Source organism: Triticum aestivum, chromosome 2D, assembly GCF_018294505.1.
Source record: "Triticum aestivum cultivar Chinese Spring chromosome 2D, IWGSC CS RefSeq v2.1, whole genome shotgun sequence".
In the NCBI taxonomy this organism is placed as follows: domain Eukaryota; kingdom Viridiplantae; phylum Streptophyta; class Magnoliopsida; order Poales; family Poaceae; genus Triticum; species Triticum aestivum.
The window spans coordinates 151,942,110-152,086,288 of NC_057799.1; positions in this window are offsets into that span (position 1 = coordinate 151,942,110).

Sequence of the window (144,179 nt, forward strand, 5' to 3'; positions counted from 1 at the left end):
TTACTTCTACGTTTGCTTATATTGCTATGCTATGCTCGTAGACGTGGATTGGGTTTGAGATTTTTCCATGACAGATGTGAGATTGTTAATTAATGGTTCAACTTAAGGTGGCTACTTTAATTTACATCTGGGTGGATTGAGGCACCTGGAGAACCCAGTGTTGCCTGTATTTTTGGATATCCCGGAGTAGGGGAAAGTAGGTGTAACTGTCCACCCGGAGTAAAGAGTATTGTTTCTGAAAGACTGTGTCTCGGTCATCCGTTTCTCAAACACCATGTACTACGAGAAATAAAGCGGAGGCGATCGAGTCTTTTGGGGAAAAGTGCGCAAACCTCTGCAGAGTGTACAATCTAATCATGGTTAGCCGTGTCCCCGGTTATGGACATCTTGAGTATCTAGTTCTTGGATTATCATGGGAATCTCATCATCATGTTACTTAATTTAATTTGATTGGTTAATCACGTTCTTAATTGGGATTGAGTTGGAGGTACCTTGTCATTGTTTAACAACCACCATGATAGTTAAATAAAATTTATTCCTTTGTGGTAGGGAAAATTGGCTTTTCGCAAAACTGTAACCATAGAGCTTTCCACCAGCCCAATATGCATGTAGTGATAGCATTATTCTGTTCATTACTCTCTATGTGTTACATTGCCAGCATATTCCATGTGCTGACCCGTGTTCGGGCTGCAACGTATCGTGTTGCAGACTTTTCAGACGACGAGTAAGGTGCCATAGGTCATGGTCTTATACTCAGTGATGCCGTTGGAGTTGATGGACTCACTTTATCTTCCAAGCCTTCCGCTGTTATCGTTTTTAGATGGCTTTAAGCCGTATTTATTGTATTAAGTTCTCTTTTGAGATATTTGATGTAATAAGTGTGTGATTGCTACTCTGTTATAAATCCTTCAAGTACTGTGTGTGTCAGCATTACCGATCCAGGGATGACACTGATGCACAGAGACTAGATTGTTTGAGGTCTGGTCGCTACAAGCGCCGCCGGGAAGCCATGCTATGGGCGGCAAGATATCAGCAGGCGCTGCAACGGTAGCATTGTCGTAGCGTCCACTCCAGGACGCTCGAGGTGGGTGACCTCGTCCTAAGGCGGGTGCTCTCCAGGGAAGGGCTGCATAAGCTCTCACCCATGCGGGAGGGCCCGTTTAGGGTCGCCCACGTCTCCACGCCTAGTGCTGCGCGCCTGGAGACGCAGGACAGGGTACCCATCCAGAACGCCTGGAACATCCAGCACCTCCGGAAGTTCTACCCATGAAGAAAGGCCCAGCGCCTGTGAAGAAGGCCCTGTGCCTGTGAAGGTCTCCGCTCATGACACTCTCACGTAATTATGAGTGGGCCTATACACGCCTCGGAGTCTCAGGAGTGCCGCCCTCGGGCCTCTGGGGCTCCCTCCCACGTCCTAGTGGCAGCACTTAGCTCCGCGCTGGTGAGAAGACAAGAAGACTAGACTAGGTGCCGGACGCGGCTTTTCATTTGCTTTCCTTAGTTGGCTTGCCCCTCTTTAATCGAAATTTGCTTTCTGGTGTTCCTTGCTGATCTTGTTCCATCGACTTCTGCCTCTGTTTCTGCCTTCGGTTCATTGTTTGACCTGTACCCTGTCTCGCGTCCCTCACGAGGGGGCTGGACAGGTGCCCTCGTGCCCTCGTGAGCGCCTTGTCTGTTTTTCGTGAGGCACCCTCGTTCGAGCCACAAGCTGGTGCACCTCTCTCAATTAGCGCCCCTCGGGTACCGCAATATGAGGTGTTGGGTCGTGGCCAGAGGCGCCTGCGACCAGGGCTCGGATCTCCTAACAAATTTTTGCAGTTCCTCCTCGCCAGGTACCGAGAAACGCGCGCCTTGTGAGGCAGAAACTACTTCAAGCGCGTCAAGCTAAGTTATTCCTATGTGCCTATATAAAACATTGATATTGCAACGCGGCGCAGGAACAATAAACACAGCATAACAACTTGGAAATCATAGTTTGTTGCACGCCCCCACGGGGCCCCATACTTGTCTCTCTCAATGCAGGAAGGAAAAGAAGAACGAAACAAAAGCGGCACGTGCCTTGCAGCAGTTCGCGACGAGGGATCCATGATGCCCCCTGGGGTCAGCCAGACCCCTCCTCGTGCTTCACCGGGGCACGATGATGAGACGACCCGCTACCGCCCTCGAAGCGGGCGCGGCGGCTGGTCATAGCCACCGCTGGTGGAGCTGTCGCCGGAGAAAGAGCCGCGTAGCTTGACGAGCTGTGGTCGGCGCCCGGAGCGGGTCCGCCATCGCCCTCATCGCGACCATCGCCATGACCGAGCACCTCGTCGCCATCGTTGTCCTCAGGGCAGCACCCGACACGGCGGCCATCTTCTCCGAACACCCTCATGAAGAGGGTCGCGTTGCCGTCGTACTCGAAGTGGAGGGTGCACTGCCTGCCCAGGCTACGCGCGCGGGCAAACGTCTGCCAGCCGCGGGCCAGGGCAGCATTGACTGCGACGGAGGCCTCGATCGCAACAGAGGAAGTTGTGCTACAGCAGCCGTCCGCCTGCAGCCAGAGCCCGGTTGGACCTGCGGCCGGCAGCTCGTCAGCGAAGAAGCGCAGGAGCTGAAGCCAGTTGCCGGCAGGGTTCTCCGACCACACCACGAGCTGCGGTAGCACCTCTGCCAAGTGGAAGCACGGCCGAGGAGGCCGCGCGACCATGGCGCGCCTCCCTCCATGACGGGGCTGCCTCGACATGGGTGGCTCCCACCATGCGAAGGGGCACCATCGCAGCGGCGAGGGCCCGCGGTGGGGGTCGCGGACTGTTTGCGAGGACGATCGCGTCCACGCTTGGGCGGCGGATGGCGGAGAGCCGGGCCCTTCCCGGCGAGCCTTCCCCTTCTCCGCGGCCGAAAACCTCTTTGCAGGCACCATGGGAGTCGCTACTAGTAATGGAGCAAGGGAGAAGAACTGAGCGAAATGGGAGGAGATGGGCGACGTGGGCTCTGCCCCCTCCCCATTTATAGTAGGAGAAGGCCAACCGGCGATCCCCACGATCACAGGTAATGATGATATTTCTCTGCATGCGGCAAGGACTCGTCAGGTCGGCCAGTTGCCGAGGTGGAGACGCCCACGTCCAATCAATCGCCATGCGTCGACCAAGGCCGTAGGCTGTTGGGGCCCGCGGCGCTCCGCACTTGCCATTTGGCTTCGCCTCGAAGCCAAGTCCGAGCGCGCCTTGGGCCCGGGGGCTACTGTCGGCGGTCTGGGAATGGGGGTCCCAGACTTGCCTACCTGCGGCCCACAGCATGGCTCCACCGGCGGCCTAGTATGGCCCATCTTCACCAGCACACGCTCAAGACCCTCGCGACGGGCGAAGCCTCGCGAGGTGGGCGACACAAGACCTCCTCAGGGGCAGCCTCACCAAGCGGGCTCGCGAGGGGCGGAGAGATCAAGGCAAGGCGAACCTCGCGAGGTTCCAATGACGTAAGCCATGATGACCAAGACCAGGCGGGCACCAGCGTGCACAGTGTCCTCGTTTCCTCTTTGGTGCTAAGGAGGCAAGCGCAGGCGAGGAGTACCGAGGCATCAGGTAAAGGTTTCCATATCGGTGCAACGAGACCGAGACCAGCAGGACGGCAGGACGGAGGTCACCGTGGAGCCAAAGACGGCAGCACCACCACAGCCTTTGGCAGGCGAAGACCACCTTTAGTCAGGATAGCTTGTACTAGTTGTCCCCCTTCAATTTGGCCGTTGTGGCATCCCTACCTGCTCAATATTTGGGAAGGGGACCAGGCCTCTATAAATAGGACTAGCCACCATAGTAGGGGGCAGCTCATCTTGGACTGGATCCACTCCATCCTCACACCCACCAAGCACAAGAACACCTCTCCTCAGGAGTTTGTTCTTCCCCTTGTACTGTTCATTCTCAGCCCAAGAGGCAATCCACCACACCACACTGGAGTAGGGTATTACACCACAACGGTGGCCCGAACCAGTATAAATCTCGTGTCTCTTGTGTTGCGGGTTCGTCGAGCTAGGCTTTGAGATCGCGGTGAGGCTGAGGACGTGATTAGGTAGGGGGAAATCTTCGTGCACACCCCAGTGTTCGAACCTCAAGGGTTTTGCTAGAACCCGAAATCCGACAAAACCTATGGCCCCCGGGTCTATCTTCCAACATATTATTTTCCTATCAATTTACTATTTCTTCCGTTATTTATTTTGCAATCTTTACTTTCCAATCTATATCATAAAAATACCAAAAATATTTATCTTATTATCTCTATCAGATCTCACTTTTGCAAGTGGCCGTGAAGGGATTGACAACCCCTTTATCGCGTTGGTTGCAAGGTTATTATTTGTTTGTGTAGGTACAAGGCGACTTGCGTGTAACCTCCTACTGGATTGATACCTTGGTTCACAAAAACTGAGGGAAATACTTACGCTACTTTGCTGCATCACCCTTTCCTCTTCAAGGGAAAAACCAACGCATACTCAAGAGGTAGCAAGAAGGATTTCTGGCGCCGTTGCTGGGGAGGCTTACGCCAAGTCAAGTCAAGATTTCATCTCCCAGCAACTAGCCATTTCTGGCGCCGTTGCCAGGGAGATCTACGCTCAAGCCAAGACATACCAAGTACCCATCCCAAACTCTTATCCCTCGCATTACATTATTTGCCATTTGCCTCTCGTTTTCCTCTCCCCCACTTCACCTTTGCTGTTTTCTTCGCCCTCCTTCCGTTCGATCTTGTGTTACCATGTGCCTTCTTTTTGCTTGCATCTTCCCTTGCTAAAAGTTTATGGATCCTCATCCCCTTGCTAATCTTTTTAAGAGATCCAATTATGATTAACCAATTTCTATTGATTTGAGTGCACTAGATTATCTTTATGAGGTTTTGCTTGAAATTCGTGAATCTGAAAATTGTGATGAAGAAATTTATGAAAAGATTCATGATAGCTCCTTGAATAAAAAGCATGATTGCAATGATTTTACTATAAATTCTCTTGATGACAGTTGTGCTAATAATATGCAAAACCCTAAGCTTGGGGATGCTAATTTTGCTGTGTCTACTACTTGTTGCAATGATCTTGATTGGGGTGATTCTTCTTATAATGTTGAAAATTTATTTAATCCACATGATGAATATGAGATTGATAATAATGTTTGCAATAATATTGGAAGTGGGTTTGGAAGAGTGTCGACTTTAGATCCCACATATTTGGAGAATATTCAATCTTATGAAATTTTTGATAAAAGTGGGTTTGGAGAGGTCATGACTTTAGTTAATGTTAATCCCACTATTTTGGAAGAGTGTCAACTTTGCATACATGTGGATCGTGTTAAGAATATGTTTTGTGATAGCTATATTGTTGAATTTGCTTATGATCCTACATGTAATTATTATGAGAGAGGAAAATATGGTTGTAGAAATTTTCATGTTACTAAATTACCTCTCGTTATGTTGGGATTGCTATTGTTTCTTTCTTCCTCCTTGCTTAGGCTAGGTTTTGCTTGTCTTGATAATTTCTTTGCCTATAATATGCCTATGCATAGGAAGTATGTTAGACTTAGATTTGTTTGTCACGTGTTTCATGATGCTCTTTTTGCGCTTCAATTATTATCTTTCTTGTGAGCATCATTCAAATTATCAATGCCTAGCTAGGGGCGTTAAACGATAGCGCTTGTTGGGAGGCAACCCAATTTTATTTTTGTTTCTTGCTTTTTGTTCCTGTTTAGTGATAAATAATTCATCTATCTTCTTTTTATATGTGGTTTTATGTTTTAAATTAGTGTTTGTGCCAAGTGGAACCTTTGGGAAGACTTGGGTGAAGTCTTTATGATCTTGCTGTAAAAAAACAGAAACTTTACCGCTCATGAGATTAGCTTCCATTTTTTACTGGAGAGTGATTTTAGGTTGATTATTTTTGAAGATGATTAATAGACAAATTCCTCACGTCCACAAATTTATTTCATAATTTTTGGAGTTACAGAAGTATACGTTTGATACAGATTACTACAGACTGTTCTGTTTTTGACATATTCTGTTTTTCGTGTGTTGTTTGCTTATTTTAATGAATCTATGGCTAGTATCGGGGGGTATGAACCATATAAAAGTTGGAATAAATTAGGTTTAACACCAATATAAATAAATAATGAGTACATTACAGTAACTTAAAGTGGTGATTTGTTTTCTTATACTAACGGAGCTCATGAGATTTTCTGTTGAGTTTTGTGTTGTGAAGTTTTCTAGTTTTGGGTAAAGATTTGAGGGATTATGGAATAAGGAGTGGGAAGAGCCTAAGCTTGGGGATGCACAAGGCACCCCAAGGTAAAATTCAAGGATAACCAAAATCCTAAGCTTGGGGATGCCCCGGAAGGCATCCCCTCTTTCGTCTTCGTCTATCGGTAACTTTACTTAAGGCTATATTTTTATTCACCACATGATATCTGTTTTGCTTGGAGCGTCTTGTATGATCTGAGTCTTTGCTTTTTAGCTTACCACAATCATCCTTGCTGTGCACACCTTTTGGAGAGACACACATGAATCGGAATTTATTAGAATACTCTATGTGCTTCACTTATATCTTTTGAGCTAGATAATTTTGCTCTAGTGCTTCACTTATATCTTTTAGAGCACGGTGGTGGTTTTATTTTATAGAAATTATTGATCTCTCATGCTTCACTTATATTATTTTGAGAGTCCTTTAGAACAGCACGGTAATTTGCTTTGGCTATAAAATTAGTCCTAATATGATAGGCATCCAAGATGGGTATAATAAGAACTTTCATAAAAAGTGCATTGAATACTATGAGAAGTTTGATACTTGATGATTGTTTTGAGATATGAAGATGGTAATATTAGAGTCATGCTAGTTGAGTAGTTGTGAATTTGAGAAATACTTGTGTTGAAGTTTGCAAGTCCCATAGCATGCACGTATGGTAACCGTTGTGTGACAAATTTGAAGCATGAGGTGTTCTTTGATTGTCATCCTTATGAGTGGCGGTCGGGGATGAGCGATGGTCTTTTCCTACCAATCTATCCCCCTAGGAGCATGCGCGTAATGCTTGGTTTTTGATGAATTGTAGATTTTTGCAATAAGTATGTGAGTTCTTTATGACTAATGTTGAGTCCATGGATTATACGCACTCTCACCTTTCCATCATTGCTAGCCTCTTCGGTACCGTGCATTGCCCTTTCTCACCTTGAGAGTTGGTGCAAATTTCGCCGGTGCATCCAAACCCCGTGATACGATACTTCTATCACACATAAACCTCCTTATATCTTCCTCAAAACAGCCACCATACCTACCTATTATGGCATTTCCAGAGCCATTCCGAGATATATTGCCATGCAACTTTCTACCGTTTCATTTATTATGACACGCTTCATCATTGTCATATTGCTTTGCATGATCATCTAGTTGACATCGTATTTGTGGCAAAGCCACCATGCAATATTTTTCATACATGTCACTCTTGATTCATTGTTCATCCCGGTACACCGCCGGAGGCACTCATATAGTGTCATATTTTGTTCTAGTATCGAGTTGTAATCATTGATTTGTAAATAAATAGAAATTTGATGATCATCATTAATAGAGCGTTGTCGCAAAAAAAGGGAGAAAGGCCAAATAAAAAAAGGAAGGCCCAAAAAAAGAAATAAAAGGGACAATGCTACTATCCTTTTTTTCCACACTTGTGTTTCAAAGTAGCACCATGATCTTTATGATAGAGAGTCTCTTGTTTTGTCACTTTCATATCACTTTGCATACGGGTGTTCTATCTAAAACATTTGTGTTGAAGGGATGCAGAAATCCTGCTCGGCACATTTCCCTTGGCTTCCTGGGGAAGCTGTCGGTTTGCATACGGGTGTTCTAACTAAAACGTTTGCGATGAGTGTTTTATATTTAAAAACCGAATTAAACTGCGGCTTGGGCGCCATTAATGGAGAGGATACGAGCAAGGCGGGCGTCCATGGAAGTCAAAGGGCTCGCTTCCCGGTGAGCCTGCACAGCGTACAGCTCGCACGCTTCCCGTTGACCCTCCGCATTGGAGTACCGCTCGCACGCCTTCCGTTTAGTCAAGCACTCAAGCACCTGTCTGCACGGCACCTCCTAGCCATTAAAAGAGTGAGGCGTGGCGTCGCGTGAATGGTAAACAGAACACACACAATTTAAATTATAAAAAACTTTTGAGATGTTACAGTGGCAGCTATTTGTTTAGAAATGCCTTTGTTGGCTGTTATTCGAGTGCACCTTCTCTCAAAATGGACACGAAAAATACCACAGAATGTCGGGTGCCATTCCATCATAGCATGCCAAGTTTCATGAATTTCAGACGAGTTTTGGATTTACTAGAATTTAAAAACAAAGTATCTCAACGTTTTGCCGGCAATCAACAGTGCCCTGGTGTTTGAAATTCATTACCATTTCTTGCATGGGACCTAAGCATGCCCCGAAGGACATAGATTTGATTTTTCAACCAATTTATATGCACTGGAGCTTGTGCATGTAGTTCAAATTTAAATTATGCACATGAAATGCCTAGAAAACCCAGTTAATGTATAAAAATGTCCAAACGAACCCCGAAAAATTCCAAAAGTAAAAACAACACTCATGTTGTTCTATGTTGACACTAGAATTTTTTTGAAAGCAATAAGAGGCAACGGATATCGTTTCGTCCCCAAAGGTGGCATGTTCCCTACCGAAACCATCACGCTTGTTGTGAGAAGCTAAGGTTTGTGAGAAGCTTATACCCAAACCTGCCCCAAATGGGACAAAAAATTTACCACGGCATGTTGATGCTGCTCCATGATAGCATGCCAAGTTTCATGAATTTCAGACGAGTTTTGGATTTACTAGAATTTAAAAGCCATGTATCTCAATGTTTGCAGCTGAGTGATGGTGGCAGGGTGTTTGAAATTCATTCCCATTTCTTGCATGGGAGCTAAGCATGCAACCAAGGACACATATTTGATTTTTCAACCAGTTTATATGCACTAGAGAATGTGCATGTAGTTCAAATTTGAATTATGCACATAAAATGCGTGGAAAACCCACTTAATGTATAAAAATGTCCAAACGAACCACAAAAAATTCCACAATTCAACACAACACTCTTGCTGTTCTATGTTGACACTCGAAAAAATTTGAAAGCAATAAGAGGCAACGTTTATCGTTTCGTCCCCAAAGGTGGCACGTTCCCTACCGAAACCATCACGCTTGTTGTGAGAAGCTTATACCCAAACCTGCCCCAAATGGGACAAAAATTTTACCACGGCATGTTGATGCCGCTCCATGATAGCATGCCAAGTTTCTTGAATTTCAGACGAGTTTTGGATTTACTAGAATTTATAAACCAGGTATCTCAATGTTTGTGGTCGATTGAAGGTGGCAGGGTGTTTGAAATTCATTCCCATTTCTTGCATGGGACCTAAGCATGCAACCAAGGACACAAATTTGATTTTTCAACCAGTTTATATGCACTGGAGCATGTGCATGTAGTTCAAATTTGAATTATGGGCATAAAATGCCTGGGAAACCCAGTTAATGTATAAAAATGTCCAAACGAACCCCGAAAAATTCCCAAATTGAACACAACACTCCTGTTGTTCTATGTTGACACTCGAAAAAAATTTGAAAGCAATAAGAGGCAATGGATATCGTTTCGTCCCCAAAGGTGGCACGTTCACTACCGAAACCATCACGCTTGTTGTGAGAAGCTTATACCCCAAACCTACCCCAAATGGGACAAAAAATTTACCACGGCATGTTGATGCCGCTCCATGATAGCATGCCAAGTTTCCTGAATTTTAGATGAGTTTTGGATTTACTAGAACTTAAAAACCAGGTATCTCAATGTTTACGGCCGAGTGACGGTGGCAGGGTGTTTGGAATTCATTCCCGTTTCTTACATGGGACCTAAGCTTGCAACCAAGGACACATATTTGATTTTTCAACCAGTTTATATGCACTAGAGCATGTGCATGTAGTTCAAATTTGAATTGTGCGCATAAAATGCCTTGGAAACCCAGTTAATGTATAAAAATGTCCAAACGAAGCCCAAAAAATTCCAAAATTGAACACAACACTCCTGTTGTTCTATATTGACACTCGAAAAATTTGAAAGCAATAAGAGGCAACGAATATTGTTTCGTCCCCAAAGGTGGCACGTTTGCTACCGAAACCATCACGCTTGTTGTGAGAAGCTCTGGTTTGTGAGAAGCTTATACCCAAACCTGCCCCAAATGGGACAAAAACTTTACCGCGGCATGTTGATGCCGCTCCATGATAGCATGCCAAGTTTCATGAATTTCAGACGAGTTTTGGATTTACTAGAATTTAAAAACCAGGTATCTCAATGTTTGCGGCTGAGTGACGGTGGCAGGGTGTTTGAAATTCATTCCCATTTCTTGCATGACAACTAAGCATGCAACCAAGGACACATATTTGATTTTTCAACCAGTTTATATGCACTGGACCATGTGCATGTAGTTAAATTTTGAATTATGCGCATAAAATGCCTGGGAAACCCAGTTAATGTATAAAAATGTCCAAACGAACCCCGAAAATTTCCAAAATTGAACACAACACTCTTGTTGTCCAATGTAGACACTCAAAAAAAATTCAAAGCAATAAGAGGCAACGGATATCGTTTCGTCCCCAAAGGTGGCACGTTCCCTACCGAAACCATCACGCTTGTTGTGAGAAGCTCTGGTTGGTGAGAAGCTTATACCCAAACCTGCCCCTAATGGGACAACAAAATTACCACGGCATGTTCATGCCGCTCCATGATATCACGCCAAGTTTCATGAATTTCAAACGAGTTTTGGATTTACTAGAATTTAAAAACCAGGTATCTCAATGTTTGCGGCCGAGTGACGGTGGCAGGGTGTTTGAAATTCATTCCCATTTCTTGCATGGGACCTAAGCATGCAACCAAGGACACATATTAGATTTTTCAACCAGTTTATATGCACGGGAGAATTTGCATGTAGTTCAAATTTGAATTATGCGCATAAAATGCCTGGAAAAACAAGTTAATGTATAAGAATGTCCAAACGAACCCCGAAAAATTCCAAAATTGAACACAACACTCCTATTGTTCTATGTTGACAGTCAAAAAATCTGAAAGCAATAAGAGGCAACGGATATCGTTTCGTCCCCAAAGGTGGCACGTTCCCTACCGAAACCATCACGCTTGTTGTGAGAAGCGCTGGTTTGTGAGAAGCTTATACCCAAACCTGCCCCAAATGGGACAAAAATTTTACCACGGCATGTTGATGCCGCTCCATGATAGCATGCCAAGTTTCTTGAATTTCAGACGAGTTTTGGATTTACTAGAATTTATAAACCAAGTATCTCAATGTTTGTGGTCGATTGAAGGTGGCAGGGTGTTTGAAATTCATTCCCATTTCTTGCATGGGACCTAAGCATGCAACCAAGGACACAAATTTGATTTTTCAACCAGTTTATATGCACTGGAGCATGTGCATGTAGTTCAAATTTGAATTATGGGCATAAAATGCCTGGGAAACCCAGTTAATGTATAAAAACGTCCAAACGAACCCTGAATAATTCCAATTTTTTGACGACACACCTATAGTTGCATGTTCACTGCAGATAAAAGTTCTAACAATTCAAACACCATCCTTTGTAGTTGTGACCCCATTACGTAATTCAAATTAAGATGATAAATAAAGTAGATCGCACACAATTTATTATCACCAACCATGTGAGATGCAGCACAAAATATCTTGGAGCCCCATCGGTGTATAGTACGCCTATGGCTTATGCGAGAAGGTGCATCGGCTATAGTCCACAGCCGGCGTTTCAAGCACACTAGCTCACTCCCCAAATATCATTTCACTGTTCATTCGTCGCTGGTGGAAGATGGGGACGTGGACCCACGTCGTGAGGGCAACTTCGGCGGCCCACTCCGGCGAGAGCGCGGTCGCAGCCGCTAGGCGCGAGCTAACAAGCTTCGTGAGGGTGACCGTAGTCTGCGTCTGGGTGGCCAAGGCAGCCCAAACGGCCGTTGTTGCTTCTCAGGCGGCGGCAGCAGCATCTGCCTCAGGAATAGAAACTGGCGAGAGCAGCATAGCAGCTGTCCGTTCCGCAGCGGCGGCCTTAGCCCTGATGGAGGCCGCCCACTACCATGTCGAGGCCATCGACGCCCAGCTCGTGGCGTCACCGCACAAATCGAACGAAGTTTTTCCAACAACGGTCGGCAACCCACGGCCGAAGAGCTGGCAATCGCCGAGAGAGTTCGAGCAGCCGTCCGTTCCTGCGCAGCATACCTTGCCACGACGGAGCCCGCCAGAGCCAAGATCGCGGCCGCCCATGCCCAGCTCGTGGCGGCCTATGCCAAGAGATGGCGGACGCGGATGGCGAGATGCTTGCCGAGTATGGTGCGATGGATGCCATGGAGCCCCTTCCCCAAGAGACCGTTGGGTGCGAGCTGGACATGGAGGCGGCGGCGGAGATCGACGAGCACCAGCCATAGTAGTACTCTTTGTTTTGTTTAATTAAGAGCGCCGGTCTTTAATTTGTTAGAGTAATGTTTAGGTCAGCTGGCTCTGTTTAATTGCTGAACTTGCTCGATTAAGAAGTTAGTCTCCTTTGTGTACCCAAATTATGCAATGACGTGGATGACCACTGTAACCAGGGAAATTTGAACCAAAATTTTTGACGTTCAAACTCAACACACACAGGTTAAGCTATCTGAATCGTTTGTGATGTTCGCATATCGTACACAGTTCTGAATAAGGGACCGTGTCTGATGACACTTTGCGCGCCAGTTTTTTCGCTGAAGTGATTCCAAATTTTCGGCTTCCACGGAAATATCTACCTCCCCGCCCCCTCCCCCTTACCAAAAGCCACATTCCCCCTGTTTCTGCCTTCCTTCCAAGTTGAAGCCTTCACTCCTTGCTTGCAGCGTCGCCTCCTCGCCGGCGACCCTCCATCACGCTGCTCGGCCTCGCCTATCCAGGCAGGTAATCCACACCCGACCCCCATCCTCCTCCTCCTTCCACATCCCACATGCCCCGACCGCCGGCGCGAGCGCAACACCTTCCACCAAAATCACCGACCCCTCCACCAAATAGGCGCCGCCCTAAGCCATGGTGCACGCAGTATAGCCAGGATCTCAAGGAGCATTTGGCAGCGGAGAAGCAAATCGCAGCTGCACGCGCGGATGAGGTCGCGATGGCTGCCATTCGTGTCGACCCCCAGATCTTGGAGGAGCACCTCGCTGTTGAGGCCGCCGTTGACGCCTCGCACGCTGACGCTGTGATGCGGTTGGCTGCTTTAAACGACAATTCGTGGCGTTTTTTCGAGGCCCGTTTGCTAGCTACTGCCTTTCCTTAACAAATTCTAGTGAATTGTGCTATCTACTTTTACCATGCAATCTTCTGCTATAGTGTATATGTTCTATATGTCGTGCAATGTGGTGTTCACTTGACTGCTTGGTTCAATTCTGCAAATGTGATGTTCCATTCTTCAGGGTGCAATATTTCCAAGTTGTTAAGCATGCTTGGTTTGGCTAACTGTCTGATCTTCTATTACGAGTATGTTATATTGTGCAATGTGGTGCTCTGTTAACGTTTGGTTCATTTGTTGTGGTGTTTAGTTAACTGCTTGGTTCAATTCTGCAATGCGATGTTCAATTGTTGTGGCTGCATTCTGTTATTGTATACCACATGAGGAATAAATCGAATTTTGCTGTACTAAATACATGAGAAACAAATACAATTGCTATATTTCCAAGTTGTTAAGCATCCTTGGTTTGGTTAACTGTCTAATCTTTTATTAGGAGTATGTTATATTGTGCAATGTGGTGCTCAGTTAATGGTTGGTTCATTTGTTGTGGTGTTTAGCTAACTGCTTGGTTCAATTCTACACTGCGATGTCCAATTGTCCTGGGTAGAATTTTGTATTGTTGTGCATGTGAGGAATAAATCGAATTTGGCTGCACTTAATACATGAGAAACATATACAAGTGCTATATTTCCTAGTTCTTAATCATGCTTGGTTTAGATAAATGGGTTTTCCATGTGGCTTGAATTAATCTGATGAATCTGCAATGTGCTTATTTTTCATCAACATATTTTACTGATAGCATGCGAACCCTCACTTAACCTGATGACTAACTACCTTATATGTGTTGCAGGGAAACAATGGGAAGCACTGAGGTTTACAATCGAGGTTAGCACGTTCATGGTCTGTTGTCTAATAGCACATTATTGTGCAATTGCAGGAACCATTCTAATATTTAGGTTTTTAACAGTTTGGTCTTGCACATGTAGATCCTGCTGTCAGAGGTTTTGACCCACTGTTCGACCCTTTTTACATATGAGGAAATGAGTTGTCCATGAATATCAGTCAAGTCAAGAAACTCAGAAAGATTGTTAGGATAAAGAAATTAGCAACAAAAAACTACAAGATCTTTGTCTGCGCAATGAGAAGACATCAGTTCACTACAGGATGGTACTAACTATTATACCTTGCCTTTTTTATCCCTTTGCCCCATTTCCAATATAGAGAAGATATTTATGCACATCCTTGTTTCCAGGCCTTTCCAAAGCAGTTCACTGATGATTACCTCTCAAACCACCTGTATGGTCAGCAGGCGAGGAAGGTATTAATACAACACCCACGGTTCAATATTGAAGTGTTCCTGAAGAGGATGAAGGATGGACGGTCAATCATCCACAGGCACTGGCCTAAAGTTACAAAGACCTTCAACATCAATGAAGGCTCAATATTCGCCTTCTGCTTCAGCAGTTTTCCAGATGAGATACATCTGTCTATGTACCGTCTATGATGCTAATTTCGAAAGGTTATAGATGTTGCATGTGAAACTTGGTCCTGTTGTAGTTGTGTAATGGGGTAGCTGAGTGCTGAAGCTATATGATGTTGTACTCTGATGTATTTCAATTATGAAAATGAAATATATTGCGTACTTAATATGAAATGTCGATTAGATTAATAAATGGATTATGAATAATCGGATAATTAGCCTGCTAATTGGGTTTTTTTTGCAAACGGTTATTGAGAAAACACCGTGTGCGATGCATTCAATAACGCACATAGTTTCTAGGAATAAACCGTGTTAGATTAATGAACAATCGCACACGACATCCTCTTGAAAACTGTTTGCGTTAGGCCACCTGGCGCAAACATTTACCACATAAAAATTGTGTGTGATGGACAGCCCTTGACACATAGTTTCTTCTAGGCACCGTGTGTGATGAATTCAATGACGCAAATGATAAAATTGTTAGTACCGTGTGCAATTGAAACGCTATCACAAATGATTTAACCGGGAAATTTTTGTGTGATGTACTTGCGAACAGAAACGTTTTCCTTGGAGCGACTGTGTGGTATGTATATACGAAGAGAAACGTTTAGCGCTGGCTGACTGTGTGGGATGTACTTACGACCGGAAATGATTTCGCCTGCATATTGTATTTTTTTAGCACTACTATACGTATTTCTGTATTTGAGTGATCGCCGGTCGCACACGACCTCATTTTGTCAAGCATGTGTGCCGGGAGGGCATTTCCCCGATGGTTTCTGGGTCGTGTGGAAGGACCCCCCTATCGCCCACACTCAATTGGAGACGGTTCCAAAGGCCATCGCGGAAAGGGGTTAAAACCATTTGTTTAGCAGCTCGCAGTACTAGTGTTGTCTCAACTTACCCAATGGAGAGGGTGCTCTGGAGCCCCAACGCCGCGGGAAGGGTCGCAGAGTGGAACATCGAGCTGCAAGCGTTCCAGCTAGAGTTCAGCACCACCAGAGTCATCAAGGGCGCGACCCTCGCAGATTTCGTGGTAGAATGGACTGACGTCGCCAGCCATGAGGTATGCGAGGACCGTTCTCTCCTCCCCAGAGACGAGGCACCAGACACATTCACGCGTCAGGGCAGGGGAGCTGGAGCCGTGAGGTCATGTACTTCGACGGCACATTCACGCGTCAGGGCGGGGGAGCTGGAGCCGTGCTCATCTCGCCTACTAAGGACAAGCTCTACTACGCCGTGCGGCTCTGCTTCCAGCAGGGCGAGAAGGTCTCCAACAACATCACGGAGTACGAAGGCATGATCGCCTGTCTCAAGGCTGTGGCAGCTTTGGGGGTAAGGCACCTCACCATCAAGGGTGACTCCCAGCTCCTCGTCAACTTCTCCAACAAAGCATAAAAGCCGAAGGACGAGCACATGGAGGCATACCTTGAGGAGGTACACAAAATTGAGAAACAATTCTTGGGCCTGGAATTGTAGCATGTGCCACGAGGCACAAACAAGGAGGCGGACCACATCACCAAGAGGGCATCCCGGTGTCTGCCTCAGGAGCCTGGCGTCTTTGAGGAGCGGCCCTTCAAGCCGTTGGCAATTCCCCCCGCTGCAGAGTTGGCATCACCCCAGGAGGATCTCCCCAGGCTCCCCTGTCGGCCGCCCCACCTTGTGGCCCAACCTTCGGAGCCCGCATCCTCCTCGTGCTCGAGCCTCAGGAGGGGTGCTGGACCGAGGAGTTCAAGGCATACCTGCTTCAGGGCACCTTGCCGGAGAAGGAGGAAGACGCGGAGCGCGTGACTCTCCAAGCCACTGCATACTGCATCTAGGACGGTGAGCTCTATCGGAGGCGTCCAAACGACATTTATTTATGATGCATCTTCAAGAAGCAGGGATGTGAACTACTGGCCGACATACATGGTGGGGCTGCAAGCATCACTCCTCATTGCGCGCCCTCGTGGGCAAGGCGTTTTGTAGTGGGTTCTACTGGCCCACGGCGCTCAATGATGCCACCGAGCTGGTAAGATCCTGTGAAGCCTGCCAATTAGATGCCAAGCAGATCCACCAGCCCGCTCAGGGTCTCCATACCATCCCGCTCTCATGGCCGTTCGCGGTCTGGGGGCTGGACATCTTGGGCTCGTTCCCTCGAGCGCCCGGGGGCTACCGCTACCTCTACGTCGCTATCGACAAGTTCACGAAGTGGGCAGAGGTGGAGGCCGTCTGCACCATCCTGGCTGGCTCGGCCGTCAAGTTCATCAAGGTTCTCGTGAGCCGTTTCGGGGTCCCTAACCGCATCATCACGGACAATGGCTTGCAGTTCACCAGCAACCTTTTCAAAACATATTGTGCTAACCTTGGAACGCAGATACGCTACGCCTCGGTGGCACACCCCAGGAGAAATGGCCAGGCCGAGCGCGCTAATGCGGAGGTCCTGAGGGACCTCAAGGCAAGAACCTTCAAGAAGAAGCTCGAGGCCTCCGGCAGGCGCTGACTCGTCAAGCTCCAGTCCGTGATGTGGTCCATCCGCACCACCACGACCAACCCGACGGGCGAAACTCCATTCTTCCTTGTCTACAGAGCTAAAGCGGTTCTCCCTCATGAGGTCAGGCATCGCTCTCCGTGGGTCTTGGCGTTTGATGAGGCACGCCAGGACACCTCGCAGGGGATGGACCTCATGCTGGGGGAGGAACGCCACCGTCGAGCCTCGCTCCGAGCAGGGAGGTACCAGCAGGCGCTGCGGTGCTACTAAGGGAGTCCTAGATTAAGGGGTCCTCGGGTGTCCGGGCTATGTAACATGGGCCAGACTGATGGGCCGTGAAGATACAAGGCAGAAGACCTTTCCCCGTGTCCGGATGGGACTGTCCTTTGCGTGGATGGCAAGATTGGCATCCGGATGTGTAGTATCCTTTCTCTGTGAACTGACTCTGTACAACCCTAGACCCCTCTGGTGTCTATATAAACCGGAGGGTTTAGTCCATAGAGTCTATCAGAATTCACATAGGCTAGACAGCTAGGGTTTAGCCATTACGGTCTCGAGGTAGATCAACTCTTGTAACCCCTATACTCATCAAAGTCAATCAAGCAGGAAGTAGGGTATTACCTCCATTAAGAGGACCCGAACCTGGGTAAACATTGTGCCCCCTTTGTCTCCTGTTACCTTTGATCCTCAGATGCACAGTTCGGGACCCCCTACCCGAGATCAGCCGGTTTTGACACCGATATTGGTGCTTTCATTGAGAGTTCCACTGTGTCGTCGGCAGAAGGTTCGATGGCTCGTTCGATCATCAACAGCGACGCTGTTTCCGGGGAACTTTCCTCCCCGGTCAACTTTTTATGTTCGGCGGCTTCGCTCTGCATGCCAATTCAATTGGTCACCTTGAACCGATCGATAGCTACGACCATGGTCATCAGATGAGATTCGGAAGCCGGAATTACATTGCTGACATCCGAGGAGACTTGATCTTCGAAGGGTTCATGGCCTTGACCACCGAAGGAAACCCATCAGATCCGTCATCGGGCACCGTTCAAGGACCAACTATCATCCCTGCTGTCGTGGGTTTCTCATGGCAGATGTCCTCGTGAAAGGACTTAGTCGTGGAGCCATCGCTATGGGTTAGCTTAAAGGGGTTAAACCGGACAAGGGACATGAGAGTTTTATACTAGTTCGGCCCCTTACGATGAAGGTAAAAGCCTACGTCTAGTTGTGATGGAATTGCTGGGGTTTCGATGACCAGGGAGCGAATACGCTTTGCCTGAGTCTCGAGTTGTTGTCTGTTGTCCTTGAACCGCCGCCGGGTCATCCCCTTATATACATGGGTTGACGCCCGTCGGTTTACAAAATCCCAAGGCCAGCTCATAAATGTGTCCGACTCGGTCTCCTCTCTTTCTATCTTACAGCACAAGTTTACATATCAATACCGGTTTATGTCTACAGCCCTTAAACCGGTTTCGGGCCTGGGCCTTCATAAAGCGTCACCGTCTGTCTTCATGGGCTTCAGATATAATGAGCTACTGATGGGGTTAACCCGGCCTCTCCTGGCCGGTTTACGCCCAGTGGTAATATCCCCAACATTAGGCCCCAGATTGATTTGAACTGGTTCATGTCAATCCTCAATACTTAAGAAAATTTCTTCTTCAACATTTTCACATAATCTTGTAAACCGCCGTGACGTCACCTTCCAGGGCCATGGTAAACCGCCATGACGTCATCTATCATTTAAAACTGTGTATAACCCATCTTCATTAATGGGCCTCCCAGGATTGAGGCAATAGAACTGTCACACACCCCATTTTTTGGGCTCCTCGATTCTCGCGCCTGCCTTTTATCCATTCATCTTATAAATAGGGCCGAGGGGTCACTTTCACTTTTCCCCCTCGTGCCTCTTCGCGTCGTCATCTTCCTCGCGCCGACCGACACTCGAGCTCTGCTGCCGCTGTCGTCCTTCGCCTCTGCATCGACAAAGGCCGCTGCATCAACCTGATTGTATCAGAGAAAAGCGGTGATTCTCCGCTGCTTCCTCCTACACCAGTAAGTTCCTCTTCTCCTCGCCCTAGATCCGCCATTAGGGTTCGGTGCTCTTCATAGCTTGAAGCTGTTCTTCCTTCGGTAATACCAATGGCCGGTTAGATCTGACTGTTTTCAGCGCCTTTTGTAGTTTAAACTCCTTTCTTCTTGTCAAGGCATCTGCTTGATATCCAACTCATCTGAACTTACTGAACTTTTTGAGCGCTTGATATTAGACCAGAATATATTTTGATTATCCAACGCACGGCAGATCTGAAATTCCCATGTCAAACTATGAAACTTGTTTTTTCCTTCACTTATACATCTTTATACTTATACCCTTAATACCAGATTAGGCGGTTTAACTTCACAGAAAAAATGATGACCCAGTAGATACCATTAGTCCCATGTTGAACCGCCAATGCATTCATCATTGTACTATTTCCATTGTCAGACTCCGGTTTACGAATAACCAAATCCGGTCTAACAATATGCTTGCATCCTTATACCGTTGTATAGTTGTCCACTGTAAATCTTAAACCGTCAATAATCATGTTTCAGATCTTCATTACCATGGCCAAGCAAGTCTATGAATGCAATTCGGCTCCTTCTCGATTAACCGAAGAGCAATTAAACAACGGTATTAAAACGGGCGCTTTAGCCAAGAAAGATGTCATCCACTGTGTTAAAACGGGCACTTTAGCCCGGAAAATCCTCCTATAACCAAGGATGGAGAGGTAGTTGTGTTTACTGATCACCTGAATCGAGGTTTTATCCCTCCCGGTTCAAAAATTTTCCGGGATGTATTGGCCAGTTTTCAACTGCGCCTACAAGACATCGGTCCAAATTCTGTGACCAACATCTGCCACTTCCAAGTCTTCTATGAGGCTTACCTACAAGAAGAACCTACAGTCGAACTGTTTAGGGATTTATTTCACTTAAACCGTCGCACAGAATTCACGGATGGACCCAATACTGAATTGGGCGGAATGGCGGTTCAGAAAAGGAAGGAAGTCACCTTCCCTCATCCTAAGCTCCACAGTCACCCAAAGAGTGGAACCAGACCTGGTTTTATTGCAAAGATACATCTCCACCTGATGAAAACCCCTGCCGGGTTACCGCCCTGAACGCCTTAGCAATACACATCCTTTTCCTCAGAGGTTGACTGCAAAAGAAAGGGCCAACTATGCTCCTCAACTATCAAAGCTTAGAGCCTTCATGGCGAACGGTTTGACAGGAGTTGATCTTGCTCGTTGTTGGATAAGCTGGAGTATTCTGCCCTTAAGCCGGCGCTCCGGTTTGATGTGTGAGTACACGGGGAGTTTGAAGGATGCTCAACGACACATTGACATTCAGCTTACAGATGCGGAAGTTACTGAGGCTGTAAAGAAGATGCTGAATGAACCGGAGGCTGTCTGTGCCCAAACCGGACTGCTCCCTTTCTGCACCTTCCACAAACCGCCAGCTGTAAGAATCATATAATCTTTTTATCTGAAGTTGCTTCTGTCCAAATATTTTCTGAAATTGTGATTATCTTCTGACAGGGTAATGATCCGTTCTGGAACAAGAAACCACAAGAAAACCGGCAAAGCCGCAAGACAAACCGGCCAAGCCACTTCGCCCAAAGACCAAGGTTGTTAAGAAACCTGGCAAGAAAAGGACCACTGCATCCTCCGAGCTACCAGCTGATGACGATGTGGGTAACCCGGAATCAGAGGTAGAACTTGACTCTCTTGGTTCATTTTTCGTACACCTCATTGACAATGATTATTATCAGGACGACGCTGAAGGCAGTCACGCTGATGATGTAGAGGTAACCATTCTTTCCTCCGATTCAGATCCTCTGCCAACATCAAAAATCCGTCGAGCAAACCGGAAAGTAAATTTTTCTCACCCCCTTGCTTACTTGGACCCAAACTTTCTTTTGAAGACACAGCAGCACGAGGCTCGCCGCACAACCCGGCACAGCGGCCAGGTAGTTACCTCCGCCGGTTTACCGAACAGCCCGGTTCGGAAACGCCGATCAGAGGTCTCTTATCCCCTTGACACTTCATGCCCCAAAGCAGGTTGTTTCCGCCAGCCTCTTAACCTGTCTGATTCAAATTATCAGGGCACTTCTGACTCATCTTCTGGCGAGTCATCGACCACAAAACTTCCACCCCTCAAAACAGTTCTTGGGTGAGCTATATACTTGTTTTTATCCGTGATCTATTATTTTTATATACTGTACTGATCCTCATGTTTATTTTCCTCACTGCCAAGCCCAGACCCAGCAAGAAGGCTCAGTTGAATAAACCGACTGATGATAACTCGGATGTTGAACCGGAAAAAACTCCAAATCCTGAAGAGACCAACGTTGATGCCATACTGAATGACCCACCGCCTCACGATCATGACTTTGTTGCTAAGCAGGTAGAAGTTGACACCACAAGCCATGCTGACCAGCCTACCAGCCCTATCCGAACTGATGACAAACCGGCAAGTCCAGTTAAAAATACTGACAAACGGCCAACCCCAGTACGGTTGCTGATGACAAAGATGATGACATTATGATTACTGGCACTGGCCATACCACTCCTGGCAATCCTGTCGCTTTGTCCAAGCATACTGCCAAAGACGAGCTCTCTGCAATTGGCAAAGGCAAATGGAACGCCGATTTGTCAAATTATGCCCATCTGAATGCTCAAGACCTTCACTCCGGCTTCTTGAACCGTCTGTACACCAGCCGTGACTATGAAGCCGGTTTGGTAAATTTGATGAAGGAGCGATATGAGGTAACTACATAAGTGTTTGTCTCTTACATTCAATTGTAGCTTATCAACTCCAGTAGCCCCCAAGTGACGGTTTAAGATACCAATCTAAACCGGGACTTAGTAACAAATTCATGTTTGCAACAATGCATTTTAACTTCACTGATGTAGCCCCCAAGGGCCGGTTTAACTTTATAAAGATGAACCGGGACTTTGTAGAAGAATTCCCATATCAGCAATTATGAGCAAACACACATTAGCCCCCAAGTGCCAAGTTTAATACTTGTATTGTGCTTGGGACTTGTAGAAATTTCTGATAAGAAGCAAATATGCATTAGCCCCCAAGTACCAAGGGCATAACTTGTTATGTGCTTGGTACTTCAAATATGTACTGTCAACTCATTATATATCTGTCTCTTCATAGGCTGAACTGAGCAAGAAAGAAAGCCAAACCGCTGATCTACAAGAGAACCTAAAATCCCAGCAAGCCGAAACCTCCAGAGCCAAGGAGGAGTTGACCAGCGCTCTAGGCGCTATGGAAAAACTGAAAGAGGGCTTAAACAAGGAGCGGGCGGATTGGGAGACTGAAAAATCCGCTTTGATAAAAAGAGCCGAGAACGCAGAAGCAGCTCTTAAACCGGTGGTTGATGAACTGACCGGTGTAAAGCGGCAGATTCATGCCATGACTGCTGCTATGTTCGGTAAACATCTTTTCCTTAATACTTTCAACATATCTTCTCATGTGTTGTCGGTTTACTGATGTGGACAATGGTGCAGGAACTCGTATTAGCCACCTGGGCTCTGATGTACAGAAGAAACTGAAGGCTGCGTACACTCTAATAGAACAGTTGTACACCGGCGCGCAGTGGATCATTTATACTGCTTCACACAATAATCCTCCTCCCACTTTGATCAAGGATACCTTAGAAAGGTTATCTATGCTTCCTGCCCGGGTAGACGAGCTAAAAAAGTCTGCCGCAAGAACGGGCGCTTTGACCGCACTAACCCGGGCAAAAGCATGGGTACCTGACTTTGATCCAGTGGAAGCGGCCCAAGGCTATCCCAGTTTGAAGGAAGACGGAACAGAATTTGGCAATGATGATCTCCGAATCATAAACCGGGAAGTACGCCCATTGGCTTGTCAACTGGTTGAAGAGGCGGATCTCTCGTACTATCAGGCGAGTTATGATGATAAGAACAGACGGGTTGCTGCACCAATTCCAGAAGCGCAAAATCTTATCCCACCAATCCGTAAGCACACTTATGCCCCTGACATTGAACCGTCCACGCTTATAAGCGATGAAGCTGTATTCCAAGCCCTAACTGGGATCGACTGGGCAACTGTTGACTTCCAGCCACTGGGTAGAGAGGAGGGAGTTGAACCGGTGCGAGATGATCCGCAGCCGTCAGGCCAAGCTGGTGACCAATCATGAACCGGAGGCCGGTTTAGTCTTCTACATGCTGCAACATGTATTGGAGAAAACAATTATCCTTTTGGGCACTGAAACGCCTTGTAATAGGCTAGTTAAAATACTTGGTCTGGTATGCCTTCGTGCATATTTATTTGCCACTGATGCTTGCTTAATCCGACATGCTTAAGATATGATGTTCATAATCCATAGCCATTTATTCAAGCTGTTCCTGCCGATAAGAAGCTTAAAGCACCGTGGCGGTTTACCATCGGGCGGGTCATGATACCCAAATATATATATATATATATATATATATATATATATGACCAAGGTTTATAACCAAGGTTGTAAAAGATAACCAAATATGGAAATATATAATACATGTGACCTTTAGGCATAATGTTGGCTGACCAACTTTGTAGCGAGGGTCATAACCCTACTCTGGAGGATAAGTAACTCCTGTTATATGATGTCGGTTTATAATAAAACCGTTCCGGGTTGTCATAAACACCGGTTTATTCCATACTGGTGACTTTGAGTCAAAACCAGATCGGGCTGATAGTCTCCGGATTATAATTTGATCGTGTACTGACAACTTGTAGTTGACAGCCTAACCGGGTTGATAAACACCGGTTTGAAAACATCACAAATCTTATCAAAACAAAGAAAAACTTAGCAAAAGGCAAATAAAAACCGTTGTAGTCGAGGCTTTTCACGGGCTGCCAGGCCCCAAATTCGAGGCTTTTCATGGGCTCCCAGGCCATTGAGTTAAACCATTTTTGCAACGCCTTTTAAGATGGTCCTCAATCCTTAACCAATCATCGTTTTAACTTGACAAGTTCAGGGTCTTTATTTTAGAGTAACTTGTCAAAGTTCGAAGGGTCATACCAGGTTTACCTGGGCGGAGTGACTTACTTAAATAGGCAGGTTAACCCGGGGTTTTAGGTGTATACACCAGGCTTCCAAGCCATGGCTTGATAGCCTATTACAAGTGTAGATTCTTAGTTCATTTCGACAGCAAAGAATCCCCAAGTAACATTTTGAGCTGTGCTCAGTGGGTGCCTATGTTTGAGTTGTTGTTTTACAACACTCTCTTTGGCCCCGGATTGATTTGGCTTTGAGCCGATCAAGAGGTGTGACTATGGTTCGGATACGACCAAGCCCCTAAGTGATGTTGTGGCATTGCGCCGATCAAGAGGTGTAGCTATGGTTCGGATATGACCAAGCCCCCAAGTGATGTAATATAAAGCTTTGAGAAGCTAAATCAAGGGGTAAACCGGACGCCGCTTTATAAACAGAAGCTCCATGTAACCACACATGATGTAAGAAAAACAACAGATACCCCGCTTTAGCTGAGGTTCCGGTTTATTATATTGATCATAATATATACATTGTCATAATATGTACATAAGCAGAGCCTATGGCTCAAGTATAGTAGGGCCGAAGATGAGCGATATTCCACGGCCGGTGGGTCTCCTCCTCCGATTTACGTGAGCCTTTGCGCTCTCGAACATCTATGAGGTAGTATGACCCGTTGTGTAGATTCTTGCTGACCACAAAGGGTCCTTCCCAAGGAGGGGATAACTTGTGCATATCCGTCTGATCCTGGATGAGTCGAAGCACCAAATCGCCTTCTTGAAAGGTTCTGGTTCTAACCCGGCGGCTATGATAACGACGTAAATCTTGCTGATAAATCGCCGAACGGGCTGCCACCATGTCACGCTCCTCATCTAACAGGTCAAGAGCTTCCTGTCGTGCCTTCTCGTTGTCAGCTTCAACATATGCCGCTATACGAGGTGAGTCATGACGTATGTCACTAGGAAGAACCGCTTTTGCTCCATAAACCATGAAGAACGGTGTGTATCCTGTCGATCTGTTGGGTGTGGTATTGATGCTCCATAACACAAAAGGTAACTCCTTAACCCAACAACCCGACGTCCGTTGCAAAGGAACCATAAGCCGGGGTTTGATGCCTCTCAAGATCTCTTGATTGGCCCTCTCCGCTTGACCATTGGACTGGGGGTGAGCCACTGATGACACGTCAAGCCGGATGTGCTCACGTTGACAGAACTCCTTCATGACACCCTTTGACAGATTGGTACCATTGTCTGTTATAATGCTGTGTGGAAAGCCAAACCGGAAGATCACCTTTTTGATGAATTGAACCGCCGTAGCTGCATCACACTTACTAACTGGCTCTGCCTCCACCCACTTCGTGAACTTATCAACCGCCACCAAGAGGTGGGTCTTCTTGTCCTTGGATCTCTTGAAAGGCCCAACCATATCCAGCCCCCAAGTTGCAAACGGCCAGGTGATTGGAATCATCCTCAATTCTTGAGCCGGTACATGAGCGCGCCTTGAGAATTTCTGGCAGCCATCACATCTTTTGACCAAGTCCTCGGCATCAGCATGAGCTGTCAACCAATAGAAACCGTGACGAAACGCCTTGGCCACCAAAGACTTTGAACCGGCGTGGTGACCACAATCTCCTTCGTGGATCTCACGCAAAATTTCACGGCCTTCTTCAGGAGACACACAGCGTTGAAACGCCCCTGTCACACTGCAATGATGTAACTCTCCATTGATAATAGTCATGGACTTGGACCGCCGGATTATCTGCCTGGCCAAAGTTTCATCCTCTGGTAACTCGCCCCGGTTCATATACGCCAGATATGGAACCGTCCAATCCGGGATAACATGAAGAGCCGCCACCAACTGAGCTTCCGGATCAGGAATAGCCAAATCCTCTTCACCAGGGAGCTTGACGGACGGATTATGCAGAACATCCAGGAAGACATTAGGTGGAACCGGTTTACGTTGGGAACCCAGGCGGCTTAAAGCGTCCGCCGCTTCATTCTTCCGCCGGTCCACATGATCCACCCGATAACCTTTAAAGTGACCTGCAACTATATCCACCTCACGACGATATGCTGCCATGAGCGGGTCCTTGGAATCCCAAGTGCCGGACACTTGTTGAGCCACCAAATCCGAGTCACCGAAGCACTTAACTCGGCTTAGGTTCATCTCCTTAGCCATCCGAAGACCATGGAGTAAAGCCTCATATTCAGCTGCATTGTTAGTGCAAGGGAACATTAAACGGAGAACATAACAAAACTTATCACCTCGTGGGGAAGTTAATACGACTCCAGCCCCCGAGCCCTCCAATTGCCTGGACCCATCAAAATGAATAGTCCAATAAGTATAATCCGGCTTCTCTTCTGGCGCTTGCAGTTCTGTCCAATCATTGATGAAATCCACAAGTGCCTGAGATTTGATCGCCGTTCGGGGTATGTATTTCAACCCGTGAGGCCCGAGCTCGATAGCCCACTTAGCAATCCGGCCAGTTGCTTCCCTGTTCTGGATAATATCTCCCAAAGGAGCAGAGCTGACCACCGTGATGGGATGACCTTGGAAATATTGCTTAAGCTTCCGGCTTGCCATGAAAACCCCATACACCAATTTTTGCCAATGCGGGTACCTCTGCTTGGACTCAATAAGCACCTCACTGATATAATAAACCGGCCGCTGAACCGAATATTCCTTTCCTGCCTCCTTGCGCTCCACCACAATAGCCACATTAACAGCCCGAGCGTTAGCTGCCACATATAGCAACAAATGGCTCTTTGTCAACCGGAGCAGCAAGAACCGGCGGATTAGCCAGCTGCCACTTTAAGTCCTCAAACGCTTCATTAGTGGCGTCACTCCAGACGAAGTTATCCATTTTCTTCAGCATCTGATATAAAGGGATGGCCTTCTTGCCAAGGCAACAGATAAACCAGCTCAACGCGGCAATCCGGCCTGCCAGGTGTTGAACATCATTGATACACTTCGGTTTGGCCAAGGAGGTGATGGCTTTGATCTTTTCCGGATTAGCTTCAATGCCCCTGTTAGACACCAAAAAGCCTAAGAGCTTGCCTGCCGGTACACCAAAAACGCGCTTGGCCGGATTAAGCAACATTTTATAAACCCGCAGGTTATCAAAGGTTTCCTTCAAGTCGTCAATCAATGTCTCCTTCTTTCTTGAATTCACCACAATATCATCCACATAGGCGTGAACATTGCGGCCGATCTGTTTATGAAGACAATTCTGCACACACCGTTGGTAAGTCGCCTGGGCACTCTTGAGCCCAAAGGGCATGGACACGTAGCAGAAGGCTCCAAAGGGAGTTATGAAGGTTGTCTTCTCCTGATCCTTAACCGCCATTTTGATCTGATGATAACCATAATATGCATCCAAAAAACTTAAATGCTCGCAACCCGCCGTAGCATCAATAATTTGATCAATACGGGGGAGGGCAAAAGGATCTGCTGGACAAGCTTTGTTGAGATCTGTGTAATCCACACACATACGCCAAGTGCCGTTCTTCTTAAGGACCAGCACCAGATTAGCCAACCACTCAGGATGAAATACTTCAACGATAAATCCAGCTGCCAAGAGCCTGGCTACTTCTTCACCAATCGCCTTGCGCCTTTCTTCATTGAACCGACGAAGAAATTGCTTGGTCGGTTTATACTTGGGATCAACATTGACAGTGTGCTCAGCAAGTTATCTCGGTACACCTGGCATGTCAGAAGGCTTCCACGCAAAAATGTCCCGATTCTCACGGATGAATTCGATGAGCGCGCTTTCCTATTTCGGATCCAAGTTAGCGCTGATGCTAAACTGCTTGGACAAATCGCCGGGCACGAAGTCAACAAGTTTAGTCCCATCAGCTGATTTAAACTTCAGGGCCGGATCATACTCTGTAGTTGGTTTCTTTAATGAAGTCATATCCGCTGGATCAACATTGTCCTTATAGAACTTCAATTCCTCAGTTGCACAAACCGACTCAGCGTATGCCGCATCGCCCTCTTCACATTCCAAAGCGATCGTGCGACTCCCGTGCACTGTGATAGTCCCCTTGTGACCCGGCATCTTGAGCTGTAAATAGACATAACAGGGCCTTGCCATAAACTTAGCATAAGCCGGTCGTCCAAACAGGGCATGATATGGGATTTTGATTTTCACCACCTCAAAGGTCAACTTCTCTGATCTTGAATCATGCTGTCGCCAAAAGAAACCTCCAGAACTATCTTACCAACGGGATATGCCGATTTACCAGGTACCACACCATGAAAGACTGTGTTGGACGGTTTAAGATTTTTATCTGTTAACCCCATCCGACGGAAGGTTTCATAATAAACAATATTGATGCTACTCCCCCCATCCATGAGTACTTTGGTGAACTTATAACCTCCCACCTGAGGTGCCACCACCAACACCAGATGACTCGGATTGTCAACTTGGGGCAGATGATCCTCTCGACTCCACACAATAGGCTGTTCAGACCAGCGTAAGTATCGGGGAACTGCCGGTTCAATAGAATTCACTGCCCTTTTATGAAGCTTCTAATCATGCTTGTCCAGGCTAGTGGTGAAGACATGATACTGCCGCTGTTGTTGATTCCCCTGATTTGGGTTGATTTGGGTTGCTCTGGTAACCCGACTGCTGCTGCTGCTGTTGTTGATTCCCCTGATTATTATAACCACCTTGGTTGCCCTGATTACCTTGATTGTTATGTCCACCCTGATTACCGTGGAATCCTGAACCGGAATTTCCTCCGCCATAACCCGGCCCATGAGATCCGGGGCCTGAACCGCCACCCGGTCCATGATCATACCGAAAAGAATCAGAATTTTTGAACTCTTGCATGATGTAACAATATTTCTAGAGGTGCGTGGACGGGTTCTCCTTCGTCCCATGCTTTCGGCAAGGCTGGTTCAACAGATAAGACAGGCGGTCCGGATTAGGACTTGGCCCTCCACCGCGCTGGGGCGGTTTACCTTTACGCCGTTGGCCTTTGTCCTGCGCGTTGGTATTAGCCACAAAATCCAAGCTATTATCTGCTTTACGTTTACCGTTGTTTCCATGGCCCGCTGGGTTGGGCTGCTGCCCCTTGGCATGCCCGCTCTTCTTTCCCTTCCCTGTCTTGTCATCGTCAGACTCGGGGTCCTTGGTACCATCAGAGTCGGCATATTTCACCAGAGCAGCCATGAGAGTCCCCATATCATTGCAGTGGCGTTTGAGCCGTCCCAACATCAGCTTCAGAGGTGCAAACCGGCAATTGCCTTCCAATGTTAAAACTGCTGTGTCAGCGTTAATGCAGTCCGATGAATGCAAAATCTCCGAAACTCGGCGCACCCAATGGGTTGTTGATTCTCCTTCCTCCTAGACACAAGCAGCTAGGTCCACAATTGACATGGGCTACTTAAACGTATCCTTGAAGTTCTGGATAAACCGGGCCCTCAGCTCGGCCCACGACCCAATGGAGTTAGCTGGTAACTTTTTCAACCAAGTTCGAGCCGTTCCTTCTAACATCATGGTGAAGTATTTAGCGCACGTTGCCTCGTCCACATCCAGCATCTCCATTGCCATCTCATAGCTTTCCACCCATGCCTCGGGGGACAAATCGGCGGTGTAATTCGGCACCTTGCGCGGGCCTTAGAAATCCTTCGGCAGGCGCACATTGCGCAACACTGGGACGAGACACGGTACTCCCAAAGAACTAGAAGTAACTCCTGGTTCCACCGACGTGGTTGGACGAACCAGAGTAAGCTGACGGGCTTCATGCTGCGCCGCTAACTCGGCCTCTCTACGTGCCTGAGCCCGGTCCACCACCTCCTGAGCATCACCAGCAACACCCGCCGGGTTATTGCCACAGGGCGGATCACGATTCCGCGCGTTGCTTGACACTGGCGGTTCATCCATATGCCTGCTGTAACTCCAGCTTGGGCGGGGAGTGGAATGGATCCGATCGCGACTGTATGAATAAGCCTCCTGCTGAACCAAAGCTGTCTGAAGAAGCTCCCTAACCGGACGCCTCTCGACCGCCACTGGAGATTCGCCTTCTATCGGGATGGCTGCCAGCCGTGAAGCGGCAGCGACAATGTTGTCCATCGGGTTAGAGTAATGACCAGGTGGTGTCGGGACATGCTGTGTCACAATGTTGTTCTGACGAGGCGGATCCACCAAACGTGGCTGAACCGGCGCCCCCGCTCCAGGTGCCTCCGCCCGGTCTACCACTGGCAGATTACTGGTCCCTGCTCCTGGGGTGTTAAAGAGGTTTCTAGCGTCATAAACCGGCGGCAGGCGAGATCGGTACCTCCTCTTCAGGACTTTGTTCAACGCAGTCTGATCCAGCATAATCCGGTAAGCATGTGCATCCAAAGCGGCCCGCTTCGTGGCCATCCTGGTATCCTCAGCTGCCAAGTCGGCTTTTGCCTGGGTGATCTGATCTTTCACCTTCGTGATTTCCGCATTGTGTGCATCCTGATCCGCCGGGTTAACCTCCGCCATTAGCATTGCCAGCTGGTCAAACAAATCAGATAGAACCTGAGCCGGCGGTCACCCGGGGCCTCCTACCCCGGCCGCTGTCGCTGCTGCCGATCTAGAAATTATCGCCGCTGCGGTCGAAGACTGGAGCGCTGGCTGCGTACCAGCCATGAAGATCGCAACCCGGTTTGGCAGATCAAAGGGGTCCGGAATACTGTCGCCATCGAAACGGCCCTCGATCCGGCCATCTTGCAATTGATACAGCGACTTGGTCTCTCCGGTCGATGCCTCGTCGCCGGAATAAACGACGGTCTCACCACCAGAGTCTGATCTATCCTCAGATTCCCCTCCGTGGATGACTCCCACGAAGGCACGCTTCATGATAGGCTTGACCCGGGCAGATCTCGAACGCTGAGCCGTTTCGATGAGGTCGGTGCAGATGTCCGGCTCAGGGCCCAGTTCGCCGATCTTGCCAATGAAAACGTGTATGCCACCAAAGGGGACCCGGTACCCGTACTCAATTGAGCCGGCCTCGGGGCCCCAGCCTGCATCGTCGATGTAGAGCTTGCCGCGACGACTCTTGGTCATCCGGCCCACAGCGTAACCCTTGAGTCCTTTGAAGCTACCCTCCAAGAACATGAAACCATCGTGCGATAGCCCCACGGTGGGCGCCAACTGTGATGGGTTTGTCACGACAGATGTCCTCGTGAAAGGACTTAGTCGTGGAGCCATCGCTACGGGTTAGCTTAAAGGGGTTAAACCGGACAAGGGACATGAGAGTTTTATACTAGTTCGGCCCCTTACGATGAAGGTAAAAGCCTACGTCTAGTTGTGATGGAATTGCTAGGGTTTCGATGACCAGGGAGCGAATACGCTTTGCCTGAGTCTCGAGTTGTTGTCTGTTGTCCTTGAACCGCCGCTGGGTCGTCCACTTATATACATGGGTTGACGCCCGTCGGTTTACAGAATCCCAAGGCCGGCTCATAAACGTGTCCGGCTCGGTCTCCGCTCTTTCTATCTTGCAGCACAAGTTTACATATCAATACCAGTTTATGTCTACAGGCCTTAAACCGGTTTCAGGCCCTGGGCCTTCATAAAGTGTCACCGTCTGTCTTCATGGGCTTTAGATATAATGAGCTACTGATGGGGTTAACCCGGCCTCTCCTGGCCGGTTTACGCCCAGTGGTAATATCCCCAACACCTGCCCTGGCCTTCAATCCAGGGCAGACTACTTCATCCGAAGATGGGTATCTGAAACCCACCGGACCCTCTCCTACTATGGAACTTTCCTTCGGAGACCCGGAGGAAACTATGTCTTCGGCGAACCTGGAATCAAGCAGGACTCTCCCTATCGTCGGAGAGCAGAACCCGCCTCGGGATGCAAACTCCGAACTCTCAAGGTCCGCATCTAGTAAGCACAGCCTGGCAGAATATGTCGTGCCTAGCCCTGGTTCCCTATCCGGCCTTCGCTCTTAAACGAGGCCTTGGACTTAATGTGATCCCTCGCAATTACGGAAGTATCGCCTCCGAACTACGCCCAGCCAGGACTAGGGGCTGAGAGCGGGGAATTTTGCGTCCCACCCACCACCTACTTAATAGCCACCGTCGAGGATTTGACTGACATGCTAGATTACGCCTCCGAAGACATCGATGGTATGGACAACGACGCCGGAGACAAACAAAGGCAAGACCCGCCATTCACCGGGCGCTGGACAGCTACCTCCACATATGATGTGTATATGGTGGATACACCCAAAGGGGATGACGAAGGAGGCAGGAAAGGTCTGAGTGAGGACAAGCCCGCGGACGCACCACTGAAACGTCGACTTACGACGCCGCTCAAAATCACGTCGCAAAAAGGACAGTAACACCGACACCGGAGACAATAACACTGCGGACAACGCCGAAGATCCTGAAGACCTAGTCGAGCCTACGTCCGAATAGGATGATTGGGAGGAGGGACAAGTGAACCCCGACGAGCCGGTCGGGAATGAGGATTCGGAAGATGGCAACTATCTACCGATCTCCGAGGATGATGTCAGCCTCGGCAACAAAGACTTCATCATGCCAGAGGAACCCCTCGAGCAAGAGCACTTTAAGTGTCAGCTAAACGCAACTATGAGAAGCCTAAAAAAGAAGCAGCAAAAGCTCTAAGACGAACATGATACCCTCAACGATAGATGGACCCAGGTCCTAGCTGCCGAAGAATACGGTCTCGAGCGCCCAACAAAGAGTTATCCGAAGCGTCGGCTACTACCACAATTCGATGACGAGGCCCTTGAGCCACTACCGTCAAGATATGACCGCGCCGAGGAACCAGGCCGACCACCACGTGGGCGAGATAAAGCGGCTACTTATGCCGAACACCAACCCACACCACCTCGCCGAAGTGGCAAAGAGGTAGAGGCTCCAGGATACACCTACGACCTATGAAAGGACCTGGACAATAGAGTCGGCCAAGCTAGATCAATCTATCGATCAAGGGGGCGTGCCCCAACGCGAGAAGATGGCCATCAAGCCTGGCGCGATAGGCATAACCTCACCCGGGCTGAAAACCAAACACGGATGTCATCCGAACTCCGTCGTGACGTTGCCCGAAACAGAGGCGCCGCACACCCCTTATGCTTTACCGATGAGGTAATGCAGCACCAGTTTCCAAACAGGTTTAAACCCGTAAACATTGAATCATATGACGACACGACAGATCCCGCGGTATGGATTGAGGATTTCCTCCTCCACATTCACATGGCTCGCGGTGACGATCTCCATGCCATCAAATACCTCCCCTTAAAGCTAAAAGGAACAACACGGCACTGGTTAAACAGCCTCCCAGAGAACTCCATTGGTAGCTGGGAAGATTTGGAGGATGCCTTTCGAGACAACTTCCAAGGCACCTATGTCCGGCCTCCGGATGCCGATGCCCTTAGTCATATAGTCCAGCAACCCGGAGAGTCAGCCCACAAACTCTGGACTAGGTTCTTAATTAAAAAGAACCAAATCGTCGATTGTCCGGATGCCAAAGCCCTCGCGGCCTTCAAACATAGCATTCGTGACGAATGGCTCGCTCGACACCTCGGCCAAGAAAAGCCGAAGTCCATGGCAGCTCTTACCGCACTCATGACCCGCTTTTGCGCGAGAGAAGACGGCTGGTTGGCTTGTAGAAGCAACAGTACCAACGACCCTTGCATCTCCGAAGTTAGAGATGGCAACAGTAGGCCACGACCCAACAAACACAAGCGTCGAAGAAACAACGAAGATACCGAAGACACGGCGGTCAACACTGGATTCAGTGGCTCTAAATCCGGTCAGCGGAAGAAGCCATTCAAAGGAAACAAAGATGGTCCATCCAGTTTGGACAAAATACTCGATCGGCCTTGCCAGATTCATGGCACCCCTGACAAGCCTGCCAATCATTCCAACAGAAATTCTTGGGTCTTTAAACAGGCCGGTAAGTTAAATATCAAACATAAGGGGAAAGGGCCGCCAAGCAAGGACGATAAAGAGCCTCGCCCACCGAACACAGGGGGACAAAAGAAATTTCCCCTTGACATGAAAACAGTGAACATGGTATATGCCACCCATATCCCCAAGAGGGAACGCAAGCGCGCACTAAGGGACGTCTACGCTGTAGAGCCTGTCGCCCATAAATTCAACCCGTGGTCGGCTTGTCCGATCACCTTCGATCGCAGGGACCGCCCGACCAGTATCCGTCATGGAGGTTCAGCAGCCCTGGTCCTCGATCCAATTATTGACGGATACCATCTCACTCGATTCCTCATGGACGGCGGCAGCAGTCTTAACTTGATTTATCAAGACACGGTCCGCAAAATGGGTATCTACCCAGCAAGAATCAAGCCTACTAACACCACCTTTAAGGAGTAATACCCGGCGTAGAAGCCCGCTGCACGGGCTCAATAACGTTGGAAGTAGTCTTCGGTTCTCCAGATAACTTCCTAAGAAAAGACTTGATCTTCGACATCGTCCCCTTCCGCAGTGGTTATCATGCACTTCTCGGACGAACCGCCTTCGCTCGCTTCAATGTGGTCCTGCATTATGCTTACCTAAAGCTCAAAATGCCCGGACCCCGCGGCGTTATCACAGTCAATGGAAACATGGAGCACTCCCTCCGTACCGAGAAGCACACCGTGGCCCTCGCTTCTGAGGTACAGAGCGGCCCTTTCAAGCCAAACACTTCATTGGCCATCAAGCCCCCGGACATTGTCAAACGAGTCCGGTCTACCCTGCAGAACGATAGCTCGGTCAATCCGGAGCTGGACTAGCAGTTTCGCCTCCGTCAATCACCTCATCTAATAGCGGCATATGTACTGCGTGTGCATAACTACGCACTCAAAATACATTGGGCAACGACAGAGGCACACTGAGGACGAGGTCCATAATGCGGCTCGACCCTATTCGGACCTTAATCTTCTTCTTTTTTTCTTTTTTTTCTTTTTTTTCAGGTTCTTTAAAACCTAAATCACTTTTCGGTGGTACAAGGGCCCTTTCTCAGGCCCCTTTTATATACACGATCGTCAATCCTTTCAACGGATCCTACACCAAGGCGAAAAGCGGTGCAGACGTGCGGCAGGGTGTCCAAAGGATCTTCAAGACCACCTTTTCTTTTTTAGGACCTGTATACAGCTTTCCCTTGCTTACAAATTCTTGGCATGTAAAATAGCCTTGATGCTTATGGCATCCTCTGTAAGAGCACGTTTTGATGTATCAATCAGACTATAATTGAAATGGTTTTTGCCCAACACTATTCGGTATTGGTTTATTTCATAATCTGTATTCCCTCTTCACATCAGTTTGGCATATACACCTCGACATGATTTAAAATGCTAGGGGCTTTATTCGGCCACATATATTTTCAAAAAAACAAAGTCCGAACACTCTCAGAGTATACTTCGACGTCCTGAATACTACATTATATGCATCGGCTCCGAATCATGTTTGGTCAATAGTTGGGTTGCCCGGCTCCTGTGGTTTCTACCATACGTTCCGCTCGTTCGGCTAAGGTAGTAAAGGGAGAACTACTGCGATTGTCTTTCTGGTTTGTCCGGTCAAGCACCTCAGTAGAGAAAGTCAAAAATTGACTGTCATGATACGGCGAGAGCTGGTCAGTGATTCGGCGACCTATTATAAATCTCTTGCGATTTCTTCCATATTATACGAAGGACCGGCCTCCGTCCGGTCATGTGCCTATGGCATCCAGTTCGGATGACCGCATACGCACCAGGGGCTAGTACGTAGCCCCACTGTCAAAATCCTAAGGCTAAGTGAAAGTGATAAAGCCGTATAGTCTGATTGCCTGGTTCGATACGCAGACACCTCCTTTACGGACCAAGACGTTGGGTCAAGTGTGATCATGTGCTACTCCGAACACCCCCATAGCATCTACGTGGGGGCTGAAGCCGACGACTGGCAACTTTCAAGATTAATAAACGGCCGCACAGGAGGAAAGTAATTTCAGATAAAAGGCAGAAATATATTACACAACCTTGGTTCACAAAACAACGTCTGGGCCGCCCGGATACATTCACTCAAATATGATATCCTTCGAGCAATGACTCTCTATTAAACGGGCACCCTCTAGGACGTCTTCAAAATACCGCTCTGGCTTGCGGTGGTCCTTGCCTTTGGGTGGGCCCTCAACCGCCACGACGACGGCCTTCATCTTCGCCCAGTGCATCTTGACACGGGCAAAGGCCATCCGCGCGCCCTTTATGCACGCCGAGCGCTTCACAACTTCAACTCGGGGCAGGGCGTCGGCGAGTCGTTTCACCAGGGCGAAGTAGCTGCTAGGAATTGGTTCGGTTGGCCATAGCCGGACTATGAAGTCCTTCATGGCCAATCCGGACATCCTATTGTCCGATTTTGGGTTCTAGCAAAACCCTTGAGGTTCGAACACTGGGGTGCGCACGAGGATTTCCCCCTACCGAGTCTCGCCCTCAGCCTCACCGCGATCTCAAAGCCTAGCTCGACGAACTCGCAACACAAGAGACACGAGATTTATACTGGTTCGGGCCACCGTTGTGGTGTAATACCCTACTCCAGTGTGGTGTGGTGGATTGCCTCTTGGGCTGATGATGAACAGTACAAGGGGAAGAACAGCCTCCTGGGGCGAGGTGTTCTTGTGCTTGGTGGGTGTGAGAATGATTCGAATCTCCCTCGTCCCCCTGCTAGGGTGGTGGCTAGTCCTATTTATACAGGCATGGTCCTCTTCCCAAATATTGAGCGGGAAGGGATGCCGCAACTGCCAATTTGAAGGGGGGCAGCTAGTACAAGCTATCCTGACTAAAGGTGGTCTTCGCCTGCCAAAGGCTCTGGTGGTGACGTCGTCTTGGGCTCCACGGTGACCTTCGTCCTGTCGTCCTGCTGGCCTTGGTCTCGTTGCACCGATATGGAAACCTTTGCCTGATGCCTGGGTACTCCTCGCCCGCACTTGCCTCCTTAGCACCAAAGAGGAAACAAGGACACTGTGCGCGCTGGCGCCTGCCTGGTCTTGGTCGTCATGGCTTGCGTCATTGGAACCTCGCGAGGTTCGCCTTGCCTTGATCTCTCCGCCCCTCGCGAGCCAGCCTGGTGAGGCCGCCCCTGAGGAGGTCTCATGTCGTCCGCCTCGCGAGGCTTGGCCCCTCGTGAGGGTCTTGAGCGTTTGCTGGTGAAGACGGCCGGTCGTACTGTGCCGCGAGTGGAGCCATGCCATGGGCCGCAGGCAGGCAAGTCTGGGGACCCCCGTTCCCAGAACACCGACAGTAGCCCCCGAGCCCAAGGCGCGCTCGGACTTGGCTTCGAGGCGAAACCAAAGGTCAAGTGCGGAGCGACGCGGGACCTAACAGCCTGCGGCCTTGGTCGATGCATGGCGATTGATTGGACGTGGGCGTCTACGCTTCCCCACGCTGCCTCGGCAACTGCCCGTCTGACAAAAGGGTGGCGCTTGCTTTCTTTCGTCTTGCTGCAGATCCCCTTTCTTGCCCCTTGCTTTCGAAATCTCCAGATCTGCTCCCATCCCCTTCCGAATCAGCGACCAATGGCGCCCCGGAAGGTCAAGGTTTCTTCATCGCCCGTCTGGTACGAGCCGGCTCTGGATGCGCCCAATGTCTCAGAGAAGAACCTCGCCGCCACGCGCCTACTGACGGCGAGAGAGAGCAACGAGAGGGGGAAGACCGAGCTCCGGGCTGGCTCTGCCGTGCCGGAGCCTGCGGGAAGCACCTTCTTCCCCTTCTTTAGGAGCAGCGTCGTTGCGGGGCTGGTTCCCCCTTCTGTGACTTCTTCTATGAGGTCCTTGGCCATTACGGGCTGCAGGCGCTGCATCTTCGTCCCAACTCTGTCCTCCTTCTGTCGATCTTCGCCTTCTACTGCGAGGCGTATGTCGGCGTGATGCCGTTCGTGGCTCTGTACGCCACTTCTTCTTCCTTCGCATCAACGATGGTCGCACCTCCGGGTGCGCCAATTTCATCGCAGCCGGCAAGGCCAACTCGATCTCGAAGGCTGGGAAGAAGGCCGATAGCTTCATGAGCAAGTGGGTCATGATGGACGCCAAGTGTGTCCAGCCACGCTTGGTGCTGCCAACGGTGATGCCCCAGTCTGACACGGGGTGGTCTCGTGCGAAGCTCACTGATGACCGGGCGACGTTGCTGCTGGAGAAGATGAACGCCGACCTGAAGCCGGGCAACGCGAAGGCGGCGAAGGTAACAGGGGCCATGCTCCTGAGGGAATTCCTGATGCTGCGCGTGGCCCCTCTTCAGGCACGCTCGCGCCCCCTTATGGAGGCTTGGGGCGAAGAGGACAAGCTTCGCTTGAGCCCGGAAGCCTTGCCTGATGAAGAGCTGGCTACGGCTCTCCACCTCCTGGTCGGGGACGACCAGGAATACCCGCCGAGTGCCTTCGTTCCCTTCTTCTGCTGCGAGGACTGGGCGCAGGTCGTGGCTGCCAGGCCAACTTTTGATGGGTGCGGGCTGGTGCCGCCAGCGCCTCCTGCGGTCCCGGCTGCGGCGGCGCCGGTGGAAGTGTCTTTTGACGACTCTCGCAAGGAGGAGGAAGAGGAGGAAGACGGGGAGCGCGACTCGGAGGCTACCCCCGAGGGGATGGGGGAGACCTCCCCCTTGAGCAAGGCCGACATCCTCCGCACCCTTCCTGATGACGACGGGGTCGACGCCCATAGGAGAAGGAGGAGCCGCCCGTGATCCCGATGAGGGGCAGGTCGGCGCTGATCTCCCGAGATGCTGCTTCTGCTCCAACGCTGCCTGGAGTCGCTTCCGACCCATCTGCTGCTCCTTCTTCTGCTCCTGGAGCCCGTGCGCCCGCGCCCCAGGCAGGGAGGCTCTCGGGCTTCAAGCTTAATTAGCAAGACGAGGGTGGACTACACGGCGGTGGACCAGTAAGTGCTCTTTCCTTGTTTCGCTCTTGCTTCTGGTGCTTGACCTTGACGCTTCTCTGTTGTGCGATCAGGCCGACGCCTGCGGCGAAGAAGAGGAATGAGGAGGCAGTGGTGCTGCTCGAGATCAACCTGCCTGCTCCGGCTGCCTCTCCCTCCGTGGAGAAGGGCAGCGTTGGCGCTCATGTCTCTCCGGCCCGGTCGTCCTCACAAGGCCTGGGGGAGAATCCTCGGGAGGAGTCAGCCCCCGTGGCCCCGCCAGCTCCGGGGGCACCAGTGTCTGGTTTGGCTGCTGAGCTCTTCAAGGCTCAGGAGCCCCCAGTCTCCCAGGCTATGGTGACGATACCTTCTCCTCCTTCTCCCGCTGCACCGCTGATTCCAGGTCCTTCCGCCTCCCCTGACGTCTTGGAGCGCGCTCTTTCTGAGATGACCCGACTGCGAGAAGATCGTCAGGGCGCCGACCCCCGACTGGTGGCTGGGCGCTTGGAGCTAGTCTCTGGCTGTCTCCATTCTGACATGTCCGTTTGGGCGGCGCTGAGCCAGGCCCGGGTGACCTCCGAGAAGGAGAAGCAGGCTGCCGCCCAAGTAGCGGCTGCTCGCGAGGCAGTGCTGAAGGACGTCGAGGCCGCTGAGGATCGGTGCCGGGCGCTGGAGGCCGAGCTGGAGACCCTGTGCGACGAGCGTGCAGAAGAAGCCCGTGGTCGCAAGGCAGAGGAGGAGAAGATGAAGGCCCGGGAGGACGCCATCAAGGGTCGTGACGCAGAGCTAGAGCAGTCGGCGAAGGCGCAGGCCGCTGAGCACGGCCGGCAGGAGGAGTTGGAGCGGAAGGTGAAGGCGGAGAAGGCCGAACTTGACGCCAAGGCGAAGGTTCTGGCCGAGGACCGCGCGGCCTTCGCACTCCTCGGGGAGAGGTCGCGCGTGGCACTGAAGACACTCTATGAGAAGGGCTTAGAGAAGCCGCTAACCACCGACGAGGATGGCCCTCGCCCAGTTGATTCCCTACTTGGTCGAGGCGCTTGAGGAAGTCGTGAGCGGCATCGGCCCCATGCCAGAGGAAGAGGCTCGCGTCCTTTCTTCAGCTGCGCTGATGCGCGTCTTCAGCCACCTCCATATTCACGATCCTGCCGCCCGCCTTGATGAGTTGTTGGAGCATGTGGACGACGAGCACTGCGCAGCTGCTGCCGCAGCCGTGAAGGGTCAGGTGGAGGCCCTGCTGAAGAAGTTCCGCGCCTTCGCTCCCGCGCCTTTGAACAGTGGTGCTACTAATCCTGCAGCCCCGGCCGGTGGTACAGGTGAAGGCGACGCCACCAAGGAAGGAGCGCCTCTTGCGGGCGCTGGCGATGTCCAGGGATGACTTGCTTGCGGCTCATTTCTTGTTTAAACTCCTGCAACATGTACCGTGCCTCGTGGAGGCGTTTAAACTTGCGTTTGATACTCGGAGAACAATATATCTTGAAATATTTGCTTTGAGATTTTGCGATTTCTTTCCCATTTGCTTTATGTTCTACATCGGCAGAGCCCGACCCCGCGCATACCTCAGCCGCCGTTGGGTCGTCCGGATCACCAGGACGAGACCAAGGAGTGAGGGGCTACGTGGCCGGTTAGGCTCCTATGTCGCGATGCTCAGGAGTCCCCCTTGACGTGCAAACAGCTTATGGAAAGGAGATGCAAGGGTAGGTCTAGTGTTCTACGTCGGCAGGGCCCGACCCCGTGCATACCTCAACCGCCGTTGGGTCCTCCGGATCACCAGGACGAGACCAAGGAGTGAGGGGCTATGTGGCTAGTTAGGCTCCTGAGTCGCGATGCTCAGGAGTCCCCCTTGACGCTCAAACGACCTTCATACCTTTGCCCTCGCCGAGGCTCGGCTCGGGAGGGGCGCGCGACAACCAGGTCCGGGGAACCTGGCTGGGTGGTGTACGCTTGGGCGTGACCCAAGCGCAGCCTCCGTGCCCAGCCCCTCGCGCGACTCTCCCGAGGGGAGGTGTTGCGATGAGGCCAGACACTGAGCTCAAGGGCTCCCTGAGGTTGATACAGCCGTGTGGCCTCCCTCGGTTGTTTATCACCAGCGCGGAGCATGGCGCTTCCACACTTGCACGGGCATGGCCACTCCTCGGCAGTGTTGACGGCCAGCGCGGAGCATGGTGATTCCACTGGTACATGGGAGGGGACTCCCTACTGCGGAGAGCCCCCGGGGCGTGTACAGCCCCGCCCTGACACGTGGCTTGCACGGCAGGGCTAGACGATGTGTGTCTGGGCACTCGTGAGCCAGTGCGGGACTCACAAGGCCCTACCTCAAGGCGGGTTGCGCCTGGTCTTGATTCTTGATGGTTGTGGTGGTCCTGCGAGATGGTTACACAACCTGCACCGAATGAATTTCCTTAGGTTATCGCGTGAGAAGGCGAAGTACCAACGACCTCGGAGGTGACGTGAACGGGGCCGGCCCGCCAGACAAAGCTCAGCCGTTGGATTTATCGACGCTGCAGGGACGGGCCCGAGCACAGACGTCGTGCCTAGCCTTCTTATGCGAAGGGCCCTGAAGAAAGACAGTCGGCTCGTGGCTCCCATGGTGGGCGGCAATCAAGCAGGTGATAATCACAGACAGGTTAAGCATGGAAGGCGAGCTAGCTTAGGTAAATGCATTGACGATACTTGCCACTGTGTTGGACCCAAGCGGCTTGGGGATGATGCAGCCCAAGGGACGCCCCCAACAGAGTAAGCTAAAGATGTAAAGGGATACATGCCACTAGAACGGACCCACGTGGCCTGGGAATGATGCAGCCCGAGGGGCGCTCCCAGCTAAATAAACTTGCAAAATGTCACCTGGTTCTATTGTTGAAGGAATGTTGGGGCAGCTGAAGACGCCTGGCGAAGGGGTTGCTCCTCACGAGCCACCGGGGCCCTGAGCCTCGAGAGGCTCTGGGGGTCTGGGCGGTTCCTTGAAGACCGTCTCCATCTCCGCCAGGACTGCGTCGTGCCTGGCCTCCTGAGCGGCCAGGATGCTCTGCATGTTGCGCTGGAAGGCGGACGCCATGCTCGGTAGGCCAAAACGCATGCGAACATAGCTGTGAGGCAGGCCCTCGCAGCGTCCCACGCGTGAAGGCTAGAAAAGCTCCTGAGATGCAGCCTTGTTGAGCCCTGGGATATCGATGCAGACGCGCGACCCGCCATCCGCGCCTGGATGGGGAGTCGCGCCGGGTGAGCGGCGATCGCCGCGCATGGCTCTTGCATCCTGCAGTTCCTGAGTGGTCTTGGCAATGAACTCCTGAGCGCCAGGCGCTCCTCGTCCGGTGTCATCCTAAGGGAAATGTGATGCGAAGCACGCCTCCACGTGGTGCCCGAGCGCCTCCCTCGTGACGTTGGAAAGATCGGAGGCCCTCCAGAAGAGAGCCCCCGAGCCCTGCCCGAGGAGGGCGCCGGGCATGCCTTCCTATGCGAGGAAGGGAGGCGCCCCAGGCTTGGGCGCCGATCCTGACGTGGCTCCACTTGAGGCGCCGCTCTCCCGAGGCCCTGCGCGGAGTAGCTGCTTCTTCTTCTTGGGGACGACCTCAGGAGGGTACTGCGCTGCATTGCTGTCGGGGTATTCGATCGATGCTGCTTGGAAGGCGCGCTCGAGGGGGCACACCGCATCTCTTTCTTCGCAGGGGACTGTGATGATCCCGCCGCTTCCTGGCATCTTGAGGACGTTGTAGCCGTGGTGTGTCACTGCCATGAACTTGGCCAAGGCCGGATACCCGAGGATGGCTTTGTATGGCAGACGGATGTGGGCGACGTCGAAGTCGATGAGCTCGGTGCGGTAGTTGTCGCGTTGTCTGAAGGTGACAGGGAGACGGATCTGCCCTATCGGCGTGGTGGAACCGTCGGTCACTCCTGAGAAGGGCTTGGTAGGCTGAAGCTAATCGTAGGGCACTTGAAGGCTCTCGAACATATCGACGGACATGACGTTAAGCCCTGCGTCGCCGTCAATGAGGGTCTTGGTGAGTTGTACGTTGCTGATGACGGGTGAGCAAAGCATCGGGAGAGCGCCAGCGGTGGCCGCGCACTTGAGCTGATCTGCCGAACTGAAGGTGATGGCGCACTTGGACTACCTAAGCGGGCGTGTGGCCTCGAGCCTGGGGAGGACTGCGTTCACCTCGTGAGCAAACTGCTTGAAGATTCGCTGAGAGGCTAGGGCTTGAGCTCCACCCAAGATGCAGGCGATAGCTCGCGGCTCCTGGAATCCCCCAGCCCCTCGTCCTGATGGTGGTCGTCGTTCCTTCTTGGTGGTGGAGGCAGCAGAGGAAGGCCAACATTGCCCTGAGGCCAGTCCTTGCGAGGCTGATCCCTCCAGGCGCTCTCGCGAGGCTGGTTGTGCGAGTGGTCCTCACGAGGCCGGTCACGCCACTCCTGGCGAGGGCCATGGTCGTCCCAGCGTCCTCCGCCACGTCCTCCTACTCGGCCGTAGCCCGGGTCGTTGCGCTTGGGGCGTCGACCGAGGCATCCATCTCGAATGGCCCTGACCTCTTGACAGTCGTTGGTGTTGTGGCTGTGAACGTTGTGGAAGGCGCAGAACGGCCGGCTGCTTTTGGATGACTCGGGCTGGTCGCGGCCGCGCTTCGTGTCCGGCTCCGCCGCGAGTACGACCACTCCCTTGCGCTTCATGTCCTAGGCCTTGGCTTTCTTCTCCTCCAGGTCGGCAGCTGGGAGCTCGAGGAGGGAAAGGTGCCCTTCCTCAGCCCTTGCGCACTTGGTCGCCAGGTTGAACAACTCCAAACACGTGCACAGTTCTTCGTGGATGGCGAGCTCCTCCTTCATCTTGACGTCGCAGACGCCATTGGAAAACGCAGAGATGATGGCCTCATCAGTCACCTTGGGGATCTTGAGGCGAACGTTGTTGAAGCGCTGGATATACTTCTGGAGGGTCTCCCCTGGCTGCAGCTTGCCACGGCGTAGGTCACCCGCGGCCGGAGGGTGGTTGCGAGTGCCCTGGAAATTGGCGACGAAACGGTCGCGCATCTCGTTCCAGGAGGAGATGGAGCCTAGAGGCAGGTTTAGGAGCCATGAACGTGCGCCATCCTTGAGAGCCATGGGGAACCAGTCCGCCATGACTTTTTTGTCGCCGTTGGCCGCCTCGATGCTCAGCTCATAGAGCTGCAGGAACTCCGCGTGGTCGGGGGTGGCCGACGCGGTGGGTCGCGCCGGGGGGCCGCACGCCTTGGCGCCAGGACGCCGTCTTGGTGCTGAGGTGGTGGTGGTGGCGCTCCATGAGCCACATCGCCCGCAGCTGGCGGAGGTCCAAGCAGCGAGACGGATGGCGTAGGGGAGCCCCCTGAGGTGCTGATGAGCTCGGTGATGCAGTCCAGCCAGTCCTCGTAGAGGTCGTGACGGGGCCGTAGCGCAGGAGTTCGCGTGCCATGAGCAACGCGGCCTGCGCGTCCGTGCGAGCGCGACGAGCATGAGACGACGAGCCTGCCGGGGTCAGTGACGGAATGGCGGTGCTGCCGTCCCGCCGCACCGAGGGGTGCCGCGAGGACGCTTGCTGCTCGTTCCCGGCCGGGCCGGTGACGGCGTTGGTGGCAAGTAACGGAAAACGACGAGGAGGCCCGCCGACGGGAGCCGTCTGAACAACGCGGGTGGCGAGGGCGGCCCGGCGCTCAGCGCGAGCTCGGCGAGCGTCCGCCATGGATGCAACGAAGCGACGGGACACAGATCGATGGAAGGAAGGCTTCGGCGCACCCCTACCTAACGCGCCAAATATCAGATTTCGGGTTCTGGCAAAACCCTTGAGGTTCGAACACTGGGGTGCGCACGAAGATTTCCCCCTACCGAGTCTCGCCCTCAGCCTCATCGCGATCTCAAAGCCTAGCTCGACGAACTTGCAACACAAGAGACACGAGATTTATACTGGTTCGAGCCACCGTTGTGGTTTAATACCCGACTCCAGTGTGGTGTGGTGGATTGCCTCTTGGGCTGATGATGAACAGTACAAGGGGAAGAACAGCCTCCTGGGGCGAGGTGTTCTTGTGCTTGGTGGGTGTGAGAATGATTCGAATCTCCCTCGTCCCCCTGCTAGGGAGGTGGCTAGTCCTATTTATAGAGGCCTGGTCCTCTTCCCAAATATTGAGTGGGAAGGGATGCCACAACGGCCAATTTGAAGGGGGACAGCTAGTACGAACTATCCTGGCTAAAGGTGGTCTTCACCTGCCAAAGGCTCTGGTGGTGATGCCGTCTTGGGCTCCACGGTGACCTCCGTCCTGCCGTCCTGCTGGCCTTGGTCTCGTTGCACCGATATGGAAACCTTTGCCTGATGGTTCGGTACTCCTCGCCTGCACTTGCCTCCTTATCACCAAAGAGGAAACGAGGACACTGTGTGCGCTGGTGCCCGCCTGGTCTTGGTCGTCATGGCTTGCGTCATTGGAACCTCGCGAGGTTCGCCTTGCCTTGATCTCTCCACCCCTCACGAGCCAGCCTGGTAAGGCCTCCCCTGAGGAGGTCTTGTGTCATCCGCCTCGCGAGGCTTGGCCCCTCGCGAGGGTCTTGAGCGTTTGCTGGTGAAGACGGGCCGTACTGGGCCGCGAGTGGAGCCACGCCGTGGGCCGCGGGCAGGCAAGTCTGGGGAGCCCCGTTCCCAGAACGCCGACACCTATGCAGTTCCGCCCATTGCATCATCTGGTTGTTCAATAATGCAGGGCGCTCCGGCGCCAGGTACTGCAACCAGAAAAGCTTCTCCGTCATGTGCCCCTCCTGGGCCCGGAAGAATTGCGCGGCGTCAGCAGCACTCTTCGGAAGATCCGCAAAGGCATCTGGAGAACTCCACAGTCGAGTGAGCAGGGAAAATCTTTGACTGCCAAAAATACTCTGCAAAAGAAAGGGCTTACCAGCCGCTATCTGTTCGGCCTGCCGGACCTCCTTACGAGCCGCCCGGGACTCGGACCGCGCTTCTTTCACCTCTTGAAGGGCCTTGGCGAGATCGGCCGCTTGGGCCTTATTCTTCTCCTCCATGGCCTCGCACTTGCTGGCAGCGTCTTTGAGCTCTTGCTCCCCTTCGGTCACCCGCTCCTCATACTGGCGGCGGGCGACCTGCTTGGCCTTTAAATCCGCAGCCGCTTTATCAGCGGCCGCTTTGCTCACCCTTGCCTGCTCCTTGGCTTGGGCGAGGGCGATCTTCAGGGTCTCGACCTCGGCCGCACTACCTGCAATAATGATCAAGGCAACGCACAAGCTTAAACTCCGTATTGGCATATTACTTCAAGTGTGTAAATAATTTTTTTAACATACCTTGTGCCTCATCGAACTGCTCGTTAATGCGGACGATATCCTCATCGGCCAGCTTCAGCTTCCACTGAAGTTCGGACACATCAGTGGCCTGGGCGGTCGCCTCTAACAGGGAGGCCTGTTTACCAAAATAACAGTACGTTACCTCCTGCGATTATTATTTGATCCTCAGTTCGGCTGTTTTTCAAAACCGAATAGAGTCTAAGGGGCTACTATCTATACATAGGCATATTTTTCATATGAGAAGCGGCTAAGAATATTACATCACATACCTCAAAGCCTATTAGCAGGCTGGTGAAGGCTTCGCTCAGCCCGCTCTTGGCGGACTGAACCTTCTCAACCACCGTACCAATTTAGGGCACGGTGCTCCTCCACTACGGAAGCACATTGCAGTGCTTCCACCAGAGTATTCGGTGCCTCCGGATTAGAGGAGGTTGCCGTTGGAGTAGGCGCTGCCCCTTCCTTTGAAGGGGGTTGCTCACTCAATTCCGGGGCCACATGGGTCTCTGGAATGGTGTTCGGCTGGGGGGCGGACTGGTCAGGGCCCCTGTTGTCAGTCTCCATGGGGGTTGCACCCCCATGTTCTCGGCAGCCGAGGTATTACCCTCTGGCGCCGTCTTGGCAGCCTCCCTCACCTCTCCGTGACCCGGAGAGGCCCTTCGGGACAACACCTCGGCGTCATCTGCGGTGGTAGGCGGAGAGGCTCGCAAAGGCGACTCGCTCTCCACCATCTCCGGTTCCAGAGAGTTCCCCTTAGATGATGATTGTTGGGGGAGGCCACGGGCCGAAGTGCAACACATAAACATGATGTGTTATAGTTACAATCATAAAAGACAGGATAGCATTACAGTGTCCATTTTACACATACGATGTGGCCAGGGGCTTTTCCCTAGGGCGCCTCCTGGGGAGTGTTCGGCATCTGGGTCCGAACCGTCCGAGAGGGATACCTTCCCCCTCTTAGACGCCTCCACCTTGGGTCTACGGAGACCACCCTTTTCTTCTTTCTCCCCTTAAGGGGAGAATCGCTTTCCGCCTCCTCCTCCTCGTCTTCATCTCCCTAGTGGGAGGAGGGAGCTTCGGTCTCTCCAGACACAGCGTCCGAAGTACCTTTACGGCGAAGGCCACCTTTGGCCTCCTTGCTCTTCTTTTTGACCTTCTTCTCCGGCGCCTGATACAGCACCAGGAATAGCATTCTCGTTAGCAGAGGAATGGCTGGGTCTTCGGGTAGCGGAGCCGGACACTTGATCTGCACCGCCTTCTTCGTCCAGCCCTGATTAATGGATGGAAGGCTCAGCATACCCTTTGATTTATGAACTGAAGTTATGTTCGGGAACTAAATGCTTACCAGAGTGGCCGGGTGCACACTGTCGAGGCCGATGTCGTTGGTCGTCTCCGGCCACGTCTTCTGGGCCTTGAAGAGCAGCTTCTAGATATCTTCGTGCGTTGTGTCGAAGAATCGCTGCAGTGTTCGCGGCCCCTCCGGATTGAACTCCCACATATGTAGAGGCCGGCGCTGGCAGGGGAGGATCCGGCTGAAAAGCATCACCTGAACACATCAGTGAGACTGGTGTTCTTCTCTATCATATTTTTGATGCGCTTTTGCAGCACCAACACTTCGTCGGACGACCCCCAGTCCAGACCCTTGTTGGTCCACGACGCGAGCCGCATTGGGGGTCCGGATCTAAACTTAGGAGTGGCTGCCCATGAGGCACCGTGAGGTTCGCTGATGTAGAATGACTCCTACTGCCATACCTTGACGTTTCCACAAAGGCCCCATTGGGCCAGGTGGTGTTGGGGAGCTTGCTCACCATGGCGCCGCGGCAGTCCGCGTCCTGACCGTCGACCACCTTCGGCTTCGCGTTGAAGACTTTGAGCCATAAGCCAAAGTGTGGGGGATGTGAAGGAGCGCCTCACACACAACGATGAACGCCGAGATGTGGAGGAAGGAATTCGGGGCTAGATCGTGGAAATCTAGCCCGTAATAGAACATGACACCATAGACGAAGGGGTGGAAAGGAAACCCTAGTCCGTGGAGGAAGTGGGGGATAAAAACTACTCTTTCACCGGGCTCAGGAGTGGGGATGACTTGCTTTTTGGTAGGGAGCCTGTGCGCAACATCCACAGTCAGGTTTCCCGCCTCCCGGAGCTCCTTGACGTCCTTCTCCGTGACGGAGGAGGCCACCCACTTGCCCCGAGAACCGGATCCGGACATGGCCGGAGAGGTTGGTGGCGGTGGGAAAAGATTGGAACTTGGGCGCTGGATCTCGAGGATGGGGAAGCAGAGGAAGGAAGAAGGTGTGGGGTAAAAAGATGGATCTGTATCCTCTTATATAGGCAGTGAATATCAAGCGCCCCCCCCCCCCCCACAAGCCTTAAAACTCGCATGTTCCCAAGGGGTCGTGCAAACGGCAAGGTTGGATTACCCAAACCAGTATTGATGAGGATCCGGCAATAAGCGGACATGATATATGTTTTGACAAGACGTATCAATAGAGGCTATGCCTCGAAACGCGAAGCGGGAGGCCAAAAAAGGTTCAAAATTATAAAGAGGCCAGACATGACGTTTTGCCGAAAAAGTTGCAAGGAGACAGATCTTATTTTGATTAACTATTGTGCCATTTTGGTTGAGGGTTGTAATTTTTATGTAGAGCCGAATACAGTCCTCTTATTCAGAAGACTGCTTTAAAGAATTCTGGGGAGGAACCCGCCTTACAATGCCGAAGACAATATGTGTGCCGAATACGTTGCCATTGAAGCCTGGTTCAGGGGCTACTGAGGGAGTCCTGGATTAAGGGGTCCTCAGGTGTCCGGGCTATGTAACATGGGACGGACTGATGGGCCGCGAAGATACAAGGTAGAACACCTTTCTCCGCATCCGGATGGGACTCTCCTTTGCGTGGATGGAAAGATTGGCGTCCGGGTGTGTAGTTTCCTTTCTTTGTGAACCGACTCTGTACAACCCTAGACCCCTCCGGTGTCTATATAAACCGGAGGGTTTAGTCCATAGAGGCTGTCAGAATTCACATAGGCTAGACAGCTAGGGTTTAGCCATTACGGTCTCGAGGTAGATCAACTCTTGTAACCCCTATACTCATCAAAGCCAATCAAGCAGGAAGTAGGGTATTACCTCCATTAAGAGGGCCCAAACCTAGGTAAACATCGTGTCCACTTTTTCTCATGTTACCTTTGATCCTCAGACGCACAGTTCGGGAACCCCTAACCGAGATCGGCCAGTTTTGACACCGACAGGTACCACTGCCGCAGCGTCCGCTCCAGGACGCTCGAGGTGAGTGATCTTGTTCTGAGGTGCGTGCTTTCCAGGGAGGCGATGCATATGCTCTCACCCTTGTGGGAGGGCCCGTTCGGGATCACCCGTGTCTCCAGGCCTAGTGACGCGGGCCTGGAGACGCAGGACTAGATCCCCATCCAGAATGCCGGGAACATCCAGCACCTCCGGAAGTTCTACCCATGAAGCAAGTGTTGGGGAATGCAGTATTTAAAAAAAAATACCTACGATCACGCAAGATATATCCATCTGATGCATAGTAACGAGCGGGAGAGTGTGTCCACATACCCTCGTAGACCGAAAGAGGAAGTGTTAAGTAACGCGGTTGATGTAGTCGAACGTCTTCACGATCCAACCGATCAAGTACCAAACGGGCGGCACCTCCGCAATCCGCACACGTTCAGCTCGATGACGTCCCTCGTACTCTTGATCTAGCTGAGGCCGAGGGAGAGTTTCGTCAGCATGACGGCGTGGTGATGGTGAAGATGAAGTTACCGGCGCAGGGCTTCGCCTAAGCACTGCAACGATATGACCGAGGTGGAAATCTATGGGGGGGCACCGCACACGGCTAAGACAACTGTCAACTTGTGTGTCTATGGGGTGGCCCCCTCCCCCGTATATAAAGGAGGGGGGGAGGAGAGGGCCGGCCCTCATAGGGCGCGCCCAAGGGGGAGTCCTACTCCCAGTAGGAGTAGGTTTCCCCCCTTCCTAGTTGGAGTAGGAGAAGAAGGAAGAGGGCGAGGGAGAGCAGGAAAGGGGGGCCGGCTCCTTCTCTCTTCCATTAAGGCCCAATAAGGCCCATTGACTCCCCGGGGGGTTCCGATAACCTCCCGGTACTCCCAAAAATGCCCGAACTCATCCGGAACCATTCCGGTGTCCAAACATAGCCTTCCAATATATCGATCTTTATGTCTCGACAATTTCGAGACTCCTTGTCATGTCCGTGATCACATCCGGGACTCCGAACAACCTTAGGTACATCAAAACACATAAACTCATAATACTGATCGTCATCGAACGTTAAGCGTGCGGACCCTACGGGTTTGAGAACTATGAAGACATGACCGAGACTCATCTTCAGTCAATAACCAATAGAGGAAACTGGATGTTCATATTGGCTCACACATATTCTACGAAGATCTTTATCGGTCAAACCACGTAACAACATACATTGTTCCCTTTGTCATCGGTATGTTACTTGCCCGAGATTCGATCATCGGTATCTCAATACCTAGTTCAATATCGTTACCGGCAAGTCTCTTTACTCGTTCCATAATGCATCATCCCGCAACTAACTCATTAGTCACATTGCTTGCAAGGCTTATAGTGATGTGCATTACCAAGAGGGCCCAGAGATACCTCTCCGACAATCGGAGTGACAAATCCTAATCTCGATCTATGCGAACTCAACAAACACCATCGGAGACACCTGTAGAGCATCTTTTTAGTCACCCAGTTATGTTGTGACGTTTGATATCACACTAAGTGTTCCTCCGATATTCAGGAGTTGCATAATCTCATAGTCATAGGAACATGTATAAGTCATGAAGAAAGCAATAGCAACAAACTAAACGATCATCGTGCTAAGCTGACCGATGGGTCTTGTCAATCACATCATTCTCTAATGATGTGATCCCATTAATCAAATGAGAACTCATGTCTATGGCTAGGAAACTTAAACATCTATGGTTAACGAGCTAGTCAAGTAGAGGCATACTAGTGACACTCTATTTGTCTATGTATTCACACATGTACTAAGTTTCCAGTTAATACAATTCTAGCATGAATAATAAAAATTTATCATGATATAAGGAAATATAAATAACAACTTTATTATTGCCTCTAGGGCATATTTCCTTCAGTCTCCCACTTGCACTAGAGTCAATAATCTAGATTACACAGTAGTGATTCTAACACCCATGGAGTCTTGGTGCTGATCATGTTTTGCTCGTGAGAGAGGCTTAGTCAACTGGTCTGCTACATTCAGATCCGTATGTATCTTGCAAATCTCTATGTCTCCCTCCTTGACTTGATCGCAGATGGAATTGAAGCGTCTCTTGATGTGCTTGGTTCTCTTGTGAAATCTGGATTCCTGTGCCAAGGCAATTGCACCAGTATTGTCAAAAAGGATTTTCATTGGACCCGATGCACTAGGTATGACACCTAGATCGGATATGAACTCCTTCATCCAGACTCCTTCATTTGCTGCTTCTGAAGCAGCTATGTACTCCGCTTCACATGTAGATCCCGCCACGATGCTTCGCTTAGAACTGCACCGACTGACAGCTCCACCGTTCAATATAAATACATATCCGGTTTGTGACTTAGAGTCATCCAGATCATTGTCAAAGCTTGCATCGACGTAACAATTTACGATGAGCTCTTTGTCACCTCCATAAACAAGAAACATATCCTAAGTCCTTTTCAGGTATTTCGGTATGTTCTTGACCATTGTCCAGCGATCCACTCCTGGATTACTTTGGTACCTCTTGCCAAACTCATGGTGAGGTACACAATAGGTCTGGTACACAGCATAGCATACTTTATAGAACCTATGACTGAGGCATAGGGAATGCCTTTTCATTCTCTTTCTATTTTCTGCCGTGGTCGGGTTTCGAGTCTTTACTCAACTTCACACCTTGCAACACAGGCAAGAAACTCCTTTAACTGTTCCATTTTGAACTACTTCAAAATCTTTGTCAAGGTATGTATTCGTCGAAAATCTTATCAAGCGTCTTGATCTATCTTTATAGATCTTGATGCCCAATATATAAGCAGCTTCACCGAGGTCTTTCTTTTGAAAAACTCCTTTCAAATGCTCCTTTATGCTTTCCAGAAAATTCTACATCATTTCTGATCAACAATATGTCATTCACATATACTTATCAGAAACGTTGTAGTGCTCCCACTCACTTTCTTGTAAATACAGGCTTCACCGCAAGTCTGTATAAAACTATATACTTTGATCAACTCATCAAAGTGTAATTCCAACCCCGAGATGCTTGCACCAGTTCATAAATGGATCGCTGGAGCTTGCACACTTTGTTAGCATCCTTTGGATTGATAAAACCTTCTGGTTGCATCATATACAACTCTTCTTCCAGAAATCCATTCAGGAATGAAGTTTTTACATCCATTTTCCAAACTTCATAATCATAAAATGTGTCAATTGCTAACATGATTTGGATGGATTTAAGCATCGCTACGGGTGAGAAGGTCTCATCGTAGTCAACTCCTTGAACTTGTCGAAAACCTTTCGCAACAATTCAAGCTTTGTAGACAGTAACATTACCGTCAGCGTCAGTCTTCTTCTTGAAGATCCATTTATTCTCTATGGCTTGCCGATCATCGGGCAAGTCAACCAAAGTCCACACTTTGCTCTCATACATGGATCCCATCTCAGATTTCATGGCCTCAAGCCATTTCGCGGAATCTGGGCTCATCATCGCTTCCTCATAGTTCGTAGGTTCGTCATGGTCTAGTAACATGACCTCCAGAACAAGATTACTGTACCACTCTGGTGCGGATCTTACTCTAGTTGACCTACGAGGTTTGGTAGTAACTTGATCTGAAGTTACATGATCATCATCATTAGTGTCCTCACTAATTGGTGTAGGAGTCACGGGAACTGATTTCTGTGATGAAGTACTTTCCAATAAGGGAGCAGGTACAGTTACCTCATCAAGTTCTACTTTCCTCCCACTCACTTCTTTCAAGAGAAACTCATTCTCTAGAAAGGATCCATTCTTAGCAACGAATGTCTTTCCTTCGGATTTGTGATAGAAGGTGTACCCAACAGTCTCCTTTGGGTATCCTATGAAGACACATTTCTCCGATTTGGATTCGAGCTTATCAAGTTGAAGCTTTTTCACATAAGCGTCGCAGCCCCAAACATTAAGAAACGACAACTTGGATTTCTTGCCAAACCACAGTTCATAAGGTGTCATCTCAACTGATTTAGATGGTGCCCTATTTAACGTGAATGCAGCTGTCTCTAAAGCATAACCCCAAAATGATAGCAGTAAATCAGTAAGAGACATCAAAGATCGCACCATATCTAATACAGTGCGGTTACGACATTCGGACACACCATTACGCTGTGGTGTTCCGGGTGGCGTGAGTTGCGAAACTATTCCGCATTGTTTCAAATGAAGAGCAAACTTGTAACTCAAATATTCTCCTCCACGATCAGATCGCAGAAACTTTATTTTCTTGTTACGATGATTTTCCACTTCACTCTGAAATTCTTTGAACTTTTGAAATGTTTCAGACTTATGTTTCATCAAGTAGATATACCCATATCTTCTTAAATCATCTGTGAAGGTCAGAAAATAATGATACCCGCCGCGAGCCTCAATATTCATTGGACCGCATACATCAGTATGTATTATTTCCAATAAATCTATTGCTCACTCCATTGTTCCAGAGAACGGAGTTTTAGTCATCTTGCCCATGAGGCATGGTTCGCAAGTACCAAGTGATTCATAATCAAGTGATTCCAAAAGTCCATCACTATGGAGTTTCTTCATGCGCTTACACCAAAATGACCCGAATGGCAGTGCCACAAATAAGTTGCACTATCATTATCAACTCTGCATATTTTGGATTCAATATTATGAATATGTGTATCACTACTATCGAGATTCAACAAAAATAGACCACTATTCATGGGTGCATGACCATAAAAGATATTACTTATATAAATAGAACAACCATTATTCTCAGATTTAAATGAATAACCGTCTCGCCTCAAGCAAGATCCAGAAATAATGTTCATGCTTACCGCTGGCACCAAATAACAATTATTCATGTCTAAAACTAATCTTGAAGGTAGATGTAGAGGTAGCGTGCCGACGGCGATCACATCGACTTTGGAACCATTTCCCATGCGCATCGTCACCTTGTCCTTAGCCAATCTTTGCTTAATCCATAGTCCATGTTTCGAGTTGCAAATATTAGCAACAAAGCCAGTATCAAATACCCAGGCACTACTCCGAGCATTAGTAAGGTACACATCAATAACATGTATATCACATATACCTTTGTTCACCTTGCCATCCTTCTTATGCGCCAAATACTTGGGACAGTTCCGCTTCCAGTGACCAGTCCCTATGCAGTAGAAGCACTTAGTCTCAGGCTTAGGTCCAGACTTGGGCTTCTTCACTTGAGCAGCAACATGCTGGACGTTCTTCTTGAAGTTCCCCTTCTTCCCTTTACCCTTTTTCTTGAAACTGGTGGTCTTGTTGACCATCAACACTTGATGCTCCTTCTTGATTTCTACCTCCGCAACCTTTAGCATCGTGAAGAGATCGGGAATTGTCCTATCCATCCCTTGCACATTATAGTTCATCACAAAGTTTTTGTAGCTTGGTGGCAGTGATTGAAGAACTCTGTCAATGACACTATCAACTGGAAGATTAACTCCCAGCTGAGTCAAGTGATTATGATACCCAGACATTTTGAGTACATGCTCACTGACAGAACTATTCTCCTCCATTTTACAGCTGTAGAATTATTGGAGACTTCATATCTCTCAATCCGAGCATTTGCTTGAAATACTAACTTCAACTCCTGGAACATCTCATATGCTCCATGACGTTCAAAACGTCGTTGAAGTCCCGGTTCAAAGCCGTAAAGCAAGGCACACTGAACTATCGAGTAATCATCAGCTTTGCTCTGCCAAGCGTTCACAACGTCTGGTGTTGCTCCTACAACGGGTCTTGCACCAAGCGGTGCTTCCAGGACGTAATTCTTCTGTGCAGCAATGAGGATAATCCTCCAGTTACGGACCCAGTCCGTGTAGTTGCTACCATCATCTTTCAACTTAGCTTTCTCTAGGAACGCATTAAAATTCAAAGGAACAGTAGCACGGGCCATTGATCTACAACAACATAGACATGCAAAATACTATCAGGTACTAAGTTCATGATAAATTAAAGTTCAATTAATCATATTACTTAAGAACTCTCACTTAGATAGACATCCCTTTAACCATGTAAGTGATCACGTGATCCAAATCAACTAAACCATGTCCAATCATCACGTGAGATGGAGTAGTTTTCAATGGTGAACATCACTATGTTGATCATATCTACTATATGATTCACGCTCGACCTTTCGGTCTCAGTGTTCCGAGGCCATATCTGCATATGCTAGGCTCGTCAAGTTTAACCCGGGTATTCTGCACGTGCAAAATTGGCTTGCACCCGTTGTATGTGAACGTAGAGCTTATCACACCCGATCATCATGTGGTGTCTCGGCAGGACGAACTGTAGCAACAGTGCATACTCAGGGAGAACACTTATTCCTTGAAATTTAGTGAGAGATCATCTTATAATGCTACCGCCAATCTAAGTAAAATAAGATGCATAAAGGATAAACATCACATGCAATCAATATAAGTGATATGATATGGCCATCATCATCTTCTGCCTTTGATCTACATCTCCAAAGCACCGTCATGATTAGCATCATCACCGGCTTGACACCTTGATCTCCATCGAAGCATCGTTGTCATCTCGTCAACTATTGCTATCACGACTATCGCTACCGCTTAGTGATAAAGTAAAAGCAATTACGTGGCGATTGCATTGCATACAATAAAGCGACAACCATATGGCACCTGCCACACTGGTGCACGTCGGTCCTAAACAAACGGTTTTTTACCCCTTTCCGCGATGGCATTTGGAACCGTCGCCAAGTGAGTGTGGGCGATAGGGGGGTCCTTCCCACAAGACCCAGAAACCGTCGGGGATAGGGAGCCATGATGCATACAGTTGTCCCTATATAACCGTTTTCGATATCTCGAATATCCCAAACGCTTCATCCTTGGTACTCGTTTGTGCTCGCATTGCCATCGCAGTCGAAATTTTGTGGTTCTGCCTAAAACTAGGCAGATTCTATGCACGGGAGCTTTCCAGGCAGATTTTAGGCAGATTCCAGGAACGGGAGATTTACGATGCCTGGCACATCACAAACAATTCATGATTATAAACTGTGTACGATAGGTAGACAATCACACACATTTAGTTTTCCCGCACCGTATGTGATAGTGTCTGACATCACACACGCTTTGCGAACGGCAACTTTGTGCATACTTGCACACGTTTCCTCTCTGTGAACCGTCTCAGATTATGGTGTATATCGCAAACGTTTGTGTTTTACCAACCGTGTGTGCCCTAATGACCTGCACAATGTAATTTCGCCCTAATTTAATTGCTGCTATTCAAAATTGTACCTAATTAAACTTGAAAGTAGTCTATAGCTTTATTCATATCCATCAGGTTCAAACAACCAATGCATTATTCGATTCACAGGTACATATGTTTAAAAATTACAGAAGCACCAAATAAAGAATGATGTACCAGGGTTCTATACTTGTACTATTACAGATGGTAAAGAAAGAGGCGACAGACATTCCAGTTGTTGAACAAGGTGAAGCGGAATGGCCCTATTGTGCTCTCCTGGATGCAGAAGGCATGCAGGACTCTAGTCCAACCCCTTGTGATGGCCGGCCGCCAATCATGTAGTCTGAGAGGTAATCTTGAGTAAACTGCTTCAGGATCCACTTCAAAAGAAAAAAGATTCAGATATTGTCATCTAGCACTACTCATTACGGGCAGTAAAAAGAAGGCTATAGGGTTCTTACTTACCATCCTGCATTTCACTGTTGTCTTGCATAAAGTGTAAACAAATAGTTCGATTGACATATTTTGACCCATTTTAGTAACAATCTTTATCAGTTTCCTCACTTGATGCTGGTTCATGAATATCTCATTGCCCCATGCGCAGAAAGGGTCGAAGTGTGGATCTTTGGCAAGGATATATGTACCTAAAAGCACCAAGTTTATATTAGAAGCTAAACAACAACTGAAAAATGATGTAAACATTCCATCCATCCCATTATATAAGATTTTATTACATGTATATCTAGACATTATCAGAACATTAAGGTAACACTCTTCCTTGTTGCTATGTAGCCTGGGATTGCGTATTTAGTCATTTAGTACAATGCATGTAGCTAAACAACAATTCAAAAACGAAAAGGCAAGTTAACTGCAATATCCTTAACAGCAACCAAATATCGTAATTCATAGTGGTATTTGAGGGAGTCCTGGATTAGGGGGTCCTCGGACAGCCGGACTATATCCTTTGGCCGGACTGTTGGACTATGAAGATACAAGATTGAAGACTTCGTCCCGTGTCCGGATGGGACTCTCCTTGGCGTGGAAGGAAAGCTTGGCAATACGGATATGTAGATCTCCTCTTTTGTAACCGACTCTATGTAACCCTAGCCCGCTCCGGTGTCTATATAAACCGGAGGGTTCAGTCCGTAGGACAACAACAATCATACCATAGGCTAGCTTCTAGGGTTTAGCCTCTACGATCCCGTGGTAGATCAACTCTTGTAATACTCATATCATCAAGATCAATCAAGCAGGAAGTAGGGTATTACCTCCATCGAGAGGGCCCAAACCTGGGTAAACATTGTGTCCCCCGCCTCCTGTTACCATCCACCTTAGACGCACAGTTCGGGACCCCCTACCCGAGATCCGCCGGTTTTGACACCGACATTGGTGCTTTCATTGAGAGTTCCACTGTGCCGTCACCGTAAGGCTAGATGGCTCCTTCGATCATCGACAACGATGCGATCCAGGGTGAGGTTTTCCTCCCTGGACAAATCTTCGTATTCGGCGGCTTCGTACTGCGGGCCAACTCGCTTGGCCATCTGGAGCAGATCGAGAGCTACGCCCCTGGCCGTCAGTTCAGGTTTGGAAACTTGAACTATACTGCCGACGTCCGCGGAGACTTGATCCTCGACGGATTCGAGCCCATGTCAGGTGAGCCGCACAATCACGACGAGCTTGATTTAGCTCTGCCGTCGGACAGTGTTCGGGAGATCACACCTGCAACTATTCCTGCCCTCAATCAGGAACAAATTGCGCCATCTGAGGACGGGTGGATGGACCCCGCCACGGAGGCTGCACACTCAGCGGCGATAGAGCCGAATACTGACTTCACCTCCTCCGAGACCCATGTTGCCGAACCGTTGGATTCGTCCCGGCCATGGACTCCAAGCCGCCTGCGTCCGTGCCTATCGAATCCGATTGGGCACCGATCATGGAGTTTACCTCCGCGGATATCTTTCAGCACTCGCCTTTTGGCGGCGTGCTAAACTCATTGAGGTCACTCTCCCTGTCAGGAGACCCTTGGCCGAACTATGTCCGGCTAGAATGGGATGCGGAAGACGAAGAAATTCGTTCCCCACCCACCACCCACTTAGTAGCCATTGTTGACGATTCAACCGACATGCTCGACTTCGGCTACGAAGACATCGACGGTATGGACGACGATGCAGGAGACGAACAAGAACCACCGCCCACAGGGCGCTGGACTGCCACATCATCGTATGACATATACATGGTGGACACCCCCAAAGAAAACAATGACGAGGAATGGAAGGATGCAGCGAAGGATAGCTCCCTCGAGAAGCAACCAAAGCGACGGCGTAGGCGCCGCTCCAAATCCCGCCTCGGCAAAAACAACGATAACAACGCAAGAGAAAATAACACCCCAGTCGACTCCAGAGGAAACAACGACCACATTGACCCAGCGATAGAGCAGGATGAACTAGCGAACGGTGAACATAGTACGGATCCGCTGTCCGAACACGGCGACGCTGAGGATAAAGCTCATCAACCTCTCTCCGGAGAGGAAAAAAGTCCGGATGAGGATGCACACATCATCCCGGAAAGGCACTTGGAACAAGAGAACCTCCGTAGAAGGCTTATTGCCACTGCGAGGAGTCTGAAGAAGCAGAAGCAAAGGCTTAAGGACGCGCATAATACGCTCAACAGTAGATGGAACAAAGTGCTTGACACTGAAGAAAAGTATGGTGGCAGTCGCCACACAAAGAGCTATCCAAAGCGCAAGCTGTTGCCCGAATTCGATGATGAGGCCTTAGAGCCCACACAGCCGAAAAATAAAACGGCCGACTGGTCGGATCGACCACCTCGTGGCCACGATAGAACGGCTAACAAGACCGCAAATAAGTCAGCACACGATCCACGCGAGGACTCGCATCAAAAGGCCGGCGTGACCAGATCCATTTACGGATCTAGGAAGCGCGCTCCAGGGCATAATCAAAACCGAACACCACAACCGTCAGAACGCCATGACACATCCAAATACAGGGGTGTCGTGCACCCCCTATGTTTCACCGATGAGGTGCTGGATCACGAATTTCCAGAGGGATTCAAACCCGTGAACATAGAGGTGTACGACGGATCAACAGACCCTGGGGTCTGGATTGAGGACTTCATCCTCCATATTCATATGGCTCGCGGAGACGATCTCCACGCCATCAAATACTTGCCCCTCAAGTTGAAAGGACCAGCTCGGCACTGGCTGAAGAGCCTCCTCGAAAATTCAATTGGAAGTTGGGAGGAGCTTGAGGATGCTTTTAGGGCTAAATTTCAAGGGACCTATGTCCGACCTCCGGATGCAGACGATTTAAGTCATATAATTCAACAGCCCGGAGAGTCAGCCCGAAAGCTTTGGAACAGATTTCTCACTAAGAAGAACCAAATCGTCGACTGCCCGGATGCCGAAGCCTTAGCAGCTTTCAAACACAGCGTCCAAGACGAATGGCTCGCCAGACACCTCGGCCAAGAAAAACCGAGGATAATGGCAGCCCTAACAAGCCTTATGACCCACTTTTGCGCGGGCGAAGATAGCTGGCTGGCCCGTAGTAGCACCAGCGACCCAGGCACATCTGAAGTCAGGGATGGTAATGGAAAACCACGATGTAATAAAAGCAAGCATCGGAATAACGAAGACAGCCCAGACAACACAGCGGTAAACGCCGGATTTAGGGGCTCTCGACCCGGTCAGCGGAAAAAGCCTTTCGAAGGCAACAGAGATGGACCGTCCAGCCTAAACAAGATTCTAGACAAATTATGTCAGATTCATGGCACCTCCGATAAACCTGCAAATCACACTCACAGAGAATGCAGGGTCTTCAAGCAGGCTGCCAAGTTAAACGCCGAACACAAGGGGAGGGATACACAAAGTGAAGACGAGGATGAGCATCACCAGCAAAGCACTGGGGGACAGAAAAAATTCCCACCATAGGTCAAAACAGTGAACATGATTCACGTGACGAAGAGGAGAAGCAAACATGCACTCCGAGACATACGTGCCGTAGAGCCCGTCACCCCTATGTTCAACCCTTGGTCAGCCTGCCCGATCACTTTTGATCGCAGGGATCACCTGACAAGTATCCGGCACGGAGGATTGGCTGCCTTGGTGCTAGACCCAATTATCGACGGATACCATCTCACCCAAGTCCTCATGGATGGCGGCAGTAGTCTTAATCTGATATATCAGGACACAATCCGCAAAATGGGGATAGACCTGACAAGAATCAGCCACAGTAATACTACCTTTAAAGGAGTAATACCAGGCCAGAGGCCCGCTGTACGGGCTCTCTAGTACTAGAGGTTGTATTCGGTTCTCCCGACAACTTCCGAAGTGAAAAGTTAACCTTCGACATCGCTCCATTCCGAAGCGGCTATCAAGCACTACTCGGAACAACAGCTTTCGCTCGTTTTAATGCAGTACCGCATTATGCTTCTCTTAAGCTTAAGATGCCCGGTCCACGTGGCATCATCACAATTAGCGGAAATATTAAGCGTTCCTTGCACGCGGAAGAACGTGTGGCGGCTTTAGCAGCCGAACACTAAACGACCTCTCCAACCAGAACAAATGATCGGTCATCAAGACCGCGGACACGGCTAGACGAGTCCGGCGCATCACTAGCTGAACAGCTTAGTTAAACATGAGATTGGTTTGATGGATATACCCCCATAGGCGGTACCAGGGGCTTCCCGCATGTAAAAAGGACTACAGTTCGGCTCGACCTTACTTATCTTGAATTTTAATGGTTTATTGAGAATAACCAATTTTTCGCATGACAACTTTCACCTAAGTTCTTCTCTTTTACAGATGATAATCGTGTTGCACCCTTCCAGGATACGGCACAACGGAGACACAGGCGCAGACGTGCAGCAGGGCCCCGCTCAAAGGTTTCTTTTTTAGATTAAGACCATGTGTAAACCTTTTTTACTGTCTCTTGTTGTTTCACATCCTCCGGATACTCAGTATAACCGAGAGGGATGCTGAAGTTATTGGCATTTCGCCACATCAGAATAATGCACGTACCTGGACACTTGGGGTTCATTAGCAAGGGCGTCACTAAGCCCGGTATATGTTGTATAGACCGAATACCTTAGGGAGTGTTCGGCGTCGCGAGTTTGGCCTTATATGCATCAGCTCCGAATCATGTCTTTGGTCAAATGTTGGGTTTGCCCGGCTCCCGCGTTTTGCTACCTTACGTTCCGCTCTATCGGCTAAGGTGGCACCGGGAGAACTACTGCGATTGTGCCCTGGTTCATCCGGACGAGCACCTCAGTAGAGAAAGCCGAAAACTGACTGTCATGATAAAGCGTGAGACTGGTCAACCACTCGATGACTCATTGGAATCTTAGGGATTCCTCCGCATTAACGAAGGACCGGTTTCCCCGGTTATGTATGTATGTGCACCGTATTCGGATAGCCGCGGAAATACCAGGGGCTATGTCGTAGCCCCACTGTCAAACTCCTATGGTTAAGTGAAAGTGTTAAAGCAATATAGTCCGATTGCCTCGTTCGCCGCGCTACCACCTCCTTCATGGACCAAGACGTTGGATCAAGTGTGAAGACGCGCTTTTGCGAACACCCCCACATTATATGCGTGGGGGCTGAAGCCGACGACTGCAAACTTTCAGTATATATATACATACATAAACGGCATAATAATACTTTCAGGCAAAAGTATAAACACAGCCTTTATAATTCAAATAACATTGTTCTTACAATTGGGATACATGTCACTAGAACATGATACTCTTTGAGCACTGAGCCTCTATTAAACGAGCGCCTTCTAAGACTTCTTCAAAATAGTGCTCGGCCGAGACCCGGCCTACCGCCGAACTCTGGGATGCAATAGCGGTGGCCTCCATCTCTGCCCAGTATGTCTTGACACGGGCAAGAGCCATCCGCGCATCCTCTATGCACGCCGACCTCTTCACAGCGTCGATATGAGGCAAGGAATTGTTGCACTAAGCCAAAATAACTATTCGGCTTTGGTCCTTCCGGCCAAGGATGATCCACAACAGACCTCATGGCAAGCCCGGACAACCTATGGAGCTCGACCCACTCGGCCATTTGCTCATTTAACAGCAGCGGATGCGCCGGAGCATTGAACTGCGACCAGAACAACTTTTCCACTTCGTGATCATTTTGATCTTCGAAAAACGTGGTCGCATCAGCAGCACTTGTTGCCAAATCCAGGTACGCGTCCGCAGAACTCCATAATTTATCCAGAAGGGCATACTTAGGATCTTCGAACTTTGTCCGCAACAAAAAGGGCTTCCCAGCCGTGATATTTCCGGCTTGACGTAGCTCCTCCTTCGCCGCTCTGATTTTAGAGCGGGCTTCCTTGGCTGCTACCCTGGCTTTCTCCCGGTCCGCCGTCTTCGTTCGGTTTTCCTTTTCAAGAAGCTCATAACGGTCGGCGGCATCTTTGAGCTCAACAGCCATCTTGGCTATTTTCTCTTTGCTCTGGCAATGGGCATCCTGCTCGGCTCTTAGCTCTTCGACCGCGTTTAGGGCGGCCGCATCACTCCTCCTGGCTTGTTCCTTGGCTCGGGCAAGTTCCGCCCGAAAGGTCTCCACGGTGGCAGCTCCATCTGCAGTCACAACATATTACAGATACTAGCATCATGCTCCTCTTAATATGTGTTGATCATAGGAGAATACGTACACTGCGCCTCGCCAAACTGCTTGTTTAGAAGCACGATGTCGGCATCTGCCGCATCAAGTTGCCGCTTCAGTTGGCAAAATCACCAGTCCGGCTAGCCACCGGCCCTCAGCCGCTTGCACATGAAAGCAACATGGTTATTACCTGGGACTATGATCCTCTATTTGCCGTCTTTTTTGACAGCAACCAGAGTCTCAGGGGCTACTATCTCCATAGGGCACACCTAGCGTCTGCGGTACCGTCAAAAAATACATATTACTTTGCGTACCTCAAAGCCTCTTAGCAGGCTCATAAAAGCTTCATGCAACCCGCTTTCGGCGGATGAAATCCTCTCAACCACCGTACCTATTAGCGTACGATGCACTTCTGAGATAGCCGCTTGCTCCAGAAGATTCATCAATGCGTCTGGTCGCGCACTTGGCAGTCCCGGACTCTTTCTGTGGCTCTCCTTAGGAGCCGAATACTCCAGACTTCGGATGGCCGAAGGGTTACCCTCTAGCCTGGGCGGATCAGGAGAAATCCTCCGGGACAACACCTCAGGGTCGTCCACCTCACGAGGCGGGGAGGCACGGGGAGGCGTTTCGCTCTCCATCATCTTCGGAAGACGATCCCCCGAAGACGAACTCTGTCGAGAAGGGCTACGATCGGGACTACAAGACATACGTCTCGGTTATTGTTCTCAGAAATAAAGCAGGGTATACTTACTACGAAGTACTTTTGTTTACTTACAGCTTGGTGGAGGGCTGGTTCCTTTGCGGGTACTGTGCGGTAAGGATGCCCTCTGGGGTAGGGCCCCCTAACGAAGGTTTCTTCCCTCGTTTGGAAACCATTGTTTCCAAGTCTTCAGAGGCGGCCCTCTTCCTTTCTTGGGGAGAAGGAATTTTAGATTCTTCCCCTGGTTATCCTCCTTTGCGGAGGCACTAATTCCCCCAGTTTGGATGAATAATGAGTGAGGCTCGCTTTCGGCTTCTTTATTCCCCCTTTATCTTCCCCTGATGGCGCTTGATAAGGCGCGAGCTCAAGCATTCTGGCCAGTACTGATCTGTTGGGCCTTCGGGAAGGGGGGCCGAACACCTGGTCATCTTTGCCTTTTTCACCCAGTCCTGGTCAAAGAGCAACTTCTCAGAATGATGTTGTGATAAATAAAAAGACAGCATGTTCGGCCGAATAATTACTTACTTGGGTATCTGGACGATTGCAGCTCAGACCGACATCCTCGGTGGTGTCCGGACACTTTATTTGTGATCCGAAGAACAATCCGTACATCTCTTCGTGCGTCATGCCGAAGAAGTGCTGAATAGTTCGCGGTCCTTCCGGGTTGAACTCCCACATACGGAGAGGTCGACGTTTGCAAGGCAGGACTCGACGAACTAGCATGACTTGCATTACCTTGACAAGGCTGACATCTCTCTCGAGGAGATCTCGGATGCGGCTCTGCAATGTCGGCACATCATTTACTGGCCCCCAGTCCAGCCCCTTGTTGACCCATGACGCCAGTTGTGGCGGGGGGCCGAGCGGAAAGCAGGGGCGGCAACCCACTTAGTACCACGGGGAGCTGTGATGTAAAACCACTCCCGTTGCCATAAGCTGGACACCTCCGGGAAGGAACCCTTTGGCCATGGAGCATCGGCGCCTTTGCTTATTATGGCACCTCCGCATTCTGCGTGTCGCCCATTAATCATCTTCGGCTTCACATTAAAGGTCTTGAGCCACAAGCCGAAGTGTGGGGTGACGTGGAGGAAGGCCTCACACACGATGATGAACGACGAGATGTGAAGGATGGAATCCGGGGCCAGATCATGGAAATCGAGCCCGTAATAGAACATGAGCCCTCTAACGAAGGGATCTAGACTAAAACCTAGCCCTCGGAGGAAGTGGGAAACGAATACGACACTCTCGTTGGGCTCGGGAGTAGGAACGACCTGCCCTCGAGCAGGCAGCCTGTGCGAGATTTCGGCGGTCAGATACCTGGCTTCTCTTAGCTTCTTGATGTCCTCCTCTGTGACAGAGGAGGGCACCCACCGACCTTGAAGGTTGGATCCGGACATGACTGAAGGTCCGAAGTGCCTAGCCTGAGCCTTGGGTGTTGGAACTCGAGGTGGGGGAAGGATTCGATTGAGTGCGAGAAGAAAAGGACAGGCCTTGGCCCCTTTATAAAGAGGGTGAATATCAAGCGTCCTCCGCGTGGCCGTTTGGAACTTGCCTAAAATCGAGGAGTCATACCAGCAGGCACGATGGGGTTACCCATGCCCGTATTGATGAGAATCCCGTGAGAAAAGGGACACGATCTCTGCTTTGACAGGACGTGCCAATAAAACCGCCTCGCGATACGTGCAGTGGCAGGCTCGGTAAAACGGTTCGTCATGACCAGACCACGGCAGTACGTCATGGTATGAAAAGCTATCGGCAGATTAGATTTGTGGAAATATTATTCTCTCTACGGTGGTATGTGGAATTTGTTTTGCAGAGCCGGACACTATCCTTGTGTTCAAAAACTTCTGTGCAGTATTCGGAGGAGGAACCCGCCTTGCAATGCCGAAAACAATCTGCGCGCCGGACTCATCGTCATTGAAACCTGGTTCATGGGCTACTGAGGGAGTCCTGGATTAGGGGGTCCTCGGACAGCCGGACTATATCCTTTGGCCGGACTGTTGGACTATGAAGATACAAGATTGAAGACTTCGTCCCGTGTCCGGATGGGACTCTCCTTGGCGTGGAAGGCAAGCTTGGCAATACGGATATGTAGATCTCCTCCCTTGTAACCGACTCTATGTAACCCTAGCCCCCTCCGGTGTCTATATAAACCGGAGGGTTTAGTCCGTAGGACAACAACAATCAGACCATAGGCTAGCTTCTAGGGTTTAGCCTCTATGATCTCGTGGTAGATCAACTCTTGTAATACTCATATCATCAAGATCAATCAAGTAGGAAGAAGGGTATTACCTCCATCGAGAGGGCCCGAACCTGGGTAAACATTGTGTCCCCCGCCTCATGTTACCATCCGCCTTAGATGCACAGTTCGGGACCCCCTACCCGAGATCCGTATTGTTGAAACTGTTATTGATGACATTGAACTGCACAACAAATAGTTGCACATATAGAGCATCACATCGTGAAGAACTGAAATAAGCAAGTCATAAGGACATCTCTAGGTGATCCTTAAAAAGTTAAAGGACTAAAACCCTTAGTGGATATATATATATATATACTCCAGCAATTTTTGGCCTTTTCTAGTAGATCCCCTATACTTGAGGTTGTAAACTTCAATTTGATCAAGTTCAAAGCAGGTTCAACCGAAAGTAACATGCATAAACATAGATAGTTTTGCATAACCGAACTTAAAACATAAATTTAAACTAAGCTAAACTACTTTCGGTCGAAGTAGAGGTCGAGCTAATCCTTCCTCGTCATGTACGGTGTGCCGCGAGCCGGGTCCGGGCCAGTACCGTCGTCGGGGTCATTAGGGAAGGCACTCCTCCACTCGACGACGTCGATCTCCTCGTCCTGGGGGCCCACCTCGACGCCCTCCGCACTGCCGTCGCCACCGCCTTCGACCTTGTCATAAGAGGAGAGCGCGATAACCTCGCCGCCCTCCGCACCGGCGTCCTCGCCACCTTCGACCTCATCATCGGAGGAGAGCGCGATAACCTCGCCGCCCTCCACGCCGGCAAAGATCGCCCGCTCCGCCTCCACGAGCTCCGGGTGCTGCCGGCGGAGCTCTTGCATGTAGGCCTCATCGGCGGCCTCGGCCTCGAGACGCTCCCGCGCCTCGCGGTCCTCCCGCGCCATAGCCGAGCTCACCACCCCTGGCTCCGGCTGAACGAGGTGGACCGGACGTGTGCCGAAGGGGAAATTGAGCCTAGCCGCCGCGCCGTGGTAGCGGACCTACCAGCGGTCGTACTCCATGGCCGCGAGCTCGGCCGTGTGGAAGCTACCAAGCCACCGGCGGGTGTGGGTCTCTCGATCTGTAATCTCGGTGACCCACGTCACCCGCGGCCGCTGCCGGACCCCAAGGTAGGACTTCGTCGGCTGCCGGGTCCAGGGGAGGACGGCGAAGTCCTCGAACCAGCGTAGGGGCGCGGCGGCGGGCGGATTGGGGGACCGACGACAGCGGATCGGGCCCGCGGACAACGACGGGGACACCTCAGCGGCCACCTTGCCTGCGTTGGGCGAATAGGCCGCAATTAAACTCTTTTTGGCCATTGGCTACTCGAGCTCGCCGGCACACAGGGAGAGGTTGAGGATGGAGGCGCCGGCGATGGCGGCGACCTACCAATGGTTTCGAGGGTTGTGTGTGTCTGTGTGAGCGGAGGTTGTTTTTGAGGAAATACTGCGGCAACTGAAAATTTTACTAGGCGGGAGTAACAAGGCGGGGCTACTGAAAATTTGGATCAAGGGCAAGTAGATATTTTTGAGATTGCGAGGCATGCAGAGGCGGGAGTAAAATGCCGGGTGAAAGTGCAACTATCCCTGGGTGGTTTTGGTAATTCCTAACACTATTTCAACATAAATATTTAAGGAAAGCTCAATGATTGGCACGGCATGGATTAGAAAGTGGACCCCTCAAAATGCTTAGGACAAAAGATTGGCTCAAGCTCAAAGCACAAGACTCTACATTTTACTTTTAGCGATCCAAGATCACATTGAGTCCATAGGAAAAGCCAATATTATCAAAAGGGGGTGAGGAGTTGCTTAATGAGTTACTTGCTCAAAATGCTTAGTGATATGCTCCAAAAACCCTCAACTACTTTCTCATATCCACATATGTCCCAAACCAAAAGTCAAACTCAGCCCCACCGAAACTTTCTATCCGGCGCCACCGAGTTCACTTGACATAGCCACTGCCACAAACCCTAGTCACTTCGGTCTCACCGATAGGGATCTCGGTCTCACCGAGATGGGATTGCAAACTCCCTGTTTCCCTTTGTAACGTTTCGGTCCAACCGAGATGAGCGATCGGTCCCACCGAGATTGCAATGCAAACTCTTTGTTTCCCCTTCGTAACATTTCGGTCTAACCGAGATGAGCGAATCGGTACCATCGAGTTTGCCTAACCAACTCTCTGTTTGCTTATTACCAAAATCGGTCCCATCGAGTTTGTGTAATCGGTCTCACCGAGATTACGTTATGCCCTAACCCTAATGGAATCGGTCCCACCAAGTTGACATGTCGGTCCCACCGAAAATCCTAACGTTCACATTTTGAACTAAATCGGTCAGACTGAGTTTTCTGATTCGGTCCCACCGAGTTTGGTGATTTCTGTGTAATGGTTAGATTTTGTGTGGAGGCTATATATACCCTCCACCCACTCTTCATTCGTGGAGAGAGCCATCAGAACATGCCTAAACTTCCAACATACATTTTCTGAGAGAGAACCACCTACACTTGTGTTGAGACCAAGATATTCCATTCCAACTATCGGCGTTCTACGAACGGGGGTCCCCAGACTTGCCTGCCTGTGGCCCACGGCGTGGCTGTGCAGCAGGCCTGTATGACCCATCTTCATCAACAAGGCATTCAAGACCCTCGCGATGCGGACGACACAAGACCCCCTCAGGAGCGGCCTCACCAGGCTGCCTCGTGAGGGGCGGAGAGATCAAGGCAAGGCAAACCTCGCGAGGTTCTCGTGACGTGAGCCATGACGATCGAGACCAGGCGGGCGCCAGCGCGCGCAGTGTCCTTGTTTCCCCTTTGGTGCTAAGGAGGCCAGCGCAGGCGCGGAGTACCGAGGCATCAAGCAAAGGTTTCTATATCGGTGCAACGAGACCAAAACCAGCAGGACAGCAAGACAGAGGTCACCATGGAGCCCAAGGCGGCGTCACCACCTGAGCCTTTAGCAGGCGAAGACCGCTTTTGTCAGGATAAGCTGTACTAGATGTCCCCTTTCAAATTGGCCGTTGTTGGCTCCCTTCCCGCTCAATATTTGGGGAGAGGACCAGGGCCTATATAAGTAGAGCTAGCCACCACAGTAGGGGCAACGGGTCTCGAACTCATTCAGAGGCATCGAGTCCACAACCACACTAGTTGGCCAAGCACAAGAACACCTCAACCTCAGAAGGCTGTTCTTCCCCTTGTACTCTTCATCATCAGCCCAAGAGGCAATCCACCACCACACCAGAGTAGGGTATCACACCACAACGGTGGCCCGAACTAGTATAAATCTTGTGTCTTTTGTGTTGTGAGTTCGTCGAGTTCGTCCGCGAGATCTTAGCGAGCTAGGGCGTGGATCGGTAGGGAGGAAATCTTCGCGCGCACCCCAGTGTTAGAACCTTGAGGGTTTTGCCGGAACCCGTGATCTGACATTTGGAGCACCATGTAGGGGTGCGCCGGAGCTTCCTTTCTGTCGTTTCACGTCCAGTTGCTCCGTCGTCTCCATGGCAGACGCTCGTCGTGCTCGTGCTAAGCGCCGGGCTGCCCTAGCCACCCGTGTCGCTCAGACGTCTCCCGTCGGCGGGCCACCTCGTCGTTCTCCGTCTCCTGCCGCCAACGCCGCCACCGGCCCGGCGGGGAACGAGCAGCAAGCGTCCTCGCTGCACCCCTGATGCGGCGGGACGGCCGCACCGCCACTCCATCGGTGACCCCGGCCGGTTCCTTGTCCCACGCTCGTCACCCTCCCATGGACGCACGGGCCGCGCTCCTCATGGCGCACGAGCTCCTGCGCTACCGCCCGGTCGACGACCTCTACGAGGACTGGCTCGACCGCATCGCCGAGCTCGTCCGCGCCGTAGGGGGCTCTCCTGCGCCGTCCCTCTCTCCGCCTCATCCTCCGCCAGCTATAGGCGACGTAGCTCACTGAGCACCTCCACCACCTCTGCCCCAAGACGGCGCCCTGGCACCAAGGCGCGCAGCTCCACGACGTGACCCGCCGTGTCCGGCGCCCGCGCATGATGAAAGAAGTTGCCAAGAAGTCCCTCGACTGCGAGAGAACGCTCCGCGACTCCTCGCACCGCCGCGCCAGGATCGTCCGCCGCGGCCTGCCCCCGCGCAGCTTGCCGAAGGGGCGCGTGGGCGCCAAGACCAAGATCCACCTCCAAGGCGGGCCGCAGCGACCACGGCCGGCTGCCGCGCCTTCACTCCCGAGCTGCGTAGCGTCGCCTGGCCGGGCAAGTTCAAGCCAGATCTGCCTCCTCGCTACGATGACACCCCCGACCCCGCGGAGTTCTTGCAGCTCTACGAGCTAAGCATTGAGGCGGCCAACGGCGACGAGAAGGTCATGGCGAACTGGTTCCCTATGGCGCTCAAAGACGGCGCCCGTTCGTGGCTCCTGAACCTGCCTCCGAGCTCGATCTCCTCCTGGGACGAGATGCGTGACCGCTTCGTCGCCAACTTCCAGGGCACTCGCGACCGCCCGCTGGCCGCGGGTGGCCTGCGCCGCGTCAAGCAACAACCAGGAGAGACCCTCCAGAAGTACATCCAGTGCTTCAACAACATTCGTCTCAAGATCCCCAAGGTGACGGACGAGGCCCTGATCTCCGCGTCCTCTGATGGCGTCCGCGACGTCAAGATGAAGGAAGAGCTTGCTATCCACGAGGAGCTGTGCACATCTCAGGAGTTGTTCAACCTGGCGACCAAGTGCGCAAGAGCTGAGGAAGGGCGCCTCTCCCACCTCGAGCTACCGGCTGCGGACCTGGAGGAGAAGAAAGCCAAGGCCAAGGATGTGAAGCGCAAGGGAGCAGCCGTGCTGGTGGCGGAACCGGACACCAAGCGCGGCAGAGATCAGCCCGAGTCATCCAAGAGCAGCCGACCGTTCTGCACCTTCCACAACCTGCATACCCACAACACCAGCAACTGCCAAGAGCTCAGAGCCATTCTAGAAGGACGCTTCGGCCGACGCCCCGAGCCCAGCGACCGGGGCTACGGCCTAGGGGCAGGACGTGGCGGAGGATGCTGGGACGACCATGGCCCACGCCAGGAGTGGCGCGACCGGCCTCGCGAGGACCGCTGGCAGGATCAGCCTCACGAGGGCTCCTGGAGGGACCAGCCTCGTGAGGATCTTCCTCAAGGCAACACTGGACTCCCTCCGCTGCCAACACCGCCAAGAAGGAATGACGACCGTCATCAAGACGAGGGGGCTAGGGGCTTCCAGGAGCCACGTGCTATCGCCTGCATCTTAGGCGGAGCTCAGGCCCCAGCCTCGCAGCATATCTGCAAACAGTTTGCTCATGAAGTGAATGCAGTCCTCCCCAAGCTCGAGGCCACACGCCCGCTCCGATGGTCCCAGTGCCCCATCATGTTCAACTCGGCAGATCAGCTCAAGTGCACAGCTACCGCTGGCGCCCTCCCGATGCTTTGTTCACCAGTCACCAGCAACGTGCAAGTTACAAAGACCCTCATCGACGGCGGCGCAGGGCTCAATGTCCTGTCCGTCCACACGTTCGACAACCTTCAAGTGCCATATGACCAAGTTCAGCCTACAAGGCCTTTCTCAGGAGTGACCGACGGTTCCACCACACCGATAGGGCAGGTCCGCCTCCCTGTCACCTTCGGAGAACGCAAGAACTACCGCACCGAGCTCATCGACTTTGACGTCGCGCACATCCGTCTGCCGTACGATGCCTTCCTTGGGTACCCAGCCATGGCAAAGTTCATGGCGGTGACCCATCACGGCTACAATGTCCTCAAGATCCCGGGAAGCGGCGGGATCATCACGGTCCCATGTGAAGAGAGAGACGTGGTGTGCTCCCTCGAGCGTGCCTTTCAAGCAGCAACAATCGACGACCCCGACAGCAAGGGCGAGGGCCCTCCAGAAGCCGTCCCCAAGAAGAAGAAGCAGTTGCGCCGGGCCGGACCTCAGGAGGGTGCCGTCGCAGCTGGAACCTCGTCAGGATCAGTGCCCGCTCCAGGGGCGCCTCCCTCCATCGCATAGGAAGGCGCGCCCGGCGCCCTTCTCGGGCAGGGCTCGGGGTCTCTCTTTTGGAGGGCCTCAGACCTTGCCAACATCACGAGGGAGGCGCTTGGGGACCACTTGGAGGCGTGCTTCAGGGCACGTTTACCTCAGGAGGGCACAGGGCGAGGAGCGCCCACCGTTCAGGAGTTCATCACCAAGACCACGCAGGAACTGCAAGACGCAAGGGCCATGTGCGGCAACCGCCGCTCACGAGGCGCGGCTCCCCATCCAGGCGAGGATGTCGGGCTGCGCGTCTGCATCGATGTCCCAGGGCTCAATAGGGCCGCTTCTCAGGAGCTTTTCTGGCCTTGCGCGTGGGCCGCTGCGAGGGTCCACCGCACAGCTATGTTCACATGCCTTTTGGCTTGCCGAGCGTGTTGTCCGCCTATCAGCGCAACTTGCAGCACATCCTGGCGGCTGAGGAGGCCAGGCACCACGCCGTCCTAATAGAGATGGAGACGGTCCTCAAGGAACCACCTGAGCCCCCAGAGCCTCCCGAGGCTCTGGGCCCCGGTGGCTCGTGAGGAGCAATCCCTTCGCCGCGTACCTTCAGCTACCCCAACTCTCCTTTTCCAACAGAACCAGGTGACATTTTCCAAGTTCATTTAGCTGGGACGCCCCTCGGGCTGCATCATTCCCCGGCCGCGTGGGTCCGTCCCTGTGGCATGTATCCCTTTCTATGTCTTTAGCTTACCTTGTTGGGGGCGCCCCTCGGGCTGCATCCTCCCCAAGCCACTCAGGCCTGACCAAGTGGAGTGTATCTCCCTTGCATTTGCTTAAGCCGGTATGCTTTCCATGCGTAATCTACCTATGATTATTACCTGCTCGATCGCCACCCATCATGGGAGCCGCGCGCCGGCCGTCTTTCTTCAGGACCATTCGCGTGAGTAAGTTGGGAACGGCGTCTGTGCTCAGGCCCGTCCCTGCAGCGTCGATAAATCCAACGGCTGAGCTCTGTCTGACGGGCCGGCCCCATTCACGTCACCTCCTGGGGCCGTTGGTGCTTGGCTTTCTCACGCGATAACCTTAGGAGATTTGTTCGGCGCAGGTTGTCTGACCACCTTGCAGGACAAACACAGCGAACAAGAACCAAGACTAGGCGCAACCCGCCTTGAGGTAGGGCCTCGTGAGTCCCGCGCTGGCTCACCAGTGCCCAGATACACCTCGTCTAGCCCTGTCGTGCAAGCCACGTGTCAGGGCGGGGCTGTACACACCCCGGGGGCTCTCCGCAGAGGAAGCCCCCCTCCCACGCACAAGTGGAAGCACCATGCTCCGCGCTGGCCGTCGACACTGCCGAGGAGAGGCTATGCCCGTGCACAAGCAGAAATACTATGCTCAGCGCTGGTGATAAACAACTAAGGGCGGCCTCACAGCCGTACCAACCTCAGGGAGCCCCAGAGCTCAGTGTCAGCCTCGCTGCAACGCCTCCCCTCGGGAGAGACGCGCGAGGGGGCTGGGCACGGGGGCTGCGCTCGGGTCATGCCCAAGCGTACGCCACCCAACCAGGTGCCCCGGACCTGGTCGTCGCGCGCCCCTCTCGAGCCGAGCCTCGGCGAGGGCAGAGGTATGGAGATTGTTTGCACGTCAAGGGGGACTCCTGAGCATCGCGACTCAGGAGCCTAACTGGTCACGTAGCCCCTCACTCCTTGGTCCGTCCTGGTCTCCGGTCGGCCCAATGGCGGTTGAGGTATGCGCGAGGCCGGGCTCTGCCGATGTAGAACATTAACCTATCCTCGCGTACTCTTCCTATAAGCTGTTTGCGCGTCAAGCGGGACTCGTGAGCATCGCGACTCAGGAGCCAAACTGGTCACGTAGCCCCTCACTCCTTGGTCTGTCCTGGTCTCCGGTCGGCCCAACGGCGGTTGAGGTATGCGCGGGGCCGGGCTCTGCCGACGTAGAACACAAAGCAGATTGGAAGAAAATCGCAAAATCTCAAAGCAAATATTACAAGACATATTGTTCTTACAATATCAAACAAAAGTTTAACGCCTCCACGAGGCCTGATGCATGTTGTAGGAATAAAATGGGAAAGCAGTCGCAGGTTACCCTGGACACCGTCATCGCCCGCAGAAGGTGCTCCTCCCTTGGTAGCGTCGCCTTCACCTGCACCGCCAGCCGCAGGATCGGTGGCATCGCCGGTCGAGGGCGCGAGAACGAAGCCACGAAACTTCGCCAGCAGGGCCTCCACCTGACCTTTCACGGCTGCGGCGGCAGCGGCGTCGCGTTCACCAGCTACAGGCTCCAGCAACTCGTCGAGACGAGCATTGGGGTCGCGAAGGTACATATGGCTGAAGACACGCGTCAGCGCAGCTGAAGAAAGGACGTGAGCCTCTGCCTCAGCCATGGGACCGATGCCCTCCACGACTTCCTCAAGCGCCTTCACCAAGTGGGGAAGCAGCTGAGCAGGGCCATCCTCGTCGGTGGTCAGCGGCTTCTCCAAGCCCTTCTCGTACAGTGACTTCAGCGCCACGCTGGACCTCTTCTCAAGAAGCGAGAAGGCCACGCGGTCTTCGGCCACGACCTTCACCTTGGCGTCAAGATCGGCCTCCCTCGCCTTCGCCTTCTGCTCCAGCTCCTCCAGCCGGTTGCGCTCCGCAGCCTGCGCCTTTGCCAGCTCCCCCAGCTCGGCATCGCGGCTCTTGATGGCATCCTCCCGAGCCTTCATCTCCTCCTCCTTCGCCTGGCAGCCACGGGGTTTCTTCGTCATGCTGGTCACACAGACTCTTCAACTCGTCCTCCAGCACCCGGCAGCAGTCGCGAGCGGCCTTGTCGTCCTTCAGCGCTGCCTCACGATCGGCCACAGCTTTTGCGGTGGCCCGCTTCTCCTCCTCGGAGGCCGTCGCGGCCTGGTTCAGCGTCGCTCGGACCGCCGCGTCAGAATGAAACCAGCCGGAGGCCAGCTCCAGGCGCCCGGCCACCAAGCGTGGGTCCACGCCCAGGAGATCTTCCCGCAGCTGGGCCATCTCTGAAAGGACGCGCTCCAAGGCGGGAGATGAGGCAGAAGAGCCTAGGGCCAGAGGCGCAGCAGGAGGAGGAGGCGAAGTCGTTACTAGAGCCTGGGAGATCAAGGGCTCTAGAGCCTTTGGGACCTCATCAGCCGAGCCAGGCACCGGCACTTCCAGAGCCAGCGGGGCCACGGGGGCTGACTCCTCCCGATGATGCTCCTCTTGGCCTCGCGAGGGTGATCGGGCCGGGGAGGTGCGAGTGTTGTCGCCCCTCTTCTCCACAGAAGGGGGGACGGCCACAGCATCCTCCTTCCTTTTCTTCGCCGAAGACATCGGCCTGATCAACCAAGGGTGAACGTCAGAAAATAGCAAGTACAAGCAGGAACAAGACGAAGCTCGAAGCACTTACTGATCCACCATGACATAGTCCACCTTCCGCTTGGGGAGCTTGAAACCTGGAAGCTTCGGAGCTTGAGGAGAGGGCACACGGGCTCTGGGAGCAGAAGACGGTGCGGCAGGAGGGCTCGAGGCGGCTCCAGGTGGTGTCAAGGTGGAGGCAGCATCTTGGGAGACCAGCAACGATCTGCCCCTTGTCGAGATGAGGGGCAGCTTCCCCCCTCCTGGCGGGTGTCGATCTCGGTGTCGTCTGGCAGGGCACGGAGGATGTCGGCCTTACTCAAGGGGGAGGTTTCTCCATCTCCTCGGGGGTATCCTCCGAGTCCACCTCCTCTTCCTCCTTCTCACGGGACTCGTCAGAAGACAGCTTCACCGGCTTCGGCGTGGCAGAGGCCCCAGTGGGCGCCGGCGGCACCAGCCCGCGCGCGTCAAAGGTCGCCTGGAGGCCACGATTGGCTCCCAGTCCTTGCAGTGGAACAAAGGAACGAAGGCGCTCGGCGGGTACTCCTGGTTGTCCCCGACCAAGAGGCGCAAGACAGCAGTCAGCTCAGCGTCAGGCAGGGGCCCCGGCCTCAGGAGAATCTTGTCTTCTTCATCAACAAGCCTCCACAAAGGACGCGTGTGCGCTTGAAGTGGAGCAACGCGAAAATTCCCTCAGGAGCATAGCCCCGGTCACTTTGGCCGCCTTCGCGTTGCCCGGCTTCAAGTCGGTCGTCATCTGCTCCAACACCGATGACGCCCGCTCGTCAGTGAGCTCTGCACGAGGCCACCCCTTGTTAGACTGGGGCGCCTCCGTTAGCAATGCCAAGCGCGGGTGGACGCACTTGGCGTCCATCATGACCCATTTGGCCCGTACGTTGTCGGCTCTCTTCCCGGTGTTTGAGATCGAGTTGGCCTTGCCGAATGCGATGAAATTGGCGCACCCAGAGACGTGCCCCTCGCTGACACGAAGAAAGAAGAAGTGGCGCAAAAGAGCCACAGACGGCATCACGCCCAGATACGCCTCACAATAGTAGGCGAAGATGGACAGGAGGAGGATGGAGTTGGGATGAAGATGTAGCACCTACAGCCCATAGTGTTCAAGGACCTCATAGAAGAAGTCAGAGAAGGGGGGAACCAACCCGGCAGTGATGCTGCTCGTGAAGAAGGGGAAGAAGGTGCTTCCCTCAGGCTTCGGCACGTCAGAGGCAAGCCGAAGCTCCGTCTTCCCCCATTCGTTGCTCTCACCCGCCGTCAGCAAGCACGTGGAGGCGAGGCTCTTCTTCGAGATGTTGGGCGCGTCAAGAGCAGGCTCGTACACCGGCGACGCAGAGGGCTTGACCTTGCGCGGCGCCTTTTGGTGTCAAAACTGGTGGATCTCGGGTAGGGGGTCCCGAACTGTGCGTCTAGGATCGATGGTAACAGGAGACGGGGGACATGATGTTTACCCAGGTTCGGGCCCTCTCTATGGAGGTAATACCCTACTTCCTGCTTGATTGATCTTGATGAATATGAGTGTTACAAGAGTTCATCTACCACGAGATCGTAATGGCTAAACCCTAGAAGCCTAGCCTATGTGAATATGGTAATGAATATCCTCTATCCGGACTATGCTCTCCGGTTTATATAGACACCGGAGAGATCTAGGGTTACACAGAGTTGCTTACATAAGAAGGAATCTTCACAGCTGGTCGCGTAGCTTGCCTTTCACGCCAAGGAGAGTCCAATCCGGACACGAGTATGGTCTTCGGTCTTCATGTCTTCACAGCCCATCAGTCCGGCCCATGGATAAAAGGCCGGACGCCCGAGGACCCCTTAGTCCAGGACTCCGTCAGTAGCCCCTGAACCTAGATTCAATGACGAGGAGTCCGGCGCGCAGATTGTCTTCGGCATTGCAAGGCGGGTTCCCTCCCTCCGAACTCCGGAATAGTCTTCGGATGTAGTAGATATATTCGGACCTGTGTATATAATTGCAGAAAATACAATATTCCACGAGTCTAATTTGTTGATAACTGTTTATGACATCGCATCACGCCTGCCCGGTTACTATTTCCAACCGTTGGCTGGCACGTCGCCCCACGTCTCAGGATGCGGTTTTACTGGCACGTCTTGCCAAGGCAGAGATCGTGTTCCCTTATTCATGGGATTTCCATTAATGCAAGTGTGGGTAACCCAACAGTTCCCTGTGTACAACTCTCTGGGGATAGGTAAGTTTCGAGACACAGGTGGATACGCTTAGTATTTGGGGTCTTTATATAGGGTCTCAAACTCGTCTTCTTCCTTTGCGCTTGCTTCTTACTCAACCCTAGCCACCCCAAGTTCCAACCCTCGGGTTCCCATCGGCACCAGCCCTAATCTTGTCCGGATCCAGCCGTCAAGGCCGGTGGGTGGCTTCTTCTGTCACAGAGGGGGCTATTGCGAAGCTCCGCGCGGCGAGGTATCTTACCCCGGAAATCCTTCATCGGCTTCCAAACAAGCACACACGAGAATATTCACCCCACGGTATTGCTCCCCGGCAACGGCGCCAGAGAAAGTTCTTGATAACCCACAAGGTATAGGGGATCAATTGTAGCCTCTTTCGATAAGTAAGAGTGTCGAACCCAACGAGGAGCTAAAGGTAGAACAAATATTCCCTCAAGTTCTATCGACCACCGATACAACTCTACGCATGCTTGATGTTCGCTTTACCTAGAACAAGTATGAAACTAGAAGTACTTTGTAGGTGTTTTTGGATAGGTTTGCAAGAAAATAAAGAGAGCGTAAATAAAAAGTAGGGGCTGTTTAGATAAAGCCACAACTAAGTTAGTGTTCGTAGAGAGCTTTTTGTCACTAGAAAGTTATTTGTCCCTAGGTAATCGATAACTAGACCGGTAATCATTATTGCAATTTTATTTGAGGGAGAGGCATAAGCTAACATACTTTCTCTACTTGGATCATATGCACTTATGATTGGAACTACTAGAGATCATTAAGGTAAAACCCAACCATTGCATTAAAGCATCAAGTCCTCTTTATCCCATACGCAACAACCCCCTTACTCGGGTTTGTGCTTCAGTCACTCACGCAACCCACTATAAGCGAATCATGAACGTATTGCAACACCCTACAGCGGGGATCCCTCACGCTTGCGTGACGCCGAGAGCACCATAGGACAGCACCAATAATAAAACATGCAACTCAAACCAATCTTGATCATCAAATAACCCATAGGACAAAACGGATCTACTCAAACATCATAGGATAGCCATACATCATTGGGAAATAATATATAGCATTGAGCACCATGTTTAAGTAGAGAGTACAGCCGGTAAAAGAGGGGTTACACCACTGCATAGAGGGGGGAAGAGTTGGTGGTGATGGCGGTGAAGTTGTTGGTGAGGATTGCGGTGATGATGATGGTGGCCACGGCAGCGTTCCGGCGCCACCGGAGGAGAGGGGGAGAGGGGCCCCCTTCTTCCTCTTCTTCATTGACCTCCTCCCTAGATGGGAGAAGGGTTTCCCCTCTGGTCCTTGGCCTCCATATCTCGCCCCTCCGAGATTGGATCTATCTCTCTGTCTCTCTCTATTTCTGCGTTCGGGTCTGCTGCCCTTTCACCGTTTCGTATAAATATGGAGATCCGTAACTCCGATTGGACTGAAATCTTCGCCGTGATTTTTTCCTAAAAATCAGCTTTCTTGCGGCCGAATTAGGGCATCAACCGCCTTACGGGGAGCCCACGAGGGTCAGGGGCGCGCCCAGGGGGGTGGGGCGCGCTCCCCTGCCTCGTGCCTCCCTCGGGCACCGTCTCGCGTGGATTTTTCTTCCCATATTCTCTGAATATTCCAAAAATAATCTCCGTCCGTTTTTATCCCGTTTGGACTGCGTTTGATATGGATATTCTGCGAAACAAAAACATGCAACAAACAGGAACTGGCACTGGGCACTGGATCAATATGTTAGTCCCCAAAAAATAGTATAAAAAGTTGCCAAAAATATATGAAAGTTGTAGAATATTGGCATGGAACAATCAAAAATTATAGATACGACGGAGACGTATCAGCATCCCCAAGCTTAATTCCTGCCCGTCCTCGAGTAGGTAAATGATAAAAAGATAATTTTTGATGTAGAATGCTACCTAGCATAATATTGATCATGTATCTAATCATGGCATGAATATTAAGACACGAGTGATTCAAAGCAATAGTCTATCATTTGACATACAAACAATAATACTTCAAGCCTACTAATAAAGCAATCATGTCTTTTCAAAATAACATGGCCAAAGAAAGTTATCCCTACAAAATCATATAGTCTGGCTATGCTCCATCTTCACCACACAAAATATTCACATCATGCACAACCCCGATGACAAGCCGAGCAATTGGTTCATACTTTTTAATGCGCTTCAGCTTTTTCAACCCTCACGCAATACATGAGCGCAAGCCATGGATATAGCACTATAGGTGGAATAGAATATGATGATGGGGGTTATGTGGAGAAGACAAAAAAAGGAGAAAGTCTCACATCAACATGGCTAATCAACGGGCTATGGAGATGCCCATCAATTGATGTCAATGTGAGGAGTAGGGATTGCCATGCAACGGATGCACTAGAGCTATAAGTATATGAAAGCTCAAACTGAAACTAAGTGGGTGTGCATCCAACTTGCTTGCTCATGAAGACCTAGGGCATTTGAGGAAGCCCATCGTTGGAATATACAAGCCAAGTTCTATAATGAAAATTCCCACTAGTATATGAAAGTGATAACTCAAGAGACTCTCTATATGAAGAACATGGTGCTACTTTGAAGCACAAGTGTGGTAAAAGGATAGTAACATTGCCCCCTTTTTTGCGAGCTTCTTTGGCCCCTTTTTTTATTTAGGCTTCTTTGGCCTCTCTTTTTTATTGGGGCAATGCTCTAATAATGATGATCATCACACTTTTATTTACTTACAACTCAATATTACAACTCAATACTAGAACAAAGATATGACTCTATATTAATGCCTCTGGCGGTGTACCGGGATGTGCAACGATCTAGCGTAGCAATGGCATCAAAAAACGGACAAGCCATGAAAACATCATGCTAGCTATCTTACGATCATGCAAAGCAATATGACAATAAATGCTCAAGTCATGTATATGATGATGATGGAAGTTGCATGGCAATATATCTCGGAATGGCTATGGAAATGCCATGATAGGTAGGTATGGTGGCTGTTTTGAGGAAGATATAATGAGGCTTGTGTGTGATAGAGCGTATCGTATCACGGGGTTTGGATGCACCGGCGAAGTTTGTACCAACTCTCGAGGTGAGAAAGGGCAATGCACGGTACCGAAGAGGCTAGCAATGATGGAAGGGTGAGAGTGCGTATAATCCATGGACTCACATTAGTCATAAAGAACTCATATACTTATTGCAAAAGTTTATTAGCCCTCGAAGCAAAGTACTACTACGCATGCCCCTAGGGGGATAGATTAGTAGGAAAAGACCATCGCTTGTCCCCGACCGCCACTCATAAGGAAGACAATCAATAAATACCTCATGCTCCGACTTCGTTACATAACGGTTCACCATACATGCATGCTACGAGAATCACAAACCTCAACACAAGTATTTGTACAATCCACAACTACCCACTAGCATGACTCTAATATCACCGTCTTTATATCGCAAAACTATTGCAAGGAATCAAACATATCATATTGAGTGATCTACAAGTTTTATGTAGGATTTTATGACTAACCATGTGAATGACCAATTCCTGTCATCTCTCTAAATAGATATAAGTGAAGTAAGAGAGTTTAATTATTTCTACAAAAGATATGCCCACGCTCTAACAAATATAAGTGAAGCAAAAGAGCATTCTACAAATGGCAGTTTTCTAAGTGAAGAGAAACAGGCAATCCAAACTTCAAATGATATAAGTGAAGCACATGAAGCATTCTATAAAGCCATACTCAAAAGATATAAGTGAAGTGCAATGAGCATTCTATAAATCAACCAAGGAATATCTCATACCATCATGGTGCATAAAAGAAAAGTGAAAACTAAATGCAAAAGACGCTCCAAGATTTGCACATATCGCATGAACGAAACGAATCCGAAAACATACCGATACTTGTTGAAGAAAGAGGGGATGCCTTCCGGGGCATCCCCAAGCTTAGACGCTTGAGTCTCCTTGAATATTTACTTGGGGTGCCTTGGGCATCCCCAAGCTAGATCTCTTGCCTCTCTTCCTTCTTCTCACATCGAGACCTCCTCAATCCTCGAACACTTCATCCACACAAAACTTCAACAGAAAACTCGGTAAGATCCGTTAGTATAATAAAGCAAATCACTACTCTAAGTACTGTTGCAAACCAATTCATATTTTGTTTTTGCATTGTAGCTACTTTAATATGGCTTTTCCATGGCTTAATCCACTGATATAAATTGATAGTTTCGTCAAAATAAGCAAACTATGCATAAAAAACAGAATCTGTCTAAAACAGAACAGCCTGTAGTAATCTGAACATTCACCATACTTCTGATACTTTAAAAATTCTGCCAAAATTAGGAAAAATAAAAAAAATTATATAAAGACAGTGCAAAAATTTTCAGAACCATTTGACGTTCCAGTAAAAAATGTAAAATCGCGCACTACAGCCAAAGTTTCTGTCCTGCACCGCACAAACCAACAAGCATTGTAAACATCCTAAAGGCAAACCTTGGGACATTATTTTTATAATAAAATGGAATTGTACAAGGGGATAATTATTTTTGTTGAAAATTTTCTTGAATTAAGGTTCACAAAGTTTCCATGGGCATGAACAAAGTTCAAGGACGTCCCCCACTTTCACAATGCTCATCTATCTCACATTCACTTTTCTTTTAGGAAAGTTTTGGGTTCCCCTCTATTTTTTTTTAAACTATAAGAAAGCACTCAAAAGAAATAAATGACTCTCTAAAACTTCTGGGTTGTCTCCCTGGCAGCACTTTCTTTAAAGCCATTAAGCTAGACATATAGTGCTCAATTAATGGATCCACCCGGATCCCAAGGTACATCAAAGCCAATTTTAATTAACAATGATTTGGCATTTAGTAGTGAGCACAAAGTAACATATATCAAGCAACAACGAAGTCTAACTCTCTTCCTATGCATGGGCATGCCATAAAAGAACAATTCATGCACACACAGTAAAGGCCAATGCATAGTATAAACAGTTTCTTGCAATTTTACCATGTTGGAAACATAGAGAGGTGGAGATATAGTTCCTCTCTCATAAAAATTGCAAGTAGGAGCAGCAAGCACATGCATATTATATCTATCAAAATCATCATGTGCAACGGTAAAAGGCAACCCATCAATATAATCCTTAATAAGCACAAACTTCTCCAATATAGTGTAGTCGGGAGAATTCACAAAGATAATAGGACTATCATGCGTGGGTGCAATAGCCACAATTTCATGTTTAACATAAGGAACTATAGCAAGTTCATCTCCATAAGCATAATTCATATTGGCATCTTAGCCACAAGCATTGCAAGCATCATCAAAAAGGGATATTTCAAAATAATCAACGTGATCATAACAATCATCATAGCAATCATCCTTCGGTAAGCACAAAGGGAAATTAAACAATGTATGAGTTGAAGAGTTACTCTCATTAGAAGGTGGGCACGGGTAGCTAATCCGCTCATCCTCCTTTTGTTCTTCGCTCTCCTCATCATCTTTTTCATCCAATGAGCTCACAGTTTCATCAATTTCTTCTTTCATAGACTCCTGCAAAATATTAGTCTCTTCTTGGACAGCAGAGGAGTCCTCAATATATGGTTTAACATAGGCATTAGAAGCATAATTATCATAACAATATTTAAGTATGGCAAAAATTTCAGATTTGTAAAGAGTAGCATCATACTTTTCAATCAAAGAAGCAATTTCATAAGCACCCTTAAAAGCAACAAAATCTTCTATTTGTTCCACATCATAGTAATCATATATACCATTAGCATAAGAAGCTTAGGTTTTATTATCATTAAATTTGCATGAAAATGGAAGGTGTGGAGACTTCATCCTAGAGCAACAGGTATAATCATATCTCAAGCATAGTTGCCTAGCATACCACTTCAACATATGAATTTGATCCCATAATAGTTTCCCCTTTTGAGTCAAGCGATAATCCCTAAAGTATTCACGTTGATCCAACATGTCTCCCATAACATAATTGAATGGGGTTTTCTCAGGATTATCATAGTAGTACATAATATCTTTCACATTATGAGCACCGAGGGTTTTAGGAGGTTCCCCATCTCCATGAGTAGCAAGTAAACCTAATTTTTTTTGGTATTTCGTGTTCCATATCCATAACTAAAGATAAAGAACAACTAAGAACAGCAAATAAAAATTACTTAGTGATAAAGCAAACAAGCACACACGAGAATATTCACCCCACGCTATTGCTCCCCGGCAACGGCGCCAGAGAAAGGTCTTGATAACCCACAAGTATAGGGGATCAATTGTAGCCTCTTTCGATAAGTAAGACTGTCGAACCCAACGAGGAGCTAAAGGTAGAACAAATATTCCCTCAAGTTATATCGACCACCGATACAACTCTACGCATGCTTGACGTTCGCTTTACCTAGAACAAGTATGAAACTAGAAGTACTTTGTAGGTGTTTTTGGATAGGTTTGCAAGAAAATAAAGAGAGCGTAAATAAAAAGTAGGGGCTTTTAGATAAAGAAACAACTAAGTTAGTTTTAGTAGAGAGATTTTTGTTACTAGAAAGTTATTTGTCCCTAGGCAATCGATAACTAGACCGGTAATCATTATTGCAATTTTATTTGAGGGAGAGGCATAAGCTAACATACTTTCTCTACTTGGTTCATATGCACTTATGATTGGAATTCTAGCAAGCATCCACAACTACTAAAGATCACTAAGGTAAAACCCAACCATAGCATTAAAGCATCAAGTCCTCTTTATTCCATACGCAACAACCCCCTTACTCGGGTTTGTGTTTCAATCACTCCCGCAACCCACTATAAGCGAATCATGAACGTATTGAAACACCCTACAGCGGGGATCCCTCACGCTTGCGCGACACGGAGAGCACCATAGGACAGCACCAATAATAAAACATGCAACTCAAACCAATCTTGATCATCAAATAACCCATAGGACAAAATGGATCTACTCAAACATCATAGGATAGCCATACATCATTGGGAAATAATATATAGCGTTGAGCACCATGTTTAAGTAGAGAGTACAGCAGGTAAAAGAGGGGTTACACCGCTACATAGAGGGGGGAAGAGTTGGTGATGATGGCGGTGAAGTTGTTGGTGAAGATTGCGGTGATGATGATGGTGGCCACGGCAGCGTTCCGGCGCCACCGGAGGATAGGGGGAGAGGGGCCCCCTTCTTCATCTTCTTCCTTAACCTCCTCCCTAGATGGGAGAAGGGTTTCCCCTCTGGTCCTTGGCCTCCATGGCATGGGAGGGGCAAGAGCCCCTCCGAGATTGGATCTATCTCTCTGTCTCTCTCTGTTTCTGCGTTGTGGTCTGCTGCCCTTTCACCGTCTCGTATATATATGGAGATCCGTAACTCCGATTGGACTAAAATCTTCACCGTGATTTTTTCCTAAAAATTAGCTTTCTTGCGGCCGAAGAAGGGCATCAACTGCCTCACAGGGAGCCCACGAGGGTCAGGGCGCGCCCAGGGGGTGGGGCGCGCCCCCTGCCTTGTGCCTCCCTCGGGCACCGTCTCGTGTGGATTTTCTTCCCATATTCTTCGAATATTCCAAAAATAATCTCCGTCCGTTTTTATCCCGTTTGGACTCCGTTTGATATGGATATTCTGTGAAACAAAAACATGCAACAAACAGGAACTGGCACTGGGCACTGGATCAATATGTTAGTCCCCAAAAATAGTATAAAAAGTTGCCAAAAATATATGAAAGTTGTAGAATATTGGCATGGAACAATCAAAATTATAGATACGACGGAGAAGTATCAACAGGGGCAGGTCGTTCCTACCCCCAAATCCGGTGAGAGGGTAGTGTTTGTGTCCCACTTCCTCCATGGGTTAGGGTCCGCGCTTAACCCCTTCGTCCGGGGGCTCATGTTCTACTATGGGCTAGACTTTCACGATCTGGCCCCGGACTCTATTCTCCTCGTCTCGACATTTATCGTCATGTGTGAGGCCTTCCTCCGGACTCCTCCGCACTGTTGTTTATGGCTCAAGACCTTTGAAGTGAGGCCGCAGGTGATAGAGGAGGAGCAGGCAGAGTGCGGCAGCGTCACAATAGGCAAGCTTGCCAGCGCGGTCTGGTTTGAATGATCTTTCGCCAAGTCTTTCGACCTGTGGCAGCAGGGGTGGTTTTATATCAACGAGCCGCGGTGCTCCAAGTGGGCGTCTACGCCTGTGTTCCGACCCGGCCCTCCAATTCAGCTTGCTTCATGGATCAATAAGGGACTGGACTGGGGATCCGTCAATGAAGTGCAGACTCTGCAAGGTCGCATCCGAAGCCTTACCGAGAAGGGCATCGGTCTTGTGAACGTCGTTCAAGTAATGCTAGTCTGCTGGACCCTTCCATGTCGGCGGCGGCCTCTCCGTATGTGGTAGTTTCATCCAGAAGGGTGCCGGCCTCTTCAGCACTTCTTCGGCACCACGCACGAAGGAATGTGGAAATTATATTTCGGGGAACGAGAGCAATGGCTGGACACCACCGAAGACGTTGGCCTTGACTTAAATCATCCTGACACTGCGGTAAGTATTCAAACTCTGAACACCTTCCATTCAAGCATCTCTTGACAAGATACTGAACAATCCATCCCTATACAGGACTGGATAAAGAAAGCGGTGTTAATCTGGTGTCCGGCGCCCCTTCCCGAAGACTCTGCGACCGCCCTGCTGACGAGAATGCTGATTCCCACACCGTACCAGGTGTCTGCAGAGGGGGGCGAGAGCGGGGAGCCCGAAGGTGATACCCGCCCTGAGGACGAATTAGACGTTGTGTTCGGGGAAACCGAAACTCTTTTACCCAAGGGCAAAGGTGCGGAGGAAGCTCTCCATGGCAAAAAGAGGGCTGCTTCCGAAGATCAGGAGGGGAAGCCTTCCAAGAGAGGGAAAATGCCATCATCGGGTAGTTCGGGTCGGGCGAGCGATGCTGCCGTAAGGCTTTCTGGCAAGGACGAACCTCTGGCCAAACCGTAAGTGAGCTGGGGCACTCTAAACGTACCTCATTCTTTTCCTATTAGTGAAGTAATCATCCGACATATCCACGCAGGTTAACGCCTGGTGTTTCTCAATCGTCCTCCTCCTCGGGAGACCTTCTTCCGGAGATGATGGAGAGTGACACGCTATCTCTGGCTTCTTCGCCCAACAGGGGGGATGATACCGAGGTATCGTCCCGAAGAGCTCCTCCCCATCGTCAAGCGGTGCAGGAAACGAAGAAGGCGTTACCCAAAGGTGGTGCCTCTGTCACCCAGGGTTCGGGAATCAAGAATGACGGCCCCGAACCGTCCGGTTTACAGCCGGAGACGATTCTGGGGGAGAATAGGCAGATTCCTTCAAAGGAATGCCGTACTCCGGCGGCGGTTTCCGAAGACCCCGGGGCGCCGAAAAATGTTGACGGCCATGCTGCGGCGAGCGTCCATTTCAGAGAAGCATCGTGCCTTGATGGTTACGGTGGTCGAAAAGGTTCTATCCGCGAAAAGCGGATTGAACGAGGCCTTCTCGAGCCTTCTAAGAGGTTTTGAGGTTTGTGATGTAGTTTTGCCAATTGAATGATATTGACAGAATGTTGTATATGCAGTAGCCCCTAAGACTCGGATTGCCTTCCGAAGGAAGTGATCGAAGGATCAAAAAGATATGCTCAGTTACTAACCTTGATCTTGGAATACAGGCTGCCTCCCCTCCTGCGGCTACCCGAAATACGGAAGTGGTCGAACTGCAGCGAAAGCTAGATATTGCAGAGGATGATGTTGCATTGATCAACAGGCGTCTTGACGACTCGCAAGGTATATAGTTCGAGCATTCCTTACACCAATGTTCTTGTAATGTAGGCCTGACGCCGAAAAGGGTTTTATATGAAATGTGCATGGTTGCAGATGGTGATGTCGCCGTTGAAGCTCTTCGGGCGGAACTAGTCCGGGACAAGGAACAAGCCCATTGTAGTGATGCGGCTGCCGAGAAGGCATCGGCTGATCTAAGAGCCGAACAGGCAGCTTGGCGCCGAAGTGAGGAGAAAATATCCGCACTGGCGCTTGAATTGAAGAATACTGCCACCCGTTGTGAATTCCTTGAGAAGGAGAATAAAGCCAAAATGGTTGAACTTGATAAGGCCGTACGAGAGGCGATTGAAGCTCGGTCTGAATCTAGGGCAGCTCGTGAAGAGATTCGGCAGGCTAACGAGATAGCGGCCGGTAAGCCCTTTTTGCTTTAGACTAAGTTTGGCGATCCGGACTATGCTCAGCTAAACCAGGTCTGAAGTTCTCCGGCCGAATTTTTAGACTTGCCGAAGAGTTCTTTTGATGCGGCGCAATTTTACCAAGCGCAAGAGGGGTATGCAATGGAGAAGCTTTTCTGGTCACAATTTGGCGCATCAAAGCGCCCTCTGTTGCTAAATGAACAGATGTCCCAATGGGCCGAGCTTCATAGGGTATCCGGCGACGCAATGAAGAACGTCATAATCCGGTTGTGGCCGAGTGAGCCTATTCCCAAGAGCTATTTTGGCCTGGTGCGGCGTCTTGTTGATGCGGTGCCGCGTATCGATGCTGCGAAGCGGTCGGCGTGCATTGAGGGTGCACGGATGGCCTTTGCCCGAGTCAAGACATTCTGGGGAAGATGAAGGCCGTCGATGTTGCGGCGAAGAGTCCGCCCAAGGGCAAGGACCGTAATGAGCCGGAGCATTATTTTGAAGACGTCCTGGAAGCCGCCCGCCTGATAGAGGGTCAATGCTCGAAGAACATAATGTTCGAGTGAGGTGTATTAGAATTGTAAAAGACAATTTTATAATTGATCTATTTTATATTTTTGCTCCAAAGCTTGAATTCCTCCTGTGCGGCCGTTTTTTAATATAATCTGAAAGTTTTCCAGTCGTCGGCTTCAGCCCCCTCGTAGGAAGTACGGGGGTGTTCGGAAAAACATTTAATCACTCTTTATCCAACGTCTTGGTCCGTAAAGGAGGTGATAATGCAGCGAACCAGGCAATCGGACTATAAGGCGTTAACACTTTCACTTAGCCATAGGAGTTTTATGGTGGGGCTACGACATAGCCCCTGGTATGTATACGGCGCATAGTGCCTTACATATGTTGATCTAAAAAAGATCCCTCGTGTGACACGAAGAATCACTAAAGATTCGAATAGGTCGTCAAGTGGTTGACCAGCTCTCGCCGCATCATGACAGTCAGTTTTCGGCTTTCTCTACTGAGGTGCTCATCCGGTCTAGGCCAGGGCACAATCGCAGTAGTTCTCCCTTTACTACCCTAGCCGATAGAGCGGAACGTAGGGTAGCAAGCACAGGAGCCGGGCAACCCAACTATTGACCAAAGACAATGATTCGGAGCTGATGCATATAAGGCCAAACTTGCGACGCCGAAGTACGCTATAGAGTTGTTCGGACTTTTACTAGCGACTCGTTTGTTCCCATACCGGGCCCCTGGCAAGTTATGCCAGAGGTGCGTCTTGTAAGGCAGCCGTTACGGCCGGACTCATTGTAGAAAGAGCATGAAAGATTAGTTCGGATAAAGTTTACTGGGAGCGGAGCAATATGCCAATGATAAATATATATAAAGAGTAAAAACCACAACCCAGCTATTTGACATGCTCGGGGTTGGGAACAGAGGAGAAGGGCATGGTACAGGCTCAAAAGAAAGAGTGCGGTCTACAAAAGCTTATTTTGGACCTCCTGTCGCACGTCTGCGCCGCCCGTCCTCGGGAGGGGAATCCTTAACGGGAGTGGCCCCTTAGGTGAGTGTGCGGATCCGAACTTCGATAGAGTCCGATGTAGATGCTGTCCTGATGGTCACCTGTTTTAAGAAATGATACAGAAAAATAAGAAAAACGGATAAAAATGTTACGGGGATTCTTGCAGGGTTGTCCATATTGTGCTTCCGCCGATGCCCATGGTATCTTGAGTGTGTAGTTATGTACGCGTGGTGTAAACTTTGCCAGTACAGTAGGTGGGTGGCGGAAGCCAAACTGCTATTTCCGTTCTGCGAGTGGTCGAACTTCAGAGGGAAAGTGTTTCTGGCCCCTGGTGTTCGGCTAGCGAGCCGATCCGTCGTCTCTATCGCCTGGTGGCCTCCTCCCCTTGTGATCGGCGTTGAGCTTGCCTGCCTGCTTGAGGACCCAAAAATTTCTGTTGGTATGATTAGCTGGCCTATCAGGGTGACCGTGAATCTGTCAAGGTCGGTCCAATATCTTGTCAAGGGTGGATGGTCCATCCTGGTTTGCCTTTAGTGGCTTCTTCCATTGAACTGGCTTCGGATTGTGAAATCCGGCATTCACCGCTGTGTCGCATATATTACTGCGACTGTCGTGTTCGGTTCGTCGTGGCTTACCATTGCCGTCTCGAATTTCGGAAGTGCCCAGGTCGCTGGCGTTGTTGCTTTTATGAGCGAGCCAGTTGTCTTCTCCCGCACAAAAGCGAGTCATTAGAGCGGTAAGGGCTGTCATGGACTTGGGTCCTTCCTGGCCAAGGTGACGCGCTAGCCATTCATCCCGGACGCCATGTTTGAAGGCTGCGAGGGCTTCTGCGTCTGGACAGTCGACAATTTGGTTTGACTAAGAACCTAGTCCAGAGCTCCCTGGCTGACTCGTCGGGCTTCTGGACAATATGACTTAAGTCATCGGCATCTAGTGGCCGGACATATGTTCCTTGGAAGTTGTCTCGAAAGGCGTCTTCCAAATCTTCCCAGCTACCAATAGAATTTTCTGGTAAATTGTTTAGCCAGCAGCGAGCTGGCCCTTTAAGCTTGAGAGGTATGTATTTAATGGCATGAAGGTCGTCTCCGCGAGCCATGTGAATATGGAGGAGGTAATCCTCAATCCATACCGCGGGATCTGTTGTTCCATCGTGTGATTCGATGTAAATGGGTTTAAACCCGTCTAGGAATTCGTGCTCCATTACCTCGTCGGTGAAGCAGAGAGGGTGTGCGGCTCCTCTATGTTGGGCCACACTGTGGAGCACCTCCGGCGGACTCCGCTTACGGTTTTTGGGCCGAGCGTGGTCGGGTCTGTTGTGTCTGAATAGATAACCGTCGTTACTGGTCGGGGCATGTCCCCGCGATCTGGGTGTCGGTTTTGTTTCTCCTATTCTACCCTCCAGGTCTTGTTGGATGTCGCAAGTGTTCCCCCGAGCTGTTTTATTCTTGCTCGGGTGGTCGGATGGGTTGGTATGGTGCTCTGCTTGGGCTGCTGCTTTGTCCAGACCAAATTGTGGTCGGCTCACCGCTTTGTTTGATGGTGATGTGGGCTCCAACGCCCTGCCATCATACCGAGGGAGCCACCTACTCTTGGGGTGGCTTTCGTCTAGGCCACTAAGGCCGTATTCTTCGGCGGCCAGGACCTCGGTCCATCTATCATTGAGCAAATCCTGGCTTGCTTGAAGCTGCAGCTGCTACTTCCTTAGGCTCCTTGTAGTGGCTATAAGCCGGCGTTTAAAGCGTTCTTGTTCGAGAGGTTCCTTAGGCACGATAAAATCCTTACTGCCGAGGATCTCCTCTTCCTCGAAGAGTGGGAGATAATTACTGTCCTCCGAGTCTCCATATGTGGCCTGTTCATCAGGGCTATCTTGCCCGCTTTCCTGTTCCTCCTGTTTGGATTCTACCTCAATAGGGTCTTCATTGTCCGTAGTGTTGTCTTTTCTGATGCTAGCAGTGTTTTCTCTTGGGCGATGTGACTTGGAGCGGTGCCGTGGGTCCCGGTGTTCGGACTGTGTGCCAGGAGGTTTATTCTCGACTGGATCCTCCTTGTCATTGTCGAGAGCGTCGTCGAGTGTGTCTATCATACACACATCATACCAGGAAGTGGCCATCACGTGTCTAGCGGGGAAAACTCTGGCCCTGCCCCTCATCGTCGTCCATACCGGCGATGTCTTCGAAGCGGGGTCAAGCGTGTTGGTTGGGTCTTCGACGGTGGCTATAGAGTGGGTGGAGGGTGGGAAGCAAAATTCTCCATCGTCTGCCGTAAGTTCGAACCGAACATGGTTCGGCGACGAGCCATCTGCCAGGGATAGGTTTTTTAATGAGTTTAGTAGGTCGCCCATGGGCGAGTGTTGGAAGACATCTGCGGCGCTGAACTTGAAGATCGATAACCGATCGAGTTCGGTATCCGCGGGCTCGCAGGGTTCGGAACTCGACACCGGAGAAGAGTCCGGGGTTCTGTTGATGCAGATGCCGTACGCAGTGGAATCTGCGAGCGACTCCAACGCCGCAGAATCGGTAGCCCCCGCGATGGGGTTGAGCTTCCCATCTTCGGGGGACTTGATCTGCTCTGGATCTAAGGCCAGAGTTGCTGCAGGAGCTCTCTCCTGGATGCGGCCCGATGACAGGTTTAAGCCATGTCCGTCGGGGCAGCGGGGAGCGATTGCCGTGGTCTCGAATCCGTCGAAGATCAAGTCTCCACGGATGTCCGCAACATAGTTCAAGCTTCCGAATCTGACCTGATGGCCAGGGGCGTAGCTGTCGATCTGCTCCAGATGGCCAAGCGAGTTGGCCCGCAGTACGAAGCCGCCGAACACGAAGATCTGTCCGGGGAGAAAGGTTTCTCCCTGGACAGCATCATCATCGACGATGAAGGGGCCATCAAACCTTTTGTCGACGGCACAGTGGAACTCTCAATGAAAGCACCAATGTCGGTGTCAAAACCGGCGGATCTCGGGTAGGGGGTCCCGAACTGTGCGTCTAGGATCGATGGTAACAGGAGACGGGGGACACGATGTTTACCCAGGTTCGGGCCCTCTCTATGGAGGTAATACCCTACTTCCTGCTTGATTGATCTTGATGAATATGAGTGTTACAAGAGTTGATCTACCACGAGATCGTAATGGCTAAACCCTAGAAGCCTAGCCTATGTGAATATGGTAATGAATATCCCCTATCCGGACTATGCTCTCAGGTTTATATAGACACCGGAGAGATCTAGGGTTACACGGAGTCGGTTACATCAGACGGAATCTTCACAGCTAGTCGCCTAGCTTGCCTTCCACGCCAAGGAGAGTCCAATCCGGACACGAGTATGGTCTTCGGTCTTCATGTCTTCACAGCCCATCAGTACGGCCCATGGATAACAGGCCGGACGCCCGAGGACCCCTTAGTCCAGGACTCCCTCAGCGCCATCGGTCGCTGGTGCGGGAGGAGATGGAAGCAGATCTGAGGATTTCAGCAGCAAGGAGCGAGAAAGGGGATCTGGAGCAAGGCGAGGGGGAACAGTGAAGGCAAGCGTTGCCGAGGCAGCGTGGGGAAGCGGAGACGCCCACGTCCAGTCAACCGCCACACGTCGACCAAGGCCGCAGGCTTTTGGGGCCCGCGGCGCTCCGTACTTGACCTTTGGCTTCGCCTCGAAGCCAAGCCGAGCGCGCCTTGGGCCCAGGGGCTACTGTCGGCGTTCTGGGAATGGGGGTCCCCAGACATGCCTACATGCGGCCCACGGCGTGGCTATGAAGCAGGCCTGTACGGCCCATCTCATCAACAAGGCATTCAAGACCCTCGCGAGGGGCCAAGCCTCGCGAGGCGGACGACACAAGACCCCCTCAGGAGCGGCCTCACCAGGCTGCCTCGCGAGGGGCGGAGAGATCAAGGCAAGGCAAACCTCGCGACGTTCTCGTGACGTGAGCCATGACGACCGAGACCAGGCGGGCGCCAGCGCGCACAGTGTCCTTGTTTCCCCTTTAGTGCTAAGGAGGTTGTTGACGCTCAAAAGTGGCACGTTTATAAAGAGTGGCTTGAAGCTATGTCAAGATTAATTCAAACTTACTATTGCAAGTCACCATGAGATGGCTCTCTTCGAGAAGATCAAGATGAATATGAAGATGGTCTAAAACGGAGCTCGGATGTAAAAGTTATGACAAGTTCAGAGATGCTCATGTCGATACCAGATTAAGGAATGGCTAGAAACCCAGTTAAGATGGCTTCAAATGGAGAAAGTTTCAACATGAAAGTTGTGCGCCTCTTCAAAAAGATCGATTTTTATATAAAGACCGTCCCAATCCAGGGTCGTATGCAAAAGTTAGAGCCGGCACAGCGCGACCCTCCTGTGAGCAAAATATGACGCCCGGAACCAGACACATATGTGGGTATGTCTAATGAGTTGTGTGAATAATTAGCTATTTTGCGCGAGAGATTTGACCCTCAAGATGACCTCTGATGAAAAAACGTTCAACACGAAAACTGTTCGTCTCGTTGAAACGGTCAAGATCGCTTTTGGACTCATTTCCATCCGAGGTCGTTTACCACCACAAAAAAGACCCGCAAGGTGCAGCCAGTTTTAGACCGAACAGTTTTGGAAAGTTCGGATAAAACCAATCCGAATTTGACTAGGGTTTCGGACGTGAATCCAAACTTTTTCTTTGCACGGGAAGTCCAGCCGCCTCTTATATACCTAAGGGGTGACGGCCGATTGAACAACACACATCGATCAAATCATCTACCACTTTTTATTTTTTATCTTTTCTCCTTAACCCTAGTTCTTCTTCTTCCTCGTTCTTCGTCTGTTCTTCTTGTTGCAGGGCGGCGAACCTCGAGGCCCTAGGGGCGATCAGGTCGACCTAGGGCAGCCCATAGCCACCGTGCGCCCTGACGGGCTCCCTCCCGGGTGCGTGGGGTTTTGGGTCATCAAAAGCGCCCGCCGGATTGCTTGCGTACCACGCTTCCGGACGGGTCTCCTTCGACGTGAGCTGCGGTGCATCACCCTCGGCGTTGGAGGTACACGGTGACGTGTTCGTGTGCGAACACACTTTTTGGCGACTCCGCTGGGGACGAAGCTTTGAACGGTCTCCAGCCCGTTCTTGCTACGAAGAGATCGTCATCAAGTTGCTGCAATCTGCAAAGTTAATATGAATACCCAATTCCCCTTTGTACATGCAAATAATCCATATGTTGTTGCTACATCACCTAATGAGCATAATGTATCGGCTAGCCCTAGTTTTATCAATCATGCATCTAATTATGTGCAAGGGCCGATGCAAAACAATTTTCATGCTTCAAATTCTTATGATTTTAGCAACGTACAACATATGTATCCAAACTCTCATGCATCGGCAACCCCACAAATTCATATGCTGATGAACAACATAATGGGTTTGGTTAATCAATTTGAAACACCTCATTTTAAAATTTCCAATAGCATACAAGAAAGTGTTTCACCTTTTTATTCATCGGCAACTAATTTGCAATATGTGAATCCAAACTTGCCGATGGATGGGAGAATTGGCCATGCTACTACTAGCTATTCAGCCAGTTACTCTCAACCATCATATGCTACACCTCATGTTAGTAAATTTTCAGCACCGTATGCAACTGTAGATCTTCATAATTCGGCCCCGCATCTTCATGGTCATAGTCGAATAAGTGAAAATTTTACAGGAACACATGTGCCGTCATCAAATACTGTAGCATATAATGCATACTCCACGCAATTCAAGAATTTCGGCAACACCCATGAATCATTGCCGAAAGAATCTGAAAGTATTGTGGAGCAATCCCTTCCAGAAGTGGTTGTGGCTGCATTAAAGAAGAGCTTGGCACAAAACAAGAGAATTAGTGCTCTTTGTCTTGAACAATATGAAAAGGGGTTGTTTCCTCATTATGCTGCAATAAAGGCTAGAGTTTTGCAGGAAGATGAAACTTCATCAATTGATAGTATTGGTGAGAGAGCATATGGTTATACAGTAGTGCATACACCTTCACCTTGTACCGCAACATATTATACACCCCCTGCACTATTGCAAAATTTCGGCAACAGCCGTGTGTCATTGCCGGAAGAATCTAAAAACATTGGGGGGCAATCATATTCGGAGTGGGATGGAATTGAGAAAAAGCTTAAAGCCAACTTTGCCGCTCGCCGCCAGAAACAAATAGAAAAAGAATTGGATCAGATAAAAGAAGCATTGCCAATTTGTAGTATCAATGAAAAGAAGGATGATTCGGAACTTGAAAGTGCTTCGGTTGAAAAAGCCGAATCAAGTAGTATATATTCCGAATCCAACAAATCCAAAGAGGCAACCATTATTGAGAAAGGGCATGGCAAGCATAGCAAAACAACCATGCTAGATTTTTCCGAAGTTAATAGAACCTACTTCCTGCCCTATGAGTTCCGTGTCATAGAAATTGACAAGCCTCAAGGACAAGAGCAAGTAGCCAAACAAAGTTCGGCTGATAAGGATCTTCAAGGTAATGATGCACGGAATAAAGAAAAAGATGATGAAAAGGCGTTGGAGTCATCCAAAGATGAAACTAGGTATTGTTCAAGTCACACCACCATCATGCTCTCCAACGTATTTGAAGAGGTATGCATAGCGAGTAATTTACCTATTTTCAGATTTGGTCGCAAATTCATTATTGATGCACCTATAAGAAATATTCTCATAAGTAATTTGAAAGACCAATGAAGAAGGGTAATTTACTTGTTAGCAATAAAATTGTTATGGAACATATCGGTCAACCCATTGCGCCATTTATAAAGAGCGATAATGACTTATTATTACAACCAAAGCTTTCCCCGTTGCTTTATCTAAAGTTCATATCTAGTTGGGTAGCTTTGCTTATTTCGTACTTGGCTTGCACTTGGTCTCAACTGAGACATGTATGTTCTAAATATCTTTGTTTCAGAAATTTAAAGCCAAGGTTAAATTCTATTGAGAAAACCAATGCTAATATAATAACTTATCCAAAGACATCGGAGATCGAGTGGAAAACACAATGCATAGCCGAATGGGGAGATTCCAAATCTGAACCATTCGTTGCTTATCTCCAAAGCCGTTCGCATAGCAAGATCGGCTAGAAAACAAGAAGTATACCTTCAATTCAAGCATGTGTGATCAAATATTTGATTTGTTGCTGAAAAATAATTACATTACAATTCTTGATCACCATGTTAAGCCTTCAATCCATGGACGAATGTATTGTAAGTTGCATGATTCGTCGAAGCATAATTTTGAGGATTGCAACATGTTTCGTCAAATAGTTAAATCGGCCATTGAAAAAGGAAGATTAAAGTTTGTTGAGACACCAAGAGATGATCAGTCTATTCCGATTGGTCCCGATGGCAAAATGTTTTTGCATCGGCTACTTCAAGCCGATCCATTTAAAGAGAAGGTAAAAACTACAGGTGATGGGATCAAGCTTTCAAGTAAAGAAGTTGTTGAAGAGCATAATGAACATAATCTTTAGGGCGAGAATTCCATCGAAGCTACAATGGAGACGCCAAGGACTGGGGGGCAGCAAGCAAATCCAATGATCGACGAAAGCAAACCAAAAGAAAACAAAGGTCGAAAGCACAAGTGTAAGAGATCAAAAATCACCTTCGTTGAACTATTGGAAAAATATCAAAAGAAGAGTGAAGACAAGAATGCTTATCAGCCAAATCATGCAAATAAATCAAGATCACCCCCAAGGCGCAAATATGAGGATCGATATTGGCAAAGTGAGAATTTTAACGCAACATATTCATATCCTTATTTTGGGCCGCCAATGCCAATGCCGTGGATGCCTCCCTATGATCATATAGATCCATATCCATCATGGGACAGGTATGATACAAGGGCACATTTTCTCCATCTTATTTTAGACCATCTCACCAATATTATGTAGCTCCGAGAAGATCAACATTTGAACAATCACATGTTAAAGACCGTTTCAATCATAAGGAATCGGTCCAGAGCTCAAGGAAGAAGAAAGAGGTGGTCAAGCAAGTTTACCGTGTTAAAAGAGATGGTCGTAAGAGTGCAACTTCATTTGATCTCAAATGAAAAATAGCCAATTAAAGTGTTGACATTGTCTACTAAAGGCAATGAGACAAAGCAACCAATTATTGAGAGCCGAAGTGCCAAATCTGAAGAAAAGAATTTGAGAGTGCACAAGGCCAAAAAGGAATTGCCATTGGTCAAAACAGAATCACAGCCGAGATGCCCGCTCGGCTTATCGTATTGGCAAAAGAAGAAATTACAAAAACTTAGTGCACAAGAACTTGAAGAAAGGAACATGGCATGGGTTCCCAAAGAGAGTGCTCAAAATAAGAATTATGTGCAAGCTTCCAGTACAATAAGTGCGGCAAAGGTGAAGAAGGAAAAGGGTGAAAACTATGAAGGACCAAGCCGAAGGTTTCAACATCTTTGGTCTACACATTATCCATATTCTTCAACTATGCCATTAACACCTATGCCATGGAATTCATCATCAGGTAAGATTGGTAACCCTCAATGGGCTTATTTTAATCCATGGATGCAATATAATTTTTACGTCATGAAAGGGTATTACGAAATCACTATACATTTGGTTAGTTACACTATTGTTGATAATACAAAGGGGCTGAAATATTTTATTGCTATTTCATTTGTTTATTTCGGCTATACATACTTTGGTGGGTGAATTCTACATGGACCTATGGTAATGGCCGATATTCATCTATCGCCCTAAGAATATATCTAAGAATGGCCGGTGTGGCATTCTAACATTGAGATAAGTGCTTGCATAGAAATCTGTCAAATTGAAGCCATTGAAGATATTATGCATAGACCAATTCAACAAAACTGCAAAGTGGACTTACGTTTTGATTTGGTGTGCTTTGGCTTATTAGTTTTCAGAATTTGTGTAAAGCCAAATCATGGTTGATTTTATTATTGAGCATCATATTGACATCATGCATAATACTGATGTTAGCTTTATCTCTCTAGTACCATGGTGATTATATATTGATGATTAAATTTGTAGCAATGGCCAAGGTCTTAGTGTTGTTTACATATCTCCTTATGGTGCTATTCTATGAAGCTTCATACCGCTTAAAATATTTATGCACAAATGATCAAAGCCGAATGTGCAATGTTATTCGGTTTGGAGCTTTTTGGTGCCATAGGTGCTAATCACATTGAGGCTTTCCGTGATTCGTTATGAGTACTGCAACAAATATCCAAGGGTTATCAATGTTTTGACGAATCACTTATAGTTTATCTTGGGGTATGTCTATATGCAAAATTTACCTTGGTTGGCTTTAAAATTGTTCATATATTTAGACATGACAATTCGAAAGAATTGGCACAGCAAACATCTGGCTACTGTGTTAATCATGTTGCATTGCATTTCTCTCAATAGCCGATGCTTAGTGTCGCAACATAGGTAAGGCCGAACCGAAGTCCATAGCTTCGGCCACTAATGAAATTTTTATGCAGGCGAAAGTAAGGATTGAAGAATGTTTATTGTTGATTATCTACAAAATCCTAGCAAAAGGGTGAACAATATGGTTCGAAGGATGACCTTGAGATACATATCTACGGAACTTTGTCACCGGATTGTTAATGAAGCTGAGAAGGTTTCACCCAAGTTTGCATCAGAAAGTTCACACAAGATATGGCCGATATATACTTATCGTCCTAAGAACATATAAATGGCCGATGGAGTGTTGACATCATCCTTAGAACAAACTTGGTACAAGTTATTTTTCGGCACGCTAGCTTTGCCGAAAAACAGGGGGGCATGTGTTGACGCTCAAAAGTGGCACGTTTATAAAGAGTGGCTTGAAGCTATGTCAAGATTAATTCAAACTTACTATTGAAAGTCACCATGAGATGGCTCTCTTCGAGAAGATCAAGATGAATATGAAGATGGTCTAAAACGGAGCTCGGATGTAAAAGTTATGACAAGTTCAGAGATGCTCATGTCGACACCAGATTAAGGAATGGATAGAAACCCAGTTAAGATGGCTTCAAATGGAGAAAGTTTCAACATTAAAGTTGTGCGTCTCTTCAAAACGATCGATTTTGATATAAAGATCATCCCAATCCGGGGTCGTATGCAAAAGTTAGAGACCACACAGCGCGACCCTCTAGTGAGCAAAATATGACGCCCGGACCCAGACACATATGTGGGTATGTCTAATGAGCTGTGTGAATAATTAGCTATTTTGCGCGAGCGATTTGACCCTCAAGATGACCTCTGATAAAAAAAACGTTCAACATGAAAATTGTTCGTCTCATCGAAACGGTCAAGATTTCTTTTGGACACGTTTCCATCCGAGATCGTTTACCACCACAAAAAAGACCTGCAAGGTGCAGCCAGTTTTAGACCGAACAGTTTCGGAAAGTTCGGATAAAACCAATCCGAATTTGACTAGAGTTTTGAACGAGAATCCAAACCTTTTCCTTGCACGGGAAGTCCAGCCGCCTCTTATATACCTAAGGGGTGACGGCCGATTGAACAACACACATCGATCAAATCATCTACCACTTTTTATCTTTTCTCTTTTCTCTTTAACCCTAGTTCTTCTTCTTCCTCGTTCTTCGTCTGTTCTTCTTGTTGCAGGGCGGCGAACCTCGAGGCCCTAGGGGCGATCAGGTCGACCTAGGGCAGCCCATAGCCACCGCGTGCCTTGACGGGGTCCCTCCCAGGTGCGTGGGGTTTCGGGTCATCAGAAGCGCCCACCGGATTGCCTGCGTACCGCGCTTCCAGACGGGTCTGCTTCGGCGTGAGCTGCGGTGCATCACCCTCAGCGTTGGTGGTACACGGTAACGTGTTCGTGTGCGAACAGAGGCAAGCGCAGGCACGGAGTACCGAGGTATCAAGCAAAGGTTTCTATATTGGTGCAACGCGACCAAGACCAGCAGGACAGCAAGACGGAGGTCACCATGGAGCCCAAGGCGACGTCACCATCATAGCTTTTAGCAGGCGAAGACCGCTTTTGTCAGGATAAGCTGTACTAGATGTCCCCTTTAAAATTGGCCGTTGTTGGCTCCCTTCCCGCTCAATATTTGGGGAGAGGACCAGGGCCTATATAAGTAGAGCTAGCCACCACAGTATGGGCAACGGGTCAAGAACTCATTCATAGGCATCGAGTCCTCACCCACACTAGTTGGCCAAGCACAAGAACACCTCAACCTCAGGAGGCTGTTCTTCCTCTTGTACTGTTCATCATCAGCCCAAGAGGCAATCCACCACCACACTAGAGTAGGGTATTACACCACAACGGTGGCCCGAACCAGTATAAATCTTGTGTCTTTTGTGTTATGAATTCGTCGAGTTCGTCCGCGAGATTTTAGCGAGCTAGGGCGTGGATCGGTAGGGAGGAAATATTCGCGCGCACCCCAGTGTTTGAACCTTGAGGGTTTTGCCAGAACCCGTGATCCGACACCAACCACATAAATCTTGATCTCTAGCCTTCCCCAAGTTGCTTTTCACTCAAATCATCTTTATACCAAATCCAATCCTATGAGGGAGAGCTGAGTGTTGGGGAGACTATCATTTGAAGCACAAGAGCAAGGAGCTCATCATCAACACACCATCTATTACCTTTTGGAGAGTGGTGTCTCCTAGATTGGCTAGGCGTCAATTGGGAGCCTCTGTAAAGATTGTGGAGTTGAACCAAGGAGTTTGTACAGGCAAGGAGATCGCCTACTTCGTGAAGATCTACCCTAGTGAGGCAAGTCCTTCGTGGGCGATGGCCATGGTGGGATAGACAAGGTTGCTTCTTCGTGGACCCTTCGTGGGTGGACCCTCCGTGGACTCGTGCAACCGTTACCCTTCGTGGGTTGAAGTCTCCATCAACGTGGATGTACGATAGCACCACCTATCGGAACCACGGATAAAAAATCCCCGTGTCTACATTGCGTTTGCTCCCTCCAAAATCCTCCCTTTACCTTCATATGCAATTGTTTTACATTCCGCTGCTATACTCTTAGAATTGCATGTGTAGGTTGATTACTTGATTTGTGCTAAGTTGCTAAAATCTGCAAAGACTTAAAATTGGAAAAAGGCTAGATTTTTATTTGGTCAAGTAGTCAAATCACCCCCCTCTAGACATACTTTCGATCCTACAATTGGTATCAGAGCTTTGGTCTCCATTTGCTTTCATTTCCATAGCTTTTGGTGATCATAGCCTTGGTTTCACAACCTAGGAGAGTATGGCGTCTAGCGAGGGAAATTACCACCGTACAGGTCCTTACTTTGATGGTACTAATTTTGCTAGTTGGAAGCATAAGATGAAAATGCATATTCTTGGACATAACCCCGCCGTTTGGGCTATTGCGTGTATTGGCTTGCAAGGTGAATTCTTTGATGGGAGAGAACCGAACCGTGAAGCTACCGCGGAAGAGTTAAAGATGCTGCAATACAACACTCAAGCTTGTGATATTCTCTTCAACGGATTGTGCCCCGAAGAGATCAACAAAATCAGCCGTCTTGAGAATGCAAAGGAAATTTGGGATACTTTGATTGACATGCACGAAGGTACCGACTCCGTCAAGGAATCCAAATTGGATGTGCTTCAAAGTCAACTTGACAAGTTCAAAATGAAGGATGGTGAAAGTGTCGCTGAAATGTACTCTAGGCTTGCTCCATCACAAATGAGATTGCCGGCTTAGGAAGTGAAGAGATGACCGACAAATTCATCATCAAGAAGATTCTAAGAGCCTTGGATGGAAAATATGATACCGTGTGCACATTGATCCAAATGATGCCCAACTACAAAGATCTCAAGCCAACGGAAGTCATTGGAAGAATTGTTGCTCATGAGATGTCACTCAAGGATAAGGAAGAGCTTCACAACAAGTCAAGCGGTGCTTATAAAGGCTCATGTGATGCTCTCACATCATCAAGTGAGAAACAAACCTTCAATGAAGAATTGAGCCAAATGGTGAAGAACTTCAACAAGTTCTACAAGAGTAGAAGCAAGGAAAGGAGTTCCAAGTCAAGGTCCTACAATGACAAAAGATCTTGGAGTCGTGAACGTAATTGCTACAATTGTGGAAAACCCAGACACTATTCCAATGAGTATACGGCTCCTTACAAAAGGAGAGAAGATTCACCCAAAAGAAGAAGTAGAAGAGAAGAATCACCACCAAGAGAGAGGAGGAGTAGAGATGATCGTTATGAACGAAGAACCTCCCGGAGAAGCAAGGATTCGGAAAGGAAGGAAAAATCATCAAAGAGCTACACAAAGCGAAGACATCAAGATCATGTTGGTGAATGGGTATCCGGCTCCGACTCCGACCATCACTCTGAAAGAAGTTATCACTTCGACTCCAAATATACTCAAGATGAAGGTGTTGCCGGTCTAGCACTTGTGTCAACCAACTCCTACGACATATTTGACTCACCAAATGAAGGAATTGGAAGATGCTTCATGGCCAAGGGTCCAAAGGTAACACACCCCAATTATGTTGATTTTAATAGTGATGAAGATGATTTGCTAGGAGATGATGATTTACTTGTTGAAAACTCTAGTTATGAGAACTATGATGAACCTGCTATTGATAATAAAGATAAAACGAATGACGATGATAAGAAGAAGATTGAACATCTAACTAAAGAACTAAACACTCTTAAGTTAGCTCATGAAACTACCTTGGAAGATCATCGAGAACTTTTAAAGACTCATGAGAAGCTACGCTTTGAAAAGCTCAACCTTGAGCAAGAGCATGAGTTCTTAAAAGCAATCAATGATGATCTTCGCAAGAAAAGTTCTTCTTACATTGCCAAGCATTTACTCGTGTCTACTTACATGCCACAAGTTAAATCTAGCAATAAGAACAAGAAAGATTCTTCTTCTAGTAGTAACAACAATCATGCTAAATCCAATGTTGTTGCTTCTAGTAGTTCTCTTGATTCCACTAATGACTCTCTTAGCCAAGTTCAACTTGAGCAAGAAAACAGCTTATTGAAGGGAATTATAGAGAAAGGTGTTTACAAGAGTCTTGCCGGAAGTAAGCAATTTGAGGAAATTGTACGCAAGCAAGGAAGGCACTGGAAGAATCAAGGTATTGGTTTTGAACGAAAGTTCAATGCCAATGGAGTTGAGTGGGAAGAATATCAATATCCCAAGACGAAGTTTGTTCCTCAACAAGAGAAGTATGATCCTACTTCTTTCCAAGGAACACAAGCTCAAGATGATCTTCCACCACAAGACCACAAGCTAAAAGGCAAGGACAAGCTTCAAGAGGAGATTGATGCATTTGAAGAAGCTCCTAAAGCCTTGGTCAAGTGGGTTCCCAAGACTACATCAAGTTCCACTTCATCAAGTATGACTACAACGCCAAGGATTCCCATCAAGATGGTGTGGATCCCTAAGAACAAGAACTAGAGAATTCTTGAGGGTGACTCCGCCAACATACTTCACTCATATCATTTTGGCAAGGACAAGTGCAATCAACTTCCACATCTTGCACTAGTTCAAGGAGTCACAAACCCTCTTGTTGGTAAGACAAGGGACAAAGTAACCCAATGCTTTCATGGACATCATCTTGTGTGTGCATCACTCTATGTCTATGGATATTCTTGCTCGTTCCTTGTGGGACTAACCCGTGTAGGTATTGAAAGTGAAACTCACTCCAATGGATTGCTCCTAATGATCAACAACATTGAGCATTCACATCTTCAACACCTACCTGAATTCATCATCGACAAAACCCAAGGTTAGTTCATCCCTCTTAGGGGGGATCTCACATCTAGGGGGAGCTTTACTCTAAAGAATTGAGCTATAGCAACTCTAATGGTGTGAACACATCAATGCTTTATGTAAAAGTGGTAACCCCACTTGTGCTTAAACGATGAGTATGACCTATGATCAAATGTTCTCATTTGACTCCTAAGTCAATATACTCATATATAGATGACCTAGTCATCGCCAATTGTTTGATAGATGCTAGAATTGGTTGTGCATGCTTTGCCACATATTTCATTTGTCATTTTATTGTGTGAGCATGTTGGATGCATATTTTACTCATTCGAGGACATCCATTTGTTGTTTTGTTTGTTTGGTTTTTATTTTGCCAAATGGATGGACAAGAATGCCTAGGAACTCCCTCTAGCTATCTATGCTTTTCTCATCTCAAACTCTATTCATGCTACATCACAAAGTTTGATCAAGTCAGATTCGAACCACTCTGTGTGAGGAGCACTCGGAGTCCCCGATTCGTCATAGACTTAAACTTCCAAAACCTCTTTGTGCATTTCAGTCTGACCGAGAAATCCATTTCGGTCAAACCGAGTTCACTAAGTTGATCTAGGTTTTCATCTCGGTGCAACTGTTTTGAACACTTCGGTCACACCGAGTTGCAGTAACCGCTTGCGATTCTGCAATCTCGGTGCCACCGAGTTGTTCCACTCGGTCACACCGAGAGGGTCGGGATATAAATACCCACGGGTGAGACTTTGGAAATTTCTTCAAATTCTCTCAGCCCGCGCGTGTCCTGCTCTGCCTCCTCGGGTCTCCAGATCGTCTCCTCGCCGCCAACGACCTCCCGCCGTTGGACTCTGCCGCCGTCGACAGAATCTGCTCCACTTTCGCTGTTGTAGCGAACACTCGCCGCTCTAGGGTAAGTGTTCGACCCCTTGTGCTGTCTTTTTCACTCTGATTCCTAGCACAAGGACAATGCCATGTTTCTTGCCACGAATGTGATTAATCTATCCAGCTAAAACTTCCTTAGGTCTAGATTGATTCGAAAATTTTAGGGTTAGCTCTCCGCAGGACTCATCTCGGACCGACCGAAATGTAGAAATCGGTCTGACCGATTCGGCTTAGGCCATTGCACATGAGCTTTTCGGTCCGACCGAAACGTGCAAATCGGTGTGATCGAGTTCAAGATTCTGTGAAACCCTAGCAATCTTGGTGCCACCGAACTGTGACTCGGCCCAAGCGAGTTCACTAGTTTAGGTTCCAAGTGTTGCTTCGGCTTCACCGAGTTTGTCAATTCGGTAGCTCTGAGATCACTTCTGTAGAGAACTAAAACTAAGATTTTTGACTCAATTTGTTTTGCAAAACCTCTGTACTTTGTGATGCTCATCTACTCTACCTCATCTACAACCTATTCATAGGGTCTGCTGTCAGCAAGTTTGCAGAGATGTCTAATCAAAGTGACAGTCAGAATAGGTCAGAGGAACATGTGCAGATGAGTGAGGGCTCAGATCCCTCTAGCACTTCTGATGATGGCAGCAGGAGCACTCCAAGCAACTTGCCAAAGGCAGCCACCAGATCTAGGAAGAAGAGAACCTCAGAATCTGAGGATGAGGACTATGTGGCCACTGAGGAGGAAGTAAGCTCCAAAAAGAAGGTGCTGAAGAAGGAGTATGGCACAGCTGCTGCAAGTAAGCCAGGGCTGAACAAGAAGGCACCTGCAAGGAGGATGCCAATGTCAAAGCCAAGGAAAGTTGCCACAGGTGAAACTATGAAGTTCAGCATTGAATCTGAAGAAGAAGCAGCTGGTGAGGACAAGAAGAAGAAGAGGGCAAGAACTAAACCAGTTAAAGTTCTTGGAAAGTCCTCAATGGTGAGATCATATGATGAAGAGGAAGAGGATGCTGCTCCAGCACCTAAGGCACAGAAGCTCATGGGAGATGCTATAAAGTCAGGGGCTGCTGCTAAGCCCAAAACTGCTCCCAAAGCTGCTGCTCCAGTTCCCAAGACTGCACCCAAGAGGAGTACCAGGAACATACCTGCTGAGGAGAAGAACAAGGCCCTAGTGCCTGATACTCAAGAAGAGGAAGCTAAAGCCCAAGTGCTATGGAAGCTAAAGCCAAAGATCCCTGACCATAATGATGCACATCCTGTTGTAGAAGATATGAGGATCAGGAAGGATGCAGGACTGAGATAGTGGAGAAAGGCTGACCCATATGCTGTCAGGAGGAGAACTGTTGTGGATTATAGGTTCCACACAAAGGAACAAAAAGATTTCTATGAGACTATTCTGCTTGACAAGAAGCCCATAGTGTGTGACATGAGATGGGTGGAATGGACCTACCTAAGAGAGAATGAAGATCACTTCCCAGGTGTTTATGACAGCTTTAAGGCATGTGAGGTTGACAAGTTTGTTGGCCAAAAGCTCACCAAGTGGAATGATGAGCTGATCATGCAATTCTATTCTACTGCTCATTTCTATCCAGATGGCAGAATCGTATGGATGTCAGAGGGTACAAGGGTACCAGTCTACAGTTGATGTGTGGGCTAGATTGATCAATGCTCCAGAAGCTCATGAAGATGACTTGGATGTCTATGCCAAGAAGAAGAAGGATCACAACTCAATGGCCAGCATGTACAAGGAGATTCCTGATGCAGACCTGGAGACTCACAAGTTTGGCTCTGTGAAGCACTTACTGTCAGGCCTGCCTACAATCAATACCATTCTGAGGCACACTCTGTTGCCAAAGTCAGGTGATCACAGAATGATCAGAGGACACTCCATCAACTTGCTGCATATATTTGATGTTCCTCAAAAGTTCAAAGTGATGAGTCTGATTCTGGAAACAATCAAGAGGACAGCTGTAGATCAGAAGAGATCTTGTGGGTATGCTCCACAAATTCAGGTGCTCATCAACTCCAAGATGGGCATAGGTACATATCTATTGGACAAAGAGAATTTACCCCTCAAGCCAGACTTTGAGGACAACATTGTTGTCATGACTGAGGAAGATCCATCATCAGTGCAAGCACATGAGAAGAGAGAGAAGGCAAGGGAAGAGAAAGCTGCAAGGATGCCAACTGCTGAAGTGGCATCTCAAGTGTTCTTGAAGAGTAAGCAAGATCAGCTTGGATATCTGATACAACCCACCTTGAGGATTGAGAAGGGCTTGCCCACCCTGACTCAAAACCAGGAGAGCTTGGAGAGGATCATTGAGCAGAAATTCTATGATCTTGATGTCAAGGTAACTGAGATTCAGTCAGTGGTTGAGCAACTTCAGGAGGAAGTGGAGGAGAAGAAGGGCAAGTCTACTACAGATGCTTTTACTAGAGTGCCCAGAAGCCAGAGGTCTACTGCAGTGCCTATCCTAGACACAAGAGCTACTACATCTGCACCAGCAGCCACAGCCTCAGTGCCATCAGCTCCAGCAGCCACTCCACCAGCTCCAGCTACATCAATAGAAGCTTTCATCCTTGGAGTCATCTCTACACCACCTCATGAAGACCAAGCTTGAGAGACGCATAGCACTATGCATATTTTTAACTTTTTGGTACTTGTTGCCATAGGGGGAGAAATATGTATAGATCATAGTCTTCGAGAGAGAGAGAGAGAGTTGTTTTGTCTCTCTTTGCATTTTACTTGCTTGAACTTTATTGTGTGTTTGCTTGCTACATTATGTCCTTGTGAGATACTTGGATGATCATGTGATTGATCATTTGCTACCTTAATGCTTGTTTGGATGATACTATCTTTTATATCTTATATATGATCATTCAAATTACTTGGTGATGAGTGCATGCTTTTAATTTCTATCATTTTGAACGCTCCACCAAGATGTATGTGACATGGAAGAGTAACCCATGATCCTAATCGATTGTGCATTTGCATTCAAAAGCAAATTTCAAATAATGCACAAATTTAGGAGGAGCTCTTGCTTATCACATACTTCTCAAAGCGACGATGTTTTTCAATCTTATGATCATTTGTCGAAGCTTTGATCTATATGTTGTCATCAATTACCAAAAAGGGCGAGATTGAAAGTGCAACTATCCCTGGGTGGTTTTGGTAATTCCTAACAACATATAGCTCATTGAGCTAATACTATTTCAAGATAAGTATTTCAGGAAAGCTCAGTGATTGGCATGGCATGGATTAGAAAGTGGACCCCTCAAAATGCTAAGGACAAAAGATTGGCTCAAGCTCAAAGCACAAGACTCTACATTTTACTTTTAGTGATCCAAGATCACACTGAGTCCATAGGAAAAGCCAATACTATCAAAAGGGGGTGAGGTGTTGCTTAATGAGTTACTTGCTCAAAATTCTTAGTGATGTGCTCCAAAAATCCTCAACTACTTTCTCATATCCACATATGTCCCAAACCAAAAGTCAAACTAGGCCCCACCGAAACTTTCTATCCGGCGCCACTGAGTTCACTTGACATAGCCACTGCCACAAACCCTAGTCACTTCGGTTTCATTGATAGGGATCTCGGTCTCACCGAGATGGGATTGCAAACTCTCTGTTTCCCTTCGTAACGTTTCGGTCCAACCGAGATGAGCGATTGTTCCCACCGAGATTGCAATGCAAACTCTTTGTTTCCCCTTCATAACATTTCGGTCTAACCGAGATGAGCGAATCGTTCCCACCGAGTTTGCCTGACCAACTCTCTGTTTGCTATTACCAAAATCGGTCCCACCAAGTTTGTGTAATCGGTCTCACCGAGATTATGTTATGGCCTAACCCTAAGGGAATCGGTCCCACGGAGTTGACATGTCGGTCCCACCGAAAATCCTAACGTTCACATTTTGAACTAAATTAGTCTGACCGAGTTTTCTGATTCGGTACCATCGAGTTTGGTGATTTGTGTGTAACGGTTAGATTTTGTGTGGAGGCTATATATACCCCTCCACCCACTCTTCATTCATGGAGAGAGCCATCAGAACATGCCTAAACTTCCAACATACATTTTCTGAGAGAGAACCACCTACACTTGTGTTGAGACCAAGATATTCCATTCCAACCACATAAATCTTGATCTCTAGCCTTCCCCAAGTTGCTTTCCACTCAAATAATCTTTCTACCAAATCCAATCCTATGAGAGAGAGCTGAGTGTTTGGGAGACTATCATTTGAAGCACAAGAGCAAGGAGTTCATCATCAACACACCATCTATTACCTTTTTGAGAGTGGTGTCTCCTAGATTGGCTAGGCGTCACTTGGGAGCCTCCGTCAAGATTGTGGAGTTGAACCAAGGAGTTTGTACGGGCAAGGAGATCGCCTACTGCGTGAAGATCTACCCTAGTGAGGCAAGTCCTTCGTGGGCGATGGCCATGGTGGGATAGACAAGGTTGCTTCTTCGTGGACCCTTCATGGGTGGAGCCCTCCATGGACTCGGCAACTGTTACCCTTCGTGGGTTGAAGTCTCCATCGACGTGGATGTACGATAGCACCACCTATCGGAACCACGGATAAAAATCCCCGTGTCTACATTGCGTTTGCTCCCTCCAAACTCCTCCCTTTACCTTCATATGCAATTGTTTTACATTCCGCTGCTATACTCTTAGAATTGCATGTGTAGGTTGATTACTTGATTTGTGCTAAGTTGCTAAAATCTGCCAAGACTTAAAATTGGGAAAAGGCTAGATTTTTATTTGGTCAAGTAGTCTAATCACCCCCCCCCCCCTCTAGACATACTTTCGATCCTACACCGGGGATACTGAAAATTTGAATCAAGGGACTGAAGCAGAGCGCGATGCAGAGAAGGGAGTTTTGGGGGAGCGAGCTAGTGTGCTTGACACGCCGGCTATGGACTGTAGCCGACGCACCTTCTCGCGTAAGCCATAGGCGTACTATACACCGATGGTGCTCCAAGATATTTTGTACTACATCTCACACGGTTGGTGAGAATAAACTGTGTGGGATCTACTTGATTTGAATTACAAAATGGTGCATACAAATTGGTTGAAAAATCAAATATGTGTCCTTCAGTGCATGCTTAGGTCCCATGGAAGAAATGGGAATGAATTTTTCGGGGTTTGTTTGGCCTTTTTTATACATTAACTGGGTTTTCTAGGCACTTTATGTGCATAATTCGAATTTGAACTACAAGCACATGCTCTAATGCACTAAAGTTGGTTGAAAAATCACATGTGTGTCCTTGGGTGAATTTCTAGGTCCCATGCAAGAGATGGAAATGAATTTCAAACACCAGGGCACTGTTGATTGCCGGCAAAACGTTGAGATACCTGGTATTTAAATTCTAGTAAATCCAAAACTCATCTGAAATTCATGAAACTTGGCATGCTATCATGGAGCAGCATCAACATGTCGTGGTGAAAATTTTGTCCTATTTCGGCCAGGTTTGGGTATGAGCTTCTCACAAACCAGAGCTTCTCACAACAAGCATGATGGTTTCGGTAGGGAACGTACCACCTTTGGGGACGAGACGATATCTGTTGCCTCTTATTGCATTCAAAAAATTTCTAGTGTCAACATAGAACAACAAGAGTTTTGTGTTCAATCTTGGAATTTTTTGGGGTTCGTTTGGCCTTTTGTATACATTAAATGGGTTTTCTAGGTATTTTATGTGCATAATTAAAATTTGAACTACAAGCACATGCTCCAATGCACCAAAGTTGGTTGAAAAATCACATGTGTGTCCTTGGGTGAATTTCTAGGTCCCATGCAAGAGATGGAAATGAATTTCAAACACCAGGGCACTGTTGATTTCCGGCAAAACGTTGAGATACCTGGTATTTAAATTCTAGTAAATCCAAAACTCATCTGAAATTCATGAAACTTGGCATGCTATCATGGAGCAGCATCAACATGTCGTGGTGAAAATTTTGTCCTATTTCGGCCAGGTTTGGGTATGAGCTTCTCACAACAAGCATGATGGTTTCGGTAGGGAACGTACCACCTTTGGGGACGAGACGATATCTGTTGCCTCTTATTGCATTCAAAAAATTTCTAGTGTCAACATAGAACAACAAGAGTTTTGTGTTCAATCTTGGAATTTTTTGGGGTTCGTTTGGCCTTTTGTATACATTAAATGGGTTTTCTAGGTATTTTATGTGCATAATTAAAATTTGAACTACAAGCACATGCTCCAATGCACCAAAGTTGGTTGAAAAATCACATGTGTGTCCTTGGGTGAATTTCTAGGTCCCATGCAAGAGATGGGAATGAATTTCAATCACCATGGCACTGTTGATTGCCGGCAAAATGTTGAGATGCCTGGTTTTTAAATTCTAGTAAATCCAAAACTCGTCTGAAATTCATGAAACTTGGCATGCTATCCTGGAGCGGCATCAACATGCCGTGGTGAAAATTTTGTCCCACTTGGGGCAGGTTTGGGTATAAGCTTCTTACAAATAAGAGCTTCTCACAACAAGCATGATGGTTTCGATAGGGAACGTTCCACCTTTCGGGACGAGACGATATCCATTGCCTCTTATTACTTTCAAAAAAATGCTAGTGTCAACATAGAACAACAGGAGTGTTGTGTTCAATTTTGGAATTTTCCGGGGTTCGTTTGGCCTTTTTTATACATTAACTATGTTTTATAGGCATTTTATGTGCATAATTCAAATTTGAACTACAAGCACATGCTCCAATGCACCAAAATTGGTTGAAAAATCACACGTGTGTCCTTGGGTGAATTTCTAGGTCCCATGCAAGAGATGGGAATGAAATTCAAACACCATGGCACTGTTGATTGCCGGCAAAACATTGAGATGCCTGGTTTTTAAATTATAGTAAATCCAAAACTCGTCTGAAATTCATGAAACTTGGCATGCTATCCTGGAGCAGCATCAACATGCCGTGGTGAAAATTTTGTCCCGTTTGGGGCAGGTTCGGGTATAAGCTTCTCACAAACCAGAGCTTCTCACAACAAGCATGATGGTTTCGATAGGGAAAGTACCACCTTTGGTGACGGGACGACATCCGTTGCCTCTTATTGCTTTCAAAAAATTTCTAGTGTCAACATAGAACAACAGGAGTGTTGTGTTCAACCTTGGAATTTCTAGGGGTTCATTTGGCCTTTTTATACATTAACTGGGTTTTCTAGGCATTTTATGTGCATAATTCAAATTTGAACTACAAGCACATGCTCCAATGCACTAAAGTTGGTTGAAAAATCACATGTGTGTCCTTGGGTGAGTTTCTTCGTCCCATGCACGAGATGGGAATGAAATTCAAACAACAGGGCACTGTTGATTGCCAGCAAAACATTGAGATGCCTAGTTTTGAAATTCTAATAAATCCAAAACTCGTCTGAAATTCATGAAACTTGGCATGCTATCATGGAGCGGCATCAACATGCCATGGTAAAAAAATTTGTCCCATTTGGAGCAGGTTCGGGAATAAGCTTCTCACAAACCAGAGCATCTCACAACAAGCATGATGGTTTCGATAGGGAACGTCCCACCTTTGGGGACGAAACGATATCCATTGCCTCTTATTTATTTCAAATATTTTCTAGTGTCAACATAGAACAACAGGAGTGTTGTGTCATTTTTTGTGATTTTTCGGGGTTCGTTTGGACATTTTATGCATTAACTGGGTTTTCTAGGCATGTTATGTGCATAATTCAAATTTGAACTACAAGCACATGCTCCAATGCACTAAGGTTGGTTGGAAAATCTAATATGTGTCCTTGGGTGAATTTCTAGGTCCCATGCAAGAGATGGGAATGAAATTCAAACACTAGGGCACTGTTGATTGCTGGCAAAACATTGAGATGCCTGGTTTTTGAATTCTAGTAAATCCAAAACTCGTCTGAAATTCATGAAACTTGGCATGCTATCATGGAGCGGAATCAACATGCCGTGTTAAAAAATTTGTCCCATTTGGGACAGGTTCGGGTATATGCTTCTCACAAACCAGAGCTTCTCAGAACAAGCATGATGGTTTCGGTACGGAACGTCCCACCTTTGGGGACGAGACGATATCCATTGCCTATTATTGCTTTCAAAAAATTTCTCATGTCAACATAGAACAACAGGAGTTTTGTGTCAATTTTTGGGATTTTTCGGGGTTCGTTTGGACATTTTTATGCATTAACTGAGTTTTCAATGCATTTATGTGCATAATTCAAATTTGAACTACATGCACATGCTCCAGTGCATATAAATTGGTTGAAAAATCAAATATGTGTCCTTGGGTGCATGCTTAGGTCCCATGCAAGAAATGGGAATGAATTTCAAACACCAGGGCACCATTGATTGCCGGCAAAACACTGAGATGCCTCGTTTTTAAATTCTAGTAAATCCAAAACTCGTCTAAAATTCATGAAACTTGGCATTCTTTCATGTAGCGGCATCAACATGTCGTGGTAAAAATTTTGTCCCGTTTGGGGCAGGTTTGGGTATATGCTTCTCACAAACCAGAGCTTCTCACAACAAGCATCATGGTTTCGGTAGGGAACGTCCCACCTTTGGGGACGAAACGATATCCACTACCTCTTATTGCTTCCAGAAAATTCTCGTGTCAACATAGAACAACAGGAGTGTTGTGTCAATTTTTGTGATTTTTCGGGGTTCTTTTGGACATTTTTATGCATTAACTGAGTTTTCAATGCATTTATGTGCATAGTTCAAATTAGAACTACCTGCACATGCTCCAGTGCATATAAATTGCTTGAAAAATAAAATATGTGTCCTTGGGTGCATGCTTAGGTCCCACGCAATAAATGGGAATGAATTTCAAACACCAGGGCACCGTTGATTGCCGACAAAACATTGAGATGCCTGGTTTTTAAATTCTAGTAAATCCAAAACTCGTCTGAAATTCATGAAACTTGGCATTCTATCATGGAATGGCGCCCAACATGATGTGGTATTTTTCGTGTCCATTTTGAGAGAAGGCGCACTCGAATAATGACAGCCAACAAAGGCATTTTGAAAAAATAGCTGCCACTTAATATCTCAAACGTTTGTATAATTCAAAACGTGTGCATTCTGTTAACCATTCACGTGACGCCACGTGTCTTGGTTTTAATGGCTGTAGGAGGTGCCATGCGGACATCTTCTTGACCTTGACTGAACGGGAGGCGTGCGAGTGCAGTCCGGTGCGCAGGCTGACCGAAAGGCGTGCAAGCTGTCCTCCAATGCGCAGGCTCACCGGGAAGTGGGCGAGCTTTACGCTGCGCAGCCTCACTGGGAAGCGAGCCCTTTGACTTCCATGGCCGACCGCCTTCCTCTCCATTAATGGCGCCCGAGCCGCTGTTTAATACGGGCGGCCTTACTGTTCGCCTCCCATTCCCCTCCCCCTGCAGACCTCCACCGCCATGGCGCAGAATGATCATCTGCCACTAGTCTTCAAGTTTGGTGAAGTCGACTCCGAGCCGGAGGAGATAGAAAATAAGGAGGGATGGGGCCTCATGGACATGGCCCAGAACGAGCTGGCTGCGGCGGTTGCTGCCCCCGCTCCCGTCCCAGCTCCCATCCACGCACCCACGCCAGCGACCATACCCCTAGCATTGACGGGCTGGTCGCCGAGCACTATCGCAGAGCTGGAAGCCGCGGGCGTCGGCGAGGTCTCTGCGGACCCGCGCGAGCTCGTGTACATGCCAGCGCCAGCGCCCGTGCCCGTGCGCGCCCCTCCACCCACCGCGCCGCCGGCCCCCGTGCGTTTGGCTGCATCCGCCGCGCCCGTGCGCGCCCCTCCACCCACCGCGGCGCCGGTCCCCGTGCGTTTGGCTGCACCCGCCGCGCCCGTGCCCGTGCCCGTGCCCCCCCCCCTCAGCGGCATGGGACGCTCCCGTCGACCGCTACCTCTCAGCGGCTGAGGGAGTCCTGGACTAAGGGGTCCTCGGGCGTCCGGCCTGTTATCTAATGGGCTGGACTGATGGGCTGTGAAGACATGAAGGCCGAAGACTGTACCCGTGTCCGGATTGGACTCTCCTTGGCGTGGAGGGCAAGCTTGGCGACCTATTATGAAGATTCCTTCTTATGTAACCGACTCTATGTAACACAAGATTCCCCCCCCCCGGTGTCTATATAAACTGGAGGGGTTAGTCCGGAAAGGATATATACATTACCATAGTCATATAGGCTAGACTTCTAGGGTTTAGCCATTACGATCTCGTGGTAGATCAACTGTTGTAATACTCATATTCATCAAGATCAATCAAGCAGGAAGTAGGGTATTACCTCCATAGAGAGGGCCCGAACTTGGGTAAACATCGTGTCCCCCGTCTCCTGTTACCATCGATTCTAGACGCACAGTTCGGGACCCCCTACCCGAGATCCGCCGATTTTGACACCGACATTGGTGCTTTCATTGAGATTTCCACTGTGTCGTCGACGAAAGGCTCGATGGCTCGCCTTGTCCTCAAAGACAACATCACCGCCGGGGAGCTCTGGCCCCAGGCCAAACCCTCCGGCTGGGCGGCTTTACTATGATTGCCCGTTCGGCCATTGAGCCAACGATGACCTCTCGGGCCATCGAAAACCCCCTTCGCATCGACTCTGAGTGCTCCAAGCAGATGGATCCGGCAGAGTTTTCGTCCTTGAACGAACTCCTAGATCGCATCGCCGCTTTGGGAATCACCACAGATTACGATCGGATCAGGCCTAAAACCGATCAAGGAGAAATCAAAACCCCACCGGTCACCCACCAGATTGCGGTAGTCGAGGAGCAGGACGGCGAGTCTTCTTCTATATCGAAGACGGACTATGTTCGGATCGCCGATCAGGAAGAGCCGGATACTCACCTGCGAAAGGATGCGACCAGCCCTCCGGACATAGAATCGAACAACGGTCCTAAACAATCAGAAGATATTCCGGAACCCGGACTGTCAAGCCCGGAAGGTCGTCAGACTCCGGATAGTCGGTCAGGTCGGGGTTCGGATTTAATTCCACCTTCCCACCCGGACATAGACGCTCTCAGGAGCATAAAATAGCAGTCTCAGGAAACGGTCCACCACTTCTGGGCCGGATTCCTCCTTGTCAAGCACAAGATAAAATATTGCCGTGACAAAGGCGCAATATCAGCGTTTTGCAACAATTGTGCGGACGAAGGAATCCTCAACACCATCAATCGCCGCCGCATACTGAAATTCGCTGACTTAACAACCATCGTACAAAATTACAGCGCGATGGAGAGCGCCTGGAAAATTCAGGTAGCTCGCTGGGAACCGACGGTCCCAACTCAACTCCCCCTACAGACGAAGAGGGTGCACCCCCGTGGCACGCCCAGTCCAACAGTCAAGAAACATAAAACCGCTAAGCGGCACGGCACCGTTCTGGAGGGGTGGCTCGATGGCCCATCCAAAATACATACAGCACCAGATACCGCGGCAACCCACAGCCTTAGAGCATGTTGGATACTACGACAGGTAGCCAAGAGCGGCGAGGACATCCTTATCAAGGACGCCCCAGAACAGCATCCCCCAGAAGACGACAACTCAAGAGTATTGACGGTCTTCGAGACATTGGCTTCAAACAACAAGCGCAAAAGAGCACTTCGCGAGCTCGCCGAAGTATGCCAAATCGCCGCAATAAACCCTTGGAATGACACGGCTATAACATTTAACGCCGGTGACGAACCAAAGTACAGAACAGTCCGAGTGCCAGCCGCGTTAGTCCTCAGTCCCATCGTGGATGCGTTTTGACTTACCAAGGTCCTCATGGACGGCGGCAACGGACTAAACCTTATTTATGAGGACACACTCCATAAAATGGAAATAGACAGGAGCCGCATCAAGCAAAGTAACACAACCTTCCGAGGAATTATTCCCAGTCGGGAGGCGCGGTGCGCGGGCAAAATCACACTTGACGTAGTATTCGGCACGCCAGAGAACTATCGGTCCGAAGAAATAACTTTCCAAGTGGCCCCTTTCAGCAGCGGATATCACACCCTGTTGGGGCGGGATGCTTTTTCACGCTTCCAGGCCATACCCCATTACGGGTATATGAAGCTCAAAATGCCCGGACCAAACGGTATAATCACTCTCGTCAGTGATCCGGACACAGCACTCCATGCCGAAAACAAAACCGCATCCCTGGCCCTGGAGGCGCTATCCGAAGCCCTCGCGGCCGAAGAGTTAACCGCACTACGCTCCACTATGGATAGGGACGACGTGATTCTCGACAAACGCCCCAAATCCACCTCCTTCAAACCAGCAGAAGAAATAGTCAAATTCCAGGTCCACCCAATGGACCCCATGAAGAGAGCATCTATCGGAGCTCAACTGAACCCAACAATTGACACCGCACTACGAGAATTCCTACACGAAAACTGGGACATATTCGCCTGGCACCCTTCAAATATGCCAGGGATCCCACGCGAGCTGGCCGAACACATCCTCAATATATTAAAGGGATTTAAACCGGTTAAGCAAACACTACGGCGCTTTCCGAACCCAAGCGACAAGCCATGAGGGAGGAGCTGGCCAAACTCACCGAGGCCAGATTCATTAGAGAAATCAAACATCCGGACTGGCTGGCAAACCTGGTGATGGTACCAAAGAAGGACAAATCCTGGCGCCTGTGTGTCGATTTCAAAGACCTCAACAAGGCTTGCCCTAAGGATCCCTTCCCCCTCCCCCGCATTGATCAAATCATTGACGCCACCGCAGGACACGACTCACTGTGTTTCCTCGATGCATATTCCAGATACCATCAAATCAAAATGAAGGAGTCCGATCAAGCCGCAACAGCATTTTTCACCCCATATGGGCCATTTTGCTTCAACACCATGCCCTTCGGGCTCAAGAACGCCGGCGCCACATACCAACGCATGATTCAAACATGCCTAGAGAAACAGATCGGCAGAACGGTAGAAGCTTACGTCGATGACGTCGTCATCAAAACTAGGCATGTCGAAACACTAATAGACGACTTATGTCTTACATTCGACAACCTCCGGGCATATGACATTAAGCTCAACCCGGAAAAGTGTGTCTTCGGCGTCCCCGCTGGAAAACTGCTGGGCTTCATCATTTCCAATAGCGGAATCAAAGAAAATCCGAGCTCTGTCATAGTTGGCTACACCAACAGACCTCAAACAGGTCCAAAAACTAGCGGGATGCATGGAAGCACTAAGACGCTTTATCTCCAGATTAGGAGAAAAGGCACTACCACTCTATCGCCTCTTACGGCGCACTGATAACTTCGAATGGACAGACGCGGCGACTGCCGGACTAGAGGAAATAAAGGCCCTCCTAGCGAGCAACCCAATCCTGGCCGCACCAAACACTGGCGAGCCCATGTTGTTATACATATCGGCAACACATCAGGTGGTGAGTGCCGTGCTCGTCGTCGAACGAGAACAGGACGGACACAAATTTCTGCTCCAAAAACCAGTATACTACGCATCAACTGTCCTCACACCACGCAAATCCCGGTACCCCCACTACCAAAAGGTAGCATACGCGGTCTTCATGGCATCCCGCAAGCTACGACACTACTTCCAGGAGTGTTCCATCCCGGTGGCTTCTGAGGTCCCACTCAATGACATAATAAACAACCGCGACGCCACGGGATGGATCGCCAAATGGGCCATAGAGCTACTTCCATTCGACATAACATACAAGCCACGACGAGCTATCAAATCCCAAGTACTAGCCGACTTGATCGCCGAATGGACAGAGGCCGAACTCCCTAAAGAGTACGGCGCATATTCCAATTGGGTTATGTATTTTGACGGCTCCAAAATGTTGGCAGGGCTGGGAGCGGGAGTCGTGTTAACATCCCCCACTGGAGACGTCGTCCAGTATGTACTCCAGATATTATACACAGACTCTAACAACGCAGCCGAATACGAGGCCCTACTGCATGGTCTTCGGATGGCCGTATCCATGGGCATACAATGAATGGAGGTGCGCGGGGACTTGAACCTCACCATATCTCAAATAAACGGCGACTTTGACGCAAAAGATCCAAAGATGGCAGCTTACCGTAATGCCGTATTAAAAATGTCGGCTCGGTTCGAGGGGCTTGAATTTCATCACGTCGCCCGAGAAAGTAACCAGGCGGCGGATGTCCTTGCTCGCATCGGCGCTAAGCGCGACCCCGTCCCACCCAACATCTTCCTGGAAAGGCATTTTAAGCCATCTGTGGTGTGGCAAGGGGAGGGCGGAAATAATAGCCCAGATCCGAATACAACTCCAAATCCCGAACACACCGATAGTATCGGGGGCTCAGCCACCGAAATAACACCGTCGGCCCATCTCATTATGGCAGTCATTGCTCCATGGACCGAACCTTTCTTGGCCTACATTAATAGGAAGGAGCTCCCCGAAGACCAGAATGAGGCTCGCTGCATTATCCGGTGTTCGAAGGCCTACAAGGTTCACGGCGGAGAGCTCTACAAGAAAAGTACTACCGGAGTACTTCAAATATGTATCTCCGAAGAAGAGGGGCGACAGCTTTTAGCATAAATTCACGCCGGCCTCGGTGGACACCACGCCGCAGCTCGGGCCCTTGTTAGCAAGGCCTTCCGTACTGGGTTTCATTGGCCGACAGCCCGAGCAGACGCACAGGACCTCGTCCAACGTTGCGTCGGATGCCAACTCTTCGCCAACCAAAGCCACATGCCCCCAACCGCCTTGAAAACTATCCCCATCACTTGGCCTTTCACGGTCTAGGGACTAGACATGGTCGGACCCCTTAAAGGGGGAAGCCATAAGAAAAAATATCTACTGGTCATGGTGGACAAGTTCACTCAGTGGATAGAGGCTAAGCCGGTCAAAACGGCTGAGTCCGGCCCAGTGATAGAATTCATATCTGGTGTGGTGCACCGTTATGGTGTCCCACACAGCATCATCACTGACAACGACTCTAATTTCACAGCCGACGAGGTAAAAACCTGGTGCACTAATCTTGGCATTAAACTTGATTACGCCTCCGTCTACCACTCGCAAACCAACGATCAAGTCGAACGAGTGAATGGTCTTATTATGAGCGGCATCAAACCCAGACTAGTGCGGTCTTTGAAAGAATCAGACAAGCACTGGGTTGAGGAGCTCGACTCCGTACTCTGCGGGCTGTGGACCACGCCCAACCGTACTATCGGAAACACACCTTTGTTCATGGTGTATGGTGCAGAGGCTGTGTTGCCCTGCGATATTATACATGACTCACCTCGAGTGCGTATGTACAAAGAGAAAGAGGGCGAGTTGGATCGGCAGGACAGCCTAGATGCCCTGGAGGAGGAGCGCGACGTCGCCAAAGCCCGTTCAGCATTTTATCAACAGCAGGCTCGAAGATATCAAAGCAGAGAAGTACGGGCCAAGACTTACAACGTTGGCGAACTCGTTCTATGCCTGCCAGAGAAGAAAAAGGACAAACTCAAGCCCAAATGGGAGGGTCCCTTCATAATTGACGAAGTTCTTACCGGAGGAGCGTACCATCTTCGCGATGCATTAGACAATCGCCTAGAGCCGAACCCCTGGAACGCGGCCAGACTCCGAAGATTCTATGCCTAGCGCCGAACTCTTTGTTAGTCTCCTTCTCCTCTATAGTTTCCATTACTTTTTCTCTCTTTTCCACCTTTATTTCTTCGCTTTAAAGCTCTCATACGGCTCAACCGAACACCGCTGGCGTACACATTTTAATATGTGTACGTCCATTATAGCTGGGGGCTTCTAGGACAGAAGCTTTTTTATTCACGGAGCATCAAGCTCTTCACATATGCATTTTCTTCCATATGTACCTTTTCTTCACCATTATATGCATCGATATGACTTAATTTTTGGCCAAGATGGGTTGCCTGGCTCCTGTGCTTATGCCCTACATTCCCGTTAGTTCGGATAGGGCATAAAGGGAGCACCTCTGTGATTGTTACTGCCGGGTCATCCGGATGTGTACCTCAGACTGGGTGAAGCCAAAAGCTAGCGTTCTTAAGGGAATATTTGGTCGGTGAATTAAAGACGTCTTTTCATCTATTCCATTGTGAACCGCCAGAAGTTATATACACTGTGATTTTCCCATCACAATTAAGGACATGTACATTAAATGCATGCACACCCAGGGAAAGGAACCCTTAACGGAACTATTCTCTCTGGAAGATGTTTCTTACAATCTCAATGTAATATAACATAGCTAGCTGGATACAACTTGTGTATTCAAGCAACTATGACCCATACGCCTAGTTTTCCAGGCATACCCCGGCCTATTTGGCCGCGACGGTATTCGAAAACACTCAGCACCTTCGGGTCCGGAGGCTGAAGCGAAAAGGTCTGCCATGACAAATGATATACAATTCAGCTAGAGTTCCACATAATGAGGAAAGTACACAGTCGCTTGGGCTCGAACACTTCCTCCTCTACACCTTCCAATAGGCAGTCTAACTTACAATCCTGTTGGGAATATTTAGCGGCCACCTCTACTTGGTCATATACTAAACTAACGGGAATTTCTTCCCCATTTGACCCAAACGGTCCAACCCGGGCCATGTGATTTGGATCCAGCTTGGTATATCACATTTTCACCATGGCCCAGGCCTCTCGTGCACCCTCTCGGCAGGCCGATATCTTCCATAGTCGGATACGCCGCCGCGCTCCCTTGAACAGCTCTACGAGCTCCTCCATACTTCCTGGAGGGGAGGCGGATGGCCATAAGGCCTTGGCAACGTTCCGCATGGCCAGTCAGGCATGCTCGTGAACTTGTGACAGTCGTTGCAGCTGATCACTTGATGATCTGGATACCTCCTCTTCAGGACGGCCTGTCAATATACCTGCAAACATGACTATATCAGTCCCATTTATTTCTGAGCTACTTCAAAAATAGTTCGGATACATACTGAAGATGCCGCCCCACAGCTTCTTGTTCTCCTTCACGGAATCGGCTAGCTGGGCTCGAACATCTTTCAACTCTTCACCCAATGTAGTGTTGGAATCCTGTAGCTTGTTTTTCTCGTCTCTGACGTGGGTCAGCACACGCTCGCCTGCAGCGTGTTGCCTTTTCGCCTCTTTTTCTGCCTCTTGGGCGATCTTCAGCTTCTCTTCAAGTTGATTAGACGACCCTATTATGCGATCAGCAGCAGCATTAGCACAGTTGGTACACAATTATTGTTCCTCGGTGGAGGGGAACATTACCAGAAGACGACTTCTTGACGTTTTCCAGTTCGGAAGTAGCAGCATTTAGCTGCGCCCGGCACTGCTCCAGATCTTGGGCTAGCAAGCCATTCTTTTCTGTAAGGACATGGTCGTACAACGATCCTTAAATCAGTTGTGCCAACTGCTTTCAGTCTCGGGGGCTATGGGCATATGGCTATCCTTTTTTGACAAAGAAAACTTACCTGCACATCCGTCAGATATTGCTTCGTGGCTCTTCTAAGCACATCTCGAGCAGCTCGGATGTATGCATCGCCCGAGCCAAAGGCATTAAATGCCTCTTCCAAGAACTTGGGGTCTCGTAAAACAGCCCTGCAGCATCGATGATTCATGGCGCTCTCCACCTCCGAGTTGGTGACGGACATATTTTCCGAACCCTCGGCCGAAGGGCAGTCCGGCGTCGTTCCTACACCGGCCCCCGTCCCCCCGACTGGAGCTAAATCCTGGTTGTTGCGAGCGCGACCGGCCGGGTCCCCGGACACAGTTCGGCGAACCTTTTTCCTGTAGCCAAACAAACACACAAGTCACAGTCGGATGCCGCCGCCGAAAAGCATATTTATCCGTACCTCCTCGACAAAGGCCTGGTTGTGTCTTCACCGGTCTTGCTCTTCGAAGGCTTGCCCGGTGCAGGAGCCGATCTGTTTGGAATTGCCGAACATATCCCCTGTGGAGCACGATACAGTGTGGTGGGTGAGGCAGAATAAGAGCACTCTTTTAGAAAAAGTGTTTCTTGATTATTTACATGTGAAGCGGGAAGAAGGCCAGGGTAGTCGGCGGTGATGGCCACTTCTGTGCCGTCATAGCTTGTCTGGTAAAACACTCCCTCCGCGAGCACCACGAATATATCCGGATCCTCCTCAAATCCAGGATCAAGTTCCCGGTTGTGGTTCTCCGGCTGTGGGGCGGGACTATGAAGTCCTTCGGTGACCTTCCGCCAGTGCTGTCATAACAAACAGACTCGAGATTTATCAAAAGTAATCCGGAAGTGCAATGAGTGGAATAGAGGGGTTGAGGCTTACCCAACTGGGAGGATCATACATAGAATACCCATCTCTGTGCTTAATGCAAAGAAACTCCTCTTCCTCCCCTTTAAACAGCTCGGCCAATATTTTGGCCAGTGCGGCGGGGGTATCCGGACCCTTCCGGCCATAGCGGGAGGCGTCATCCTCTCCATTATAGTGCCACATGGGCAGCCCTCTGTATTGTAGCGGGTGAACCCCCCGCATTATGGAGGTCGCCATTACCTCGATTATTGTGAGTCCGGACTGAGCGAGCATCTTTATCTTGCTCATGAGCTGGCGAACTTCTGCGCTGTCATCCTCTTCAAGGCTCCGGGGACGCCAACTGTGGCGTTTCTTCAGCAAAACGCTCACAAATTCAGGAAGACCCTTTCGAACTGGGTCAGGAAGCATGACGTCCTCGATATAGAACCATTCGGAAGGCCATTCTTCGGGTGCCTTCCTTGGTGTGCCGGACAGATATCCGGTATCAGCGATACGCCATACTTCGACTCCGCCCACTTCAAATTTTGACCCCTCGTGATTACGCGGGACAAGACAGAACAACTTCCTCCACAGCTCGAAATGAGCCTCGATGCCCAGGAATAATTCGCATAAAATGACATAACCCGCAATGTGCAGAATGGAGGCAGGGGTGAAGTTGTGTAGCTGGAGGCCATAGTATTCCAGAAGCCCTCGGAGGAACGAATGGATGCAAAATCCAACGCCCCTTAGCAGGTAGGGGATGAAACATACTCGCTCTCCCTCGGATGGATTGGGAAAGTCCTCCGCCTGAGTCTCACCATTGAAGGAATCTAGCCCCGCTCGAATGGGAACTAGATCTGCGGGGGGGAAGAAATCCCTGCGTCTGCAACTTCGTCAATTGACTGTGGGACACTGAACACCTCTCCCACTCGCCTTTCTCTGGGCCGGAATGGGTGGAGGAGCTGGGGGCGCTAGCCATGCTGGAATGGTTTCTCCTAAACAGTTTCCGGGGATTTCCTCTGTGTGGTGCCAAATTTGAGAGTTCCACTGTGCCGTCGATGAAAGGTTCGATGGCCCCTTCAATCGTTGATAGTGACGATGTCCAAGGAGAAACCTTCCTCCCCAGACAGATTTTTGTGTTCGGCGGCTTCGTACTGCGGGCCAATCCACTTGGCCACCTGGAGCAGTTCGATAGCTACGCCCCTGGCCACCAGGTCAGATTTGGAAGCTTCAACTACGCCGCGGACATCCGTGGAGACTTGATCTTCAACGGATTTGAGAACGCAGCGATCGCTCCCCCTCGCCCCGATGAACATGACCTAAATCTGTCATCGGATCACGTCCAGGAGATGGTTCCTGTTGCTGCAACGGCCTTAGAACCAAAGCAGATCGTGCCATCCGAGGCCACAGATTCCGCGGCGTTGGAGCCGCACACGGACTCGACACCCCGCAATATTTTCGCCCATGGAACTCCGGACTCGTTTTCGGCTATAAGTTCCGGACCGGGTACGCCTGCGGACACCGAGTTGGATCGGTTATCAATCATCGAGTTCAGCGCCGCAGATGTCTTCCAACACTCGCCCTTTGGCGATGTGCTGAATTCGTTGAAAAACCTGTCCCCGATGGGGGACTCACGGTCGAACTATGTCCGGTTCGATCTAGAGGCTGATAATGGAGAATTTTGCTTCCCACCCGCCACCCACTTCATAGCCACTGTGGAGGACTTAACCGACATGCCCGCTTCTGGCTCCGAAGACATTGACGGTATAGACGACGATGCCGACAAGGAGCAAGGCCAAGACCCGCCAGTCATCAGGCATGGGACGGCCACCCCCTCATATGACGTGTACATGATCGATACACTTAAAAAGTCTCACGGCAATGACAAGGGAGATCCAATTGAGAATAAAACTCCTGAGACACAGGCTAAGTTCCGGCGCCCCAAACGCCGCTCCAAGTCACGCCGCAGCAACAATGGCACTGGAGAAAATAGTACTCCGGACGGCATCGAAAGCAATGAAGACCCTGTGGGAGCAATATCCGAGCAGGAGAAATAGGAAAACGGGCAAGCCAGCCCCGACGAACAGGCCCTGCCCAGCGACGGTTCGGAGGACGACAACTACCTTCCGCTCTCCGAAGATGAGGTAAGCCTCGGCGACGAAGATTTCATCATACTCGAAGAGCCCCTCGAGCAGGAGCGCTTCAAGCGCAGGCTGATAGCTACGGCAAAGAGCCGGAAAAAGAAGCAGCAGCAGCAGCTTCAGGCTGACCAAGACCTACTCAACGACAGATGGACCGAAGTCCTGGTCGCCGAAGAATATGGCCTTAGTGGCCTAGCCAAAAGCCACCCAAAGCACAGATTGCTATACCAGTCCGATGACGGGGCGTTGGGGCCCATACCATCGTCACACAATGCGGCAGGTCGCCGACAACTCTGTCCGGATAAGAAGGCAACTCAAGCCGAAAACCAGACCGCACCACCTCGCCGTAAAGGCAAGAACAACGCAGGTCACGACTACCCAGATGACCTGCAGTGGGACTCGGACAATAGAGAAAGACATGCAAGACCGATCTATGGATCGCGAAAGCATGCTTCGCCATGCGACGATGGCTACCTATTCGGACGTGTCAAACCTCGCCACACCCGAGCCGAAAACCGCAAAGGGACTCCTTCGGAGTTATGTCGCAGTGTGGCCCAACATAGAGGCGCCGCACACCAGCTTTGCTTCACTCATGAAGTAATGGATCATGAATTCCCTGAAGAATTCAAACCCGTCAATATTGAATCGTACGACGGGACAACCGATCCCGCGGTATGGATAGAAGATTCCATCCTCCACATCCATATGGCCCGTGGGGACGACCTCCATGCCATTAAATACCTTCTAGTAAAACTAAAAGGGTCAGCTCGGTACTGGTTAAACAGCCTGCCTAAAAATTCCATAGGCAGCTAGGAGGACTCGGAAGAGGCTTTCCTTGATAACTTCCGAGGAACATATGTCCGGCCACCAGATGCCGATGACCTAAGTCACATTGTCCAGCAGCCCGGAGAATCAGCCACGGAGCTCTGGACTCGGTTCTTAGTCAAAAAGAACCAAATCGTCGACTGTCTAGATGCGGAAGCCCTTGCGGCGTTTAGACACAGTGTCCGGGACGAATGGCTGGCACGCCACCTCGGCCAAGAAGGACCTAAATCCATGACAGCCATCACTGCTCTGATGACCCGCTTTTGCGCGGGAGAAGATAGTTGGCTCGCTTGTAGAAGCAATAGCGCCAGCAACCCGGGAACCTCCGAAATCTGAGACGGCAACGGAAAGCCATGACGAAGCAAAAACAACAGTCGCAACGACAATGAAAGATCATGCGACACAGCGGTCAACGCCAGATTCAGCAACCCCAAGCCCGGTCAGTGGAAGAAGCCATTCAAGGCGAATCGAGATGAACCATCCAACCTGGACAGAATATTGGATCGACCCTGCCAGATTCATGGCCACCCCGATAAACCAGCTAATCATACCAACAGAAACTGCTGGGTCTTTAAACAGGCCGGCAAGCTCAACGCTAAACACAGGGGGAGGAGGCCGCCAGGCGACAGGGATGACAGAAAGGTTCACCAACGAAACACTGGGGGTCAGAAGCAATCTCCACCGAGGATCAACTACTCCCAGAACGGAAATAGCAACCCGGCTTCTGCCGCCCACTCCGTACACCTACAAAATTTGTACCGCGCATACATCATTATGCACTCAAGATACCATGGGCATTGGCGGAAGCACAATACGGACAAGCCTGCAAGCACTCCAGTAACATTTTTTATTTATTTTCCTTTTTATTTTTTTCTTCCTTCGCTATCCTTTAAAAACAGGTGACGAACAGGATAAGCATCTGAAACTGGCTCTATCGGAGTCCGGATCCGTATACTCACCTAAGGGGCTATTTCCATCAAGGATTCCCCCACCGAGGACTGGCGGCGCAGATGTGCGACAGGAGGTCCAAAATAACTTTTTGTAGACCGCACTCCCTATTTCTTGAGCCTGTACTATGCTTGTTCCTCCGCCTCCAACCCCGAGCATGTCAAATAGCTGGGAGGATGGCTTATATATATATCATAAGTAATCATTGGCATATCGCTCAGTTCCCAGTAAACAATATCCGAACTAATCATCCGTAGTGTTTCTCCAACAAATATGGCTCCTACGGTTATTTCACAGAAATACCTTGGCATAACCTGCCAGGGGCTCGGTGTGGGAACAAATGAGTTGCCATCAAAAGTCCGAACAGCTCTATAGCATACTTCGGCGTCGCAAGTTTGGCCTTATATGCATCAGCTCCGAGTCCTTGTCTTGGGTCAATAGTTGGGTTGCCCGGCTCCTGTTCTTGCTACCCTACGTTCCGCTCTATCGGCTAGGGTAGTAAAGGGAGAACTACTACGATTGTGCCTGGTCTAAACCGGACGAGCACCTCAGAAGAGAAAGCCGAAAACTGACTGTCATGATGCGGCGAGAGCTGGTCAACCACTTGACGACTTCTTGGAATTTTTCGCGATTCTCCGTGTCACACAAGGGATCTTTTTCAGATCAAATATGTAAGGCACCATGCGCCGCATACATACTAGGGGCTATGTCGTAGCCCCACAATAAAACTCTTGTGGCTAAGTGAAAGCGTTAACGCCCTATAGTATGATTGCCTGTTCGCCGCATTATCACCTCCTTGATGGACCAAGACGTTGGATAAAGAGTGATTAAATGCCTTTCCGAACACCCCCGTACTTCCTACGAGGGGGCTGCAGCCGACGACTGGAAAACTTTCAGATTGTATCAAAATGGCCGCACAAGAGGGATTCAAGCTTTCAAGCAAAATATAAATAGATTAACTATAAAATTGTCTTTTACAATTTTCATACACCTCACTCGAACATTATGTCTTTCGAGCACTGACCCTCTATAAAGCGGGCGGCCTCTAGGACGTCTTCAAAATAATGCTCTGGTTCCGGTCGGTCCTTGCCTTTGGGTGGACTCCTCGTTGCAACATCGATGGCCCTCATCTTCCCCCAGAATGTTTTGACTCGGGCAAAAGCCATCTGTGCACCCTCAATGCACGCTGATCGCTTCACAGCGTCGATACGCGGCACCGCATCAACCAGCCTCTGCACCAAACCGAAATAGCTATTCGGAACAGGCTCGGTTGGCCACAACCGGATTACGACATCCTTCATGGCAGCGCCGGATATCCTATGAAGTTCGGCCCATTGGGACATCTGTTCATTGAGCAACAGAGGGCGCTTTGATGCGCCAAATTGCGACCAAAAAGCTTCTCCGTGGCATATCCATCTCGCGCTTGGTAATACTGCACCGCATCGGTAGAACTCTTCGGCAAGTCCAAGAACTCGTCCAGAGAAGTCCATACTTGGTTAAGCTGGGCATAGTTCGGGTCACCGAACTTAGTTTGCAGCAGAAAGGGCTTTCCAGCCGCAATCTCCCTCGCCTGTTGAACCTCCTCATGGGCTGCTCTGGATTCCGACCACGCTGCTCTAGCCCCTTGTAAGGCCTTGTCCAGATCAGCCGTTAAGGCTTTACTCTCCTTCTCCAGAAATTCACAACGGCCGGTAGCATTCTCAAGTTCGAGCGCCATCGTGGATATATTCTCCTCATTTGGGCGCCGTGCAGCTTGTTCGGCTTTTAATTCAGCCGATGCCTTTTCGGCAGCAGCATTGCTACGACGGGCCTGCTCCTTGGCCCAGGCCAGCTCCGCTCGAAGAACTTCAACTGCGGCAGCACCATCTGCAGCCATGCATACTCCAGCATCTAAATCTCAGCATCATGCTTATACCACAAAAAATGTATGAGGATTGCCCCGAATACATACCTTGCGACTCATCAAGACGCATATAGATCAAAGCAAGATCATCCCCTGCCACATCAAGCTTCCGCTGCAACTCGGCAATTTCCATAGTCCGGGAAGCGGCCAAGGGGGAAGCGGCCTATGTTCAAAGTTGATCAGGTTAGTCCTCAAACGATCCTTTTCGATCCTCCGTTTTGCTTCCCAGTGGAAGCCAACCCGAGTATCAGGGGCTACTACCTATACATAGGCGCATCTTTGCAAATAAAACAAAGCCGAAAAATTATGTCACAAACCTCGAAGCCCTTAAGTAGGCTCATGAAGGCTTCATTTAATCCGCTCTTCGCGGACGAAATCTTTTCGATCACTGTACCCATCAAGGTACGCTGTTCCCTCGAGACATATGCTTTCCGCAACATGTCCCGCAACATATCCGGAGTCCCCGGGTCTCCGGAAGCTGCTCCAAGAGCACAATCATCCTTTGAAGGAATTTGTTCACCCGTCTCCAAAATCACTGTCGGCTGTGAACCGGAGAGTCCGGGGCCTTTGTTTTCATCAGCCCCGGAATCCCGGATGGTCGGAGGCCCACCTTTGGGTACTGCCTCTTTTGTCCCCTGGTCTAAAGGGACCCTCCGTGATGACACTTTCGAGTCATCCGCCTTATTGGGCGGGGAGGTTGGAGGAGGCGTCTCTCTCTCCATCATCTCTGGGAGGAGACTCCCCGAAGAAGAGGATCGCCCAGAAAAATTCGGTGTCGACCTGTAAAAATGCATAAATGCGTTACGTATATCTTCGTTAACAACAACGGAGTGGGACGCTATCAAAGTACTCCGAATTCTCTTACGGTTTGGCCGAGGGCTTGTCCCCTTGTTGGAGCTATTCAACGGCATCGCTTTCCGAACACAAGCCGCTCGACGGTGTTATCTTGCCCTTTTTGAAAGACCGCCCCTCCCAATCTTCGGAGGCGGCCCTTTTCCTCCTGCTTGGAGAATGGGTCCTTTTCCGCCTCCGTCTTCGGGCAAGGAAAGGTCAATTTCTTCGGACTCAGTGTCTGACTTATCTCCGGAACCAAGGTCATCTTGGGTCTTCTCGCCCTCCCCTGCTGGGGCCTGGTATGGCGCCGAGGCCAGCATCCTTGTTAACACGGGAGTAGCTGAGTCTTCGGGAAGGGGAGCCGGACACCTAATCCGTTCCACCTTCTTTATCCAGCCCTGAAAAAGGATGATATTGTTGGTATCTTGCCACTGGGTATCTGACTATAAGGTATTCGGTAAACGGGTACTTATCGGGGTGTCCGGATGGTTACAGTCTTGGCCGACATCTTCGGTGGTGTCCGGCCATTGCCTTCGTTTCCCGAAGAATAATCTCCACATTCCTTCATGCGTAGTGCCGAAGAAGTGCTGAAGAGTCTGCGGCCCCTCTGGATTGAACTCCCACAGGCAGAGGGGCCGTCACTGGCACAGCAGGGTCCGACAAACTAGCATTACTTGAACGACATTGGTTATGTTGATGTCTTTTTCAATGAGGCTTTGGATGCGACTTTGCAGAGTTTGCACATCATTCGTTGATCCCCAATCCAGCCCCTTGTTAATCCATGATGCAAGCTGAACTGGGGGGCTGGGTCGGAATGCGGGCACAGTCGCCCACCTGGAGCCGCGGGGCTCGGTGATATAGAACCACCCCTGCTGCCACAGATCGGAAGATTTGGCGGGGGATCCTTTCAGCCAAACGGCGCTAGCAAGCTTGCTCAATGTAGCACCACCGCACTCGGCCTGCTCCCCCTCTACCACTCGCAGCTTCACATTGAAGGTCTTAAGCCGCAAGCCGAAGTGCCGAGAGTTCGGAGGAAGGCTTCGCACGTGACGATAAATGCCAAGATAAGAAGAATAGAGTCCGGGGCCAAATCGTGGAAATCTAGCCCGTAATAGAACATGAGCCCTCGGCCGAAGGGGTTAAGAGCAAACCCCAACCCGCGGAGGAAGTGGGACACGAACACGACCCTCTCGTCGGATCTGGGGGTGGGAATAACCTGCCCCTCGGCAGGAAGCCGATGATGGATTTCAGCGGTTAGGTACCTCGCTGCCCGAAGCTTTGCAATATCTTCCTCCGTGACACAAGAAGCTACCAACCAGCCTTGACGGCTGGATCCGGACATGATTGGGGCTTATGGCGACCGGAACCGTGGTGTTGGAACTCGGGGGAGCGGGGGCTGAGGAAGAGGCGAGCATGGAAGAAAAAGATGGGTATGTACCCCTATATAAAGGCTGCGCATTTCAAACGTCGCCTCTTAGGCCTCAAAAACTTGCTTGTTTCCAAGGAGTTGTACCCAAGCGACGGTTGGGTTACCCACGTCCGGGTTGACAGAAATCCCTTAAAAAGGGAGGCACGATCTCTGCTTGGATAAGACGCGCCAATAAGACCATGTCTTGGGACGTGGGGGCGACGGGCCGGCTAAAACGGTTCGCAAATAATGGTCCAGCAGGCGTGATGTCATATTACCAAAAGGTTGTCGGTGGATTGAACTCGTGAAATATTATATATCCTCTCCAGTTGTGTATACAAGTCCGGATACAATCATCACATCTAAAGATCAACTGGGAGTTCGGAAAGGGGAACCCGCCTTGCTATGTCGAAGACAATCTGCGCACCGGACTCCTAGTCATTGAAGCCAGGTTCAGGGGCTACTGAGGGATTCCTGGACTAAGGGGTCCTCGGGCGTCCGGCCTGTTATCCATGGGCCGGGTTGATGGGCTGTGAAGACATGAAGGCCGAAGAATGTACCCGCGTCCGGATTGGACTCTACTTGGCGTGGAAGGCAAGCTTGGCAACCGACTATGTAGATTCCTTCTTATGTAACTGACTCTATGTAACCCTAGATTCCCCCCCCCCCGGGTGTCTATATAAAACGGAGGGGTTAGTCCGGAACATATATACATTACCATAGTCATATAGGCTAGACTTCTAGGGTTTAGCCATTACGATCTCGTGGTAGATCAACTCTTGTAATACTCGTATTCATCAAGATCAATCAAGCAGGAAGTAGGGTATTACCTCCGTAGAGAGGGCCTGAACCTGGGTAAACATCATGTCCCCCGTCTCCTGTTACCATCGATCCTAGACGCACAGTTCGGGACCCCCTACCCGAGATCCGCCAGTTTTGACACCGACATTGGTGCTTTCATTAAGAGTTCCACTGTGCCGTCGATGAAAGGTTCGATGGCGCCTTCAATCGTCCATAGTGACGCTGTCCAAGGAGAAACCTTCCTCCCTAGATAGATTTTTGTGTTCGGTGGCTTCGTACTGTGGGCCAATTCGCTTGGCCATCTGGAGCAGATCGATAGCTACGCCCCTGGCCACCAGGTCAGATTTGGAAGCTTGAACTACATCGCGGACATCCGTGGAGACTTGATCTTCAACGGATTTGAGACCGCAGCGATCGCTCCCCCTCGCCCCGATGAACATGACCTAAATCTGTCATCGGATCACGTCCAGGAGATGGTTCCTATTGCTGCAACGGCCTTAGAACCAAAGCAGATCGTGCCATCCGAGGCCACAGAGTCCGCGGCATTGGAGCCGCACACGGACTCGACACCCCGCAATATTTTCGCCCATGGAACTCCCGAGTCGTTTCCGGCTATAAGTTTCGGACCGGGTACGCCTGCGGACATCGAGTTGGATCGGTTATCAATCATCGAGTTCAGCGCCGCAGATGTCTTCCAACACTCGCCCTTTGGCGATGTGCTGAATTCATTGAAAACCTGTCCCCGATGGGGGACTCACGGCCGAACTATGTCCGGTTTGAGCTAGAGGCTGATAATGGAGAATTTTGCTTCCCACCCGCCACCCACTTCATAGCCACTGCGAGGACTTAACCGACATGCCCGCTTCTGGCTCCGAAGACATTGACGGGATAGACAACGATGCCGACAAGGAGCAAGGCCAAGACCCGCCAGTCATCAGGCATGGGACGGCCACCCCCTCATATGACGTGTACATGATCAATACACTTAAAAACTCTCGCGGCAATGACAAGGGAGATCCAATTGAGAATAAAACTCCTAAGACACAGGCTAATTTCCAGCGCCCGAAACGCCGCTCCAAGTCACGGCGCCGAAAACAATGAAGACCCTGTGGGAGCAATATCCGAGCAGGAGGAACGGGAAAACGGGCAAGCCAGCCCCGACGAACAGGCCCTGCCCAGCGACGGTTCAGAGGACGAAAACTACCTTCCGCTCTCCGAAGATGAGGTAAGCCTCGGCGACGAGGACTTCATTGTACCCGAAGAGCCCCTCGAGCAGGAGCGCTTCAAGCGCAGGCTGGTAGCTACAGCAAAGAGCATGAAAAAGAAGCAGCAGCAGCTTCAAGCTGACCAGACCTACTCAACGACAGATGGACCGAAGTCCTGGTCGCCGAAGACTACGGCCTTAGTGGCCTAGCCAAAAGCCACCCAAAGCACAGATTGCTATACCAGTCCGATGACGGGGCGTTGGGGCCCATACCATCGTCACACAATGCGACAGGTTGTCGACAACTCTGTCTGGATAAGAAGGCAACTCAAGCCGAACACCAGACCGCCCCACCTCGCCGTAAAGGCAAGAACAACACAGGTCACGCGCCAGCGGCGCCAGTTGCCGTCCTCCCGCGCCCCGCCCGTCGATCGCGCGACGACATGATGTTTGATTTACAAGTGAAGAACATTTTGTGATGCCTTGAAGACTTCAACAACGGCATCCCGGAGGACGACAACGACAATGACGGCACGGCACGCCGCCTCCGCCGCCGCCAGAAATAGTTTTTTTGCGGTTTAATATTGTATCTCGAATTCTCGATCATATGAATAGAAATTCGTAGTGTGACTGAATGAAAGATATGGTTTGAACGAACTTGTGTTTGCTCTCTTAATGTACAGACTTTTCAAACGATTTTCTTTTGAAAAAAACATCAATGGTTTTTAAATATAAAACACTCATCGCAAACGTTTTAGTTAGAACACCCGTATGCAAACCGACAGCTTCCCCAGCAAGCCAAGGGAAAATGTGCCGAGCAGGATTTCTGCATCCCTTCAACGCAAACGGTTGTTTTGCATGACCCGTGTGCAACCACGTACAAACAATTGGGTAAGATTTGCATATCTGTCATTTTGGGTATGTTGCCATTTCTCAAACTGGAAAGATTGACATATGTTTATCTAGTAACACTGCCATTTGTCAACCATGTAACACTGCGATTTGTCAAAATATGCAGCTACAAATCACTAGCACTATCTAATTTTTGCAACTAAAATCACTAGCACTGTTCATATGGACACCATTAGCAGGCGTGAGTTCATGGACGCATATGCAAATGTACCATTGATTACATACAACAAGTCATCAACCCACAACGACAACGAGGATACATGTTGGATTATAGATCATTTCCAACAAAACATTATAGTAAAGTTTTCCTCACACAACAAATAACAAAGCGATGAAATGAACTTCAGCTCAACCACTCGTCAGCGCTGGAAACGCTTGCTTTGAACCAGAAGTGATTCTCTGGGAAGGGCCAGCTACTGTCAATCTCGAGACCAACGCAGGACTGATCATCCATGCTGAAGCGGCCTATTTCAATACCCATATTGGGACGGTAGGGAAGCATAGTAATGTCCGAGGTATAGATACAGTTGCTTCTCATAAATGGTAGTAACGTTGTGTCAACAGCAGCTGGATCGCCTTCCACCGTCATTGGATAGTTTTGTCCAAGGAAGAGCGAGTTTCCTCCAAGACTTTCAATACTGAACCAGGGAGAAGGTGTTGGCGCTAGTACACCAGTATCCATCCTGAATACCCTGCAAAGGATGTTGGAATAGGTCCGGAGAGTGCGACCATACGAGACAACACCTGCTTCCTTAGTAACATCAGCAGTGCCCCGTATACAGACAAGAAGAGGTGATCCATCGGAATAAGTTGACAGGCGCCATTGAGTATATGGGTCCTGCTCGTCCTCATGCTCGTGAATAAAATTTTCAAGTATAGGTGGTGGAATGTTCACAGGACCTTGGAAACACAAGAAGGTTAATTAGTAAAGGGAAACTAGCTAACCCGCATGCATGTGGATGAAACAATTATAATTACAGTGGAAGACAAACGTACCGAAATCATGAGGATTCCATGCAAAAACAGTGCCACAAGTGGTAGCAGCAAACACAAGACCCTCGTATTGAATTGCATCACAGTACTCATCCGTGTATAGAAACTGATTTTTGAGCAATATCCATCCAGTCGAACCATGAAGGACGGCAACAAGCTTATCGAAGATAGCGACAACATAAGCATTCCTATAACCCCAAGAGCGGTTGGGAACTCTACAAATTGCTATCTTCCGTAGACGACAGTCATCATGATCGTATTTGAACTCACGTAGAATACCAGTGTACTCAACCTCTGGGCAGTCGTCTAAGATTTTTCAAAGTGGAACCCGGTGACGAGTGTACACATTCACAAGTTCCCACTCGCAGTTGTACCCAATATAAACAACCCAATCTCCGTTTGCGCCTGCCCAAGCCTTGCCCTCAAGCGATGGCATCTTAACATCATACGTATCATTATCAAGCGGCATCAACTTACATAAGGCGATGCTTCCCTCGCCCCCACGCCAGTCAGTAGGGTCACGGCGAAGAAGATAGGGGAGATAAAACCGCTCCAGAACCCTTGGGTTCCTTGTAATGATGTTATTAGTTGAGTCGAGAATGGTCTTGAACGAACCTGCCATGCGAGGCGAGGTGATGACGTCGCACCGATCAATGAGTTCCTCCACCGCGTCATCACTCAGATCGGGGCAAGAATAACGGGGTCATTTCCGGCTTGTTCCCTCCATGGAGAAGACGATCAAACAATGGCAGAAGGAAGGGTGAAGGCAAATGGAGGAGAGAGGAAGAGCTAGCGTGCGATGACAGTTCCAAATCGAGAGGGAAAGGCGAAGAGTCGGTGGACGGTTGCCACGGTACACGAAGAGGCGCCTGGGGAGCGAACGGTTGCCATAGAGGTCACACACTGACGACAAGGGCCGAGTGAACCACATGCAATCCCATCGCACAACACACACGTCTTGTTAAGTTGAACCGTTTATGTACTCTTGTGTCAACGCAAACAGTTCATCCGAGTGAACCGCATGTCGTATATCCCACACACCTTGATCTGGCTGGATAGCACACTAAGTGGTCCTCCAGTATTCGGGAGTTGCATAATCTCATAGTCATAGGAACATGTATAAGTCATGAAGAAAGCAATAGCAACAAACTAAACGATCATCGTGCTAAGCTAACGGATGGGTCTTGTCAATCACATCATTCTCTAATGATGTGATCCCGTTAATCAAATGACAACTCATGTCTATGGCTAGGAAACTTAACCATCTTTGATTAACGAGCTAGTCAAGTAGAGGCATACTAGTGACACTATTTTTCTATGTATTCACACATGTACTAAGTTTCCGGTTAATACAATTCTATCATGAATAATAAACATTTATCATGATATAAGGAAATATAAATAACAAATTTATTATTTCCTCTAGGGCATATTTCCTTTAGCAAGGCCCCGTGCCTGTGAAGGTCTCCGCTCGTGACACTCTCACGTAATAATGAGTTGGGGATGTACACGCCCCGGAGTCTCCTGAGTGCCGCCCGCTGGCCTCACGGGGGCTCCCACCCACGTCTTAGTGGCAGCACTTAGCTCCGTGCTGGTGAGAAGACTAGTCTAGGTGCCGGACTTGGCTGTTCTTTTGCTTGCTTTCTGTAGCTGGTTTGCAACTTCTTGAATGAAATTTGGAGTTTTCGCGTTTTCTGTTCGCCAGAGTTGGAATTTTTCTCCTCTTGCTTCGCTCGCCTCTCCTGTCTTGTCCCAGGAAGAGCGGCAGTTGCTCGTCGCTCCTCCTCGCGTGTCCCGTGCGCAGGGGCTAGGCAGGTGTGTATGTTTGGGATCGCCCGCACCGCAAACACACGTCGCCAAAGCCTCGTTGCCCTAGAGCTTTGGCATCCTTAATCCTCGCGAGACGCTCTCGAATGAGCTCGTGGGCGTGCGCACCCACTTAAGTCCGTGCCTCCGGGCAGTGCGACGCAGTGTACTAGCCACAACCAACCCACTCCCGGGGGCTCGCGTGAGGAAGGACGAGACTCCCTGTCAAGATTTCTAATAACTCTGCAGTTGTACAATGTCTCCTGAGGCCCGACGGCTCCTGAGTCGTTAAGAAGGGAACTTCGCCAGATGCTGCTGGAAAGGCGCGCCCTCGCAAAGCGGGAAACTACAGTAAGCATATCAAGCTAAGTTACCCTAACCGCACCTAGTCGGCACATGGGTATCACAGCACAATATCAAAATAATAAACATAGCATAGTGGCATAAGTGCCATGGTTCATTACACACCCAAGCGGTGTCCTGTACTTTTTTCAAATGCAGGAGAAAGGAAAGGTTAAACAAAAGTGGGCCACACGGCTGCGGCAGCTCCAGCGGTGTTTCGAGCTCAGTCCGAGTCTTCCTCCCGCTTCACCGGAGCACGATGGCAAGACGGCTCATGGCCTTCCCCGATCTGAGCCCGGCGGCGGGGTGGTTGGTCATGGCCGCCGCTGCTGGTGCTCTCGCCGGAGGAGCCGCCGCTGCTGGAGGAGGTAGCCACACGACCAGGTGGGGCAACCTACTCCCCTGGCCACACCCCCTACCCATGAGGGCCGTGGTGGCTTGCCTCCCGATTCCCTATGGCCATAAATTTCCATTTACCCTATAAAAACACAAAAAATTCTCGGGCTTTCTGCTGCCATTTGCGATGTGAAACTTAGGCGGAGCACTTGCTCTCCAGTGGAGCGATTCTATTGGGGAAACTTCCCTTCGAGAGGGGGAAATAGAAGACTTCATCATCATTAACACTCCATTCAACGTGGGGATCGTCATCTTCGTCGGCACCATCTCATCTCCAAACCCTAGTTTATCTCTTGTATTCAACTTTTGTATCAAACCTTAGATTGGTACCTGGCATGCTAGTAGTGTTGATTACATATTGTAGTTAATGCTTGTTGGTTTAATTGGTGGAAGATTGTTATGTTCAAGATCATGATCAATACGATGAGTTTGATTAGTTCCATTAGTTCTTGAAGACATGAGAAAAGTCTTATTACTAGTAATCATGTGAAGTTGATGCCTGCTCATGTTTTGATATTATGTTCTGGGGAAAGAAGTGGGAGGAGGAGAGGACGGAGCGAGACAGGCGGTGGCCAAGATGACGGAGAGGTTCAAGGACATCTTGAAGATGGAGGAGGCATACGTGAAGCGCTCCGACACCAAAGAGGGAAAAAGGCGGAGAGGTTTAACATGTTGATGGCGGCGACCGACAAGAAGCTCAAAATCAAAGAGAAGAAGGTCATGCTCAAAGATAAGAAGGTTGAGATTGCACCGCTTAGGAGGACATGAAAAAGTTGACCTTGAAGATGGAGGATTTAGATGATGACGCAAGGATGATCCTGCAAGCCGTCCATTTCAATATGTTAAAGAGGCAGAAGGAAGAGTTGGAGGCGGCGACGGACAAGGAGGATACCAAGATGGCGGAGGAGGCAAAGGTGGCGACGATAGACTAAGCGTGGAGGCTCGGATTGCCGGTCCGGCAAGGTAGAAAATCCAGTTTTCTCATGGACTAACATTCTTCTGTGATCAGGCATGTAAAAACTATGCACTCCTTTTAGGTTGTGATTTGGGGTTGATGTGATCCTGCGCTGGTGTGATCCGGCACGCACTATGCGATCGGACAGATTTCAATATCAAATTGATTGTACTAGTGGACATTTAGGGGATAGAGGTGGACCGGCTCCCAAATCCACGTCCGCTGACTGGTCCCCCCTGTCCACGGACGGATGCGGTGTCCAATTTGGGGTCGGCAATGGAGAGACCCTTAGTGCTAGCAAAAATGATATAAGTTGAGAGATTTGCTCCTGCATTAAATCCTCCCTAGCAGAGCCTTCTTAAGGGCATCTCCAAAGCCGACCCTGAAACCGTCTGGACTGCTACTTGTGAGCTGCGTTGGGATTTTCACCGAAGAGGAAGGGTGAAGCAATATAGTAGCAGATAGTATTTCCCTCAGTAGAGAACCAAGGTTATCAAACCAATAGGAGATTCACACAAACGAATGTTGATGATACCTACACACAAGAGCAAATACTTGCACCCAACGCGGGCAAGAGGGTTGTCGATCCCCTTGTACTCGTTAATTGCAAGGATCAAATCTGATAATAGTAGATATATAAATTGCAAAGTAAAATAAAAGTAAATAAATTGCAGCAAGGTATTTAGGGTTTTAGTAATATGATTAAAATAGATCCGGGGGCCATAGTTTTCACTAGAGGCATCTCTCTGAAGAACATAGCATATGGTGGGTAGACAAATTACTATTGGGCAATTGATAGAAAAGTGCATAGTTATGATGTTATTCATGGCATGGTCATGTACATAGATTTTACGTCCGTGACAAGTGGACCGAAACGATTATGTATCTACTAATATTACCCCACTTCGAGAGCGCTTCTATGCTTGCCTCTCTAGGTATTAAGTCCATAACAAACAGAGCAATGCATGAGGTATGATGACATAATGTAGACAGAATAAAACTAAGCAATATGATTGAACCCCATCGTTTCCCCTTAGTAGCAACAATACAAATGCGTGCCTCGCTACCCCTTCTGTCACGGGGTGAGGACAACGCAAGATTGAACCTACTACCATGCACCACTCCCACTGAAGATCTAATCATCAAGTTGGCCAAAGAAAACTCATAGTTCGGAAAGCATTACATAGTTCTAACAATCATACATAATAAAGTTCAGAAAAGACTCAATTACTTTTAATGAATAATATGATCATAAACCCACAATTCATCGGATCCCAACAAACACACCGCGAAAGAAGATTACATCGAATAGAACTCCAAGGAGAATATTGTATTGAAGATCAGAGAGAGAGTGTGTGTGTGTGAGAGAGAGTGTGAGAGAGAGAGAGAGATCTTGCTAATCACTATGGACCCGTAGGTCTATGGGGAACTACTCACACATCATCGGAGGTGTAACAAGGTTGATCTAGAAGCCTTTCGTGATGGATTCCCCCTCAGGCAGAGTACCGACGGAGGCCCCCGTATGGGATCGCGGAAGAACAAAGGCTTGCGGTGGCGGAATAATTGTTTCGGTTCTGCTCTACTGGTTTTGGGATTTTAGGAAATTTATAGAAGTGGAATTAGGTCAAACGGAGCTACGAGGGTCCCACAAGCTCAGGTGGCGCCCCCTGGGGGCGTGTAGTGAGCTTGTGGATCTCATATATCTTCTGGCCTCCTCCTGACGCTTCCTGGGTCCCTTCTTGTCTAGAAAAAATCACCGTAAACTTTCATCACGTTTGGACTTCTTTTGGTATTGTTTTTTTGCGAAACAATAAAATAGGCAAAAACAGGAACTGGCACTCGGCACTAGGTTAATAGCTTAGTTGCCAAAAATGATATGAAATTGCATATAAAGCATACAAGATTGATAATATAATAGCATGAAGCTATCAAAATATTATAGATACGTTGGAGACGTATCACCGTGCGGTCCGGATGTGTTTTGCCATCCAACACAGGCTTGTATCAGTCCGCCGACTGGTCTAGACATGATTTTTCCAGCAAATCAGAAGCAAACTGGGAGAGGTGGCTTTGTGGGCGTCCGGACCGATGCCACACTCGCTTCTGACTGCCCTGGCCCACTCAAAAAACCCTCCCTCGCCCGCGCCCCTTTCCGCCCAAAGCGGTCAGTGCCGTTCCATAGCACCAGTGCCGCATTCATGCCGGATCAGAGCGACACGCCCTCTCACTGGCGCTTCGGCATTGAAGAGGCATGTCGGCCGAGGGCGCTGCCCACGTCATTCCGGTGCAAACGACTCCTCTGCATTCAAATGATAGCACCTTGTTCTATCTCCTCCATTAAACATGTGTGGTTGTCACAGAACCTACTACGGTGCCACCAGTTTGTCCATCTGTTGCCCACCATCAACCACCCATAGCTTTCCCTGCCATCCTTCAGCTATTTAAACTCTAGCCCCAACCATAGCCGCATCCATCCTCCTCCGCTCCCTTTCTCCTCTCTGCACCATGCCCGCCATGGCCTCCCCGAGCTCCAAAACCATTTGGGATAGCCTCTCATCCGAGAAGAAGACAGAGATGCCATTGTTGCCGGCTGGCAGACCAGCAGGTAGACAAAATCCAGCGCTACGGATGTCCTAATGGGGGACGCGGTCGATGATGAGCAAGCACCACCCTTCATGCCGCATCACCATGGGAGAGGCACGTGCTCACTACACCAAAATGGTGTTGGCTTAGTGGGTCGCCTTATTCCGGTAGGCGTAGGCTGACCAGGGGTACAACCTCCGCCTTCTCGACGAGCAGTGGCACACGGAGGAGCAACTCACCGCCGACACGGCGATCGCACAGGACATGGAGGTGGTTGAGCAAGAGGCGTTGGTCGACTCCTATCGCATCGCCCGTGAAATCCGCCACGACGGTACCGCCAACATTAAGCGGGGCTAGAAGCCGCCCTCAAGGAGATCAACAAGGCGGCGGACAAAGTCTACAGCAAGAGCGAGGACGAGGATGACATTGCCAGCTCCTGCATACCCGAACCCCGCCGCCATGACTACGAAGCCGGTACGTCCGCGGGCGCCAGCGGCGGCGAGGAAGGCATGGGAGGTCGCTGATGTTCGGGTCCCAGGAAGGCCACCGCTCTTTCATTCCTACTGAAGCCAAGCTTGGCAGGCTCATCATCGTCGGCCAATTAGCCGTTGGTAGGCTATCTAGGCGGAGACGATGCTTCATTTTCTGGGGCTCATGGCCGGCTGAAGAGGGGAACGGGCACCAGCCGTCATTTTAGGCGAGGTTAGAGTCTGGTCTAGTTCAAATATGTCAAAACCATCCGGTTTTATGGAAAATTTATCCAAGTTCAATGAAATTCGTCTGGTTTGTTTAAACTTGCATCAAATTTGTTCAATTTCATTATATTTCAATGGAAATGCAATCGGACATATGTGGCTAGCTTTGGATGACCGGCTCCCGCATCAGTGTCTGCGAATAGATCCCTAGGTTCGTGGACGGATGCAGTGTCCGGTTTATAGGTCGGGGTTGGAGATGCCCTAGGTCCTTCCTTCTTGGAGCAGTTTCAAGACCTCGTCACAGAGAACCTTCCACTTTCCTCTTGGTTTGATTGAGAGTGTATGTTGAACCGAGTTCTATCTCCGAAGTCTATCACTTGGCGTGTGTTGTTGCATTTCGTTCTTGAGCAGGCTACACTAGTTATCCCTACCAACTCATGAAGATCGGTGCCGACCCGTACCAATACCTCATAAAACTTGTCAAACGTGGCACCAAGTTCCAAGGATGAAAAATACCTGGCAGAAGGTTATGTTTTTTAGGCTCAAACTGTAGAACAATAGTTCTAAGGTATTTTCCATTAACAAAATAAATATGGTACAAATATACAAAAAAGCAAAAAGAAAAGGAGCAGTTATCCTATTCCAGCATTTTCTAATATGATCGAGCAAAAACTGTACTATGTAGTGTTCATCCTAGATGATCACTGGTCCATCTTTGCGAAGCCTCCAAGCACTTTGCTTTGATTCCGTGCTCAAGAAGTTTGAGGTCCTCTCTTGATTTGAATTTCCAACAGTTTACACTCCGAACTTCTTTTCTGAATTTTTTTCCATTTCTTTGCCCTTATATGGCCCAACACCCTTGTACTATGATTTCCAATGCAATACGGCTCGGTAATTCAGCTCTTGCCAGGAGGATATCATCTAAGAATGAAATACCAAGTTTTCTTCTGGGAAGTATAATGTGCCAGCCGTCTTGAGAGAATCCACAGTCCCAAAAAAGATGTCGTGTTGTTTCTTCCGTGTCTTCATGGCAGAACACACATGTGTAACTTTCTAGTGTGAAAGATTTCCTTTTAAGTAAATTTCTGGTGTTTACTCTATCATGCAGAAGGAGCCAGAAGAAGAATTTGTGTCTCAATCTACATGAGCTCTTCCACAACCATTTGAAGTTCTACTGTTCTTGATGTTGAGGGCTTAAGTGATGATACATCATAATGGAGGAATATTTGTTTTTCTGTCCCTTGCAACTCCAGGAATCTTTCTGGTGATCATTCCTCTATGTCTGTATTAATCTTTGTAGCTCATTGAACTGAGAAAATGCATGAGTGGAGAGTGGAGTGTTGAACAAATGGATTTGATCCTCAGCATTTTTCCAGTCATTTACTGATAAAGCATCATCCTTTTCAAATGAGACAAGTTCAGGGAATTTGTCCTTGAGAGGTTGATCAGTCCAATTATCATGCCAAAGCAGAACTGCCTGACCATTGCCCAGTCTACATGGTGAGTTAGATTTGTAATCTTCAAGCAATCTTAGGTGAGTTCTGCACCAGTGGGAATCAACTAACTTGTCACCTGGCATTGTCTGAGAATAATACTTCTCCCAGATCAGTTGAACCCAAGGTAGTGATTCCTTATTAAGGAACTTCTGCACATTGTTCATCATTAAGGCCTTATTGTGCAACTCACATCCAAAATTCCAAGCCCACCCTGTTATCTAGGCGTGCAGACTTTTTCCCAGGCAATTAGTGCTGGTCCAGCCACTAACTCTCCATACTTTCAACACAGAAAGTTTCTGAGGTATTTGTTGATCTGGCTCGTGATTGATGCAAGCAGTGGCAGAATGCTCATGAAAAAAATTGGCAGGGTAGAGAAAACAGATTTTATGAGAAGCAGTCTGCCATCATAAGAAAGCATTGTAGAACATCCAGACAGTCTTCTCTCTATTTGCTGACATATCGGGGGGAAATCCTCTGCTTTGAGCCTACTAGCACTTAATGGCAGACCCAAATATGTAAATGGGAAGGTTACCCTTTTGCATCCCAGGGAGTGTAAAATCTGACAACACACCTCTTCCTGCACATTTATAGGAATCATGACTGATTTGTGG